The 110530-nt window shown below is 39.8% G+C and overlaps 2 protein-coding genes and 4 pseudogenes across 2 annotated transcripts in view; 3 read left to right on the top strand and 3 right to left on the bottom strand.

The window, feature by feature from the left end:
- Positions 1-3668: 3668 nt before the first annotated feature.
- Positions 3669-66992, bottom strand: SWAP70 (switching B cell complex subunit SWAP70). Its single transcript, XM_016147357.2, has 12 exons — positions 66806-66992; positions 46233-46373; positions 34174-34347; positions 24707-24934; positions 22330-22476; positions 21212-21320; positions 18475-18656; positions 13362-13469; positions 11663-11829; positions 6512-6710; positions 5475-5571; positions 3669-5150 (listed from the first exon to the last, which is right to left on the bottom strand). Exons 1-12 carry the CDS (start codon positions 66902-66904, stop codon positions 5044-5046), a joined length of 1758 nt encoding a protein of 585 aa, XP_016002843.1. The 5' UTR covers positions 66905-66992; the 3' UTR covers positions 3669-5043.
- Positions 44703-44818, bottom strand: LOC118603036 (annotated as a pseudogene).
- On the top strand, positions 61492-61610 carry LOC118603032 (annotated as a pseudogene).
- A 24106-nt stretch (positions 66993-91098) lies between the features above and the next one.
- Positions 91099-91217, top strand: LOC118603724 (annotated as a pseudogene).
- Positions 91218-92276: 1059 nt separating this feature from the next.
- Positions 92277-92395, top strand: LOC118603148 (annotated as a pseudogene).
- Positions 92396-110304: 17909 nt separating this feature from the next.
- Positions 110305-110530, bottom strand: part of WEE1 (WEE1 G2 checkpoint kinase) — a 13554-nt gene continuing 13328 nt past the window's right edge. The window contains exon 11 of the mRNA XM_016147359.2: positions 110305-110530. This exon is cut by the window's right edge and continues 1179 nt beyond it. The gene's annotated coding sequence lies outside the window, so the exon portion shown is untranslated.

Below are 110530 nucleotides of genomic sequence, written 5' to 3'. Positions count from 1 at the left end.
ACATCAAAAGTGGTAGTGGGAGCCACAGCCAGCCCTGGGAGGTAGAGTGAGCGGCTCTGGCCCCACAGCTGAAAAGCGGTAATGGCCGCCGAGGAAGCCAGAGTCCTGGAGACTGGTGATCCTTCAGGCTGTACTGGGAGGCAGCAGTCACAGGCCCCTGAGATCCACTCTGTGGCCGAGCTGAGCCTCCAAAGGGCTGGTGTGCCTGAGGAAGTGGGGAGCCTTACTGGGCAGAAGCCGTAGGACCTCTTTTGTTCACTTAGCCATTCAAGCATGTGTCAAATACCTGCCTTTGCAGGACACCTCGGAAGTGATACCTATCTGTGGAAGTGCAAAAAGAGCACCGTGGGTATTCCCCCAAATCTCCAGTCTCCTTGCATGACCGATCTACCTCAGTCACCTGCGGGATTTTCTCAGAACTTGTCAGTCCACTGGCAAAGTCCCCATTTTGTGGCCCAGCGCAGCCAGGATGGAAAGCCCCTCACCGCATGACTTCCTAAAGAAAATGCACCAAGATGAAACATCATGGGTAGCGTGTCTCTGCGATGTGGAGAAAGCTGAGCAGGTTATCCATTCTCTCACCAGTGAGGTTACAGATGGACATCATGTGCTTCCAGATGTGACACTCTGAGCGGACACTTCACCTGTGCAGTGTTCCCTCAGAGAATACAGGCCCTGACTCTAACTCACTCAAGGTGACGCAGTAAGGTAGAACTGTGAGAAGAACCCACGTCTGTGTCACTCGGAAACCAGCCTCCTTTCTAATTCAGTACTTTTAATGGCCAAGCACTGCCCCTTTATAATCTTGGGCTGTGAAGGCAGCCACTCTAAAAGGAAGCTATTCACTCTGTCCCTTTAGTCACCTTCCAGCCCTGAGGAGTATGGAGCCTTGGGACTCGGGGATGGTATCTTCTACACATACGCCTTTCTTGAATAGCCTGTGTGTTTCTTGTAAACAAATATTTCAGACACAAATGCCCTCAAACTGAAAACAGAGAGCTCTGTTCGGCTGCATTGGACAGTAATGCTGTTCACTTTTCTTGCATGAGAGGAGGGGTCTGGGCCAGGGCTTCTGAGGTGAGTAGAGGGACAGATGAGTGTGGAGGCAGCAGCACCCATAAAAATGTAAAAAGTAGAGCCCAGTGAGGCCTGCTCTCAGAGACTCAGCACAGGCTGCCAGTCAAAGCAGAGTGTGGGCTGAGGGGAAGAGGCAGAGTGACACAGGACAGGAAATGAGAGATTCAGATGGGGAGGAGGGGGCAGATTGCTGGTCTGGAGGCTAAACAAAGCTTCCTCTCCCTGCTGCTCCCACCCTGCTTGTCCTTAGCAGCACCCCATGGACCACCGTCAAGAGGTAGACAAAGTCAGGGAGGAAGGCCTGCAATCCTGTGGGCACACAATCCTAAGAAACAGTGAGCTGCGTCTATGTGGTGGGGACAGAAAAGGAATCTGAGGCTAGCCCCTGTTGGAACTTAGTGTCCACCGCAATGTACTCACAACCCAGGGCCAAAGATTCAGCAGCCTCAGAAAGGTCCGTGAAAGCTGAGCATAGGACTAGAGCGTGGACATGCGACTAGCTGGGCGATGGGGGATAGAAACACCAAAATAAAAATGTTTGACACCCAAATGTATGTAAAGGGCCTGAGAGGAGGCAGGTGGTATGATGAAGAGGATCAGGGGTTCCAGCGTGGAGCTGTCTCATCCCTTTCCAGGTCTTTCTCTGCAAAGTGAGGGGCTTGGTCCCACTGTCCCCTAGGGACTAGTCGGTTCTAGCATTCTAGAGGCACTACGGTGACAAACAGTAAACTGCACAAATATTGAGTATATATGTTGATACATTTCACTTGTGTAACCACTACCCATTTCATTTCCAGCGTCCCAGAAGGTTCGCTTATGCCCTTTTCCAGTCAAACTCTCCCCCTAACCTCCCCCCCGCCACACACACACACTTCTAGGTAACCACAATTCTGACCTTGAAGTCCACACATTAGCTTTGTCGGTTCTGGAAATTAATATAAACGGAATCATTTAGTTCCGTATTGGCTTTACTCTACATAATGACTGAGATTCATCAACGTTGCTGCATCTCTCAGCGATATGTTATTTTAATTAAAGTGTATCTTTTGCAGCAGAATTCATCAATCTATTCTCTACCAATGGGCATTCGGGTTGCTGCTCGTAGGGCCATGCTAAACTAAGCTGCTGTGACCTCCTCATAGGGTCTCTGGTGGACACGTGCCTTATTCTCCTGGGAGTGGAACACCTGGTCTGGAGGGTAGGTGTCATCTTTAGCTCTAGTAGATACTCCCCAATAGCTTCCCAGAGTTGAGCGGCAACTTTTACAGGTCTCAAAATGAATATATAAATAAAGAAGGAAAGAGAGGGAAAGAGAAGGGGAAGAAAGAAACATATTCCTCTAACTATTCTTGACTGATTCAATAAAATTTGAGCACTTACTATGAGCTGGTGAAAGCCCAGCACCTCTTCCCCACTTCCACATGGCCTGACTTTAACCCGATCCTCACTCCACTAGGGCAGCTGCGCCTTGCTGGCACTACCTTGAAAGTACGATGGAGGCTTTGCCAAGTGGAGCAGGCAACAGTGCTCAACAAGGTACCCCACCAGCTCGGCTCTAAACCTGGACACTCAGCCCTCACCAGCCGCTGAGTGGTTATGACAGACTCTCCCTGCATTTCGCCACTCAAGTTAAGAAATCAAGATCATAGCAGCTTTTATACTTCATGCCTCAGCAACCTACATCACAGACAGACTTCCAAACATATCCAAAGCAAGTCCCTTCGGATGAAAAGTCATTGAGCGTTCTGAAGTACAACGCCCCACATGCGGTGTGCCAAAGCGCCTAACCCAAGGTTCTCTGCCAGCTCACAGAGCATGCAGCCTCTCCCGTCCAGGCACACCCCATTCACACCAAAGAGGTCAACTCCTGGCACTCGTTAAAGGCAAACCCTGACTCCGAAAGCCTGTCGTATTCGGGAGAATAGAACTTGCCTTTATACAGAGCAGGTTTCCCCATACTGGGCACTACACATCTCTTAGGCCCAACTAGAACCATGGGCTGTCCTGTAAATAGTAGGTTGTCTGGCAGCATCCTACTAGATGCCAGTAACACTCCCAGTCGTGACAACCAAAAATGTCTCCAGCCATTGATTACCACATGGCCCCCAGGGGGGCAAAACCGTCCCTGGTTGAGACTCAGTGCAGTAAAAAACACTTAAAACCACTGCCGTGCATCCTGCCCTCCAGAAGGAAAGACTGATTAGCTTCCAAGACACAGTCGAGCTGGGTCGAGTGGTCTTTGCCCACCACGGGCATGTTCATCTTGGCGACCACATAAAACAAAACAAATAACCACACCGTTTACTCTGGTAAAACTGAAAGAAAAACCGAAAGGCACAAAAAGAATTTGGGGAAAGCAGCGTTAAGAGGGTTTGGAGGTAACGGCAGTGAGAGAGATCATTTCTGTAAGTTCCCGTCTATGGGCTGACACTATGGTCCCCCACACCGGTGACTCAAACACCAAACATGAGGCCACAGCTGGCTTCATGATAGCATTGGTTTGGAGTGCAAACTCTGAACCCAGGGTTGTCAGGGAGCATCCCTAAAGCAAGTCTGTATCATTATATGAAAATATGCACAAGACACACAACTTTACCCTACCATTTTATTAGATCAGACAGTTTTGAATGTACATTGTCCTGATATTTTTTATTTTCTTACTGAGTCCATTTTACAAAAACAAACAAACAAACAAGAAAAAAATCATACAAAACACTTTTAATATATCTTATAAAATGAGCAAAAAATTAAGAAAGTTCAGCATATTACATTGTACAATATTTAGGTAAGAATGTTTGAAAATTATAAATATTTTGTTCCATCTAAATGAGGCACATCATAAAAATACATTTTGAAACTTTTTTCATATATAATTCCTATAAATGATCATATCTCTATTAAGTAAAAAGCCTGGTTATGACATTCACGCACTCTTGAAATTTTCTGTACAGTAACTACAAAAGTAAAACCAAGGGGTCTGTCAGCACTTTGACAGCTTACACCATCTTAAATCTTAGGAGGATTTCAGTTAGTATCAAAATATCATTCCAAACAGGATTTACTTAGTTCATCTCTGTGCTCTGAATCGTAAGTACAGTAGGTCCTCAAATAACATGTTTCCTTCAACATCATTCTGTTATAACGTCGAGAAGATGCCGTAGGAACTTCACCCTCGTTTATATGAATTAGCTTAGGGTAAAACTGGATTTGCTATACATGATTTCACTTAAAGTTGCAGAACCTATCGATGATATTAAGTAAGGACTTGCTATAACTATCTTAGCCAAAGCATTGTTTAAAATGCTTTATTGTTTCAAAGAATTTTTGCCTTCTAGATAGCGCCACTGAAACCAGGATGTAAATCAGTAACACTGCATAAAAGGAACCTTTTGCACAACCGCATACGTGGGCTATAACCGCTTAGTCAAGGCAAAGCCCACGTGCGGCTAGTGAGTTCTCTATCAGAGCAGCAATGGTCAAAGGCATTCCACATGCACTGGCATGTGATGGCAAGTAGACTGGCCAGACTAGTTTAGAAACGGGTACTTGGAGAAGGAAACACGCTGCCAAAGGAAACGTCTGACCCCACTTCACAGAGGTTCTGCTTTTCCAGGGACCCTGAGCACCAACGCCTGCTCCCCTCCAAACACTGTGGACCATGGCGTCGGCCGCACTGTGTATGCTGCCTTGTTCCGGCAAGAATCTGAGAGCTAAAAAAGAATTTTCAGAAGCCGAAGTTTTCCAAAAAAGAGTCTATTAAGAGCCTGACAATGTTGACTTTTTTTCCTTTTCTGGTGAGCCCTTGTTTGCAGGAAGATAAATAAGGCTTCCTTGGTATACTGACCCAAGAGGAGGTGTTGAAGGAAGAAAAGTTAGAAGCAGCAAAGCCAGTTCCTTTAGTCTTTAGCATAAAGCTTTCCAGCTACACGCGGGATCTGCATGGCTGACGCCACTGCTGCCCTGAGGTCACTCTGTGGTCTTTTTCTCTTTCCAGTTCTTCTCTCTCTCTTCAAGTTCCGCCTGGGTGAAAGCCGCGGGCCCCCAGTTAGTGATCAGGTGAGGGTTTTTTGACCCTAAAAGACAAACATGCTTTAAATACAGGAAGTGTTATGTTCTTCGACTAACATAAATATTTTGCTATAACAAAATAGTAAACTTCAGACGTCGTTACTTCTCTGAGAAACATCCACAAATGTCAGACCGGCCAAAACAACTAGAAGACGTACATAAAGGACCTTGTTATCTATTAGAAGGCAAGTTAGTTGAGAGAAATTTACCCTAGACACCTTGGTTTTTGTATACTTGGACCGAGGAAGTTTCTTTGCACAATTCAAATACACAAATAAAACAGAAAAATAAACTGAATAAAAATATGATTACTTCGAAGAGTATGTTACCTGGTTCTATCAGCCGAATAAGTCCTTCGTGCTGGGCCACTTTGTCCTTCCAGCTCTTGGTCTTATTAGTTGCCATCTCCAGCTTCTTTTTAACTCCCTAGAACAAAAGGAGATTCGGGATTACGCAAACACGCTGGTAGTTTAAGAGCCAAACTGTGATTGGATACTTACTGTGTGGTTGTGGATTATCTCAGTAAACCCTCAGCACTCTAAGAAGCAGGAACTATTATCACTCCCATTTTACAAATGTGGCAACTGGGATTCAGAGCAGTAACCTGCCTGACATCACACGGAAGACCCAATACACACTAATTACAGATGAATACAAAACTCTGTGTGATGGTTAAGGCAGAGGCTTTCTGCCTGTTGGCTCCAAATCCACCCTTCATTGTCCTGCTTGTGACACCAGGATAATCCTCCCTCACCAGCTGCCAACATTCAGCTATGGCAGTTGAGGGTGCAGAAGCGACACTGGAGGAGGAAGGGGCTTTGCTTCCAAGGACCACTGTGCTCCTCCCAGCGGCTCCCGTGGCACGTGGGACACCCGTGGTGTCTGCCCTGTGACTCTGAGCGGCCCCTCCCCGTGGGCAGCCTCCCAGTGGGCGCGGCCAGCACGGCACAGCACCTCGGTGAGCTTCTCTGTCATCCAGAGGGCGAAGGCCACACTCTCCCCGAGGGGGTCTGAATAACTGCGCTGGGCTGAAGGGGCGAGGAGCCAGGGGCCCCTCTGCGGATGTGTTCCTTCCGCGGGTGCTCTGCCTCAGTCCTGGGAGCAGCGGCTGCTTCCTGCATGTGCCACTCCTGTGTCCTCGGCGTTTGCTTCGCCACTCATAGGCGATCCCCAGTTAGAGCTGATGCTTGTTTTCACTGAACTTTCTGTATTCGAACGACTGTGTGCTTTCTGTCTCCTGACTGGACTGACTGATGTGCCTCTTCCTCCGTCCTTACAGCTAAGCAAAATTCTTACTACGGCTTCTCGTAGCTACGCAAATATTGTGTTTTAAATATGCTGCACACCTGGGCAGGGGTGAGCTTACCTCGTACTGTTCCAGCGCCTGTTTCCGCTCTAACTCCAGCTGCTCCAGCTGCTGCATGGCTTCCTGCAGGGCCTGTTCCTTCATGACACGCTCATTCTCCAGCTCCTGCTTCTCCGCTTCAGTCATCTGAATGGTCTGCTGCTGCTCCAAGTGCCACTTCTCCAGTTCAGCCCTCTTGGAGGACTCTTCCTCCAACAACCTGCAATGTGGACCGCTCAGGATCAAACGAGCCTGGGTCACCACGCCGGACCCAGCTCCTGACAGAGCAGGAAAGACTATCTGAGGTCATCTCATCCACCTCTCTTGTTTTACGAGGAAGAGACTAGGTGACAGAGAGGCCCATGTTCACAAATGTGGCAAGGTGACCCATGTGTCCCACTCCAACTGTTTCACCCTTATTATTTGGAAAATAATAACATTTAAGAAGAGCTTCACGTGCCATGAACTAGGCCAAGAGCTAAGTGTACTTTCTCAATTAACCCTCACAATGACCTTAAGTACTATTATTACTCACATTTTAGAGATGACGAAAGTGAAGCATGAAGGTTAAATGACCCATACCAGGTCATTCGCCAGGCAGGTGGCAGGGCCAGATTTTGAAATTTGCCTGACTGTTACAACATTCAAGCATTTTTCATCTAGTAAAAACCTATTACCAAGGAAAAAGCTAACAAACTAATGAAGGTGAGGGAAGGAGCTAACAAAAGGTAGAATAATAATGAATACTATTTACTCGACAATTACTATATGTCAGGCACTTCACCTCTGTTATTGCTAACCACCCAACAATTCTGCAAGGTGCTATTATCCCTACATTACAGATGAAGCCATCGAAAATCAAAGGGCTTAAAATTATGTTGCACAAGTAGCCATGGATTTTGACCCAGGTCTGTGGGACTCTAAAATGTTACCTCTCAATAACAGGCTACCTATCTGAGAATAGTCAGCTTTGTAGGTATTTAAATAAATAAACTAACATACAACCCAAACCTGTACCCAAAGCGTGGACAATGTGGTTAGATCCCAGCTCGATCAAGGACCTATCACTAGTGGCTTGACCATCAGTATCATGGTTACAAGCCAGACAGGAGGCCAGCTGCCATTACCCTAGTGCATCTGCTGTTCTAAAACCAACAACAAAGGAAGTAACAGGCTATATACCCCTTATCTGACCACCCCCTAACTCCTCCTGCCCCATTGTATGAATCCCCTGTACGACATCCTGCGAGGCAGCTGTCCAACTCTGCTCAAATACTCTGTGTGATGGGTCACTCGCCGCTTCACAAATCAGGCCAGTTTATTTATGGGCAGCTTCAATCCTTAGAAAGTTCTGCCTCGACTAAAATGAGCTCTCCCCCCAACTATCCCTAGTTCCACAAAGGACCAATCTTCCCAGCATCTGAACCCCCTTCATGTGTCTAGGGAATCTGTCACAATAGGCATCTTGATGGAAGGTAAGGCCCATCTCCCACTACAGAAGCCACAGGCTGGACACCTGCCCTCCTGCCCCTTGGCAGCCAGGGCACGGTAAAAGCCAAAATTGGGCTTAGCTAAGCAGGTGCCCCTCCTGGAACTTTGACTCTGAAGTAACTAACACAAAAGAGCACAGACTGTGGCAAATTCATTTCGCTGGTGACAGCAATCTCCACTGTCAAGCGATGGCAGGAATGACTATCGACACACAGCGCCAACGTTGGCATCAGTGGCATCCTCCCTAGATTCTTCCCCTACCTGGTTTGGACTGCAGTTTGGGTGGCTCAGCCTCCCTCGGTTCATGACTGTGTTCCAGGCCTGGCCACCTCCTTTTCTGTGGAATTGGTGAACTCCTCAGGAATCATTCAAGAAATTATTTTATTACTTTAGTTAATCCTATGTCAGTTTCTGTGGATTGCAAACAAGCCCTGACCAAAGACTTTAACTTCTCTATGCCTCAGTTTCCTCATTTACAAAAAAAGGATAGGAACTACACCCACCCTCAAAGGCTTGCTGATGAATTAAATGTGATAATGCATGTAAGGTACTTAGATCAGCGCCTACCACAAAGGGACGATTGCTCTGGATCCTTCACACTCATTATGGCTGCCTTAGAGTACATGAGGCTTTTGGCAATTGTATCACAAAGAGGTAAAACCTCAACTCTTTTCAAATGAATTGCTATTCAGCCAAGTCTCCTGAATCCTGTGCTTGTTCTGTTGAAATTTTAAACTATCTGCTTGGTATTAAACCATATTTCCAGCCTGTCAATGTCTTTTATGAGTGCTTATTTCGACATTCTACATATTATCTACCTTCCTCATCTGAAAATGAGATAAAGGAACAGAAGCCAACACACTCTGAGTGACTGCCAAATGCCAGAGCTGGCACTAAGCGCTTTGCATGCATTATCTCATTTAACCTTCACAACAACCCTGAAAGATTGGCAGTTGTCCTTATTATAGATAAGGAACTGAAGACTCAAAATAGTGAAATAACTTTTCTAAAATCCCACAGCTAGAAATGAACAGAGCTGGGAATGAAACCCACACCGCCCTCCGGAGCTTAGTTCCTAACTGTCTTCAAAAACATAAAAAGTATTATCACATGAAAGAGAGGCTGTTGTTCCACGTGGCCTCAACGAGTAGAACTTGGATCCATTTATGCACTCAAAAAATATCCCTTGGGCACTTAATGCGTGCTAGGCACTGCACCCGTTGCTGGGAACACAGACATGACTAAGGGATGCTCCTAGGCCTTACAGATTCAAAATTTAGTGAGTGGAAGTTATAATGGGATAGATTATGGCTCAGCATCAAGAACTTTCCAATAACTGAGTTGTCCAAATGGTAAATGAAAAGTTTTTTTTCTGAGTTCCCATTCAGAAGAGGCTAGATAACTTTCAGGATTATAGATTAAAAAAAAAAAAAAAAAAAAAAACACTTCAATTTTAACAAAAAAAAAAAAAAGAAATGATAAGACCCAGATGGTCTGAGTCAAAGATCTTGTTTTAAACAATTAAACAATTCACTATAAAGAGTATCTCTGGGGAAACTTAAGACTTTGGCGAGAAAGGACCATCCCTTGCAGAAACAAGATGCCAAATATTCCAAGAATGACGCTATTGCTGTAAGGACAAGAGGATGAACTAAAAAGCCCTTGACATAGACCCTTGGGCTAAGATTGTGCTTCATTTCATTAGTGCCAGGCTTAAATGTTTCTAGCCCAACTCCATGAAGACTTTCTTTGATCTTCTACCCAGAAAGGCCTTTTCTGAGAAGTGGGAGTAAGGAGAAAGCCTCCTCTGCGAATCTGACAAAATACCCTTCTGAACCAGGCCCAGCCTTCTGGGACTTTGGGAAGAGAGGGGCCCGCCTCACTTAAAAACGACCACTAGAAGGAGCTAGTTGGTCCATTTCGAGTTCCAAAAACAATATTGAAAGAAAAATAATTTAGAATATTAAAATAATCATATTTATAAAGTGGCCCTTGCACACCAAGAAGAAGTTGACTCTGCATAGTAATTTCAGCTTATTGGGGCAGATCAACATGTGTAGTAGATCAACATTACATCTGTACTCGAAGGTTTGCACTTAAAGTTTGACGCCATTTTGCTATGTACTTAAATGAGAGTGTACGAAATAATAAGCCAGAGCTTTTCAAATCATCATGCCTGGGTCCTAGTCACAGATATTTTGAATCATTAAATGTGAAACCAGACATACACATGTATTTTTTCTGACATTTACCACTGGTTAAAAATGACAAGTTTTATTATCCAAAATCCTCTATTATTCAAAACATCATTCACTCTATAAAAACAAAATAACTAATACTTTAATAACTTTCTAGAGTGATCTGGTTCCCTTTGTGATCTAATAATCTCTGCTGTGTCATAATCAACCTCTCTCAACACTGTGGAGAATTAATGTGTGATACCATAGCTAACCTGTGAATTCTCTGCACAAGGGCAATCTATAAATTCCTAACACATCACAAATTATAAAAACGCTCAAAAACCATCTCATGTCCCTTAAAATGCCTCTCTTAAGAATCGCATGGGACTCAAACCTTCCCACGCGAGTGAATCTTGCGCTAGCATCACTGCCAATGGCAAGGGAAGACAGTTCCGAGGACCTGGTTAACGCCACAGTACAGCAAATACGTACGTGTGGGACGTGGAAAAGCCAGGCGATACGCTAAGCATTTCATTTTCTCCTTAGAAGATGATGTTTCCTTAACAGAATCAAATTTTTTAAAACCTATTTATTTTTTAAGCCATCGTGGTAAAGTACATAACAAAGACCTCCTTTTTTCTCTCTTCCTACCCACGGATTAAACAAACATCTGCTGCTGCTCCACCTGTGAGGTGGCGGCCATGAATAATCTATCCCAGCTCATCTCGCAACTGCTCCCAAACCGGGGTCACAGCAGGACGCTTACGGTATACCTGCACTGAGCAGCTCCTGCCACTGGGGTAAACATTTTTAGTGTTGCACCCCTGACAAGACATCTTAAAGAAAGTAAATGGGGAAGCGAGTTAGAAACTGGAAGAGGACAGCTCGAATTTCCCTTCGGGGTCTTCGTTCTACTTTGTCCTCCCTGCTGCTACAAAGGTCAAAAATTGATAGTTCTCATCTAAGAACGTGACTATCATTAATAGTAAACTGACTTTAAAACTCTAAGGAAAAAAATCTAGGTCTTAAGAACATCTAAAACGAAGGTTTCAAGTAATATTTAAGGAATGTCACCAATTCTTGAATAATCAAATGGAAACTGTTTATACCCTCTTTATCCCTCAAAAGTGGTTGCAACTCTAACAGGAAGCAGGCTACTGTCTCCATACCTAGGGCCCTCTCTGATCTAGAACACATCAAAGAAGCCAGGTTCTCTCTCACCAGAGCTGATCCTGGGCCCGTGGATATTCTAGAATATGACTAAGGGCACCAATCAAACATACCCAGAAGACTGCTCTAAAATAGATATAAGCCTAGTCTTTAGCCTGAGAAGCAAGGCTCTTCCAGGGTCCCAGACTGAGAATAAACAACGCAGCCAGCTGAGCCCCTCCAGGGTCTCTCCAGGGCACACTCCTCCCTCTCCGCCAGTGTTAGTCATTCCTAGGAAGTGTATTAGCCAAACAAAGTACATAAAGGCACAGTGTACAAACTGATCTGGTACCTGGCCTGGAGCTTCCTCACAGTCTCTTCATCTTGCCGGGCCTGTCTCTCATCCTCAAGAGCCTCCTGCAGCTTTAGGTACATGTCTTCCAGCTCCCGCACTCGCTGCAAATACTGTTCCAGTTCAGAGGACTTTTGGGCAACCTGTTCTTCCATCTGCTGTCTAATCTGATGATAGAAAAGGGGTCATGTTTAAACACAGGCTGACTTTTCCCTAAGGGAAAGCATCCCACTCCACCACCATCCTGAGAGGCTGCAGACAGCCCACAGCTTCAGCCCATCAGGGTGACAGGGCCTTGTCCTTCAGTCCTTGAATAGATGATGGAGGAAATGAGAGCACCACACCCAATACCCACACCATGACCACACCCAAGAAGTCCAGGGACAAACTACAAGTCAGTGCTGTTTGTCTTGCCTTGATATATTCTCTATCCCTTCTACTCTGCATTTTAAGATTCAAGCCAAGTGGGAAAAAAAAAAGTTTCCTCGTATAATTTCTCTTTAAATTCTTTTCCCTCTTAAAGCCACACGCTCTTTACCAACAGAGTCTTTTCTAAAAGGAATGAAACTTTTCCCAGTCAGAACAGCCAAAGGGGAAGGAAAAGTCTGATCTGCAGCGACTCCTGCTGCATTTACTCTCCTGCACTTACTTCTCCCCAAGGCGCCTCCAGTCCTTGTGGAAGGCAAGCAGTTAGTGTCCTAACAAGTTTACAGTTTCTCCTTTCTGGATTAAAGAGTTGAAATCTCTGCCTTAAAAATTAGAAGAAAAGAACACCGTAAATGTAATAGCACACATATTAGCATATGTGTCTGCAGTTTACAATTTATTTTATAATAGCTATTCATTTTCCAATTGCATTAGCTCACTTCATCCTCATAACACTCGGGAGAGATCATACGATAGTCCCTCAAACTTAAAGAAAACTAACGCTCAGTAAAGAGAAGCAGAGAGGAAACAAAAACCCAAATCCGGCTGGCGTGTCGCACTCTTTTACATCACGTCTGCCTTCTTCTGCCAGAACAAACACGCCCCTTTGAACTCTAAGCCATAAAAAGTTACATCTATTTAAAAGGCACTGGGCTTGGCACTTCCACACACCTTATAACTCAATGTGAGAAACCCTGTGCTCCAATAACCGGCTAACTAATGAACCCTGGGTGTCTTGGGGACGGGAACCTCTAAGATGAATCAGAGCTGCCAAGAGCAGCAGACCAGAATTCATACGTTCTCATGATTTTAGGACTCCCCACTTTGCTCATTACAGAGTAGAAATATCATGGAATCTATGCTTATTTTTTCCACAGCTATTTCTTTTCCAAGCCAGGACTTCCTGAGAAGGAAAAGGATATTATTAATAATTACACCAGAATGGCAGGGTCTGTCCCAGGCAAACCAGGACACATGGTTACCCTAACCACTACTTGTCACCCAAGTCGATCAATTTCTACTTCGGGGTCTTGAAAGCAAAGTTTATGTCTTTTGTCTTTACATCCCTGGCATGGCGCCTGACACACAGAAGGTGCTCAATAAACATTGATGGATGAATGAACACGTGACTTCCCCCAACAGTCTACTGCCAATCAGCAGGAGGGCCAAGCTGACGAGGCGGCCTCACTCCGGCCTCCGCACCTTCAGGCCTCCACTACCGGCCAGGCTCTGTGAGCACAGCAGCAGCATCCCCCAGTCGTGTGGGACTCACAAGTTTCTCTCGCTCCAGCTCTGTGCTGAACCTGGCCTGCAGTTCCACTTGAGTCTGAAGGCGTTTCTTCTCTTCTTCTGCTGCCCGAGATGCTGCTTCTTCCAGTTTCTACCCAATCAAAATCCCACGCACAGAAAAGCAGGAAATGTTAGAGTGCAAGTGAATTTGGAGAGAGAAATGGTCACACTCAAACACAGGCGAGAATCCAGACATCCTTAACATTCAATAAAGACAGAATAAAAACTTTTAGGTCTGCTGGATTCCATTCCAATAATTTTTCCAGTGAACGTACAAAACAAATTAGGTAAAATGAATAACTACTAATAAATCTGAACAACATTTTGCAATTGAGTCATTGAGTTCGATTCACTTGCAAATGAATTCATGAGGCTGGAGGTCTATTTTTTTGAGTGCTTCCTGTATAGTCCTGTCATCTTACATATCGTTCCTTAAAACTTTCCAGAGGGTGGCATGAGGAACTCCATGGACCTTTTCCCCAGTGACACTGAAACCTTTCCCAAGTGAAACAATTTAAAAAAAAAATTAAAGTCCCTTTAATTATCCTAAGGGCATAGAGCAGATGGAGAAAATCGACAAAATCTCAACAGTAACAGTGAGTCGAAGGCATCTGACCCACAGGGCAGTCCCTTACCTTCCCCATGACGTCAGTGAAAAGAAAGCTCTACCCCACAGCAATGGAACCAAGAATACAAGGCCCCCTCTCTCCTCACCTCACAGTTCAGGCTGTGATATCAGCCCAGGAAGGACAGGCCACCGTACTTCCTTTCCTCCCCAGATCCATGTTTCAGAAACCCTAAAGTGGTTTCCTCTGTCAGCCCCAACTCATAGGGTAGAAGTTCTACTTCAGGTATGATTGGCTGAGAATACTGGGTACAATCACCCTTTTTCCAACTCACTTGTAGGGCAGAGGTTCCACACTGAGAGCAGCAAGCTGAGACCAGTGGCTTTGGCCTCTGCCTAGTGACAGGTTCATAAAACAGGGGTGTCACCCCAAGAGCAGCAGACTACTGTCTCTGCCTCCAGCTCTACAGCATTGGCACAGAGCTTTGCCCAGGGAGAAAAGAAGTGACTTTATTTAAAACACAATGTGAAGAGTTCAAGCCTAAACAATGGAGGTTTTGGTGGTCAGGAATTACAGGAAGCCCATGGTTCCATGAAACCAACAAACTAAAACAGGCCAGCTAGAGGTCTGACAGAGAAAACCAGGGTGAGCTGACAAAGAGCCCTCGGGGAGCAGGAACAAGCCTCGGAGACTACCTGTGGGCCTGAATTTAAATAATACCTGACCATGGGGCAATTTAGGCCTCAGGGCATTGTTGAAGACAATAGAGCAATCACTGGCCTTTAGTGAGCTCTAATAACTCTGGCTAGGACATCAACAGAGGCAGATGAACAGAGGGACATTCTCAGAGAGAGCCCTGGCTCGCATCCGGGCATGCCAGGGTACTGTGTGCACACCGAGGGCTGTTCCTCTGAGGACAGTCGGAGGCTTTACACTGGGAGGAAAACAAACCCGGCCCAAACAGTCCAGCCAGGCACACATCACTAAACAAATAAGTGAGCAAACAAGAACAAGCCCTTGGGGAAGGGGAGGAAGCTGTACCCAGAGTGAAGCGTTATACTGCTTAAAATGTCCAGTTTTCCAGAAAGAATTATGAGACATGCAAAGAAAGAGGAAAGTGTGACTCATACACAGGGAAAAGCAGGCAATCGAAACTGTCTTTGAAGGGGCCCAGATGGTGGATTTATAAAGCGAAGACTTCAAAGAGGTTACATGTTCAAAGAACCAAAGGAAACCATCCTTAAGGAAGTAAGAGAAGGTATGACAAATATCCCACCAAATCGAGAACAGGAATAAAAAGATAGAAATTATAAAAAGAAACAAATGGAAATTCTGGAGCTGAAAAGTACAATAACTGAAATGAAAAATTCATTAGAGGTTCTCACCCATATATTTGGACTGCGAGGAGAATCTATCAAAGATAGAGCAACAGAAATTTTGCAAGCAGAGGAACAGAGAGAAAGGGGAATGAAGCGAAATGAACAGAACCTCAGAAACATGCCACACTATTAAGTGCACCAGCATTTACATAATGAGAGTACCGAAAGGAGAGGAAAGAGAGAATGGAGTAGAAAAAATAATGGCTAAAAATGTTTCCAATTTGGGGTATAACTTTAATCTACACACCCAAGAAGTTAAACAACTCTAGGATAAACACAAAGCCATCCTCACCCACACACATCATCGTAAACTGTGGAAAGACAACAAAAAAGAAAATCTTGAAGGCAACAGGAGAAAATTGTTTCATCACTCACAGGAAACTCTAATAAGATGGACAGCTGACTTCTCATCAGAAACATGTGACTAGTTCTGGTCAGAACACAGTAAACAGAAGTGTGACATTTCTGGCTGGTGTACTTAGTTCACTCTGGTACAGTGAATAGCAAGATTTGAGATGCTGGCTGTTTCATCAGCCTGGCTTTCATAATTATAGATGTGGACATACTCTGATCCAGCAAACCTAGTTCTGAGAATTTAGTCTATAGATACTTTAGAATATGTATGAACAGAGGTACAAAATTTCCTGTCGCACTACCTATTAAACAACCCAAATGTTCATCAATCAAGGGCTGGTTAAATAAGTAATGATAGAGCCATTTAATAGAACATTATATAGCCTTAAATAAGAATGAAGAAGCTCTCTTTATGCTGACATACAATGATCTCAAATACACACACACACACACACACACACACACACACACACACACGTGAAATAAACAAATTGCAGAACCATGAAGTTGAGCATGTACTTTTTAAGTTTAAAGAATGGGAAAATAAGAGTGTATATTCATATTTTGTTACATATACATTAAATAAATCTAGAAAGGTTCCACAAGATATAATGGGGTTCGGCTGTGGGATCTGAGCGGCCTCTGCCCAGATGGCAGTAGCGGTTCTACGAGAAGACACTTCCCCAATCAGACTGTGGGAACCTGGGCCCAGCAGAAGGCCCTGGGGATCAGAGCAGCAAGGAAGGATGGCAGGAAACAGGGGCAGGCCCAGCCGGCCCAGCCTCTGAACCAATACCTGACCCGAGGAGGTGGAGCTGACGCCAGCTGGGATGATGGCATATAGGAAATCTCTGTACTTTCCTCCTAATTTTATTGTGAACCTAAAACTGCTCTAAAAAAAAAAAAAAAAAAAAAAAGTCTTTTTTTTCAAAAAAAAAAAAAATTCCTTGGGTAAACTCTTTGAAGAAATCTATTAATTAAAAAAATACCATGATTTCTTATTCCTTCTGAATTATTTAAGGGCTAAAGAGTCTTACAAAACTCTCAAACATGTAACCTAATTCCAGGTCATTAAAATATTCATCTAAACAGCATTTTTCTAAAAATACTTCTACGAAAAATTGGAGAATTTTATTTCCTGATATGAAAATTAAAAATTATTAAGGGATCTGTAATAACTGTCCCATACTTATTCATCAAAGCCCATAGCAGTTGCTTAACACAGGCCAGGCATACATTCACAGAACACAGAGCAGGGCACCGACATGCTCCCGGGAAGCCGAGTTTAAGAGTTTGAAAGGACCATGGATAGAGGAATCTCAAATGCACGATGCTAAGTTTAAGAATCCTGTCTTGAAAACTGACATACTGTATGATCCCATTTATACAACAATTTGGAAAAGGCAAAAATACAGGTACAGAATACAGATCAGTGGTTTCCAGGGGCTGGTGTGAGGGTGGAGTCTGAATGCAAGGAGCAGGGAGAGGAGATGCTTCGAGGCACTGCCATTGTTCTGTATGGCGTCTGTCGGGGCTGCAGGGATTCGAGCATGTGTAAAAACTCAAAATGATACATAAACCACGAATCGTACTGTGTGGCCCAGGAGCTTCTCTCTTAACGTGAGTAGTAATTTCAGGAATTTTCACTTTATAACTATTTGTATACAGGTATTTTATACTGTCCTCTGTATGCTTGACCATTTCATAATTTTTTTTTAATTATAAAAGAAGGATACCAAGCCCAGATCCCCACCCCACTCCTGTAACACCCACTTCCACTTTATGCATAGCGAATGGCAAAAACATCAGTCACATATTGTGGGTGCTCATCCTAGCCTGTGAAGGGAGTTTTTAAACAAAATGTGTTACAGCAGAAAAAGGCAAGACGCAGGATTCGCGGGAAGAGCAGCAAGGCCTGAGGAGCTGCTTTTAAAAAGCAGGTGTGCCGAATAGGAACAACTGTTTTTAAGACCGTATGCCCACATGGTTCTTAAGATTACAGAAGTATTAAAAAAAAAAATTGGAGTCTATTCAGAAGTAGTCAGCATGGAGCGTGGCATTTCCATGGGTTGCAAAGGGAGAACCCCTCCAGGAATGTGGGGCCTAATATGAGCAACCCCCATATCTCAAGGCAAAGTTGCCGAGGAGGACATCAGTGGTTAACAGGAGCCCACTGATTCAAGGCAGACAGGCTCAGCCCCAAGGTGTCCCAAACAAAGACCATGCTCACACACTAGGGATCCCCCCCCCACCCCCCACCCACAGAACCATTAACATGACCAGAGGACAAGGTTTCCCAGTGAGCGTTGGTTAACTGTCCTGTGCGGCCTACAGTATGTGACCTCCGGGCCCTGAGATGGAAGAAGCGGACCCAAACTGTATCTTTGACTGCAAACAGTAAGTAAAACCCACAATGCTACACTAAGGGTTCTGCAGTGTGCGCATGAGTGAAGATGGGAGCTACAGGGGAAAAAAGTAAAAAAGCAACAGACCCTACCCAGGTCACCAAAAATGACCTCGGCATCCTTAGGGGAATAAAATTTCTCATCTTTCTGGACAAAATTAAACTGTGCTCATTTTATAAATATGCTTTTCTGGTCAATGAAATGTCCCTGCTGCTCTGAGACTCTCAGGGCTGGGAAAACCAGGGTGTCTCACTCAGACGCACTTCCTGAGCACCCAGTTCACCAAAAATATCTCCCTAAAGTAGAGTAACCTGGTCCTGGTAAAACCAAACTTCATAAGTAAGGTAGCTGCGGCTCCCGCAGTGAATGGAGAGCTCAGCGTCCACGCCCACCTTCCTCACAGTCTCCAGCTCCTGCTGCTTGTTTTCGTTGGCAGCCTGGAGCTCCTTCATCTGTCGCTCCAGCTCCTCCTGCTCGGCCAGCAGCTTCTTCCGGAGTTCTTTCCGACGCTGGCGGGCTTCTTTGTGTGGTGGGGGGCTGCCCAGCTTCAACAGATGGATAGTAGAGTGAATGGCTGTAAACGGTGTAGGAGAAAAACAGGAAATACCCTTTATTCTCTGTGAGCTTAACATGAAAATGGCACAGTGGGGAGAAAACCAGAGCCCCCGTGTAGATTCCGATTTTGCCACTGAGTAGCGCTGTGACCTTGAGCAAATCACACAGCCTCTTGCAGCATCAGTTTCCTCATCTCTAAAATAAATGAGAGGCGATCTCTAAAGTCCCTTCCAGCTCCAAATTCCACAACTGTGTCTGTGCTTGAATAAATGGATACTTGAGTCGGGAATACCACACTTATTTTAAGAATTTAAAACAGCATTGTTAACAACGTTCTCCATATTTCTCAAAAGGCCAAATATATGATTTCACTTACATGTGGAATCTAAGGAACAAAAAGGACAAACTAATCAAAAGCAGACTCACAAATACAGAGGACAATCTGGGGCCAGCCAGGGGGGAGGCGGGTTGGGGGAGGGCTCGGAGAAACGGGTGAAGGGTTAAAGAAGTACAAATTAGTAGTAGATAGACGGTCACGAGGACGAGGAGCACGGCATAGGGAATGCAGTTACCATTAATGTATTGGCTAGGTGGAAAAGCAGAGGAGAGAAAGGGCAATGGGGGGGGGATCGTTTTTTTATAAACGATGTAAATGTCAAACCAATGTACTGTATACTTGAAACTAATAATAAAATAAAAACTTTTTTAAAAGATTAAGGCATTGTACGGGCTGATTTGAAGTTCTGACATCTGATTTGCCACCTGCTGTGTTTAATCTGACCTCATCTATGCCTTATGAAAACATCTCCTATACACACCCCCTCCTGAGATACTAGCAGCTACCATTTGTTGAATGCTTGCTATATCCTTCACTTGAAATACCTAATTTACATATGAACTCTGACTGCTTTCCTAATTGTTTCGATTGTATAAAGTCAGATTTTTTTGAATAGCTAATACTTTCACATTGTTCAAATTCAAAAGCATGCAAGGACGCGGAGGAAGTCTCTCTTCTACGTCTTTCCCTAAGTACAGAGTTCCGCTCTCCACTAGCAACTAATGCTAACAGCTTCTTGTACATCTTTCCTGAGATATTTTAAATGTATATAAATATGGATGTGCATCCTCCACTTTCTTTTGACATCAATAGTGGCATAGCACACTCCTTGGTTTTTCCACTTAATTGATCGTGGAGAGCTGTCCATACCAGCACACGAAGCACTACACGTAAAGCGTTGCACAGTGCTGCTCCATTATGCAGCTGTACCATAGTTTATTCAGTCATTTCCCAATTAATGGACATTTAGGTTGCTTGTGATCTACCACAAAAACTTCTACACTGACGTGTCACTTTAAAATGTGCAAGCATATCTTGCACATTTTAAAGATTCAAACCTAGCTGCACTTGCCTCAAACTCTTAAACCACATCACACATGATCATAATTTTCAGTATTTTTACCTGAAACCAAAGGTCCCTATGACTTTGATTAAATATAGTTTTAAATCCTAGCTCTGAAAATCATATCCCGCCCCCCCTCCCCCTCCCCTCTCTCTAGCCCTCAGAGACCTAGCTTTTCCCCCAGATAATCAACAACCCCCGAGGCAGCAGAAGACATAGCCCAGACCCGGCTAATGGTCACAAGGTGTGGACCTCTGGCAGGCTGAAGAGAACATCTGGCCCTAAGTTATGTTTCGGCTCCTGAGCCCTAAGGTGGAATGACCCCTGGCTACTTTCCAATGAGACCAGACACAGGGACACTGGAAAAGGCCTGAGAACTGCCCTCAAGACCTGAAGAAATGATTTATTACCCTTATCTCACCTCCAACCAATCAGCTCCCAGCATGACCTGAACCCGTAATCCACAGTGTCTTGTGATTTTGACCTATGTAACCTGTAACCTATATGCCACACAGTATTAGCTTCCCATCTCCATGTTGGCCAATTCAGTATTAAACTATTTTTCTTTCTATACTGCAAACTCCTGCTAGTGCTTTTCTTTGGACCAGTTCGCAGGCAGACAGACTATATATATATATATATATATATATATATATATATATATATATATATTCAGAATCCCCTTTTGTGATGTAAAAAAAAAAATCTCATATACCAAATCTCATTCTTTACTAATTTTGAAATAATACTTGAGTTTAAAAGTTATTAAATCAAGCTTGTGTTCTTAAGATAATTATTTGAAACTAGTAATTTCTTGTGGAAATAACAGATGTTGAAATTATTCAAAAGTTACTGCATTATTCCTCTTTTGTTTATGTATTACACAAAACTCAAATTGTCACTTTAAAAGGGGAAATTCCATACTCTTTAACTAGTAACAGTAAATAAAATTCAAAATGTCCAGTTTATAATTTTCCCACAAGTTCATTACATAAACGAAAATGATGAAAAATCTGAGAACTATCCTCTTAATTTGTTTTTCTTTAAGCTACTATGTTACATGCAGAACTATAGACAATGAGGAAACATTGTCTATAATATCTTCAATGAGATTCAAAAATAGAAAGTTAGTTCTGTCAAGTTATGTCATGACAAATAATAAAAATTACCTTACCCTGAATCCACTCCTGTTTCTTCTTCTTATCTGAAGCACTGATTTCAAAGGTTTTATCAAAACATTTTATAAGAAAAAGACATTTCTTTCCATCCTTGTCAGGCAAAGACTAAAACAGAAAGAAAAATTAGTTCTCCAAAATTTTATTTTTAAGTATTTAAATTAAAATCCACTATAAATCTTACTTATTTATACAAATCTGGCTGAAATTCAATGTCAGTGAAAAATATCTACAAATGTCTATTACTGATTTACTAATGCTGTCCCTTAGGCAACATTATTTATGGGAACCATGCCCCCTGATTAGTATACTACATCTGGACTGGGAGAAATACCAACACCTGATGGGATGCCATGCTTTGGGCTTTCCTGAGCACAGTGACTCTAGGATCCCTTAGAGGGTATATCATGGTCTTGTTATAACAGCCGACTCCTATGGTAAGCCTGGGTAAGCCTGGGTAAGCCTGGGTAAGCCTGGGTGATTCCCACACCCGCTTGATATAGCTATCCTCTCCTAATACCTGGGAGGTTGCTGCTAGCAAGCCGTGGTTCCTGTCCTATATCCTTATAAGGAGACTGGTATGGCCTACCATAATCTTGTGAGTCTCCATGTTTAGTTGGTCCTAAGAAGACCCCTTAGTAGGTGATGCATACCCTAAGGCATCTATCAAAATACATTATCGTTTATGAGTGAGATCTTAGGCATTTTAAATGTTCTTCAATAAATACAGACGTGATAGTAGTTCAGATATAAATTAAAAACTCAGAAAGTTATGCTCCTGAGGCCTTCACTTCTTTAAAGAATTAACAGTTATGAATAAGGTATCCTGAAAGTCACTGAAAACATTCAAAAGTAATGCTCACATCTTCTTCAGTTTTATTTATTCCACTCAAAATGGCCCAGATTTCCTGGTAATTTGTAAGTATAAGACAGGAAATAAATTCAAATTACAAAAAAAGATTTTGTCAGTTATCTTTGATTTTTAGTTCAGAAACTATGGCGACATTATGACTATATTATTCTTGAAATGTGAATTTTAAGATTTAGGATCTCCAGTCTTGAAGAAGGAAGATAAATTACTTGAGCAGCAGGGGGCAGCACTGGAAAGAAAACTTACCTCTACATAGCAATTTTCATCCAAGATAATGTCTCCTTTCTTATCTTTCAGATCCTCACTCACATAATAAGAAATTATGTTGGGTTTTAGTACAAACCAGCGCTCGGTCCAGTTTTTCCGTCTGTGGCCTTTTTTCATCATGTAACCCTATGAAAGATTAAATGTGATTGAAATACCTGTCCTCTTATTTATAAGAACTGATACCTCTTTTCCTTGATATCCTTGCCTGCTCCATTATCTGCTTTCTGGTCCTGCATACATATCGATGGTTCTTGCCCTTTGTGGGTGATGAACTTGAGGATCTATGAAGGCCAGGGACACTACACCCAGTCAAATTCATGCAAGCACATGTAGACAAAAGTCCACGCAGAATTTTAGACACTCAGCAACAATCCCTGCCTTCACTGCAAAGCTACTATAAATAGTAGATTTTAGAATCCCTGATGTTAACAGCATTATGGTTTTTTTAAAATTCCTTACCTTTTAGGGATACCGATTGAAATATTTATAGATAAAATGAAATGTCTGAGAATATGGGAGAGGCAAAAGTAAGTAGGGTGGGATTCACCATGTGTTGGTCGTTATTGGGACTGGGTGATTGGTATATAGGAGTCTACTATACTACTCAGTCTATGCTGTTTAAATCTCACACACACACACACACACACACACACACACACCAACACACCCTCAACAGTGATTCCCAGTAAATTAAAACTTTAATGAAAGAAGATGTTAAAGGTATCTACTTGGCCCAGTATATCTTCTCGACCAATTACTTTCTGGTACCAACCTACCTTTCTGCCTGACTTCACACTGTTCTGGAGGATGAATTCTGCTCCCGATGAGCAGAAAAACAACTGAACCATAGTTAGGATATTAGCATCTAACTATAGCTTCCATGTTCATACTTACTAGTCCTGTACTTCCTTCCCACACATCAGCCTCAAAAATAATTCAAATTTTTACTTCAGCAAAATTACACATTGTTATAGGCCAAAGCCTTTCAGCACTGTTTGAGAATAGCTGACACTTAAATATTAAATGTACAGATGCTGATGGCTTATAGCAGACTATCCGTGGCATTAAAGATATATTAGCTCAGCTGTAAGTATCATCTGATTATTATACTAAGTTTTAATCATATTACTTGTTCAGTTTCCTAATTCTTGGAAAAGCAAAAGCTATTTCATACTGAAATTCATCAGGAGTCCTATACCCGGCCATCCTGGTGGGCCTCGAAGCCCTCTTTGGACAGAGACCATGTCACATACCTCTTCATAGCACCAAAACCTATACAAATTAAGTCTCAATTAATGTTTATTGATGGGCACCATCAATAAAAAAGAACAAAGAACAACAATATCACTTACTGAGCAAAAAATGGACCAAAGTAAGGAAATCTAAAATTAATTATAATTCAATATAATAACATAAGAAATTTCAAAGATCCACTAAAAATATATAAATTCCACTTAATAAGCATTAAGCTTCCCAAATGTATATAAGATTCTATGCAGGTGCTGAGAAACATCAAATAATCTAATAAGATAAATGTAAGTTTGCTATATAAAGAAATTTATTTAGCAAAATTTCCAAAATTAAGGGTATTTTTCTGATTTTATAAAAATAACATATAATCATATACATAGAAAGTCCAATAATAAGAAAGGCATAAAGAAGATAATAAAATTATAGACATTCCACAGTCCAGAGGCAATCACTTTAACATTTTGGTGAGCACCCTTCCAGATAGTTCTATGCATGCACATGTCACATTACATGAAAGAGATAAGATACTTGCTATTCGACAACCTTTTTTTTCTCTGAACAATAGGCTATGGGGATCTTTCATATCAATAAGTGTGGATATACACATGACATGAAAGCACTATTAAAATAGTTTGAAAATGTGATCATTTAAACCAGGGGTCCCCAACCCCTGGGCCATGGACTAGGACCTGTCTGTAGCCTATTAGGAACCAGGCCGCAAAGGAGATGAGCAGCAGGCAAGTGAGCAAAGCTTCATCTGTATTTGCAGCCGCTCCCCAGCACTAGCATCACCACCTCAGCTCCACCTCAGATCATCAGGCATTAGATTCTCATAGGGGTGCCGGTCCATGATGTCAAAAAGGTTGGGGACAGCTGATTTAAACAGTTTGTTAAAAATTTAACTTCCCAATGCTTAACTATACGTCAGAAATGCACTAATAATTCTTTAAAACAAAAGCCTAACCTTAAGACTAGGAAAATAAGAAACTTTATTCCTATTCTAAACCAGTATAAAAGTATAAGTGACTTATACTCATCTTTGTGATGAAAATTTGTTTTATTTCAAACATGTCAAATTCTAAACGTGAACATACAAGACACTTACCTGTTTCAACACATCTAATATAAGCTCATTAAAGACTTCATTAATTGCCATAGACACCGTCTGCCGATCCATGCCTTTGCTAAACTGTCCATTTCCAATCAGCTCAATCAGCTCCCACACAGAAAGGCCATCTTTACTGTCATCGAAGTTGACTTTATAATGTTCAAATTGTTCTTGCTGCCAACCTCCTCCCATAGCTTCTGTCAGTTTCTTAAGTAGGTATTCGATCTATATAAAACATTTAAAAATTATTATTTCCTAGTTAAAAAAAAAACAACTTTTTAATTAAGGCATGTATCTATGTTATTTATACTAATAAGGTTAAAATTTAAGAAATATTCTTTTATAGTTCCAATAGCAGCTATTTAAAGGATCACAATACTGTCATGAAGAAGGGTATGAATAAATGCCACTGGTTCTATATTAACATGGAATAAGTAAAAGAATCAAAAACAGATAACCCTCTAAGAGCACATTTGTATACCGAACTAAAGCAAACTGCACATATACACTACCAAACACAAACTAATTAATGCGATCTGATAATTCTATCTTGAATAATATTTCAATATATCAGAATATTGATCTTATCGAATATGCAAGCACTAAATTAAACATCTCAAAGTAGTACGTACAAGTTACTCCCCAATTTACAAATTTTTCTATGTAATCCAATTATTTTAAATGTATGCCGCTTCCTCTCATCAGAACACTGACAACACTGCAAACAATGGTTGAATCCCTAGCCTGGGATGGAAGAGCTTATTAAATCCTAAAACACATATCTTTATGTTGAAAAATAGCAGTTAACTGCTATTATTTCAATAGCGGGTAAAACAGTGAAGTAGTAATACTGAATGAGAAATCGATCTCTCTTATCTTCTGAAAAGCCTGGTTATCCTACAATGCTCTCAAACTCAACATGTTCAGAAATGAATGAATCATCTCAACCTTCCGAATGGTTTCCTGCCCTATTATGGATTCCAGTTGGGAGCATGGCAGGATCCTTGTTTCCCACTCCCTTACATCAAATCATTGACAAAATCTTACTGTTTTTACCTCCTTAGATCAGTGTTTTTCAAACTGTTAAGATCCAATATGAAATCATCTTAGTGGGTACTAACGAGCATTTTTCTTTAATGGAATGAAAAAGATTTGAGTTCATCCATAATAAAGACAAATATTGTTTTGTGACAAGTTTGTAGTCAAAAGAGAATGAAAAACTGCCTGAGACAGTTCTCAGATCTGTCTTCTCCTTCTCCATCCACCTTTGCTCAGGCCTCCCGGTTGGTACCCTGGCCTCCAGCATTGCCCCCCGTATCTATATTTTGCCAGAGATTTTTCAAAAAAAAAAAAAAAACCTAAGCCTGGGTCCTTCTTAAACCCCGCCCTGAGTCCCTGTCACTTCAAAGATAAAGGCGAAGCTCTTCTGCATCTCTTGGTGCTCATCCCCCTGTTGACTGTCTGTAACATGTCTTCCACTAAACCCTGAGCAGATTCTACACTCCACCAGTACTACCAATAGTATTGATCAGGGGCCTCAAGCTTGTTCTATAAAGGACCGGACAGTAAATATTTCAGGCTTTGTGTATCTCTATCATATGTTCTTCTTTGTTTTGGGTTGTTTTGTTTTTGCTTTTGTTTTATAATCCTTTAAAAATGTAAAAACTATTTTTAGCACATAGACAATACCAAAACAGACCATCGGCTGGATTCAGCCAGTGAGCCACAGTTTGCCAATACTTGCCATAGATTATAAGTAGTTTACCCACTTAATACACTTTTTTATGCTCCTATGACTTTCCTCATGCTGTGCCCTCTCTGCAGAATACCTTCACTTATTTCTCTATCTAGCTAACTGGAATGTGTTCAAGTCCTACATTGTCTAGGATATTCCCAAAGTGCGTTGTGTGGACCAGCAGCAGCGACAACGGCAGCAGTACTTGGAAGCCTGTTAGAAATGAAGTATCTCAGATCTCACCAAAGACCCAAAAATGAGAACCTACCTTTTAACAAGAACCCCAGGAACTTCCGTATGTACAGCTCTAGCAAATCTGCCCTGACCAACTCGAACCCAGGAGGTGTTCTATGTCAGTGCACTTAGCATACTGTATTGAAATCATCCCTTTACTCATTTGCTTCCCCTCCCCCCATTTTCTGAATCCCTTACAGGAGGGCTCATGTCCCACTCATCTTCCAATCTCCAGAACTCAGCATGGTACCTAGGATGTAGGATAGCTAAATGAATGTTTGTCAAACTGAAATAAATTAATCGAAGCCTTGACTTTCTCCTTTATAAAATGAGCGAAATAACACTCGTCACGTATAAATACTATGGGGATAAAATGAAACAAACAGAGAACACTCTGCTAACGCCTAGCACTCGGTCAGTGCTGCTTCCCATCCGTACTGAGTGGAATTTTATTCGACCATTTAAAATTTCATTTAAGAAAACACTTATGAAATAACATAGAGTGAAGAAAAATGCAAAATTACCTATGACTTCCATTCAATAAAGACCATGTAAATATTTTGATAAATACTAGAGGAAAACAGAAACAGTAAGCATAACTGTTACAGATAGGACTGTGAATTATTATTTTTTCTTTCTCTTCTTTACGCTTCCATTAGCTTGGTTATAATGTTGTTTGTGAAATAGCATTGTAATAGAAAAAGAATATCGAAGGTCAAAAAATGTGAACAGTTCTACTACTGCATTTGATGAGATACTGAAAAATCCTCTAGTATTAAGATTATTTAATCCCCTAAATCTAGCATATGGTAGATGGTCAAATGTTTACTTGTTAGAGAAAAACACACTTAGGTCTTTCCTTTCTCTTGTTGGAGATATATCAACTACTGCTAAGATTCTCAGATATTATTATTTTCTTAACTCTCAAACAGAAGTAACAAGTATAGTTGGTAAGAGAGAGAAAAAGGAAATGATTAAGAGGAAGAGAAAAAGAGAAAAGGGAAGGAGAGAATGAAACAGAAAAGAGAGAAAAATATATAAATGCAAGAAGAGATTGAAGAGAGAAAACCAAAAAGAACATTAAAATAAATAATTGTCCATAGCAAAATAACTAGAGGCATTGACGTGTACAGAAATTCAATCTCTCCCTAAAGCAGCAAAAAGAAGAGCCCATGCTGCCGGATGACAATTAGGAGTAAAGGTAATACAGGCACAATCAGAAGTTTTAGTAGTAAGGCCAACGTAAGCATATGCATATGGCCACATGTACATACAGGATGACGAAAAGTGGGTATGACAAGACCGTGCATCCGAATGACCATCTGTTTCTGTACAAAGCCAAGAAACTCAGCCTCATCTCTTCCTCACCTATCACTGAGAATGAACCCAAGCCCCTCACACTTCGAGCTTCAGTTCTTCTTATATATCAGATGACCTTTTTATAATGTTTGTAACTCTGAAAGTGTCTATTTGTAGCAAACTCAGCCCTAGAGGCAGCTTCCCAGATTTCTGCAGAACCTTTTCTGACGGTGCCCTCCCAAACCCTTCAGCATCTACTCAGCAGTGCCAGTGACTGGGCCAGACAACTAATCTAGATTCATTTCCTGTTGACTTTCATCACAATCACATACTTATCATAACCACATAACTTAAGGACCTCTTAAATCATTATACTGGGCCAAGGAGAGAGAAACATTACCATTCTCAGCTATTCAATTACACTCGATAATATATCACGTGCTGCCGCGTCAGTCTCAAGCGGCCTTCATCGATTCTAAGAGCTCATTCAGTTTCAGGAAGCAGCTTACTTCCTCCTTCCAAAGAAGCAAGTTTCACCAAAAATAACAAAGAATAAACTTTTAAGCTGCATGTGATTTCAGAGGCCTTCGGCTCCAAATTTACTTAGCTAAAAGTTTTTCCCTGTCATCTTTTAAAAGGGCCTTTTGTGGCTTACCAACAATTCAGGTTTATTTCATGGAGGGTCTCTTAAAACTATTATCAGGTTTGATATTTAATTTCATCAAGGCAATTCTTCCAAATAAGCCCACAACAGACACATCCTGTTTTGTTCTTGGCTCTGTGGGAAATGAATACTAACATGAAAACTATACTTTACAGACACACATTTCCAAGAATACCATTTGACAAAAATTACGGAACCATCTCAAATGGGGACACATTATTTCTTCACTTGTGTGTGGTAAGTCACTTAAATATGTATTCTATGTTCTTAACACTAATTTCTGGATGATAGAAAACTGAGTCAAAAGCAATTTATTTAAAAAAAAACAAATTTATTTATACCACCTATGTTATTCATATATAACTACACTGTTACTTATATAATATTATTAATCAAAGCTGGAAATTAAAATCTTGCTTAAAAACATTCTGGACTTAAAATTTAAATAATAATTATAGTAGGTAAATTATTAGAAACAAAAAATTACTTTAAATGTATAAAGTCTAAAAACTGTTGATAAGATTACAATTAAACTCATGTATATACTCATGACAAATTAAGACATTATATTTCAAAATTTATTTTTAAATATATCTGTTTTCACATGAAATTTTATTAAAATCTATAAGTCAAAACTAATTCAAAATACAGTTTTCAAAGTGTTATTAAAGTATTTAGGAAGGAAGCAAAATCTAACATAGAATGGCTACCTTCAGAAATATTATGACCCTAGTGTCTTCCATAAAATTATGTGACCTCGAATTGGCAGCGCTTGGTCAAAGGCCTGGAGATGTGCTGAGAGCTCAATAAATACAAGGCCATATTTTAAAACTCGGGAAGCTGGTTCAGCAGCCAGAGAAAGCAGTTCCACGTAAATCTGTTCCAATGATCCCTTCTTTCCCCACACAAGTACTTCTGGCCAAAGAGGAATAATCTGCAAAACTAACTTTAATTCTTCTAACTAGAAGAAATGTTGAGTTAAGGATGTCAAAACACATAGTCCAAACAAGAATGTGACAAGGTATACTGCCTGACTGTTCTAGCAAGTCAAAGAGAGGCCGCTCCTTTCTCAAATAAGATTAATTTGTTTGTAAAGAGGAACGAAACATTCCAGTCAGCTGCAAAGATGAAGGGTAAGCCCGCTGCAGGGTCCTTGCTGGGCTCAGGGGCGCAAAAAGGGTGGAGCAATGATACACATCAAAGTTCGTGTAGGTCCATTTTGGGAGCGACCTGGAACAGAAATCTTTTCAGTTTTGTAGGCAGAGCAATCAGGAATCTGATGCTGACTGACTTCTCAGCCTGTGGCTCAGTGATGATCTAAAGCCAATGACAAGTCCTCTACATCAGTAGTCTCCAACCTTTTTGTCACCAGGGCCGGTGCTCCCATGCGAATCTAATGCCTGATGATCTGAAGTGGAGCTGAGGCAGTGATGCTAGTGCTGGAGAGCGGCAGCTAATACAGGCGAAGCTTCGCTCACCAGCCTGCTGCTCACCTCCTTCTGTGAGGCCTGATTCCAGCCTGGTACCGGTCCATGGCCCAGGGGTTGGGGATCCCTACCTTACGTCAAGCAAGTGCTGCCTCAAAGAATAAGGTAAGTCTACTTACTTACTAATTTCTAGTTCTGAAAACAGGACAAGGTCACTTTCAAGTCCATCAAGAATATTTTAGTGAAGAACAAAAACATCACAGGTAAAAGACCCACCCTTCCTCCAATCCCAAAGAAAACACGAATAAATTCAGAACACTGAGTGTAACTTTGAGTGGTTTTAAAAGATGATACTGGAGACTTTATTAGCATAATTCTTCCAAGCAGCAGCTAAGTTTTTAAAATACTAGGTATATATTTTTCTACTCCTATCAATATTCCATTTCCTTCTATATGTCTCTGTATTAAGCTAGACAATTTTAGTGGACAAAAATTTCATAGCATGTTTTATTTTTATTTCCCTTCTAATATGCATGCACAATTACATCACTATAGTTGCTAAGCACTAAGAAACTGTTCCCACCACTACAGTGAAACTGCTTTCTCCTTGATTACCAACGACCATCTAATGGTTAAATCCAAGGGCAATTTCTCACTCATCACTCTCCAATTCTGTGGAATCAAATGCCAGTAACTATTTTTCTCCTTCTCAGAACTTTTTCTTTTTTTCGCATCGTGACTCAACATTCTCTCAAGACTACTCAATTCAGTTTTCTTTACCAAATCTACTTCCTCCTCTTGCTATGAAACAGTCCCAAGGTTCTGTCCCCAGCCTCACTTCTCCCATGACCGTCTCTTCCTACCTGATCTAACCTATTTCCCTGGCTTTCCTATCTCTGTCTCCAGCCCTGGCCTCTCACCAGCACTTCAGGTGAATACAAGACAGTTCCACAAGGATGTTCCACTTAAAGTGCCAAACGTACCAAACCCATCATCGTACACTGTATCCCCAAGCTGTTCATCATCCTGTCATTCATTCACACACACACATGCTTACACGTTTAGTGAGCACTTATCATGGGACCAGACACTATGTTAAATGCTTCACATACATCGACTATTTTAATCTGCACAACAGTCCAATGAAGATGGAGAAACCCAGAGAGATTAAGAAATTTATTCAAGGTCACATAGGTAAAAACCTGTAGATTCAAAGTAAGCAGTCTGATTTCAAAGACCATGCGTTACATAACTACACTACATTACCTTCCAATCATCCAGGCTTGAAATTTACCTATATTTCCACACAGCAAGGCACTATGAGGTTGGTCCTGTGACCTCCAGGTCTTGCCCATCTGGCCTTCTCACTGATGCTCCTGTACTTCTGTCCTCAATGCCACTTAACTTTTCTTAACTTCTCATCTCCTATCTCTCCATATTTCATCTATTTACCTCACTCTCTTGCTCAAAAATCAATGGCTCACAGCTTCCCACTTCCTATAGGATAAAATCAAAATTCTTTCCAGCCTCATCTACCACCATTCTTCTTCACATAGGAAGGGTACATGTTATTCTTTTTGACTGCCCAGCATCTAACCCCCTCCTGACGTCTGGGGAATTCCCTGCCTCCCAATGCAGGAGCTAAAATTGAAAGTGTTCCTGCTCCAAGCCTCCTCTGCAGCTACTTTATGGCGCCTGACCTAGGCCACGCCAGTTGCATGCGCCATCCCACCTGAGAAGTGGGCACCACAGAGATCTTTCCCAGGTAGCAAGAACAGCTGCAGGAAGATCTGAGTTCCCAGGCCGAACCCAGCATGCAGGGCCAGAAGTGTTCCATGTACAAGTACACCTACCCCGTGCTGGCAGCAGCCTTGTCCTGTGGTTCCTCACCGGAGTGACCAGTATAGTTCCAAGCTACATAGCCTCCACGTCTGCTTTTTCAGTCATCGTGGCAACTCTGTAAACCACCCAACGTCCTTTTTAAAACTTCCTTTTTGGCTGAAATCAGCCCGTCCCGGTACTTCTATGTAAACATTCTTCACTCATCTCAGAACATGCCCTTTGCTTTCCTTCCTCATACGACCTTGCCCACTGTTTCCTTCATCCAGAATCCTCCTCTGCCTTCTCCATCAGTCAAAACTCTTCCACCCCAGTACGAGTGCTACTTCTACCATAAATGTAATAGCCAATGCTTAATGAGCACTCTCTAAGGCCCAGGCATTCTTCTCCTTTGGTCTTCACAAGAACAGTAGGAAGAAAATACTAAGAGCCCTATTTTATAGTTGCGGAAACTATAATAAAAACAAATTAAGTGAATTGACCAAGATCATACATCTAGTAAACAATGATGGAGTTAGAATGCAAATCCAGGAAATCTGACTCCAGACTCCTGCTCTTAAGCAGAGGACAGCCAGATTATGGCCCCTGAGCCAAATCCATCCGAGCAACCAAACCTGGCTCACAGCACGATTTCATACAACTATAATGGAAGAACAGTTTTTACATTCTTGAGTGGTTGGGAATTTTAAAAAATCAAAGGAATACTATTCTATGACCCTCGAAAATTACATAAAATTCAAATATCAACATCTATTTTTTTGAAGCACAGCAACACATTATCTATGGCTTCTTTCAAGCTATAACAGCAGAGTTGAGTACCTGCAACAGAGACAGTATGGCCCCAAAAGTCCACAAAACCTCCAATATTCACTGTCTGGCCCTTTACCAAAAAAGCTTAAGACCTGCTTTTAATCACTACATTATACTGCCTCTCCTAAAAAGCCTTTCTTGATCCCTTATTTCTCCCAAGCTGGAATAAATGTTTCTCTTCTCTGTCTTTGCATGGAATTTGCATCTCTCTTATAAGAGGTAGTCTATTTTACCTTGAATTACACTTATTTTTTTTTCCTCCAGCAGACTGTAAATGCCTGAAGACAGGAAGTACTCTTTCTTACTTTGTGCCTCACTTATTATTGGTAATTAATGCATGCTTGCTGATTTTAAATAAAATATTGTAGTGTGACCTTTTAAAAAGATTTTCCTAACAACCACAGAAATCACAGACTAGACCTTGTATTGGCAAGATTGGTGATAAAGGGTACTTTCAACCACCACTGGTAGGTGTTTAGATTGGTACGGCCTTTCTGAAGGGTATTTTGGCCTTGTTCATCTAATACCTTAAAAGTGTGCATTTTTTTAGGATTCAGAATTCCACTGCTGGAAATTTATCCTCAGGAACTATGCAGGCTAGTATGCAAAAACATAGTCAATAACAGTAGTCATAAGAGTTAACACATTTACTGAATATATATTACATGCTAGGCACTGAGCTGAAGTCCTTTAAATGAAGAATCTCACACTCCTTAGTGTAAACATTGTTATGAGTCCTATTTCATAAATGAGGAAATTAAAACCCAAGAGGTTAATTTCTTCAATGTTAAGGGATTACAGGTGACTTTTATTTAAGGGGAGGACGACAACTGATTTTAATTTTGTATATTATGAGGTTTTTCTAAATTTACTTTTGTAATAAGCATGTATAATTTTTTAGGGCAGTAAGAGAGCACAACACCTTACTCTTCTATCTGTTTCCCTTTGGAAGCTTAGAAAAAATAATCCAAAACAAAACAAGCAAATGTCCTTTTTTATTTACTTTGGAAAGTACAGTAAAAAGTCACCATCCTGGACTTTGAATCAAGAATAGTATTTCCTCACATAAAACAGCCTTGAGAACACTCTGGATCCTATGTGTTTCCCATATAGCATCACTCAACCCATTAATACTGTTTTGTCAATATGCAAGTAGACAGAAAATTGTGTTGTGACTCGTACTAAATAAATACTCTTTGGATATGAGGATGAATTCATCTATAATTATAGCAATTTAGAGAGGAAGAGTCCCACCCTGTCTGAAAATCTCCAGAGGTATTACATGACCCCGGATCACTAAGTTTTGGATCTTTTTGGAGTCAAGCTGTTTTGCCTCTGTTCCAAAAAGACTAGTCCAGGATCTCCTTATAAATCTACACTGAATTAACACAAATACTTCTAAGCTAGAATTAATGCAAAGGTGGCCACGTAAAAACTTTCCAGAGCTACACCTTACCTCTTCCGGCACAATGATTAATGGATACTTGTCCTCAGATAAAAAGTTGAAAATAACCCACACTTTAAATGAATCTTCTTCCATAAGGAGCAGGGGACTCTTTGTGAGGTTTTTTTTGACACAGAGGGTCCAACACATCCTATTGAATTCAATCTTGTCAAAGTTGTCTTGGACCTAAAAAGGAATGAGAAAAGATTCCACTGAGCCAATCTAAAATAAGTAGTATAATAATATAAGCCAAGTAAAACAGAAAGACAAAGCCTACTATAGGCTCCCATTTTAATCACTCCAATTAACCAATAACCACTTCCTAAGTATATGCTTAGGTACAACACTTTTGAGGGCTCAATTAAGAATGTTGTATTTAGCCTGACACTGAAGCAACATCTGCCCACATCACTCACTTGGCACATAAAATACTGGCTTGTCAAACAGTTATTTTTTCCTATGTATAATCATCTTCTAAATAGACTACCAATCCTGATACAAAGTAGTGGAGAATGTCAATTACTCAAGATGAGCCACATACAGATATCTTTACCTATTCAGCCGAAGAAAATACTTTCTTTTGGGAAAAACTAACTGAAATTCTAAAGAACAGCCCTGCCATTCAGTCATTCAATCATGCATTCGACATTTCCACAGCATCTACTATGAGCCGAGTACTATGCTACAAATTAAGGATATAAAGATGAAGAACCTGGACTCTGCTCTTAGAACATTCACAGTTTATTAGTGAAAATAGATATGCAAATAGGCAAATTTTAATATAACATGGTGTATAATTCAGTAGTTTTTCACTAATTCAACAGATAAAATTTAGATAGTCATTATTATCTGCCAGGGACAATGCAAAAATACTTAATATAATACTAGCCCATGTCTCCAAAGATTGCGAAGACAATTACAATAGAGTGTGGTAAATACTAGAATAGGGATAAGTAAAGGGTTCTGCAGGAACATGGAAGAGCTAGCCCAGTCTTAAGAACTGGGGGTAGATTTGCAGAAAGAGTGACATGACAACAGAGCAAAGTCCTAAAGGACCATCAAGAGTCAAACAATTCAAAAAAAGGAGAAAAAGAAAAAAAGAGTCAAAGAGTTCAAGAATGGACTCAAGAGTGTCCCAGGTAGGACAGAATGTGAGAAAACCCGGAGACGGAGACAACTGGGGTCAGTTTGGAGAACTGCGGGAAGTTTGACATGAACGGGGCGCCTGGTGCTAGAGGGTATTATGAGTTAAGGCTCTTCATAAGTACAAATAACAGAAACTGCCTTGGATTCCTTTAAATAGAAAAGGAATTGGATAAACAATAGGTAGCCTCAAAGATCCAACACAAACACTGGAAAAGATAGGCTCTGAAAATAAACTGTTACCAAGCCAGGCTAGGCAGTTAGAACCACGGCTGAAACTACTCACGGGAACAGCGTGGTGCCAGTGTAGCATGAGGCCATCACTGCTGCCACTGACCCAGCTGCAGATGCAAAGTCTCGTTGGCTGAGCCTGGGTCACATCCCTTCCCTCTGGCTGCCAGGGAACAGGGAAAATGAATATCTGAACTTTCCAGTATCGGTCCTGTCCTCTACCACGATGCCATGGAATTTCCCAAATATAAGAAGAGTTCAGACACTGAACAGATTAAAAAAAGAAAAAAATGACCTATGTCTACTGCATGGGGCACAGTGAAAGATGAGGCTAAAGAGGTAGGTGAAGACCAAGTCATGAAGAGCCTTACAAGTCATTAGGATTTATTTGTATGGAAAGAATGGAAGGGAGCAACGTACCCAACCTGCATTTTAAAAGCCATATTCTGGGACAATATGGAAGATATATTGGAAGAGGTGGGACAATATGAGCAAATCATTTCTTTTTAGAGAAATATAAACAAAGTATTGTGTGTACTGAGAAGAAGAAGTCACTAGCTGGCTACAGGGAGAAGCTTCTCTTGATCTCCAACTAGAATCTGTGGGTTGTAAACCAGTTCCCAGAAGTAAGAAGACATCCTTTGTGCTCGGCCTTCAGCACCTTGTTTTTTTCAGCCTGGCACCACTTCCCACACGCCCCCATCGTATACCACTGATCCTGTGAAGGAAAAGTAGTAGCTACTGCTGTTGCTTCTCTTTTTTCTTCTTTTCTTTAACACCATTTATTGAGGACTCAGTATCTGCTCACCATTTTATATTCAGTTTCTCACTTAAACTTTATATCAGCTCTTTAAGATTAAGTACTGTCCTTATTTAACAGATCAAGAAATAAAGGTTCAGAAAAAGTGAGTACCAAGGTCACTTTGCTAGTAAATTATCAACACTAGGGTCTAAATCAAAGTTCAAATGAAATGCTGTCTCTTTCCACTATGCTAAACTGCTTACAGAACTCAGTAGATAGCGGATATCTATGTGACAGAAGATAACACTACAGGATTAGTTTTAAAGGCCACCACCATCAACTTAGTCTCAAAAGCACCACTAGAAAACACTAAGTGGAAGATACGCCAACAGGGGAAAGGACATAGCATATAGTATAAAAAGCATAAAGCCCTGTTCTGAGGAACAAGAAGTGAGTCTCTGTGGATTATGTGGTGACTTATAGGGTTCCTGAAAGGGAGTGGCTAGATTTATGGCTAGAAAAGCAAACACGGACCAAATCACAAAGAGCTTTATAATTTTGAGAAAGCGTCTTTAAGAAACCCCCAAATGAAGGGTTTTGGAGCACAGAATGACTAGGTCATCTTCGATCCAGGTTCATACTTTGTAGTAAAGACAGTTATTTGAGACAGACTTTGAATATATTGAAAAGTGCAGAGTAAAGTATTCTAAAGGATAGGAAAGGAGCTAACATGAGCAAAGGCATGGCAGGAGCAGCATGCCAAGCCATTTGGGGGAACAGTCACAGAGTTAAGGAGACAGAAACAAAAGAGAAGGAAAGATAAAGTGCTCAGTCGTGGGCATCTTCAACTTGAGATTCTGGTAAAACATTTAGATGGAAATATCCAAAGACAATCAAAGAAGTGAAACTGTTACCTAAGAAGAGAGGCAGATTTATGAATCACTGCATGCCATTGATGACTGAAACCATGATAGTCAACGAGAGCCCTAAGAGAGAACATAAAGGGGTGGGGGGTGGAGGAGATGGGATCAGAAACAGAACCTCGGAGGAAATGCACATTTGCAAAGCAAGAGGAGAGGGAGGAATTATGATGATTGAAAAAGCTGTCAAAGTGGGAGGAGAACCATAAAGATATGAAAACTGAGTGAGGAAGCAGTTAAGAAAAAGGTCTGATCAATAGTGTAAATTGCTACAGAGAGACTAGGAGTTTAAGAAAAGACCACTGGTTTTGCACTTCAGAGGTCACTGATTAATCAAGACAGCTAAGAAGTTTAGGTAAAAGATTGCAGCGGGATCAGAAACCAAGCATGTTCTCTATAAAGTCGTTTTCCCAGGAAATAAGTAGTGGCTTTTTGATCCAAGGTCACTGTATCTTACTTACTTTTAATAAGCTGTCTATTTGACTTATTCCTTTTCTAAAATCTAACCTACTATTCTTTAGTTGAATCATTCCCAAAGGTAAAAGTGTATTAAATAATGGCATTTACATCTTTTTATTTATTTTCCCCCCTCATTAATCCCCCACCCCCTCCACTTCCACCCCTGACCTATGGATGTTGCCATTTCCCCTTAAGAACTGGATCTCTGAAGGCAGGGCGTCCCCTCCCACACGCTCACGGTATGCACTTGGGGCCCTGGCACCCCCGGCACATTCGGGGGGTGGAGGGGCCTGGCGCACCTGGGGGATGGTCCATGGCTCCACCTGGGGTGCGAACCCAGGACCATGTAAGCGTAAAGCTGACGAGCCACTCCCACATTTACACCTTTTTAAAAAGTACAGAATCCCACCTAGGAAGACCAGGTGCTATAGGCATAAAAAATAAAAAAATAAGAGATTGTAAACTGACAAGATCCTTGCAATCTGTGAGGTCAACCAAGGGTCGCCTTGTTTAAAAAAAAAAAAAAAACGGTACAAAATCAGACTATATATGAAAAACCCACAGCTAGCATCATACTCAACAGTCAAAAACTGAAAGCGTTCCCTCTAAGATCAGGAATGAGGCAATGATGCCCACTCTCACCACTTCTATTCAACACAGTACTGAAAGTCCTAGCCAGGGCAATTAATCAAGGGGGGAAAAAGGCATCCAAATTAGAAAGAAGTAAAATTAACTGTTTGGAGATGATATGGCTTTCTTATATGTAGAAAACGCTGAAGAATCCACAAATGAACTTTTAGAACTAATAAGCTAATTCAGAAAAGTTGCAGGATACAAAATCAACACTCAAAAATGAGTTGTGTTTCTATACACTAATAATAAACAATTCGAAAAAGAAATTAAGAAAACAATCCCATTCATGATAACATCAAAAATAAAATACTTAGAATAAACTTAACCAAAGAGGCAAAAGACTTTCATATTGAAAACTACAAATCATTACTAAAAAAATTAAAGATGACACAAATAAATAGAACAACATCTGAAGTTCATGAATTGGAAAACAATACTGTTAAAATGTCCATACTACCAAAAGCAATATATAGATTAAATGCAATCCCTATAAAAAATCCAATGATATTTATTTATTTGTTTGTTTGTTTGTTTGTTTTGCAGAAACAGAAGACATCATCCTAAAATTCATATGGACTCTCAAAGGAATATGAATGGCCAAAACAATCTTGAAAAGAACAAAGTTGGAGGCTTCACATTTCCAAATTTCAAAACATATTACCCCCCTCCGAAAAAAAAAAAAAAACATATTATAAAGCCTACAGCAATCAAGACAGTATAGTATTGGCATAAAGACAGACATACAGACCAATAAAATAGAGAGTCCAAAAATAAACCCTCACATGTATGGCCAAATGATATTTATTAAGGGTGCTAAGACTACACAATGAAGAAAGGAAGTCTCTCCAACAAATGATGCTGGGAAAATTGAACATCCACATGCAATAGAATGAAGACAGACCCTTATCTTGCAACATATACAAAAATTAACTCAAAATATAGTAAAGATCTAAATGTAAGACCTGAAACAATAAAACTTCTAGAAGAAAAATTAGGGAGAAAGCCTCATGACATTGGAATGGGCATTTCCTTGAATGATACTAAAAGTACAGCCAACGAAAGCAAAAACAGACAAAGGAAACTATATTGAACTTAAAAGCTTGTGCACACAAAAGAAACAATCAATAGATCTGGACAATGGTGAACCAGTCCTTGCCATCAGAACTTAGTGGAGAATCAGATATCAAACAATATAGCAATACCACAACCACTTATCTATATGATAAAAAACCATGGTAAGTGCTATAAAGGAAAAGCCCAGGATGCTGTGAGAACATATTTTAAGAGAGCTAGTTAGCCCTGGAAAGGGTGGGGTGCTACCTACCGAAACCTCCCTGAGGAAATGCCACCAAGCTAAGACCTAAAGATGAACAGGAATTAGCTGCACGTCATGGGTGGAGGAAGCCTTACAGTGGAGGAAGCAGCATGTCTGAAGGCTCTGTGGCAGGAAGGACCTTTGTAATTTGAGGAACAGAGAGGAGGCCAACATGGCTGCACTGAAATGAACAAGAAGGGGAGAGGAAGAAGTAGAGTCTGGAGAGGTTAGTAGAGGCCAAATCGAACACAGCCCTGCATGCCATAACAAGGATATGAGACTTTAAATGAGATGATCTCTAAGTCCATTCTAACTATAAAACATCTAGAAATCTATGATTCCATCCTCCATCTCATCTAAGATTACAAATTGATCCCAACTCCCAGTATGTATCACACACATATATTGATAGTTTCACATCTTTTGGAAAACTAATAACAGCTGCAAGTAGTTTCAAAATGTCCAAATAGAAGGTAATTTCTTAGAAAGGAATGTATATAGAGAGTTGTTCTTATTTTTAACATATAGTTGCTTTTCACCAAAATTTATACGTATGAATAAGATAGCAATAATATTTATAGACCTCAATTCTGACTCAAAGGACTAAAAGTATTCACAAAACTAAACTCACGTGTTATCTAAACTTCAATTTTCATCCATACCAGTTCAAGACTAAAGTTTCTGTAACACAGAGACAGTTCTCAGAAGACAAAGTGAGCAATTTTTAATGCTTTAGAAATTGATTGTAGAATTTGTTTTCTCAAAAGTATTCATACTCTTTGATCAGTAATTCTACTTCAAATAATCTAAACTAAGCAGAGAATCAGAGTCAGATAAAGATTTGCCGAGGACAGTCACTATTACTTATAAGAGTGGGGAAAAAATTAAAATAATACTCCATGGTACAAAACTATTATACAGTCATTGAATTTCACTTAGTAGCTGGGTGACCTCAGGCAAGCAATTTAACCCAAGACCCAGTCTCTTCACCTTCAAAGTGGTACTAATGACGGTAATTAACCCACAGGATTGATATAAAGTATAATACTTGTTTAAAACATTTAGCATACTACATGATGGAGTAGACTAAATTAATGTCAGCATTTTTATCTTTATATTTTCGAAATGGTTTAATGACATGGGAAAGGTAAAATTAACATTTAATGCTCAATGATTCCAACTTGAAAAATAACATATATAAATATATTTTAAAAAATAAAGACTCAAAGCAAACAGATCAAAATGTTAACAGTGACTGCCTCTAGATGGTAAGCTTATGGGTGTTTCTTAATAAGTTCCTTTTTTTTCTTAATTTCCAACCATAGCCTGTATTACTTTTACAATAAAGAAACCTGATTTAAAAACAATATTTTACATTATCATCATGGAAATACAAACCAAAACACAGTAAGATATTATACTTCATACCCACTAGATTAGCTATAATCAAAAAGAAAAAATAAATGTTGGTGAGGATATGAAAAAACTGGAAGCCTCAAACATTGCTGGTAGAAAAGTAAAATGCATAGCTGCTTTGGAAAACAGTTTGGCAGTTCCTCAAAAGGTTAAATGTAGAGTTGCCATATGATCCAACAATTCCATTCCTAGGTATATACCCAAGAGAATTGAAAATATAGATTCACACAAAAACTTGAACATGAATGCTCAGAGTAGCAAATTCGTAATAACCAAAAAGTGGAAACAACTCAAATATCCATAACCTAAAGAATGTGCAAAATGTGGTATATCCATAATGGAATATTATTCAGCTATAAAAAGGAATGAAGTGCCATTACACGCTACAAAATGGATGGACCTTGAAAACATACGAAGTGAAAGAAGGCAGATACCAAAGGCCATATATTATATGATTCCACTTGTACTGAATGAGTCCAGAATAGGTCAATCCATACAGCAGAAAGTAGATCAGTGGGTTGCCTAGGGCTGTGGAGAAAAAGAGATTAAGTGCTAATAGGTACAGTTGTGGTTTTTTTTGAGGTAAGGCAATGAAAAGATTTCAAAATTGACTGTGGTGATGGTTGCACAAAAAGTGACTATACTAAAAACCAGTGAAATTGTACACTTTAAATATTTAAATTGTACAGTATGTGAATTATATCTCAATAAAGTTGTTATTTTAGAAAACAATATTTCTTTAAACTATATCATTCAGCTTTATATTTCAATGGCATAAAGTCATCCATAGTTCTCCGCTTGGAACCTCTTTATTCACTCAGAAGTTTTAAGTCCTGTACACCTTCATGAATATGATAAAAATGTACAGTCCAGCTTGGCCATTATGCCAAATTAACACTACATAACTTTTAAGCAAAAATGAAAGAAAAAAATAAGATAGACAAAAGAACAATAAGAAAGAACCATGCAAAAGGATGGCTTTGGATATTTAAGACCAGTACCACTTCCTGTTAAATGAAAGTTGTTAGCCACACACTAGAAGACATTTTGAGTGCTGAAGGCATATCCATTCAACTAACAGAAATATGAAACCTCATTTTATGGAAGAACTACAACTGACATATGAACAGCAAGCATCTGGTAAGAAAGTATAAATGTCAGCCTAGGAAAAGAGAATACAGAGGCTGCTAGCTACTAGAGAAGGGACATTACATTGAACTGAAATATTTCTCTTTGTGTGTTTAACTTTTTTGTGTATCTATGTTTCCAAAAAGACAAAAAAAAAAAAAAAAAGGATTACGTTAGAAAGCAACAGGATTTAGGATTTAGCATATTGCCAATAAATTATTGGTTTTAATCATATAGCCCAGGCCAGCCTTTAACATGTAGAATCAGAGACAGTACTAACAATGATTCAGACCAAAAGCCTAACAGGTAATTAAATCTCATGAAAGAACTAGATTGCCTCATAAACACGCTGAAGCAGAACTAGTTTTTGATGTAGTCTATTGGAGCTCGATAATAAAAAGCTAACAATATACCACTTTCTTCAATTATTCACTGTCAGATAATTCAGGTATAGTATCTCTTTGTCAAAAAAAAAAGGGAAAGAGTACAAAAATTCTTTCTAGATGTTTACAAAATTCCATTCTCTACTAAAGAAGGAATTTAACAAAACAAGCGAAAAAGGTTAGTACTTAGAGGAGACAAAATATTTGATACAAGAACAACAGATATATTAATCATTTGTAATCTCAGGAAAGCTAAAAATAAATTGTCATTGTGACGAACAACAGAAATGATTACCTCTGAAGAAGCACATATTTAAACCAAATGGAAAAATTACTTTTGGAAAGCAAGTTTCGATATAATTTATCTCTTGGCCCAACCCCTTTAGAATAATTGTCCTGGCAAAGGAAGAAAACCACTAAGACAACTTTTGAGGGGGCTGGGGGGGAAATGACCGAAATGAACACTAAAGAATACCAGACACTAATGAAAAGAAAAGAATCATCTTAAAACACTTGAGAGAAAACCTGAGAGAACTAGACAAGGGCTGAGACAGTTTGAGATGATCAGAATGGCTTTTAAGCTACTCTACTCCTGCTCTATGTATCCAAAAACTAGAAAATATAATTCTGGATGGGAGTAATTAATCCCTCTATAGTACATTTAAAAGAACACCAGTCCAAAAGTTAAATAGCTTAGGTTCAAAAATCTACCTACCTCTTGTTAGCTAGCCAACCTTATGCTCTGTCTCCTCCTGAGTTAAATGGGGATAAGAATTCCAATTATAAGGCAAAGGATCAGTGTAAGGATCGAATGAGATAGTATATATACAAAAGCACATCTTGCAAATGTTTAATCATTACTTTACGTTTTCTTTGCACAACCGATGACAATCTCTAAGTTTTAAGTTAACATTCTTCAGTCGCTATGGGCATTTTTTTTTCAACCAAGTTTCAAAACAAAGCACTAATCTTTGCTCAATTTAAACCCACACCACGGAAACTTTGGCAGCTTTATCTGAATTGAAGGACTGGCAAAATTCCACTCCAGGTGGCTAAGCAATAATAAACAAGAGCTCACTGTTTCAACACATCCTTACTCTGTGAATAAATTTTTCTCCAAATTTAGTGGCTAATTTTGGACTTTTTAAATACTGCTATATTTTCTCCCCTAGTCACAAAACTTTAAAATACCTAAATACTAAAATAAAGAACATCTTAAAACTTAAGATTCAACATGTTTAAAGAATGTTATACCAAGAAGAACAAAATGTAGTATTCGGGCACGGCACCCTCAAGATATGAAACCATGTTTCTCTATCCATTGGCCCAGCCCACAAATTCTAGCACTGAAAAACAAAGCAATTTCCAGATTTCTGAGAATTTCCCAACATGTTCTTATTGTCTTTAATTTTTAAGATTAAAACACACACGCACAGCATGTCATCAAATATTGGCTGAATGTAACATATTTACATATAATACAATTATAGAACATAAATGAGCTATCTGATCAATGAACAGAACAGCAGTCGAAAAAAGCTCCAGAAAATAGTACCGTATCATACTGGGGAGTTTTGAGACCTCACACATAAGTTTCTGTACAATGTGATTAAATTCTTTTTGAGATAATTCACATACCATAAAATTCACTCTTTAAATTATATGATACAGTAGTTTTTAGTATATTCACAAGGTTTTGCAACTATCAGCACTACATAACTCTAGAACATTTTCATCACCCCAAAAAGAAACCCCATACTCATCAGCAGTCTCTCACCATTCGCACCTCCCCTCAGCCCCTGGCAACCACTAATATACTAGGTATATCTGTGTATTTGCTTAATTGGGACATTTCACATAAATAAAATAACACATGGCTTTTTTGAGTCTGATTAAATCTTACACACTTCATTATTGTGCGATTTCTCTCCTTTTTTCTAATTAAAGTATGATCAAGGTAAAGTTATATCTGCAAGGAAAACATTTTTAAAAATATGTAACATATGTGAAACATACAAATAAAGAGCAGAAAATTGTATTGTGAGACTGATACGAAATAACAGATATAGGTACAAAGATTACTATATAAATGAATACACTGTAATTTTGACAACCTTTCCTCCAAAATTTCTGAAAAATATAATGTGATTTTATTTTATTATTATTATTTATATGTATAGCACCTGGTCTTCCTAGGTGGTCTCCCATCCAAATACTAACCAGGCCCAACCCTGCTTAGCTTCCAAGATCAGACATTGGGCTTGTTCAGGGTGGCATAGCCATAGACCATGGACCTTGGCTCCACTGGGGCACAAACCCAGGAGCTTCTGCGTGTAAAGCAGACATGCTTACCGCTACACTATATGGAACCACGTCCTATAATGTGATTTTAAAAAAGAATCCTGACCAACATTTAGCATTTTCTAAACTATTAACTTAAATTATTATCATAAATATTACTAATTACTGTTCTTTGCTAATATAAAAAGACACTAAACTATAAAAGAATTTATATACAAAAAAAGCAATACAAATCCAAAGAAGCCATAAAAAAGTATATGTAAATAATTGTTGTACTTAGGTAATGGTAAAATAGAGTTGTTTAAATGCATTTTATTTTTAATTTAAAAGTATTATCATTATCACTTTTTGAAAGGCATTTTTTTAAATATATCCGAAAATTTCATGCTTAGTGTTGTAAATAAGCAAAAGCTCGAATTCCCAACCCTTCATAAGATTATATGATTATTTTCATACCTAAACTAAATGTACATGATATGGAAAATGGCATTAATATATTGTTCAGTTAAAAAAAATAAGTTGAACTATATATATAGCATGGTCCTATTCTTATAAAAAACCACTACACATTACGTAGGTATGTGCTTATATGTACATTAAAAAGGTTGCAAACATATTTACCAAACTGTTAACAGTGGTTACTGCTAAAGAGTCAGACTAGAAAGGGTAAAAAAAATTTGCATTTTATCTCATATATTCTTGTAATAATTGCCTATTTAGTAACAAGCATGTGCTACCTTTCATAATTTTTAACCACTCTTTTTTAAATTACTTAAAAGTACCATCAGTTTAAATTGTTTTATCCTAAAAAAAAAAAAGAAAAGCACATTAAATTCAATACCTTCATGTGTCAATTTTTAATTATCCAAACCAAGGAAGACACTGAACATAGCAGCAAATGCCAATAGATTATATTTTTCTTCCAAACACATAATAGGTTTTTGCAGCATCTTTACGCATAACATACTCCAGAGGAAGCACTGGAGTGGTACCCTGAAAAGTCTAGAATGAAAACTTTGCAGTGTAATATCTATTTAGTAAAATTAACATCACCTTTAATAGTCACATTTCACCCCATCATACTCATGCTTTAACAATCACTGCCAGTACATGTGGAATCAAAAAAAAATTTTTTAAAGCACTCTGAGAGAAAACAGGTACAGATTCATACGAAATACAGTTCTTAAATTTCAAAGAATGAACAAACTGGGAAAATATCAAACCAAGTTTTATGACAGTGGGGAAGATAGTCAGTTCCCCATTGGTTCTTTCCTTTTTGATTTACCTCTTGTTGCTTCCCACCTGAACTCCAGAGGGAACTCACCAACCAGGGGCTCTGGGGCCCACTAGAAACCTGCAAATCAAACAATGTTGTAAGCAAGAATAGCTCAGAATCATACCTTTTCCAAAATGAACTTGTTTAAATATGGCATGTAGCCCTGATTGGAGACGGGCCCCTCATCATCATCCCTGAAGTGTTCTTCAAGGGCAACCGGGTCATGAGGAACCTTCAGCACCGTGCACAGGTTATGGGAAAGAACCTAGGAGGGGAAAAAAAATGATTTAAAGGCATCCACTAACCAGCACAAGGCACATTCAGTGTCTGAACGCAACTGGCTGACCCAGGGAGAGGAAGATGGAAAATAAACTTGCAAATATGGGGTGAGTATTGCTCAGCTGCCAGCTCCCCACTTGTTACCCATGAGTATCTCTGATTCTTTCCCCAGTTTTGGTTCACCTGAAACACGTCTCTCCTACATGCCTACAATGAGCCAGTCCATGCATGATCTGTGACTGTAATACTCCTTGTAGTCTTTTATTAATTGGCCCACATCAGAAAAAGGAGAGAAAGAGCAAGAGAATATGTTCAAAATTAAACTTTGCCCCAAGTAGAGCAGTGTCAGTCAATTAGAGCTATAAAAGAAAGAACCTGGTACTAGGCAGCTGCAGCCGGGGGTTCCGGACGAGGTAGCTCACCTGGCCATTCACAACCTCTCGGCTTCAGTTTTCTCATTGCTCAATAGAAGGGGCCAAGTTAATATACAAATATATCAAATATTAATTAGTAACCTCTAAGTGTCCAAAAATCTCTAAAATTCTATGATGCTAGGCTATTTTTCAGCATGGGTATAAAAGAGCATAAATATAAAAAGAGACAGAAATCAAGGGCCTAGTTTATAAATATGAGAAAAATCAACAGCTAAAATATCTCAAGAGTTACCAAATTGTTGAAATATTTTGTAGAAAATCAGCATACCATATATAAAGGGTTGTTGATCTTGGTGAAGACCTAAGTGCATACTTTAACACTCAGGAAGTTAAATTGGCAGTTGGGCCATCTCAGTACTAATCTTGTTTCACATTAAATGAAAATTTTAAAATAAAACTTAAATTGCTACCATTTTGTGCACTCTAAACAGGTCAAATTAGATAGCTAAGGTTGTACTTCCTTAAACAGATAATCTTATTAAATGTTAAATCCCAGGTTAAAATATGTCCTATTTTTCACAGCCCTACCCATTTAATCATTTAAAGAGCCACATTCTTCTCAATGAAGACTTACAATTATATTAAGCAAGTCACTTTTTTCTGCATACACATATTTCAGTTAAGATTTTTTAAGATTAAAAAAATTTAATCTATAAAAAGAATATTTGCATATCTTCTTTCTATATTTGTTTTGTTTCTCAAAGCTTCATTTATGTAGAGATCCTTTTCTACATGCTCTGCTGGTTTTAAGGAAGTAAGTAAAGGAAAGGAAGTAAATTCACAAATGGTTATAAATGAAGTAATGAAGACTTTTATCAGCCCCTACAAAGCAGGCTGTGTTTCTCAAGCAGACCCTGTAGTTGCCAGTAGTAGAACACATGAAAAGAGCACGGTGGAGCTTTCACTGAAGAATCTTACACCACAGTCAGCAAAGTCCTAAAAAGATATTTCCTTTCTCTATCTACTAAAACCTATAGGGTAATTAGCTACCTCCAAAGAGGTTTTGTGAGGATGAACTTTAAGAATGTAAAGTGCTTAAAACTGTAATGTAGCACCGAAATAAATGTTTGAGAGAAACAAAGAGCGTGTTTCTTAGATAAGGCTCAAAGGTCATTCGAATTTTAAAATCATTTGGGACCTCACCTAAGTAAAAAGGTCCAACCACTGATTAAGTAATGGTCCATCCATAAAATGTGAAGAACAACGAGAAAGTTCAATGTGGAGTGATAGGAAACGATCTCCAAGACAAATTAAGCAAAAAAGCAATGTACCTGACTTATAGTGTGCTATATTTTACATAAAAGGAGAAAAAAGAAGAAAATAAGAAACTCCAGGAGGATATATAAGAAACAAAAAACAGTGAGGGAAAGACTGGTTTGATGTTAGATCAGGGGTAGAAGACGATTTTCACTGTTTTATTGTTTTGAAAAAAATAATTACCTAGTCAAAAATGTACTACCTATTTAAGAAACTAAATATCTATTTTTTTTTTTAAGTGGCCAGCCTAAGATCACACAGCTAAATCTATCTATCTCAAAGTCTATACCTTTTCTTCTACATTAACCTACCCCATAGAGATTAGGTATAAAAGGACATATTCTACAGCAATATACCACGATTAACGGATGAATAAAATATAAGGGCAATAAATGAGTTCAGAAAGGAGAAATATGTGTACTACAGTTGACTTCACAGAGGAAATAAAAAAGTAACCTGGGCCTTCAAATAAGGATAGCTTTTGGATAGGAAAAGGGTTTTTCAAAAATCAGAAAGCTTTCCAGATAGGGGAATAACATGAGAAAGTAGCTGATTAATGCAAAATTCTCAAGGTAAAAAAGCAGACATCAGTCTCTCCCATGCCCACTCCTCTCTCTGCTTTTGAGTCTCATAGATCCTCCAACTTAAAGTCCTGGCAGGGACCCTGGACACCATACTGTCATCCCTTACGTCTTACAGACGGTGAGTACTGGCTCAAAGAGATTAAATTTGTTTTTCTTGTCTAAAGGTACTTCGCAGAACCGAGTCTAGAATTCAGGTTCCCTGGACCAAAACTCTCTAGCAATAAGGAACATTATGGTTTTAGTTTTCTGACGTCAACGGCAATGTTCTTTGAATGTGAGGTACTTAGTTAAATTCATTGATCACACTGAAGAAGATTTGGATTTTAACTCTAGACTTCAGGCTTGGACAATTAAACAGCACTTTTGTTAAATATAGGAATAGCTTAATTCGGTGATGAGTTTCTTAACCACCTTTATTTAGTTAAGCAAAGTGTGACGGAGGCAGCAAATTGGTAACAAGAACTTGAAATGAGGAGACCTGAGTCTCAGCCCTGCTCGTGTGGTCTGTTCCTGTTCGGTGGTTTGCCATTTTCCCTTTTTAGATGTTTTAATATTGTGCTACTTACTCACTTAGTCTCAGTATACTCCCTCCAAAATGAGGAGCTGCACTTGTGTCTAAAAAATTTTTTAAAGCCCAATCCTTAACTGCCAACTCAAATTCGTTTCATGAATTCAACAAAAGAACTGTAATTCAGATCAGAAATTCTGCTTTTTTCATTGTTAGTATGGCCTAGAGTAGGGAAGTCTTCTTCAAACAAAATAACAAACTGAATAACAGATAACTGAAAAGAGAAAAAAACTGTGTGCTACCTTTAAAACTTTTTACATTTTATCAGCAATTTTTTAAAAGCCTACATGGCATCTCAAGTTTTTCTGAGAAAATAAAATGTATACAGAAACCAAAATCTCGAAGGTCAGAATATAAACTAGTAACAAGAAATAAACCACCCTCTAAGCTTATACAGCAGTGATGCTCTTTGGAGTAGACTCACTTCATCCGTTAGTTGGTCTCGCCCCTGAGAAATAACTATTATTGCTATTTTATAGATGAAGAGGCTGAAATCAGAGATTAGGAGATGTGCCCCAAATCACAAAGTTGTATGTATAGTGAAAACTGAGACTAGAACTAGACTAGACTAAACCTCGTGCTTTGGTACCCTTTCTACTCCGTGTCACCCTGCCTATACAAAGGTGATTCTTGTTGCTAAGGTACAGTGATGAACTGGTATTCTCCCAGCTCGACTTAGTCAGTTCTCCAGGACCCAATAAGACGGCTGGAGCTATTTAGCAGAGCTAAGTTAAATCCAGTGGTGAAGAACTACACATGCCTAGAAATCTAGGACCATTCCCTCTCTGGGATCCCCCATCTCTTAGCACCCACATTTGAGGGAAACTATTCCAAGAAAGACACTGGCCTCCTCTTCAGATGAGGAAGTTGGAAGCAGGTCAGGACAAAAGCAATCCCGAGGAAAGAGAACTATACATTCTTGATTTGTAAAAGCACTGCCATTGAATCACTCTAATCAGAGCGTTTGCAAGTTTCTTGAAAAAGTTGAATTTATCCCACTTCAAATGCCTGTTCTTCCAAAGGCCATTCTTTAATGCACTGACATGATTGCTAAGCAACTTCGCTCTCATTGCCCTGATTTGAAGAATAAACTATTATTACTACAATAAAAGATCCATCACCATGCCAGAAACTCATCTCTCCAGTTCCTTAATAGATGACGAGATGACTAATTAACTGCATGAGCCCTGCTCCCGTAGTCTGTTCTTGTTCAGTGGTTTGCCATTTACCCTTTTAAAGTATTCTGCTCCAACTGCCATGAAAATGAAATCAAGGATGATGAACAAATAACAGTGTTTTGACACACTGTGTAATGTTTACCCTCCTCTCTTTCAAAGATGTAAAGATTATAAAGGTTCTCTGAAATGCGTCCCCCCCCCCACCCAGTCTCACACAGTTTCCCTTTACAGGATGTGCGTAATGGGCAAAATTCAACACTGAAAAAAGGGGGGTGGAGATCTCTATTGCAATAAGCTTATCTGAGCGGACACGATTATAGAATTATAATTCATAATGGCAATCTTTTTTTAAAACATGAAAATTCCTGTCTGAGTTATAAAATTTCAAACTGATGGCAAATTACCAGAAAACTCTTCCTAACAATGAACCAGAATGACCAATTTCCTACCCGTGCTATGCCCTGCCTTAAGAGCATTGTCTTAATAAAAGTCCTGTGCCTTTTTGGAGTCATTTTCCCTTTCCTGACAATATCCTTTCATTCTGCTTGTCACTGCTTAAGTCTTGCTTGCTTTCTCTGACATTATCTTTATTATATTCAGCCTCAGAAATCTCAAAGCCATCGTTGACTCATGCTGGGTGCTGTGGGAATGCAATAAATCACCATTCCAGACACTTAGTAAATTAATCTTCAAGTCCTGCTTACATCACATTATCCCGTCATCTAAAATTCGTCAAAAACATACAGAAGTAAAAACCAAGTAAATATGAGCTCTATATTTAACTCACTCAACAGGCCAACCCCACTTTACCTCCTAGCTTTGTCTTTTCCTACCCCTCCGCACAAATCTAGCCAAACGAGTTACTCACTGTACCCTGAACCCTATACCGCCTGCTTCCTCCTCCAGGCCTTTGTGCCAACCACCCCATCTCTATTTCTACCTAACACAAATGCCGTCCCTTTCTGAAATCCTCACCTCTCAAAATCAAGATCGTCTTTCCCCACTGTTTCCCAAGTACTCTTATTTTACGTTACCACACATGACTTTTCTCTCCCATAAGACGGACTATTTCTGAAAGAAAGGACCATCTTACCCATTCTTGCATTTCCACAGCACCTAGCATGCTACCCGGAATGCAGAAGGCTTTCAATGAACACCGCATGAATTCTTTCAAAAAATTCTCAGTTAATGGTAAAACCATAATACTTTAAATAGTGACAACAATCTTAGGAAATAACCTACACCTATTTCCTTATTTCACAGACTGGGGCCTGAGACTTGACCTTAGTCACACACTGATTAGTACCAAAGCAGGGATGAGAACCCAGCTCTCCTAACTGTTTGTCCTACAATGATACCCTGTGCTGGAAACATTCCCTTCTGCCTAGTCACATCCTTCAAGACTGGGTCATTCTTCATAAACTCTAGGAAACCGTCACTGACCCCCCTGCCCAATGAACTCCTCCTATTCAGCATTTAACCAAGTCTGCTTCATACGCTAGTGGTATCTCAAGTACCTAACTGCAGCTCAGTGAGAGAGGAAACTCTGCCTAATATTTTTCTTCCTTACCCTTCACAGTGACCAAAATAGGGCTAAGGGAGAACTCAGTAAAGCCAACACTTACAGGCAGACCTCTAACTCAAAATCATCTGTTGTGGTGTTGTCCACAGATTATATGCCACTAAACTACAGTGTATGCTACTGGATTACATCTTAAATGAACCACCTTTAGTAAGTTATTTTGGATAATTCATTAACAGTCCTCTTCATAAATCAAACATAAAATAATGGCAAATTTGACCACATAAGCATTTCTAAAGTTCCCTTTAAAAAAAGATACTATAAACAAATAAACAAAAAAGGTTATTATGTCCAATATTCAAATTACTCTTAGAAATTATTAGGTAAAACACCTAATGAAAAAGCAAACAACGGACACAAACAGACGATTTACAGAAAAAAAATAGTGACTAATAAATATACAAAAAAGATGCTTAACCTCATTAGTAATCAAAATAATGCAAATTAAAAGAGCTATTACTTTTTGCCTGAGTATTAATACCTGGTGTTTGAGCAAATATAGAGGAGTAGAGATTGCCAACCACCAAGTCTAGAGAAAGTATAAAGCAGTTTTTCCCCGACACTACTGACATTTTGGGCCAGATAATTCTTTGGGGAGCAGGAGGAGGTATCCTATGTGTTGTAGGATATTCAGGAGCATCCCTCGCTAAAAACATCAAAACATCTCAAATATCTACATCAACACAGTGAAACAGTTCATAGCCATTATAAAGGATGGTATCTATATCCATGTACATTTATATGGAAAGATGACCCTAACACACTGTTTAAGAAAACAGGTTACCCAAAAAGGCAACCAAAAGAATAGAAGAAGATATTTGCAAACAATACCTCCAATAAGGGGTTAATATCCAAAATATACAAAGAACTCATACAACTCGACAACAAAAAAAAAAAACACAAACAATCCAATTAAAAAATGAGCAGAGAACCTGAATAAACTTTTCCAAGGAAGACATACAGATGGCTAACAGACATATGTTCAACTTCACTAACTACAAGGAAAATGCAAATCAAAATCACAATGAGATACTGTCTCACACCTGTTAGAATGGCTATCATCAACAGGACAAGTAATAATAAGTATTGGAGAGGTTGTGGGAGAAAAGGAACCCTCACACACTGCTGGTGGGAATGTAAACTGGTGCAGCCACTATGGGAAATAGTACGGAAGTTCCTCAAAAAATTAAAAATGGAGCTACCATGTGACCCAGCAATCCTTCTTCCGGGTATCTACCTCCAAAATTTTAAAACACTTATTCGTAAAGATTTATGTACCCTTATGCTCATTGCAGCATTATTCATAATAGCCAAAACAAGGGAACAAACAAATTGTCCTTCAACTGATGATTGGATAAAGAGGTGGTACATATATACAATGGAATACAACTCAGCCATAAAAAAAAAAAGATGAAATATTGCTATTTGCAACAACATGGATAGATCTTAAGAGTATCATGCTAAGTGAAATAAGTGAGACAAAAAAAAAAAAACACAAGAACCATATGATTTCACTCATATGTGGGATATAAAACAAAAGGTAACAAACAAACAAACAAAACAAACTCATAGACACAGACAACAGAATGGTGGTTACCAGAGGTGAAGGGGAGGAGGGAGAACAAGGGGGTCAAATATACGATGGAAGGAGAACAGACTTTGGGTGGTGAGCACACGATGGAGCACACAGGTGTTGTATTATAAAGTTGTATTCCTGAAACATTATTAACCAATGTTACCCAATAAATTTAATTAAAATTTTAAAAAATGGTTAAGATGGCAAAAAAAAAAATAGGTTACAAAAGCATATGAGATATGATACCATTGATATAAATGGGCGCATATGTATATATATGTGCGTGTGTGCATGCATGTGTGTGGATGTGGAGGACAACGGAGAGAAACAGAGAGATAAAACGGGAGGGGGAGAGAGACTATAGAAAGATAAAGTTAACTATCTGCCTTTGGGGGTGGAATTTTGGGAGCTTTACCTTTACCTCTTTATTTCAATGTGTTGTTTGAATATTCTAGGTATTATCTTTATAATCAGAAAAAGTGAAGCTTTTATATTTATGAAAAATTTAAAAAATTAGATATGTCTGAGGGTTCCAGCTAGAAAGCACCAATAAAATTACAAAATATGAAGAGAGCATTGTAGGACTGTAAACTGACTCATTTGAGTCATCCAAAAAGAACTGTGCTTTGCCATGCCATTTGAAGAAACCACACCATGGGCAGCAAACGCTCCCAATCTGGGACAGCCTCCTTAATTCCAGCCTCATACTGGACAAATGTCTTTAAGAAGATAAATCATTGGTAAGATTTAACTCCAGTAAACTTCTGTGTGTCTCTCTCACCCACTACTTCGTAAGTTCCTTAAAGAGAGGGTCTGTATTTTACCTATTTGTGCAGTAAACATCAAAACCTAATAAAGCACCTGATAAGAGTATCTGATGTTCAACAAATGTTAGCTAAATGCGTTCCATTTGAGAACCTTCATTTTTTTCTTTTTCGTTTCCATCATCTTTATCTAGATCTGTGACTTTGAATTTATGTCACTATACTACCAGTTTATTCTTTCTGGAAAGAATTTTTGTTTACTTGGAATCTCTGACTCAGATCACTTTTAGAGTAAAAAACAATGCCTCCGTAGTTACTAACACCACCAGAACTAGCAGGCATAACTCATCTGGCCTGAGATCTAGTAAAGCAGTCCAGTTTCTGAAAATTCAAACAGAGATTTTTGAGGGAAGGACTCACTAAGACTTAACAAGCATGTTAGAGAGATCTCTATAGAGGAGAAAGAAAGTGGGCAGTCCTGCAGGAGTGTACTCTTCTCTGAAGCCATAGTATGCACCCAAGGTGATGATAAAGATCACAAACCTGAGGTTTACCCCTCTTCCACCCTATCTTCTGACCACTCTGTTCCCTTATGGTCCCTATAATATGGCTTCTATCCCTATCAAGTTCTTGAAATTGCTTTTTCAAAAGAATTCTATGACACAAAAATGTACCACTCACATCCCTCAAGAAGGAAGTGCCACCCAGCTTCAAGAAATGTGGTTCGCTGAGCACCTCCAGCTCATGTACCTTCAGGATCCACCTCAGCCAATAATTGAACAAGGTGGTAATATCATTTCTCCCCAACCTGGGAGTCTTCTAACGGGCTGTCTTTGCTCCAGCACTCCCAGTTTTGTCAAGTCCATATCATGGGTTTGACAGCTCCTTTTCCCAATTCTGCTTCTTTTTTTTTTTTTCTGTAGGTATTTCTCCACAATAACCCTTTTGTACTCTGTCCTAGTATCTGCTTCCTTGAGGACCCAACCTGCGACAGATACCTTCTGAACAGGTCACTCTCCCCAGCTTCCGGCACTTCGAAGTCTGGATCATCCCTTCCTCTCAGGCTTTTTTTTTTTTGGTCCTATGATATACTATTTTCTAAGTTCTTCTCCTTCCTCTACCAAGGTGCCTTTATGGGATCACCTCCCTCCCACCTCGTTCTCCCAATATGGACATTTCCCAAAGCCCAATTTTTGAGCCTTGAGTTCTTCTTTCTCCTTATTCTCTTCTTAAAAAGTGCTTTTATTCTGACGAGGTTAAATCACCTCTATTCTAATGACTCTCAGCTCTCTTTTTAGTCTGATCTCTCAACTGAGTCCTGGTTTAAATCACTAATACTAGAGATTTCTATGATCAATTTGTCTCACATCCACAAAATCCAAAGGAGAACTCATTACCTTTCTTCCCAAAACAGGATCCCCACCCCGATCCTGACTTAGGTACCATCATTCCCTTTACAACAGAACTATGGACTCTCCTCTCCTTGTACCTTTTTTTTTTTTCCTTTTAATGCCTATAGCACTTTCTTGTACCTCTTTTATTCACAGGTTGTCTTGTTTCCGGATCCAAGTCAGCCCACCATGACCAATCTCTCTCTCCTCTGAGTAAGCCGCTCTGTTGGCTTAAGGCTAACCAGAGAATATGAAGCTGGGGAAACGGGCTCTCAGCCCTCAGTGGTGGGTCCCATTCTTCCTTCCTGAGGCCTTAACAAAGAGCTGATGAATAGTGAGCACTCACCAGGAGATGACCGTGGTAAACACACCAAGCTAACAAAGTTAAATCAGAAGGCTAAACCTTGAAGACTTCATCCTCTACTCCACAGTTTACGAATGAGGAAACTGAAGCTCAGCGAGGAGAAATGACTTTCCATGACCACAAAGAATGGAGCAGAGACAGGTCTCCTCACCCCCCAACCAGTGTTCTCTCTCTCCTGACACTTACTCCTATTCCCCCAAAAGATTTACTTTCTAAACCTTTCGTCATAGATATTCTTAAAAGGAGTTTCGCACATCCCTTAAGGTCAGTGACGAAAGTCTCCTTCCTCTAGAAGCATTGTCTGACCTAACTCCTCCAATCCTCACCGCAGGCTAGCTAGGCTCCCTTTCTCTGTGTTTCCCAGCACTGTGTACTCTCTATATTTGAAATACCAGTTTGCTGGTCTGTCTCATTCACAAGACTTTAAGCTCTATAAGGGTAGGGAATATATCTTTTTTGGTTCCCACAGCCACCATCCTAGTCCAGCACCAGTTTACTCATCAACTTTCATAGCAGAATTGGTCTCCCCATCTCTAGCCTCTCACCTCTAATCATCACAGCTACATCCTCAGAATCATTCAAAACTCTACTTTTGTCATATATTGATCCGAAAAGTTTTACTAACTTCCCCTCTTTAAAGGATCAGTCCTGAATTACTCGTTATAACATAGTCAACAAATATGTATTAACCATCTAATCTGTACAAGAACAAAAGCATCTAAAATGTAACCTTTTCTCCCTTTAAATCCTAATTGTCCACTATGTCTCAAATGAAACATTCTCCCACACCCAGAATATTTCCATACAGCTCACAAATACTACAAGTTTGGGCTCTTGCTCTTACTTACAATGCTACCAACATACCTACTACCTTTCTGTGACTATACTGGATAAGAGATCTGTCCCATTCCCTCCAGAAATAGCTCCTCCATGAAACCTTCCTTGTCTACAACTGTCTGCATCTTTCTTTATATCCTTGGAACTTCTACAGCAGCTCTGTTGGATAGAAATATAATGCGAACCACATAGAAATTTAACATTTTTAATAGCCATATTATTAAAAAATAAAAGGAAACAGGTACAATTTATTTTAATAATATATATCCAAAGTATTATAACTTCAACACATAATCAATATTTTAAAATTATTAAATAGATACCTTACATTCTTTTCTTGTACTGAGTCTCTGAGATCCAGTGTATATTTTGCATTTACAGCACACCTCAATTTGAACTAGTCACTTTTCGATGCTTAATAGCTAAATGCGGCTAATGGCTAACATACTGACTGGACAGCATAGCCTAGAGCACTCATTTTCCACACTCTCTAGAACTTGCTTATATATTATGGTCATTTCATGTATTATCTTCTCTACTAAACCACACACTCTTCAAAGTAAAGAACAATGTTGGGCAACAATTTTTTCTTCCCCACAGTCCCTAACAGAAGGCGTTTGGTAGATTATAAATTTCAAATTCATATAATGTTTTGTAGATTAATTTCTTCAATATCATTATTTGGTAGGAAATAGGTGTCTAGTAAATGTTCTGTTTCCACAAATAAAGGTCGTGAGCTTCATCTACAGAAGCATGCATGTTGTTGAATGTCTTTATTATTCCCATTTAACAGATAATCCTAAAATACAAAAAGCAAAGCAAATACCCCAAAGTCGCCCAGGGAAAGAACCATAGAATTACAACCTAGTTCCATCTACTAACAGTCTGGTGTCCCATTAGCTAACAGCATTTTCGCCAATCGTCACTGAAGGAAGACACTGAGAGTTAAGTCAGCTAGCCACCAGCTCCTACTGTCAACTCCAGATTAACAGCCATCTGGCTGAGATATCTATGACCCTATGAACTGGAAGAAATGATGGGAATGTGCTGCCTGATAAGGCAAAAAGTGTTTCATCCTCCTAGAGCTGTCTATCCAGTGAAATATAATACCTTCAACAATATGGCCAGTTGTCCATCTGAGCAGAACAACTTTTATCCTAACTGGTGTCACTTCTGGCTAGTACACTATGTCTACATAAACCACACTCCTGGCCTAAATCAAACATAGTCATAAAGCTAATTATTCCTAAAGAAGCAAAAGGTTTAGAAGGCATAGAATAATCTTAAGATGAAAAAATTAGTTCTTCTAATATTGCAGAAATCTCCCTTTAATCACAATATATATATGAAACTGGACTATATGAAGATTTATTCCTAAATACCTTGCTGATAATTGCAAGTAGACACAGATTTTGAGTTAAAAAAAAGAGGAGGAGGAGGAGGAGGAGGAGGCAGAGGAGGAGGAGGAAGAGGAGGAGAAGCAGTAGCAGCAACCTGAAGGTAGAATGAGAAGAATAAAATAAAGAAGGAAATGGAGCAGAAACTTAAATTTAAGAAAGGAAGCCTTGGGGAAGATAAAAGAACCTGAGGCAAAGGGCTACCTTAGACTTAATTGTAGGAACAGGGACATATAAAGAACTGAGGAGGCAAGTCAGAGGACCCTGAGTTTCCATGTGCTAATTATCACTGAGCGGAGTATAATAACCCTCCTGTTGAGAGGAAATGAGAAATACCTAACGTGTGAGGGCAAACAGTAAGTGAGAAAAGTTAACACAAAGCCTCTCCCATTTTAGCAGCTTCCAGCTACTAACATACCTCTGGGACTGTGGTGAGACCCCAAAGGAAATACAAAACGGGGATCAGAAAGGTTAAGAGCTCTGAGTCACAAGATTAGAAATGCACTGGTTGTTAAGATGGAGGGCCACACACACACACACACACACACACACACACACACACACACAGTGTCTCATGGTTTGCATATTACCTTCAAAACAGCAAAAGTTTACATGTATTTCAAAAAAAAAAACAAAAAATTTCCAAGCTATCCCATGTAAAGTTTCTAGCAAGTAAGGAATAGAAAAAGGAAATAACCCAGAATCCATTATACTATTTTTTAAAAAATCTTTCATGTGCCCTTTTTTTGGAGAGCTGTCTTTACTGTTTTATTTTGGTGAATAAATAAAAAAATATATTTACAAAGACTTTTAGGGGCTCACTCAGACTCCAATCTCCTAACCTCATTTTTTAAAATTAGATTTTCAGTTCCTCAACAGAAACTACTTTTATCACAACAGTTAACAGAAACAAAATCACAAAAGATTAGGAAGGAAATACTATACGTGCCAAGTTCACAAGAATTAACCAAATCTTTTTTTTCCCAATTGTAGCTGACATTCGGTATTATTTTATATTAGTTTCAGGTATACAGGAGGTTAGGTATTTACATCATATACGAAGTGATCCCCCCAATTAGTCTAGCACCCACCTGACACTATACATAGCTGACTATATTCGCAACCATATCTTTTATATTGTGTTTCACTCTTCTGGCTTGCTTCCTTTATATTTTCAACTGCCTGGATCGATTACTTCTGTAACCAGCAAGTTTAAAATATTTTGAGGCTAAATGCCTACATGAGAACAGAACACATATTATGTACAAGATACATAAACCAACTGCAAGGCACAGAATTTTTAAAAAGTAGTTAAAAATCTACCTCTGCAAAATTAATAAAGACTCAAACTACCCGTTGTTCCTAAAAAAAATTCATTTATATCCTCATTAATTGTAAGCTCTTTCACTTGAAAAGGGCATAACTTAAAACAAAGAAAATTCTGTGCTTCTAAAAACAACAGCATAAAAGTGCAGAGCCAATAAGCTTATTTCAAGACATTTCCAGCGCTGACATGTAATTGACAATGCAACCATAATTGCAAAGTAAAGCTATAATAGAGGTTGCAAAAATAGTACTAGATTTTGCCAAATTTAGTAGGGCAACACTTACTATAACAATAAAAGAATTAATTTTAAGACACGTTTTGATCTCTGGAAGAAACATAAGAAACTAGTAATAATGGTTATTTACCTTCAGAGCAGGGAATTAGTGTGGGCCTTGAGTTGGAGGAAACTTACTTTTCACTTTTGTAAATGTCATTTTGAACTTTATGAATTTCATACCATGTAGATATATGAACAACTCTTTTTGATGTACATTTATTAAATAGCCTTCGTCTTTTTATCTTCTTGGAATTGCATGTATTTCTAAGTAACATTGGAGGTTTAGTATCCTTCGGCAAAGCCATTGAAATTCTAAATAATTTGAAGAAATTTTAAACATCAGTGAAAAAGAAATAATTATTGCCTCTACTTCAAATATGCCCTATACCTAGCTCCATTATGACTTCTGCAAATTTACAGCATAAACTAAAAGTGACAATGTCTGTTTCAGATGGCATATTAATAAGGTTTCCTAAAATATGGAATCCACACAAATGTCCTTCATCAAAAAAAAAAGAAAGAAAGAAAGAAAAAAAGGGCATAAACACCAAAACCAAACCTAGGAAAAAGCCGACTTAAAAAAATTTCTAATATTCAACTCACTAATATTTACTCAGCTACCTATAGGTACCTAGTACCTTCCTATATTTTTTAAAGTTTCCATAAATCTCACTCAGTAGTATTTAATCTCCCATCAGTTATCATAAAGCATACCAAAACTGCATTCAAAATGAATAATACAGTCTTAAACGATACAGTTTATTCTAAGGAAGGACTATTTATGAATACAGGTTTAAAGGCAAGTAGAGAATGTGTTTCTGAAGATTTATTTCCCCTCCATTAGCCTATTGCTCTCTACTTTAGAGCTACAAACTAAATCTCTACAATTTATAAAAGCTTAACTTGAAACAATAACTTAGTTTAGTGTCCCTCTGTACTCAAGCCTTAAAAGAGTAACACCAAATCAATATGACAATAAAAAAATGAGTTGCCTTCCAACATTCCAATTGCAAGTTAAGCTAATATAGCTAATGACTTCTATGTGTGCACAGGCTTGGTGTAGAGGGAAGACTTGTACAGCTGAAACTCAGGTGGGGAGCCAGAAATGCCACCTCTGGAGCCAGAGAGACAGAGGTTCCCTGCAGAGGGTGTAGAGATTGCCAGGGAAAACACCAAGGCGATCACAGGGAATGTGAAGGGAGAAGGAGAAAGAATCAAGGTAAGGACGGTGAGGCAGAGGCAGTTCCGTTTTTTGGAGGAGGAGTACTTTAAGAAAAATCAAGAAGATACTGACCTGCAAGTTGTTTTACAAAAGGAAACATTACTGTGAATAGATGACAGCCCAACATCAGCTTCTATAGTAGCTTATGAAAGTCACAGTGGTTTTTAAATTCTGTATTTTGTATCTTTATCTTATTGATAAGTTTAATGAAAGTCCATGTTTGCAATAACAAAATATCTTCCTTATGTTAATTTTTTCTTCGGATTTTCAGTTTCAAAGCTTAGATCGTAATTTTTGTTTTACTCAAAAAATATGCTATTAGTTAACAATTAAAATTAATATAAAAGTCTACGGTCATGCCACCCTAAACAAGCCCAATCCCATCTGATCTCGGAAGCTAAGCAGGGTCAGGGCCGGTTAGTACTTGGATGGGAGACTACCTAGGAAGACCAAGTGTTGTAGGCATAAAAACTAAATAAAAAATAAGGGATTGTAAACTGACAATGTCCTTGCAATCCGTGAGCTCAACCAAGGGTTGCCTAACCTAAAAAAATAAAATAAGGTATAAAAAATAAGCTTTTTTTGGTACTAGACTGGGGGCCCTCAAGAAAAATATTTATAGCATTGACCCAAACGCATTTATCTAAGTGAGTACTGCACTACAGAGTAATCTTAAAAATAAAAAATAAATTTATTTCCAGGATGATGCCAATACTCCAACTTTTCACAAGTTCTTTTTAGAGAAAAAATATGTAGCTTATGAGCTACAAGGAAGAATCAATCTTATTACAGTCTCCAAAATATATGTACATAACAACAATAATAGTAATAACTAACTCTCACAGATAAGAGATGATGTCGTTCTTGAAAATCTCTTCCCCCTTAGTTCCAGTGTTGCCCCAAAGTGTTCTTATCTCTCATTTCTGGTTCCCCAGCGTCTATTCTTCCTCCTACCACCTACCGTAACCATTCCCAAAGCCATCGATTAATCTCTTCCCTCCTTTTTCCAAGCTTCAACTACCAGATCCTATACCAACAGTCCCACCCTTCCCAAGGACGTCATCCCCAGCTAAACATCCTTTCATCAAGGACCTCAAAAACAAAACAAAACAAATAAAAAATTCTACATGCTCAAAGCTATCATTTCTTCTCTAAACAGTTCTTTCTCGTAACTTTCCTGTTTCTATTAAAAACCACTATATCCACTGGTCACCCATATTTGAAATTTGAGACATTTCTGACTCTGTCCTTTTCATTTGTCTTCACACCCAACCATGCGTACAGCCTGTGGACAGCAAAGCTCCTTCACCCACCATCCCCCCCATATCCAGACTCACCACCTCAAACCCCCATTACCTCTCATCTGGGCTATTGCAATAATTTCCTAATTCCAGTCTGCCCAATCTACTCCAACCTAATACATAGGTTACTGCCCAATTGACTTCTTTAAGTGCAATTCTGACCATGGCCCATCACGTCTCAGAAACTTGGAGGCCCTATGGTATCACCTAACTAGCCTGGTATTCAAAGCCCTTAACCCCAATCTATTTCCACAGCTTTATCACTAGCAATAACTCTCTCATATACATACACACAAACACATACCCACTCATATTCTACACTCCAGTCAAAATAAGTTATATAGAAGTCCCCACAAATGCTTGATTAATTCCTGTCTGTTACAATAGTTCACAGGAAAACCTTAGAGCTAACAGCAGTCAATAAATATCCATTGAATGAATGAATGAATAGAACGGGCTTAATCCTTCCCATACTACATAATTACATGATAGCTTTCTTCAAATTCCATTTCAAAGAAATTTTTTTTAATGAAGTAATCTCACCAGTAAAAAGTAATTGCCTCTTTCCCTAAAATCTCATGGTCCCTTATCTTCTGTCACACTCAGTATCTTCAATCCAATAATATTTCTGTATTTATCTCTACCACCAAACTTTGTTTCTTAAAGATAGGGTAATTGTGAGTAATTACATATACATACATATGTACATAGGTACACATATACATATATAAAAATATATAGAGAGAGAGAGAGCGTGCAAAAGAACACACCTTCTTTAATGGTTGATCTCTTTATTTGCTTACCAAAATGTAAACTCTTTGAAGCCAAAGATTCACATTTGTTTCTTTTTCCCCTACTTTTACTATCATATCACCCTTAACATGGGGCACAGTACCTAACACATGAAATGTCCATTACATAGTGAATGTACTTATTCATTGTGTCAAAAATTGTGAAGGTAATTCAAAAAGGCAAGTGTCAAAAATTTTGGAATGCCCATATAGTTTTCCAAAGTGAGAAATTTTAACTCTCATTTTTTGATATTTAATTTTTAGTCTGCTATTTAATAAAACAATTACAGTAGTACACTACTATCCATGGTGAATATTCCCAGTGGATGCCTGAAACCTGAAACCACAAATAGTACTGAATCCTATACATGCTATGTTTTTCCTATACATACATACCTATGATAAAGTTTAATTTATAAATTAGGCACAGTAAGAGATTAACAATAATAACTAATAATAGAACAATTATAACAATATACTGTCATAACAGTTATTTGAAAGTGCCCTCTCTCTTGATAACTGATCTGATAACCAAAATGCCTACTAAGTGACTAACAGGGAGGTAACATATACAGCATGGATACGCTGGACCAACAGACGATTCACATCTGGGGCAGGATTTGGGGAGGAACTGTATGAGATTTCATCAGGCTCCTGAGAATGGCATGTAACTTAAAACTTATGAATTGTTCTTTTCTAGAATTTTCCATGTAATACTTTTGGACAATAGTTGAAACTGAAGCCACAGAAAGTGAAACCGTTGGTGGGGGGCGGAGGGAGGCCTACATATATATTTCCTTTCAGAAGGTATTAACCCTTAAGGGCCTAAAAACACTAATTAATATTTTTATGAAATTATCATGGTACAGTACACAGAGTAAACACACAAAAGGTTACTATATGAACAAATTAAGGCAAAAACCCTACTCCTAGCCAACAGATCAAAGAATATCCAACTTCAAAGTCAAAACAAAAGATTAAAGACCCAAGTAGAAATTTTAAAAAATATTTTCAATTCCAGAAACATTGGCAACATGAATGGAACTTAATCCCAAAGTCTCTCAGTTAAATAGACAAGGGAAAGACAAATGCATGGTTACATTATCAACATCTTGTGGGTGAAAGCTATGAACTGGGATTTTAATACTTCCTGCCAAGCTGCAGTGAAGAATCCTCTGAACATGTTTTCTATTAGCAGCCACAAGGGCAATTTTGAATGGAGTGCAACAAAAGTAACAGAAAATATCTCATTTATGCCATCAATTGGCATAAATATTGGCTCAAAGGTGTGAAAATCTTGATTCTTGATTTAGCTACTACTTACAACTGTGACTTTGGGCAAGTCATCAAACATTTCAGAAGCTTCATCTACCTTATCTACAAAATTAAAGAATAATCTGGGAATATCTGGGGGGAAATACTATTCTTCTCTTGAAAGATCTTTAAAATAAATATGATGGTTAAAGAAAAAAAAGTTAACACTGTCTCATGGGGTTTTCAATGTATTAAAATTAATCAATATGACAACTACGACATAAAGTAGGGGGAGTTAAAGGGACCTATATAGTGATAAGGTCTCTTCATTTCTCTGGTAAAATATGAAATGGTAAAATATTAATTCTAAGTAGACTGTGAAAAATTAGATATATATGTATATATATAAAATAATAATCCCTAGAGCAACCATTAAAAACTATACAAAGAAATACAGTAAAAAAAAAAAACAACTCAGTATTAAAATGGAATACTAAAACATGTTCAAATAACCTAAAAGAAAAAAATAGAGGAAGGACAAAAAAGAGAAAAGACACCAAATAAAAAATAGTAGCCCTAAATCTAACCATTTAAATAATTATATTAAATATAAACGGCCTAAACACACCAATTAAAAGACAGAGATTGTCAGAATGGATGAAAAAACAAGACCCAGCTATATACTATGTACAAGAAACCCACTTTAAATGTAGCAGTATAGGTAAATTAAAAGTAAAAACAGTAAAAAGTAAAATGCAGCTCTATTTATAATCACCAAAAACAGGAAATAATACAAATGTTCTTTAAGGGTGACTGGATTAACTATGGTACATCTATACAATGAAATATTACTTAACGATAAAAGAATTATTGATACACACAAAAACATGGATGAATCTCTAGGTATTATGCTGAGTAAGAGAAGCCAGTGTCAAAAGATAACATATTGTATGACTCCATTTATATGACACTGTGGAAGACAAAACTATAGCAATTAAGAACAGATCATTGATCGCCCACAGTTGGAGGTGAGGCGGTAGCATGAAGGAGTCTTCTGGGAAAATAGAACTGATAGAAACCTGATATTGGTGGTAGTTAAACAAAACCTATATATGTGTTAAACCTCATAAGACTGTACACCAAAAAGTCAATTTTACCATATGTTAACTTAAGAAAAATAATAATAAAGTAAATTAAAGATTAAGTGGATCATCTCCGTGACTTTTCCAGACTATGATGTTATAAATGAGAAAAGGAGAGGAGTGCCAAAGACAGACAGAGAATGCGAACTCCTACAGGCATAAAAGCCACTACTCATAAGAACCTCCTGGTTACTGTACAAAATATACAAAGCAAATCCAAACCTCAGAAATCAATTCCCAGAAGAGGCTAACAAAACCATTCAGATCCAAAATTTGAAAATCTAAAAATGCCTGTGAATGGCTTTTCTTGTCTGTTTCATATTTTATACTTTCAAGAAGCTGCCAATTTCTCCTGGCTAAGTGCCACTTCTCCTGCTTGGAGTTACTCAGTTTACAAGCATTCCTTTATTTATACCTTATACTCTCACTTACTGATGGGGTCTTTGGCAGTCACAGTAAAGACTCTGCAAAAGCAGTTGCTTTGGAAGGATACAAGAAAAATCAGTGCTCCTAGGGTCCCTACGGGATTCGACACACCCTCAAGCAGTTCCAGACCTGAGGACGCTAGGTGGGGAGGTCTTCCTCACAAGTCACAAAGCGTGTCCTACTGCCAAAACCCCCCAAAGGAGGAGGCTGCTGGAGGACGAGCTCCGAGGCACTTCTCCCTTCTCTGAACTGCCCGTTTGCCTCGGGTGCAGCGGGGGGAGGAAGGAGGGAGGTGAGGAGTTGAGGACCGTCCCAGGGTAAAGCGTGCGCTGTAAAAGGCTCTCCGACCAGTAACGTTGGGCAAGTCCCTTCCTCTCCCAGAGTTAAGGGAAAACTCTGGGTAAGTTGTTTAAGAGGGCTTCTCACCGCCCTGAGTCTGAAACTTTCTGGAGCACCCTGGCGCAAACAGGGACCCCGGCTGGCCGTTCGAAGACCCTGCCCCGCCTCTCACCCCCGCTCACTGCGAGCCTGTAGGGGACTAACACACACTATCCCAAGGCAAGAAGAAAGCAAACGAATGCCAAATCTCAGTCTCTACCCGCTCCGCCCCAAGCAAGCCGCCAGTCTGCATTCCGGCCCGCTCCTCCCTGTGGTCACCGCCCGCTGCGTCCCGCTTCCACCCTGGGTAGTGGAGCGCGCGCCGCGGAGGCCCGGGAGAGGGGACCCTGGGGAGGGGGGGCGCCCACCTTGAGCTGCGACTTGGAAACCTTGCCGCTGTGGTCCAGGTCCAGTGCAGTGAAGGCGTGCCAGATGGCCTTGAGCAGCTCGTCTTTCAAGCCCCCCATGGCCGCGGCCGTGTTACCGCGACTGCCCCGCCGGCCCTGCAACCCTCCAGGCACTCTGACACCCCTGGACCTCAGCGGCCCGCGGTGCAGTCACCTGACCCCGGCGGGCCCCGCCCCCGCCCATCCCCGCCTACTCGGCGCCAGCCCGGGGCAGCGCGCTGGGGCGGGAACGCGGGCGGGCGGGCGGCTCTGCCCACCCATACCCGTGAGAATGCCCCGCCCTCTGCCCTGGCTAGGACCGTAAACGCCACCCCGCGGCCCTCTAGTGTTCCCCCGGCCAGCTCCGGTCATTTTCGATGCTCGCGTACCCCTCAAAAAAAAAGCTGCCCATCGCGAGGAAAACCATGAGAGTCGGAGTGAGCAGCCTGCCTGGTTCCAGACGGCGCCCCGCAGTGAAAAAGGGCGACCTGGTCCTGCCTCAGGGACGCGATCACTGTCTGAGGAGACCAGACAAGACCCCGAAAAGTCCCCAGGCAGGGACTCAAATTGTAGCGCAGTCCCTAGAGGGAGAGAATGTCGAGGGGGATGAGCAGCCGAGAAGGCCTTCATTTCATTTCGCGACGTTTCTTGATGCCTACGGTGTAGTGGGCTCTGGGGGGCACAGAGACAAGTTTTAAGGTGGATGTAGAAGTCAGAGTCAGCCAACGTTTTCTTTCTCACCATCAGCTATTGAGGGTTAGTTTACAACTTAGGAAGGGTTTGACCTGGGTTGTGCCGCCGTTCCTGGTGTTTCTGTGTTTGCATAACAGGAAATCTGGGGGGACACCCCAAATCACTCCACCTATCTTACCAGTGAGAATGTGCGGACCTTTTAAAAGAGCTTGTCCAAGTGTAGAAGGGCGTCCTCCTCATTGCAGATGTTCAATTAATGTTACCAATAGTAACTTGAGGTCATGAGGCTTCAAATTCTCCACGTGTCAAATGAACGTGGTTGTACCAGATGTTCTGGAAAGGTTCTTCTGGTGCTTGCATCCTAGGAAAATGAGTCTTGCTGGCTGATTCCACCCCAATTAGGTCACCAGGCACAGTGCTTAGCCTCTCTGATCCAAGACCAGATATGAACGACATGGAGAGAAAAGCAAATACCAAGAGTTTTCAAATGGAGATGGCTCTCAAATAAAGTCCGGTTTTGTTTTCCTCTTTTATGTTCCTAAACACACGTATGTACTTTATTAAAATAAAAAATAAAATAAAGCATCATAAGGAATAGGGATTTGGAAAGAGGAGAAAAGGAAGGAGCTGATTCAACGAGCTTGAGGCCAAAGGGAATATGGCAGGGCAGAGAAGAGGATGGCTCAGCTGAAGGGAAGGTACAGAAGCAAAGGGACTGTGGGTTCCTTGCTTGCCCTGCCAGAATGCAGTTTCTATCATTCATCTTCCTCAACTCCAGCCCAAGTCGGCTAGTCAGCAGAAGCACGTGGTATAACCTCTAATTTCTTCATGCCAACTCAGCTTTCCCTGGGTAGTGACAAAAAAAGAAACCCTCCTAATTCTCAAGATTCAGCTTAACCACTAGATGACATCCCCTCTCTCAAGTGTCTGGAAGCACCAAACAGACATTTCAAAGGTGTTTTTTTTGTTGTTGTTGTTGTTTTTTTTAATGACATAACCAGGACATTCTGAACTTCCAAATTCCTACTTCTTCCACAATCCCCATTCTCATAATCCAAACAAATTTTAAAGCAGAATGATGTCATGGAAAGAGCCATGCTTTAGAACCTAACAGATTATATTAGTTATCTATTACTGTGCAACCAATTACCCCAAAATTTTGATAGCTCTAGACAATAATAAACATCTCGTATTTTCTATTGGTCCAAAATTTAGAAGTCACTTAGCTGTATAGTTCTGGATTGTGGTCTCTTGGGAGATTTCAGTCAAGATACGAGGCTGTAGTCATCTAAAGGCTAGGCTGGTGCTAGAGAATCTACTTCCAAGATAACTCACCTACATGAATTTGTTGATAAAAGGCCTCAGTTCATCCCTATGTGAATCTGTCCACAGGGTACTTGAACATCCTTACATCATGTCAGCTAGCTTTCCCCAGAACAACTTAACCTAGAAAGAGAAAGGTAGAAGCTACAACGTCTTTTATGATCCAGCTTTGAAAGCCACTCACCATCGTTTCTGAAATGTTCCACTGATTGTTCAGGTCAGACCTAGTTAATGTAGCAGGGGAACTACAAAAGAGTGTGAATGCCAGCAGGCAAGAATCACTGGAGCCACTGTGGAAGCTGCCTGCTACACAGATGAGGGCCAGAATCCGGGCTCCACCATTTGCTCATATATGAGCAAATCCAAGGCTTCATTTGTAAATGAGGATGCTAATCTTACAAAAATACTAGGAAGCTTAAGTGAAAAACTAATATATATGAGACACAGCATCATGGTATCTGGCAACTGTTGATGTTTGGCTCATGTGGTGGTTTCGTACTGTCAATTTAACTAAACCGGAATTTAGTTTCTCAAATTTCCCTGCCCAGTCTGGTTTCAGGACAGGATTGACCATAAGAGAAATTTGTGTAAGATTTGGAAGGAGCAAGTAAAGCTGCCCTTGTGCCCTAATGGTTGATACGGAGCCAGGTACCAGCTGCTGATTCTAAACTTGCTACTTATCTGCTGGCACACATTGTTGGTACAGAGCAGCAGCTGGACCCCCATTCCTCCAACTCCCATCATATCTCCTATTTCATCTTCTCAGAGCCCTGGGTCAAGGCACGCAGGCGGTTCCATAGAAAAGGCATCAACTTCTCCAGACTACCTGCATTGTCGACATGAGAGATAGCTAGGAGTTCCATTTGTCCTCATGGGTTCCAGTTTGTCCTTGTGGATTCTGGTTTGTCCTCACTCTCCCCCAATTCAATCCAACTTTTCTTCCTGACTGGTGGCTATGATGATCTATCAATTTCAGGCTGAATTCAGAGATAACCGCCTTCCATAGGTTTCTTCACCAGCTTTCTTTGTGATCCCTGGTTAATCACTTTTCTCTGATCCTTCCATTATCTCCTTTCAGACTTTTCTTCCTTAGCTTCTCCTGCAATTGTGATGTATAAAATCCCTATAATAAATCCTATATTCCAAGGTGCAGCTGCTTCCCTGATCAGCCCTTAACTGATATTGATGTTGACAAAGTTAGATAGCGCTAACAAAAAATATTTGCTGTTGACTTTGAATAGGTAGTGTGCAGGAGCTAAAACGGCCTCAAATGAAGGCTTGAAGGACAGTGAGGGAATTGTTATTGAAGACTAGTGTTATGAGTTAAACTGTGAATAATTCATATGTTTAAGTCCTAACCCCCAGTACCTCAGAATATGATCTTATTTGGAGATAATCCAGTTATAATGAGGTCATTGGAATGGGACCTAATTCAATATGACTAGTATCCATATAAAAGGGGAAATTTAGAGATAAAACATGCACACAAAGAGAAAGAAAGACACGTGAACATAAAGGCAGAGATCAAGGTGATGAGTCTTCAGGCCAAGGAATACCAAGGATGGCCAGCAAACTAGGAGAGGGTTATGGAACAGATTTTTTCCTCACGGTTCTTAGAAGGAACTAACCCTGCTAACACCTTGATCTTGGACTTTTAACCTCCAGAACTGTGAGACAATATATTTCTGTTGTTTAAGCCTCCCAGTTTGGGGCACCCTAGTATGGCACCCCTAGCAAATTAGTACAGTTGGATAAAAGGTGACCCATGTCACATAGTGGCAGAAAGCTTGACAACGGTGTTGCCAAGTTTAAAATTGGAAAGGGTAGCTAATGAAAAGTAGAAAAAATACTGAATGATCTTGTAATGAGGCTAAGGAGATTTCCAATCAGAATGTTGAAATTGCCATTGGCTTGTTCTATTTGTCTAAGACAAAATACATAAAAAGGACTTGAACTAAAGAATTGTTCAATTTTCAAGCAGAATTTAAAGGGACTATATAGTAGCCAAGACTTACTAGATTCAAAAATGAAACTGTTTCTAACTCCCAATCTTTCTCAATTCACTTTCCTAGTGAATCATCGAAACTGGTTGGTGGTGGTCTTGGGGACCCCCAACACAGACAGGAAAGAGACAAATAACTCATCTTTTTAATTCACAGTCTTTCAGATGAAGAAGAGTTGCAATCAAGGAGCCTCATCCACCTGAACTTGCTTTTGATGAGATCCTAAACTTCAAGCAAATTCCATGAAAGACCCATAAATTAGAGTAGCTGGGGGAGGGTAAGGATTGTGGTGGATTATCTCCAACATGGCTGCCATTAACTCTGTCCCTCTCTATAGATCCACACTACATGTTAGTTATATCAAGAAGTGAAGTTTAATTCCCTTCTTCTTGGATATGAACTGAACTTAGTGGCAAGTGGTAGGAGTGACAGCTTGGGACCCCTAAGGCCAAGTCATAAAAAGCTTTACAACTTTCACCCAGATTTCTTGGGATTCTCATTCTTGGAAACTTGCTGCCATGGGATGAGAAGATAAAGCTACATGAAAAGGCCACATGCAATGAGAGAACAATGCTGGCCAGACTCTGTGCTGGCTGGAAAATTACTGCTTGGCTATCGCCCATGGGAACATAGGCTATCACCCATAGGAACATAACATTCTAACAATAAGCTTTCTGCTTCTGTACCCCTGTTTGCACAACCGACCGATAGGTTGACAGGTAGTAAATAGAAGAAAAATAGACCTTTGTGGTCAGACAGAATGAAGAATGGGGTTTAGGGCTAAAACCCTGTACCTTTACGTTTCTGGGCTGCTAATTTTGAGGTCGGCGTACCCCTGGCAGACCCAGCTGACTGAATAAAGAGTGTGTTTCCTATAACTCACTGATTTCTGGTGGTCCATGTGTCTATGGGGGGCTGGTGGCTACAACATTTGGAGGCCCCAGCGAGATCTCAGGGAGTGGTCCTGAGACCTCAGACCAGACCGGCCCCCGAAGCAGTTGCTGTTGCTGTTATGGATTCAAAAGGGTGGCCAACCTGAGACGTTCCAGGGCCCTTGAATGCCGTGATGGGGTCAGTGCAATCATCAAGGTCCGTATGTGTGTCTATCAGGGGCCGGCGCTACAACGACTCCAGCTTTTCAATCATACCTGCCCAGGCATCAGACATATGAGCAAAGGTGCCATCTTGGAAATTCTAGTCCCAGGAGACACCACATGAAAAAGAACAGAAACTCCAGATGTATTACCCCAGTCAAGTTGTCCTTGCCATTTCCAGTCACTCGAGCTAACCTAGCTGAAGCTCCAGACATTGGTAAACAAAGACAAAACATCCCCTTCGTGCCCTGCCCAAACTGCCCACCTATTGAATCATGAGCATAATAAAATGGTTGCTGTTTTATGCCTCTAAGTTTTGGGTAGTTTATTATGTAGTATCAAGTAGCCAAGCAATAATGACAAGATAATGATCTCAAGATAATGTTTCCTATCCCTGCCCACCAAAGAAGATTCTGGCTTAGCTTGAGTAGACTCTTCCCCTCCCCTGCCTTCCAAGGAGAGTCCTACCTTCCCAGACCAGTTTTTGAGCTATTTTTTTGTGATGGAGAATTAGGAAGAACAGGGAAAGAAGACCACAATGCAGAGTTTGCGGGGAAGGGACAGTTGTTGAGAAGAAGAAAAAAAAAAGCAGCTGTAGAATGTGAAGGTGGAAGATAAGAAAGGGAGGAGCCTAAGAGGTGCCATGGGAGACTGCGTGGCTCCAGCACGTTTGAAAGATGTGGATAAAGGGCTTGAAATTTTTCTAAATCTTTTTTGGCTGGATAGACTGTGTTTAGTCATGGCTAACACTTACTCGTGGCTTTCTAAGTGTTACAGATAAATGGCATTCCTTCCCCTTAGGCCATGTTCAAGATCATTCTGTCTTTTTCTAACAAGGTGCTACACAGGAAAAGTACAGGCTGGTAAAAGAGTATGTACAGGTAAACATGCTGCTCTTCTGGGGACTGGGAAGCCTGCAAATGAGAAGGGACAATGAGTCTGAGTCCTGAAGGGTAAGTTGCACTTAATTAGGCAAAAAAAAAAAAAAAAAAAAAAAATGGAGGAAAGAAGCTTCCAGACAGAAAGAGCAGCCTAGACAAAACCTGGTACAGTCAAGAAACCCAAGCAAATGTCAGTGAGATGGAATGTGAACAATGGCAAGAGTGCTGAGCTGGGAAGAGAAATTGCAGAGGTCGGCATCTGAGGCCTAATAAGACAGGTGCATCAAGCCTGTCGGTTAGCTCTGCAGAGCCTTTATCTTCCCCAAGGGTCTGAAATAACCTGTAATTGGTGGACACAATCTGGCAGCAAGAGGTAGAAATATTGAAGCACTGTGAACTTGGCAGATATGGGAGTGGTGTCTAGGCCACTGGCCACTCAGCAGCTGATAGCGTCTTCATTACTGCTATTACCCCACAGCTTTCCTGGGGACCAGAGGAGGCTTCTGGTTCCATGGGAAATTTCATAAGCCTGTCTCAAAATTTAAGCAGAGCATCAGGGAATGAGGGTGGCCCTGTGTCCTCAGAGCCAGGTGAAATCACAGTCTCCTCAACTGGTAAAAACAACAGCCTTCTCTACCTTCTAGGGTTGGGTTATTGTGAGGAGCAAATAAGATAACAGCTATGAAAGTATAATCACTAAACCCACCCAAATGTGAAGGGCAACAGTAATTCAGAAGAAGGAGAATAATAATAATAAGAGTTATGAAGCCAACAAAGATGAAAAGCCTCTGAGGTCTTAGGGCTGCGTGGTTTGCTCAAGGTGCAAAAACATCAAAATTTGATCTTTTAATTATAAGAACTGCGTTACAGAGCTAACTCTGAAAGCCTTCTCAGACTTCGCTACGTGGAGTTTAGGCTGAGCCCAGTGCTCTACGAAAAACCCTGGTTTAATGATCTTTCGCTGAGACCAAGGCAAAATCTACTAAATGCCTGGAAATCTGTCAGCCTGACCCACTGAAGACCGGGGGAGGGTAGGCTTCTCAGAGGTGGAGATGGAGCCTTGAGAATTAGTAAAAGTTTACAGACGGCTGTAGAAGAGAAGGTAGGGCATTCCAGAAAGAGGTACCTACATGTGTAGAAGTATGGAAGGAAAAAAAAAAAAGCATGTGAGAGATGAAGGAGAAGAACGGTGAAATATATATTTGATCTTCGGTCCTGGCACAGAGCTCCCAAAACCCTGGGAAATTCCTAAATGGTAAGGGAATAAAGCTATCTTTTGTTATGTTAATGAGGTAGCTTTTGGAAAGCACCTAAGGGTGGGGCCTGGTAGCCAGAGGAACAAACCAATTGTTTAGAAGGTTGGAAACTTCAGTACCACCCCTTTGACCTCTAGGGAAGGGAGTGGGACTGGAGGTTGAGTCCAATCACCCATAGCCAGTGATGTAATCAATTATGCCTATGTAATGAAACCTTTGTTAATAAATAAATAGACAATGGTGTCTGGACAGCTTCCAGGTTGGTGAACCTTGTTGCAGGCCCCAAACTGCATGGAAACCAAAGCTCCTGTGTTCAGGACCTCATCCTGTGTATCTCTTCATCCAGCTGTCCATACGTATCCTTTAATATCGTTTGTAATAAACCAGTAATCTAGTAACTAAACTCGTTTCCTGAGTTCTGTTAGTCAGTCTAGCAAATCAATTGAACCCAAGGAGTTGGCATGGGAATCTCTGATTTCTATCCAGTTGGTCAGAAGCACAGGTGCTTGGACTTGCGATTGGCATCTGAAGTCAGGGCGGTCTTGTGGCACTGAGCCCTTAACATGTGGGAGTGGATGCTATCTCCAGGTAGATAGTATCTGAATAGACATAGGCTAGCATTGGAGAATTGCTTAGTGTAGGGTGAAAAACAAAACAAAACACACATTATAATTGGTGTCGGAATCATAGATTAAGACACCTTGGTCTTTGCAGTCAGGAAGTGATCTGACAGGGGTGTATTTTAGGAGAAATGGAATCCAAAAGCCAGGTAGACCCTCCAAGTGAGTAGCGAAAACTGAAAGGACTAGACAGAGAGGAGGGGTATCTCTTACGAAAGCAGTGGTGCAGAAATCAGGGAGATGAATCAAACCAAAGCTCCAAACCAGGTCAGGAAGGCAGAGCCTGAAGATGGGCCCGATTTGTACATAGTTCCCGTGGTCAAAGGCAAGAGTGTGACCTGAGAGCTTATGGGTAATGTCAGCCCAGGTGTGACATGGACAGATCAGCTGAAGATAGTAGAAAGTAAGATAAGACAAAGATAGAATGTCAGCAAACTTTAAAATTTAAGGAGCGGCTTAAAAAGAAGTTGTGAAAGAGGTTAAGAAAGTGCAACCAAAGAGGTCCAAAGCCTCCTTAAGGCCCCACACCCATCTCAACCCTATTATTTCTTCTTAGTTCCCCTCACTCTTGAGTAAATTCTTGATCTTTCCCCTCCACCCTCCCAATCGAAACTCCCCTCTCTTCAGTGTAGGAAAGCAATCTAAGTTAAAGCAATTCACATTTATGTTTGAATGACCAATGCTTATAGCCAGCCAGTCCTTGAGTGTTTTATATATGTGTTACCTATAAGTGTAAATTAATCTCTAATGGATGAAATTTCAGTCTACTTGGCCTGGGAATGGTAAGAAAGCTTTAATTGTGGCTACCCCGGCCATTTACTTCAGCTTAGGGGAAGGAAGTAAAGGAGGAAGTTGGAAGCATCTATGAAGCCCCTCCAAAGTCCTAATTCAGTGATACTCATGTGGTTACCTCCTTCCCACCACCTTTTTCTAATGAGGGACCTCCATGGTTTGAATTTGCTGGAAACCACTGACAGCCACTTATACAAATAGATTCTGGGAGCTAAGACAAGCCAAATACTGGTGTTCTAAGTCCTTTTAGCTTCAGGCTAAATATCCTTCTTCCTTCTACCTTTGTACTGACTCTCAGCAAGAAGAGGACAACTCAGGCCTCGGACTCCACACAGGAAACTGATGGAGAGAGTAGTAGAAAAGAAGTCATCTCTTTCCATTCATCTTTTCCCTCTGGGAAGGGCATCATGCGTCTTTTTTTCTAGTATAGCCCTTATGGGAAAAAAAAGAATGACCTTATGATCCAGCAATCTCACTCTGGGTATGTATCCAAAGGAAATGAAATCAATATCTTGAAGAGAAATCTGCATTTCCATGTTCATTGCAGCATTATTCATGGAAGCCAAGATATAGAAACAACCTAAATAAATGTCCATCAACAGGTGAATGGATAAAGAAAATGTGATTGGTATAATGAAGTATTATTCAGCCTTTACCAAAAAGAAAATCTCGATGTTCATGACAACATGGACGAAACTGGAGGACATTATGGTAAATGAAATGAGCCAGACACAGAATGGCAAATACTGCATGATCTCACTTATATGTGAATCATAGAAGCAGAGTAGAATGGTGGTTGCCAGGGCCTGCAGGAAGTGGTAAACAGAGAGAAGTACAAAGTTCAGTTTTGTGAGATGAATCAGCTCTGGCAATCTAATGTACAGCAATGTGAATACAGTTAACATGCTGTGTTCTGTTCTTGAAATTTGCCAAGCGGGTAGATCTTAAGTGTTCTCACCACAAAAAAATAAAAATAAATAAACAAAACCTCACAATGGTAACAATGTGAGATGATCAATACGTTAATTGATTGTGGCAATTATTTCACAATGTATATCAAAACATCAGGTCATATATCTTGAACATATCTAATTTTTATTTGTCAATTATACCTCAAGGTGGGGGGCGGGTCAGCAACATAAAAATATTTTTTTCCATTCTTTACTCTCTTTCTTCTTCCCTGTCTTCTTTCTTTCCTTCCTTCCACAAATAAGTATTAAGTATCTTTTCTGCATTAGGTATTGTGCCAGGAGCTGGGGATACAATGAACATGCAGGTAGGCCCTTCCTCTCCTGAACTCAAAGTTGGGAGGAGGTCCTGTCTCTTCTGCTGACGACTCGAGGAGGCCAGGCCATGTGGGTGCTACTGAACTTCCATTTTAGAATTGCTCAGCGGAACCCTGGAATAGTTTCCTGCTCCTTTCCATATTTCTAATCTTTCCTCATCTCTCCCATTATCTAACCTTTAATATATTGGTAGAATTGTTCAAAGGTTTTACCTCCCAGTAAACAAAGGATTGAGTCTGAAGTTAGCTTTCTTTCTTTATGACATTTGATTAGTGCACTATCCTGGAACATATTATCAGACTCTCTTTTTACCTGATGATTATACGACCATTGGATTAATCATTTTTCCTGCTCTTGGTACTATCTCTGCTTTTATAAAACTCTTTGGCTTACTCTGAGGTCTCTGTATATACTCTTCCCTCATATTCTCTCTCAAAGAAAAATACATATTTATACTTTATACATAAAATATACTTAACAGAAGAAACAAAGCATCCAAAATATATGAATACCAACTTTGAAAATTAATAAAAATTTAAAAATAGTTTATTATGTTATCCTCCTTTTGTATTATAAATACCTTTTCATATTCTATTTTTATTTTTATTTTTCTATTTGAGCTGACATTCAGTATCACATACTTCTTCAAACCTTTCCACTTTGACATATGGACTTTACAAATGTTATAATTAACTATAATTTTCCTTTTTCGATGCTCTAAAGAATCATATCATCAGTGAGAACCCTGTTATATTGGCTTCAATGTTTAATCAGCACTATTTCAAATATTTTTGGAGGCATCCTTTCCTTGGATGTTACAAGCCCTTCCTGATTTTTCCCTCTTCCAAGACACGGAATTGGCTATGCTTCAAAAGCCTTGGTTTCCTTTTAAGAAGCATAGTAGAATCCAAAACCTAGATGTCGCATGTGCAAATCAACATTTGGTAGTGAGTAAACTTGTTTCCAAGTGACAGACCTGAAGAATATTTTTCAAATCCATCAGTTTGCATTAAAACTTTCCATTTTTATCCAACTCTAAATTATTTTTTCTAATATAAAAATAAATTTATTTAGTATACCATATACTTCCTTAATTTTTAACCCCTCACCAAATCTATAATTTGTAACCGCTCTATAATCTTTATTTGAATCATCTGTCACCATTCAGAGGTCTCCTCATTGATGCAAATTTGTTTTCATTCTTTTTTTGGTCCAAGATAAATTAGTGTTCAACTGTAAGAAAGATTTTTCAGTTAGCTATTATTATTTATATCTTGGTTATTCACAAGTGATCTACATTCTGCTTCAATTTTAATCTATTTTTGGATGAATCTAGGTATAAAAGTGAAATAAGTGAACAGTTTATTATTGTAATTAAGTAACACTTGACAACAAAGCAAATCTGATACATATTTCATGAGTCATTATGGTAATAAGATAATTAAGCATATTGGGAACGGTTTGTATAAATGGTGGTAATTATACATTTGAAGATAATATGTCAAGGCTTAGATGGTGGGAGAGATGGGGAAAGATTCGAAATATGGGAAGGAGCAGGAAACTACTCCAGGGTCCTGCTGAACAATTCTGAAATGAAAGTTCAGTAGCACCCATATGGCCTGGCCTCCTCAAGTCGTCAACTCTGAGTCCAGGAGGGGAAGGGCCTAACCTGCATGTTTATTGTATCCCCAGCTCCTGGCACAATACCTGATACGAAAATACTCAATACTTATTTGTGAAAGGAAGAAAGGAAGAAGGAAAAAAAAGGCAGGCAAGGAAGAAGAAAGAAAATGAATGTCTAATAACAAGACACATTTATATTTCCAATCATTCTAAACAATCAGGTCAATACATAACAAAAACAGAACAACCAATTACATAATACTAACCAAGCAAAACTTTAAAAACACATAATTTCCAGAAATCGCCCTTGAAAGGTGTAGGCATGACAAGTGCCATTGATGGAGCAAGTAAAGTTCAATGATAAAAGGAATCTAGCCTCCACAGAGGGTGGGATTCCATTTGTAAAAAATGTCCAGAATAGATAAATCCACACAGACAGAAAGTAGATTAGTGGTTGCCCAGGGTTGAAAATGGAGAATGACTGCTAATGGATTTCTTATTGGGGCGATCAAAGTGTTCTAATAGTGATTTTTGTTGATGGTAGCACAACTCTGCAAATATACTAAAAACCATTAAATTGTATACTTTAAATTTAAATGTATACTTTAAATCATTCTTCTGTTTTCTTATTATTTTAGTCTCTTGTAAAAGCATGGTTGGGAATAATTCATGAGTAATAATAAAATAGTTCCGTTTAATTGTACAGCATGGGAATTTTATCTCAGTAAAGCTTTTATAAAAGGGGCGAGCAGCCTAATGCATGCCGACTCAGGTTTAGAGGTGCCACGGAACCCCCTGCTCCTGCCAGGAATCAATCATAAATAACCCAAACCTACATAAACAACCTAAAAGCAAAACCTACAAGGTTGGCCAGTATGACATGATATTATTTTAATTTGGGGTCAAGTAAAATTACCGTGACCCTAGAGAAGTATCAAAATAAATATTACTTATAAGAATACGAGTAGAAGTAATGAAAAAGAAATTAAACCGATGGTTTTAATGTTTTTAAATCAGATTTAAATGTGGCTATACGCTTTGTGATTATTTTGTTTTCGTATTTCTGTCTGCTATTTAGTATGTTAGGATGTTTGAAATGTTCAAGGAATCAGTCTTATTGGATTTACAACTATAACTTGGATTGTTTACGGGAATTTAATTAAATTATGTAATGATCCCTATGACGGGCACCCCAACACTCACTCCACTCTGGGACAATTAGTAAAAGCCACATGGAAGTCCCATTCTCCTTGCCAGTGATTGGCTTAGGAATGGGCCTGTGACGCAACTCTGGCCAATCAGATATGAGTAAAAGTTTACTGTGGGGCTTCTGGGAAAGATTTCAGCAGGCTCAAAAAAAAAAAAAAAGAGAGAGAGAGAGCGCGAAATAAAGGTCCCACTTTCTCCTCTGAATTGTTGTGTCTGGATAAGATAATATTACAGTAGCCACATTGCTACCAGCCTGAAGGTGCTGTCAATACAAGGAGAAAGGCAGAGCAGAGAGAATGAGAATGAAGTAGAGCTGGGACCCTGCATACTGCGCCCACAGCCCACCCCACCTCTGGGCTTCGTGTTACATGAGATCATACATTTCCTTATTGTTTAAGCCATTTTAGGTCAGGGCTTTCTGTTACTTTCACATCCCCCCAAAAATATAATTTGTACTTTGTATATAAAAATGTAGTTTAAAAAATATTTATTTTCTAAGTTTTGTTTATTAGACACCTAAATTTGATAAATTGAGTATCAGTTATACTGGAAGTTGTAGAGAGTGTTCCTCTGCACACACAGAAGCCCCCTGGATTTTAAAAAACCTAGAGAGTGTATGAAGAGGCAAATTTCAAAAAGGGATTCAGTTCCTTGATCATTTAAGAAACTACTGGTAACTGCGACATTAAATATAAACTCGAGGAAGGCATATCTGTAGGAATCACAAACTGATTTCTGCTGGTGTCGTTTCTGGTGGAGGAAGGGAGGTCAGAAAGTCCAAAGGAACATCACCAGCAGCTCTACTCCCTATCAATAACCAACAGGGATTTCACAAGCTGAGAAACCCCAGTTCAAACACCTTCAGGGCACAGGCAGGTTCTTTATATGAATGAAACTGAGTGGGAATGGGGCACTAGGAAGTGGTGGTCACATGTACAAGGAACATCGCCACTCAACCCGAGGTGATGTTACTGTGAAGAAATGCAGCTTCAGTGTTGCCAGATCTTTCTTTTTTCAAGAAAAGCCAGAAACCTGAATCATGTGAATCTATCGAGTTTTACATTAGGGAAACCAATTCAACTTAAAAAAAGAAAAAATACTGTGGGGCCAAAGAGAACACATCTACAACATGTCCATGGTCTCTACAGGCAGCCAGTTCGCAGCCTTGGCTCATAGACTTAAAGTGGATCTGTGTGAAAGTTGAGACATCTACCCTGTGCTGCCAGGCAGGGCAAACATATTCCTCCCACAGGAGCTTCTTAGACATTTAGATCTGGGCCACATTGCTGAAAAGATGTGATTTATAGTAAGAACCCAGCGAGAAGGATTAACAGCGAAATATACCTGCATAGTTAAATGAAATGATCTGTTGCTAGTATCATCTGCTTCAGTATCAAAGGCTGACACACAATTTTCATTTCAATCATTGCCGGAGCCAAGCTGTATGACAGTGAGTAGCCATCAATGTGATCAATCCTACTAAATTCCCGCATTCCTAGATTTTATAAATTAGGACCAGCCATTCACTTACAACTGAAAAAATAAGAGAGGGGGAGAGAAACTGGGACCGCGGGTCCAAACGAGACATGAGTCTCAAGAGAGTCTTATCACGCCTCTCTGGAGCTTCCCAGGATAGACCAGCACAGTCCCTGTTCGTGGTGATCACACAGAAAATTTTCCCAGGTTTCTTGAAGATAAGAGTAAACCCAAGACCTGTGAAACCTTTGACTCAGAGAGAAATCTGCTCATTTTCATGGGTCTATTTGTGTGTTACAGTATTTTAAAATAAGTGTGATATGACACATTGTAGCAGGAGGAACTTGGGTTAGGTATTAAGAACAATGTCCTGACTAACAGATTGTGAAACATTAGAGCAGGTTACAAATGAGGAAGTGGAGGTTCTGTCTATGCAAGACTTTTCCGCCAGGGTAAACGCCTGATTCTGTTGGTCAGATGCTATCACTGGTGAAGTGGGAAATTGGTTGTTGTGTGATGTGTCTTTTCCAGCTTGCTCTTCATTCTTAATAAAAGCTATCGTTTACAAAAGGGTAAACTGTTTGCCTTCCTAAGCCCTTTATCTTACCAAATCCTCATAAAAACACAATAATCTCAAGTATCCCCATTTTAAAGGTGAGGAAACTAGCTCAGAGAGATGAAGTAACTTGCTCAAGGTCACCTTGTTAATAAATGGCAGAGGTAGAATTAGAATTTACTTCTGTGTGGCCTCTAAATCCAGGCTCTTTTCTGTAAGGCCATGCTGCTGCTGGTCCCTTGGCAGAGCACCTGTGGCTACCTGTGGGGAAGGGAGACCAAAGGGAAGGTTCAGGAAAGGAAAGCATTACCCAAAAAAAGTGGTGTGAGCATGACTGAGGCCCAAAGAGGAAGCCAGTGTCAGGAAGAGAGATAAGATGCCCACTGGGGAAAACACAGAGACCCAAAGGGGAGGCAAGGTCAGAACCTGGAAGACAAAGGATATCCTTCCAGAAAAGAGTTTGCACTGACTTGCACAGTCTGGGAAGTGAAGATAGTGAACAGAGAGTTCCTTTTAAGTAACACCCAGCTTTGCTGCAGAGTCTGCTAAACTCCAGGCTGGATGCTGCTGGCCTGCCCACTCAGATTTTCCTTTGGTGACTCCTGACCTGCCAAACAAAGCCTTTGGAGACTTCTCATTCTCATTCCCCCACCCTCCAGCAATTGTCTTAGATGTGCAGGCCCTGAAACACTGTTTCCAACAATGACTCTGCAATTTAATCAAGTTCTTATATCCATGCTCAGGATACCTATAATCATGGAGCTTTCCTTATCTAAAAAAGTGTCCCTGGTATTTCTACCTTGCTAGGGCCCAGGTTCCTGGAATAGCATCATTGCTACGACTTAAGAGAAAGCAGGTAGAAAACTAATGAGTCCCTATAGCCCTAATATATTTTATGTTAAGCCTCATTTCCTGCTTAACACATGTGACTGAAAAGAGTTAGTATCTTTACCACAAAATCAGCCAAAAAGCAGCTTCAGGCCAATTCTAGAGCAGAGGCCACCTGTAGGCAATTTCAAGAGGTGATCTGGGTCCTCCATCCCCTCTTTTAAGAGTTGTTTCCCAAGCTGTAGTTTGGCACCAGTAACTCTAGGCTCCATGTTCAGACATGAAATTTAAGGAAATTAACATAACCACAGAGGCACAGGAGAACAGATTAATTACTTTAATTAAACTAAAATCTTCCTAGAAGTTCAAGCATCAAGGAGGGAGCCCTAAACCTGCCTTGCTGATCAATGCCTTGGGAAATTCATTTAGTCTACACTTACCTGAAGTCCACCCTTCACCGCCCACTGAGGGGGCAGAAGGAGAAAAATTAACCAGAAACAAAACAAACAAACAAACAAACAAACAAACAAATACAACAGAAGGACTTTTCTCTGAATAGCCTTAGGTTGGCCAGGTCAACAAATCAATCAATACAAGAACACATCTTCCTGAAATTATTTATCTCACCCCATCCCCCTTACCCACTATGAAAAAAGTTAAATATGACTTGTCTGTGACTGCAATGAATGGTTAACTTCCCACGGGAGAGCCTCTACCCAGCCACTCTCATGCCAAGTGTGAATACCAAGGCCGCACCCCAGAGTCTAAGGCAGGACAAGTTTCTTGGGCCTCAGCCAATCTGAGCTTCAGGTGCTTCTGGCCATAGTGACCACCTTAGAGATGGGAACATGACCCAATGAAAGCAACAAGAATTTAGGCAGGACTTCCGTGAAACAGTTTCTCATGCTTGTCTGCTGGACTGAAGCACAAAACAATGGGAAACAGGATTCTGGGACTGCCGCCAGGCTAGCCCCTCTTTGAATCTGAGCCTGAAGGTAACGGAGCAAAAGGCAGAGATGAGAGGAGAGATGCAGAGTCTTAATTATATCATGTGAGCTTTGAATTCACCCATGCCTGAAACCATCTGTGCCCTGAGACCTTTTACCTATATAAACCAATAAATGTCCTTTTGTCAGAATCCAATAAGAGTTTTCTGTTACTCAGAACCAAAAGAGTGATAAAAGCAACCCTGTGAGGTAGAAAAATAGAAAGTTTGGATAGGTAAAAAGAGATAGCTAAGGTGTAACAAAACCAGGTCCTGATATGAATTTGCAAATTCAGTCCTTCACCCCAGAGCTGTCTCCCTTAGTCACAGAAATCCAGAGGAAGTACAAATAACTTAGGCTGGAAAGATTAACCAGGCTCCATAGGAGCATCAATTGAACTGAACTTTCAAAAACAGGTTGGATTGGCCCACAGTGGTAGCAAAGTATTATTGGTAAAGGAAGGATTATACTCAAGGTCATGGATATGAGACAGCTCAGGGGTACAAGGACAAGAGCAGGTACTTTCGTTTGTCAAGCACATTGAATGTATTAGAATAACAGGAAATAGAGTTAGGAACACATTTAGGATCAGAATGTTCAGGGAACTTAAACTTTATTCTGAAGGTCAGAAATTCCCAAACCCCACTGTATTAAAATTAGATTCGATTGACTGAAACTCAACTGAGGCTACCTTAGTTGTACTAGGTCCTGGGGATGAGGTTTACTGACATAGGAAAACAAACAAACAAAAAACCTCAAAAGAACCCAGTGAGGGAAAAGAGTCAAATTCTCGGCTTCGAGTTCCACCATAGTGTTTTAAAACCAAGACAAGCTGATAGAACCGAAGCAGGAGTCACCTCTCTCACGAGAAATGCTGGATAAGTTTATTTTCTGAAGACATATCTAAAATGGAAAGCGAGAAAGGGAAATTCCAAGATGTCAGAAATTAAAAGGAAACCCAAAACTAGCATGGTGAGCAGAATCCTAAGCGAAAACAGAATAGATCTTAGGGATTGTGGAGAGATTTTGACATGGCAACAGAAGACGAGGCCTTGAACCCTGATGAACCCTGGAGTTGTAACAAAGGTTCCTGTCTGCTCCCCACAGGAGGATAGAAAACTTCTGAAGAAAGAGCAAGAAAGCCTGTCATTGGCCTGGGTCACAGAGAGAAAAAGAATATTTAACATAATATAATATAATAAATTGGAACCCCCAAGTCTGTTTCTATACCAGTGTGGGACCTGAACTCACATTATCTTTCAGGGATAGGCCACAAGATATTGAGCAAAGTAAAAATAAATTCATACCTAGACAGCATGGTAAAAATAGAGAACATCAAATATAAGAAACAAAAATCTATAGAAAAAGACAGACTACCTACGAAAAACTAACAACTTTAGCAAGCTACTCATCAACAACAATAAATGCCAGAACACAAAGGAATATCTCAAAATTGCTGATCTATTGAGCTACAAAGGACAATGAGAATAAGAACCAGGAGAATGCCAGGTAGCCAAATAGAGAGTGATGTTTTAAGAATAGAGCCATTATGTCAAAAGCTGCCAAATAGTCAAGTCCAATTAGGACAGAAAAATGTCCATTAGAACTGGTAACCTAGAGATCACCAGTGACTTTGACTTAGTGGTTTCAGTAGAGGGGTGAGGGACAGAAAGCAGATGCGAGGAGGTTGAAGTCAACACAAGGAAGTAAGTTTATGTCTCCAAAAACCCCTTTGCTTCAGGCGCGTAGCCTGCCATGACATTTCAAACATAAAAATGATTTTTTAAAAGACACGACTAGACTCTTACATATGTACATGAACCAGAAGTGGAATAGAAGAAACACAGAAAGATCAGTGGGGCTGAAGTTGAAACTTTGTGGGCTCTAAGTCTGAAAGCTGGACACTGGCAGCTGGGCAAGAGTTCAGCTCCCCTGGGGGTAAAAAGTGCTTCCTACGATGTGGGGGATTGAAGCTCTCAGCTTGGTACCAGAGGCTGACCGGGGCTCCACTGCATTGTGAAAAGAAGCCAAAGAAAACAGCTGTCAAGCTGTGGACCGCGGCTTTACTAGATCCCGGGAGGGGTGCCACAAAGAGAACATCTTGCTATCAGGAATTGTCAAGCTGTCTGCAGGCCCATGACTAGATCCGCCAATCCCTAATATCCTGGGGTGGAGAATCTTGATCCAAAACTCTGGCTCTAGGTTGAGGCTCGGAGAGCCAAATGGAAGCATCCTGAGAAGGGATGAGAAGAAAGTAAGAGAGAGAAATTAAATAAAACAAATATGTTCTCACTCAAAAAAAGCTTGAGGACCATAATTCCAAAATGTACGAAGGAACCTACTGGTGAGAATGATAACCTTTGAAATTAACAATCAGATCAGAAATTTTCTCAAATTTCCTCTGGAAACTTGTAAAAGAATATAAAAAGACTAAAGCAGTAGGTTGAAATGTTCAGAGATGAATGCACACCCTCTGTTTCAAAAGGAAATTATTAAGCAAAAATAGGCTGAAGTGAAACAATATGAACAATAACCAGTTAGAAACCCTTGAAATGAAAAATTCCCTAATTGAACTCTAAAAGGCCATAAATGGGAGAAACCCTAGATTGAGCACACTCAAAGAGTAAAACTAAAGAACTGGAAGAGAGAACTGAGGAATTCAGAATGTAGCATGAAATAAAAAGAAATAGCAGTTAAAAACATAGAGAACAGATTAAAAGTTTTAAATATTGATACATTCCTGAGAAAGAGAATAGAAAGAAATGGTAGAAAAAGCAATATTTAAAGAGAAACTTACTGAGTTTTTTTTCTAGGATTAAAGAAAAAGCCTTAGGAATAAAATAAATTTACACTCAGCCAAATCATTACTCACGAGTATTGGAAGAGGGGAAATTTCAGCATATAAAAACTAAGACATTCTTACCACTCATGGCCCTTGCTAAATGAACTACTGAATTTTTATTCTAACATGTATACTTCTTCACATTTTAACACCTCTGAAATCATGATGCATATTACAATCAGTTGGCAACTTTTATTTTTAGTTTCGTTTTCCTTTAAAAAGTTCCAAATTTTTTATTTGCTTAGTTTTCTATGTTCTTATCCTAATGTAGCTTCAAACTTTCCACCAGGTGTATAAATCTCTCGAGTGTATTTATTCCCTTTAGGCACTCTTATGTACTCTATCTTGACGAAGTCTCCTCTGGAGCCTTCAAGCTTGTTCCAGTATGAACTGGCTGTCCTCTAGGCTTGTAGTATCCTCGTTATCTCAGATCCGCCATTCACCATTCATCATCATTTAGGGATTTCCTCTCTCTTGTGATGAAAACGAGGTCTCCTGGTTCCCATTTTTCCTACTTCTCGGTTTCTCCCTTGTTTTAGTGGAGTCAGTTCTCCTGTTGTGTCCCAAGAATGCATCAGAAGTAACACTTTTGAGACTTTGCTTGTCTGAAAATATTTTTTTTCTACCCTCACTTGATAGCTTGGTAGGGTTAGAATTCTAAGCTGAAAATTATTTTTTTCTCGGTATTTTGAAGGCATTTTTTCCATTGCCTTCTAGCTTTCCATGAGAAAGCTAAGGATTCAGATATATTCTGATCTTTGGACCTTTGTAGAAAAAATTTCTCTCTAAAGGTTTTAGGAACATAACATTTTTTGTCCACACTGTTCTGGAATTTCTCCATGGAGAAATTTTTATTCACAAATTTTCATTCACTCTGCTATACTTTACTTGGACTCTTTTACACTTTGTGATGGGACTGTCATTCCAGCTCCAAATCTTATCAAGGCCAAAGCCTCATCTCCTATTGCCATATCAACATTAAAATCCCAACCTCAGTGCCTAAGACCTATCCTGTTCCAGCTTCAGATTCTGCTCACCATACTAGCTTTGGGCTTGTTTTTGGTTTCTGGCATTTGGAAATTTTCCTTTCTTCCTTTCAAGCTGTCATGATGATATCATCCTGTCTCAAAGTTTTATATACAATCTCTACACTGACAACTTGCTAAAAAGATATTGACACCCGCATATTCAGCTGTTCCTTGACATCTCTCCATTTGTGTGTCCAATAGAAATCTCAAACTTAAAATTCCAAATCAGAACTGATAATCCCCTTAAACCTGCCCCTTCCTCAGTAAGTGGCATTCATCCAGGTACTCAATCTGGAACCTCAGAATTACCCTTGATTCTTCTCTGTCTCACACATACAATGCCATCAGCAAATCCTCTCAACTTTATCTTCAAAAGATACCCAGAAGCCGGTGAATTCTCACAAGCTCTATTGCTAACACTTTATTCCAAACCACCATCACATTTGCCCCACTTAGTGAAATATCTTTTAGTTCAGTGGTGTTGGACTGTCCCTTTGATGCCCACAGTGAGCTATAGTGTCCGTATTCACATCCTTGAGTGGTCCCTCCCCCTTGAATCTGAGTAGGCCCTATACCCTACCTTAAATTAGAGACTGTGGCAGAACTGCTGCTTGCCAGTGAGGAACCTAGGCCACATGGAAGGCCTGGCAACTTCTATGTCGCACATTTGGAAGCCCTGAGCTGCCATGTAAAAAGTCTGGCTAACCTGTTGGAGATGCCACACGAAAAGAAAGAGACTAGAAACCACATGGAGGTGAACCGAGGAATTCAGCCAACTGGAAGAACCAAGCTATGAGAATACGATCCCAGTCTTGCCATGGCAGCCAGCTCCCAACTGCTTGTCAACACATGGTAGACATTCGAGGCCCAGCAGAAATTGCTAGCCCTGCTGTGTTTGGTCCAAATTCTTCATAGCCCACAGAATCACGAGTAATAATAAGTCTGTTGTTTAAGCCTCTGCATTATAGGGTAGTTTATTTTGTCAAAATATGTATCCTAAACACTAATGTCCCTGCTTCTTCCTTCAGAACCCACCCCTCGGCCCCTCCTGCTTGTTCTCCCTAACAACAGCTGAAGAGATCTTTTAAACACATGAGAGGTCGTATCACTCCTCTGCTCAGAATCCTGCGGTGCTTCTCCTCTCACCCAGAGTAAAACCAAAATCTTTACCATGGCCTCAAGATCCCAGGGGGGTGGCAGACTAAGGCCAGTGGACCAAATCCTTTTACTGTCAAAAAGAAAAAAAAATTTTCACTTTTAAATGGTTGTTTAAAAATAAAAAATAAGAGAAAGAATATGCAATAGAGACCATATGTGGCTTGCAAAGCTAAAAATATTTAGTGTCTCACACATACAATGCCAGTGTCTGGCACTCTACAGAAAAAGTTGTTAACTGCTGCCCTCCATAATCTGGCCCCTTGTGGACTCTGGGTTCATCTTCTACCCTTGGTCATTCCCCTTGCTCACCTAACTCCAGGTAGACTTGTCTTGTTATTTCTTGCAATTTCTTGAAGTTCCTCCAACCAGCCAGAAATGCTCTTGCCCTGAGGTCTTTGCTGCTGCAGTTTTTTTTTTACCTGGAATGTTCTTTCCCCAGATATCTGCCCAGCTAACTCCTTCTCCCGCCTCAGATCTGTACCCAAATACATCCTCTCAGTGAGACCTTATCTAACCACCTCATTTAAAGTTACAGTCCTGCTGCAGACACTCCCTGACTCTCTCTGCTTTATTTATCTTTTTTTATATCATGTGTCACTATGTAATATCTTTTTTTACTTTTTGTTGTCTTGGCTTATTTTTCATATTCTTGTACTAAAACATAAACTCCATGTGGAAAGGAATCTTTGTTTACTTTCTTCACTGACATATTCTCAGTGCCTAGAACTGTTCCTAGTGCATTGTGGGTGCTCAATATCTATTTCCTGAATGTCTTTATGGGTCATAAAATCACCACATCCCTGTTTTCTGCGCAAGACTTGTCACTAGCTGTATATTCCATATTTAGGAATTTGTTTACAAACTCATGAGAGTGGGGACTGCAGAACAAGACTCAAGTATCCGATGAAGTATTTATTCAGTAAATAAATATACCTCCCACACATATTTTAAGAGTGAATGGAAGGTGAGGAGGTAGAAACATAGGAAGCCAACAACTTTTTCGATAATTTTTTACCATTAATGGGAGCAGAGAAATGGGATAGTGGCAGGAAGAGAATAGTGTCAAAGGAGGGTTAAAAATGGAGATACGAGGACTAACCAAGATTGACACAATCAATAGCATGGGTAAAAGGACGGGTTAAAGGAGTAGAGTTTTTGGATTGGTGAGAGCAACAGGATGTAGAGCCTAGGATGAGAGGTTGACTGGTAATAGGCAGAGGTTCATACTTCCATTGAGCAGGAGGAAAGAGCAACCTCCAGCAGAATTGGAGTCTTGTTAGTGGGAAGATCAGGGAGTTTCTTTCTTCTTGCTTCCAGTTCCTCAATGACATCAGAGAGTAGAGTTTATCTGCTGAAACTAAGGAAAGAATAGATACTGGAGGTTTGAGAAGGCAGACAGAACGTGGAAAAAGATAGAGATCTTACTAGGGAGATGTGAAAGGAAAGCCAGACAGTTACAGAGGGCCCATTTGGGGTCCGTAATGACAAATTTAAACAAAAGCAGACAGCCCAATAAGTAATTTTCCTTAAGAGGCATCCAGTTGCTTGTTTGCAGGTGCAGAAAAGACGGAGTTGAGTCAGAATCACTGAAAAATCAAAAGAAATGCAAACTCTCTGGCCTCCCTACAGCCCTCCTGAGTCAGAAACTCTGCAAGCAGGGCCCAGAAAACTGTCTTTTAATAAGCCCTTCAGGTGATTCTGGTGCTATGCCCAGTCAAGTTTGAGCAGCACTGCAATAAAAGGAAAGAACAAGGGAACAGAGGATGCTTATAAGGGAATAATTATAACAGACTAGAGAGTCTAAATTTAAAAAGAAAGGAAGTAAAAACATAAGGGGTCTGATCACAAGTTATAACATGGTGGATCAATGTCTTAGAATATAATAAGGTCAAATGATCATAGTATGATGTATTCATTTCCTATTGCTGACACAACAAATTACCACAAACTAAGTGGCTCAAAAAAACCCCACTGATAATCTCATAGTGCTGTAAGTCAGAATTCCAGGTACAGTATGGTTCAACTGTTCAGAGTCTCATAGAGGCTGAAATCAATCTGTTGGTGGGACTACATTTCTTTCTGGAGATTCCGAAGGTAAATCTTCCAAGTTCACTTAGGTTGTTGACAAAATTTAGTTCCTTGTAGTTGGAGGCTCAAAGGTCCTCATTTCCTTGATGGCTGTCAGTCAGGAGCCTCTATCAGCTCCTTAAAACCACCTACATTTCTTGTCATGTTGCCTCCTCCATCTTCTGACCAGCAAAATGGTGATCAGAACTGTGCTTTAAGATAGTGGTCTTTTCTCAAAAACTCATATCCAAAAAGATGTTTACACACCGATGTTCATAGCAGCATTATTCACAGTGGCCAGGACATGGACGCAACCAAAGTGTCCTACGATAGATGATTGGCTAAAGAAGTTGTGGCACATATATACAAGGGAATATTACTCAGCCATAAGAAGAGATGAAATACTGCCATTTGCAACAACATGGATAGATCTCAAGATAATCATGGTAACCAAAATAAGCCACACAGAAAAAGTTGAAAACCACATGATATCACTTATATGTGGGATATAAACCTAACAGCAACAAATGAACAGGACAAACAAACAGAAACTCGCCTACAGCCATGCCACCCTGAACAAGCTCGATCCCATCTGACCTCGGAAGCTAAGCAGGGTTAGGACTGATTAGTACTTGTACAGGAGATCGCCTAGGAAGATCAGGTGCTGTAAGCGTAAAAAACAAACAAAAAAATAATAATAAGGGATTGTAAGATGACAAGGTCTATGCACTCTGTGAGGTCAACAAGGGTTGCCTTGCCTAAAAAACAAACAAACAGAGACTCATGGACATGAACAACAGACTAATGGTTACCAGAGGTTAGGGGATAGGGAGGAGGGGAGAGGTAGACTGGGTAAAGGGGGTCAAATATGCAGTGACAGAAAAAGACTTAATTATGGGAGGTGAACACACAGTGTAAATAAATAAACACACACACACACACACACACACACACACACACCCCTTACTGTTAAAGTGTACAGCTGAAACTTATTGTATTTCATTAACCAATGTCACCATAAAAAAAAAAACGATAGATAGATAGATAGATAGATAGATAAATAAATAAATAAATAAATAAAGATAGTGATCTTTAAACTGGCGTGTTAAGGGGTATGTAGGTGTGAACAGTTTGAGGAGGTCAATTCAAGGGGATCTTTGACTTCCATATGTAATTTTGCCTAAAATAGATCTAAGGATGCACTTCAAGGTATCCCATTATGCCTTTCCCACTGCCCCTTTCACAATTGCCCTTCTCTTTGCAAAGGAAAGTATATCTCTCACCCGTCCTGAATCTTATATTGTAAACCAAATCAGGATATAAAAAATTCATCTCCTTAAACAGGACACTTATGGTATGCTTTGTGTCTTTCCCAGTCTTATACATCTTTTTATTAAGTTTGAAGAATTGCATTTGAAAACAGGGTAATATGGTACATGTTGAAATGTTCTAATATAGATATATGGTAGAATAGGACCAAACAATGACAAGCTTTATTTTTTCTTCCATCTCCAGACTGCTGTGAAAGAATGCGTTACTTCAGAGACAGAATCCTCTGAGAGCAAAGCAAAAAGAAGTCCAGTAGGAAATACTGAGAATGGTGGCGCCTTATATTGTCCAGATGCAAACTCAGGGCAAGACTCTCTGCCTTATCTAGTCATTCAATTCAGATGAGATATGTTTGCTGCAGGGAAACACAACATAGTTATTGATATTAAAAAAAAGAGCTCTGGTCTACAGCCATGATACTCTGAACGTTTCCAATCTCGTCTGATCTCAGAAGCTAGGCAGGGTCAGGCCTGGTTAGTACTTGGATGGGAGACCACCTAAGAAGACCAGGTACTGTAGGTGTTTAAAAAAAAAAAAAAAGAAGTCTGATTGGCTGATTAATTTGATAATACATTGGTTTTACCAATTTTTCCTTATGGCAGACATTTTCCTTAAATTGAATGAGCCAAATTTACAGCTCCAAGGTTGTAACAAATTATACTTAAAGTCTATAAGATAAAAGTATTCATTAAAAAATGATATTAGCAAGACATACTAAACTCAATATTTTTATATTCCCAATTCTTTCTGAGTATATTGGGTTAAGTAAGGTGCTTCTACATGAAAGAATGAAAAACATAAGTAATACTAATTCGTTAAGCCTTAGTAAAGCCTTTTTTGGTATGCGTCCCAGAAATCGAAAAGTGAACAAGTCTAACTGGGTAGCAGTTAGAAAATCGGGTGGCTTCCAATTCCTTTGCTTTCAACAAAACTGAAAATTGAGTTGTCAGCTGATAGATCATTTAAAGTAAATTTTGGTAATAGATTGCTATGTCATTTTTGACATATAACTCAGAAGGGGCTCAGATAATTGAGAAAATCTGCAATAACAAAACTCCTTTCATTCTCGTTTACTTATTCCTGTGAACAAGGTAATATTTAACCACCAATACAGGAGTAATAAAAACACAGGCCCATCCATCTCATTAAGAGAGATATTTTTACTAAAATTTGGTTTTCACATTTAATAATTATTTACCATAATTTATAACACTTAAATTATTTCAACCAATTGTGCACTACTAATAATTATAATAATACTAATTTAGTCCAGAAGAAATTTAACATCTATAATCTAATAATCAAAAAAAGTATTTTTTATTTCACTCATATTATTTTGGTATTATGGAAAATAATAATAAGATAATCAATAAAAGACTTTCAAGGATAAAAATATGCTACACCAGGGTAGAATTCTGTGTGGAGAAGTGCAGTGGGCTTCACAAAAGACACAAGATGAAACTCCAATATTAAAAAAGGCCTTATTTGACTTTTTTTAAAAATGGATAATGGTGGGCATCGAGATGCCTTGGTATTTAAATTCTATTGGATACCTTTTTTTTAAGTTGTTACAATAGTTTTAAATGTCAATATGTACAATGAGCCAGAAATTACATCCTTTGAAATTAGTTAGACTTATAATACAAATTCTAAAACCGATTTTGGGAAATACTGATACTCAAAAGTGTGATGACCGCTGACTGAAGACAACAGCAAGAAATACCTGACCTGTGTAGGTGCATCAATGAGTCTTTGTTGAATTTGATTAGCATCAAATGTAAAACTAGTCAGGGAGACCAGCGGAAGATTATTGCCGTAGTTCATTCACTTTTAATATTTATTAATGAACTGGCCACTTTGTGCTGGGAACTGTACTATGATTCAAAGATCAAATAGTAACCACACCTTGCCATTGTGGAGTTGACAGGTCTGGAGAAAGGCAATGAATGAGGCCTAAACCAAGGCAGAAGCATCAGGGGTAAAGGGGAGGGGACAGGTGTCAGCAATACTGACACCTGCTGGCTTATTTACATGTCTGTGTTTTTATCTCCTATTTTCCCTTTTAAAAAATAAGACTAACTTGTTGAAAGTCCAAATACTGAAGGCTCAATTGCAGGACCTCCTTGAAACCGTGATTTTGTTACCCAGCATCATCGGCCACCAATTTTTAAATAACAAAATAACTCCTACTTATTTTAAGAATTCAAGCAACATGAAACTGTAAAAGGTGAAAGGTTAGCTCCTTTGTTTCATCCAATCTCATTTTCATAAACCAACCAGTTGCAAAATGGGGTGATTTTTATGACACCAGACCCCAAGTGGGAGAGGTCGTGGAGTAAGTCAGGCACAAGCGCACACGCTCGGGATAGTAAAGAATGAAACTGCTACACCCTTTGTGTTTCTAGCTGCCTCTGGACCTGGGGCCCAAGGAACTTTGTGTGTAGCCCCTACAGGCAGATCCCCATGTCCCAGGGTTCTGTTAACCCGAGTTTCCATTCATTTCAGTCCTTTTTGGGGACTCGCATGTTTGAAAACCCTGCTATTTATCCCAGATGACCCTCTAATTGGTCTAACTGGTAGGTCTTCCTAGCATCCCCTCCCCCGGCCAACATGCCCTACCCCAGGACTTGACTGGCCTCAGACAGTTCACAAGGGGTGATGGAAAGGAAGGAAAGCTGAGCAGGGTCTCAGCCTACACAGCTACCCATGACAACTGTTTGGGAAGCTTTGGAGCTCTGATTCCATGTTTACATCTTCCTTAACCCAAGGCAGTCCTAGGCTCCTGGGCAGCGAAAGAGCAAGCAGGATTTGCCAGAGGAGCACCAGCCAAATCATTTCACTCTTCTTTACTTTTCCCACCTTTGAGATGTTTGGCAGCTCCTACAGCACGTTGGCAACCCTATGAGAGACAAATGCCCTGCTCGAAGAATACATCACCTTTTTAACCCTCTTGGACAGCTGACCTTTTAATTCAGGAAGGCTCAGACTGGACACAGTATTGATACACCTAGTATTATCATATTGTAGGTACAGAGAAAACATGAATGACCGAGTGAATGAATGAATGAACAAATAAATATGTGATTTCTCTAATTTGGAGTTTTTTAAGACTATTGCTCTTTTAATGTTTCCATTCCCTGCCTTAGTTCAAGTCCTCATAATTTTTATTTGTATCCTTCACCCAGCCCAGAAGGAGTCTCGGCATTATACCTACACCTGCTCTTGGCATCTTCCATCTTTCCCACATCACGATCTGCCTTGGAGACCATCAGACTCATCTCTTTAATGTTCTACATTCAACCATTTGTTTATTCATTCACTCAACAAACATGTATCAAGCATCTGCCATGTTCCAGGCACTGTTCCAGGCATTTGAGACACATTAGTAAACGAAAAAGACAAAACAGAGATTCTTGCTCTGGAAAAGCTCACATGCACATAAATAGATTAAATCATATGCTGTATGGTGAGAAGTTACATAAAAAAGAAGGCAGAGCATGGAAAGCAGGATCAGAGTGCAGGCTAATAGGTGATGCATTTTAAAAAGGGTGGTCAGAAGTAGTCTCACTGAGAAAGTCAGATGAGCAAAATCTGAAGAAGGTGTAGGAATGAGACAAGCAGGATAGCTGAGAGAAGGGCACCCTAAGCAGAGGGCACTGAGGTGGGAGCGTGTCTGGCACATTTGAGGAACAACAAGGAGACCTGTGTTGCTGGACCAAAGTGATCCATCAAGAGAATAGGAGGAAGAGGCCCGGAGGTGGAGGCCCTGGGTCAGGTCGCCAAAGGCCCTTGGTTATTACAAGGACTTTGTCTTTTACTCTGTGTGAAACAGCAAATTGTTAGAGGGTTTTAAGCAGAGGAGGGACTTGCTCTGACATGTTTTAAAAGAATCCCTCTGGCTCCTGGTTTGAGAAATATACTGGTCGGGGGAGTGATATCGAAACAGAGGAAATTTAGAAGGCTATTGCAGTAACCCAGGTAAGAAATAACTCACAGTGGCTCTGACCAGGATGGTAGCAGTGGAAGTGCTGAGAAATGTTTGGATTAGATTCTAGATATATTTCGAAGGCACAACCAACAGGATTTCCTGACAGATTGCGTGTGGGAGGTGAGAAAAAAAGTAAAATGTGACTCACATGGTTTTGTCTGACCAATGGGAGAATGGCACTATCATCAGCTAAAAAGGGGAAGGCTGTGAATGGAGCAGGTGAGGGGGTAAAATCGGACGTCTGGGTTTGGATATGTTGAGTTTGGGCTGCCTTTTAGGCATCCAGGTAGAGATGTCAGCTAGACATCTGGATAAATGACTAGAGAGAATGGTCCAGGCTAGATCTCATGCTATCTCATGCTTTAAATATCATGTATTCACTGACATCTCCAAAATCAGCAATAACTTCTCCCCTAAGCTACGGCCTCTTATATTCAACTGCCTAGTTTACTTATTTACTTAGCTTTTTAACAGACATCTCAAATTTAGCACGTCCGAACTAAACTCCCAATTCTCTGTATCCCTCTACAAAACTCTAACAAATAAACAAACAACATCAAAACTCAAAAAAACTCAACAGCGATTTCATTCTCTCTAAACCATTAAGTCATCTTTGACTCCTCCTTTCAAACTTCATATTCAAACCATGAACAAATCCTGTTGGATCCATTCCCAGGCTATCCTTACCACCTCACCACCACACCCTGGTCCAAAGAACCACATCACTTCTTATCTGGATTATTATAACAGCCTCTGAATTCTGACAGGGTGTTCGCCACGTGACAAAATTGATTCTTTTAAAAGGTTAAGTCAGAGCACGTCATTCCTCTGCCCAAAACCCTGTAATGGCTCTTGATATCTGAGTGAAAGTCTGTAGACCCTACAGGATGTGCCTCCCCATCACTACGAACAACCCACCTCTCTACTCACATCTCCTTTCACTCGTCCCCACTCATGTCACTCCTGTCACACTGGCCTCTTCACGGCAGAACACTCCTGCCCCAGGGCCTTTGCACTTGTGTTTCCTCACCCTAGAAAGCCCTCTCCCAGATTTGCTCCTTCACTTTCTTGTCTCTGCTTAAATGTCACCTTATCAAAAATATATTCTCCGACTACTCTACAAAAAAGAGTACACCCTATCTTCCTTACCTTGCTTCATTTCTCTCTGTTGAATTTATCATTGCTTGATATCATAATATACATTTCTTTGTTATCTGTCTTCCCTAATTAGAACACAACCTCCATAGCAGCAGAGACTTCATTTTCTTCATTCCTTTGTGCTCAGTGCTTGGACCAGCGCCTGTCATGTAGTAGACATTCATTAAATATTTGCTGGAGGAACAAATGAATGAATGAACGAATGAAAGAAACATGGCCAGAAGGTTCGTCATGATATCAGAAATTGGCCAAAGAAAACAGACCTCGGCATGAACTCTCTAAACACAAGCTCCTGGCATAACAATGCACCCCTGCTCCCAGCCCCATACACCACAATAACCTGAAACCCCTGCAAATGTACAACTATGGGAAAATGATAAAGTGTTCCTGTAGGGTGGAAAAGTATGCAGCCATTAAAAATACTGATTAGGGAGACAGTAAAATGTTTATGGCATGTTAAGAAAAGAAATAGTAAATTGTAAAATAGAACAGTTCTTAATATACAATTACTGAACTGCTATAATCACAGCAATGCAAAATGTGTACACATAGGAGAGCTGATATTAAAAACAAAATTGGTTCTTGTGTTAGGCCTGTTAATGGAATTATGAGTGGTTTTGGAATCTTTTTTTCTCCACTATAAAAAAAAAAAAATCTTGTATATTTTTTCCCATAAAAGGAATACTTTTTAACTGCCTGGGCACATTGGCTGAGGAAAATCCCAGCTGAGTGAGGTCAGCCCGCCAGTTCCTCCAGAGACTCCCATGTGAGGCAGATGGGTCTCATCTAGGCCAGGCCCGTGCACTGTGCACTTACAAGTGGTAGGTGAGGCATAAAGCCATTTGCATGACTAACCCGGGGGAAAAAACCCACCAGAGAGTTAATTCTATTTAAGCTCAGAGAAATGCAGAAGTAAATTTACTTGAGCCTAACTTGGCTTTAAAACGAAACCAACATACCATACCATGTCCCTGGAGTTTTTTTGGGGGGGAAGGGGCTTCTGTAGGGAGGAGGATTCAAGCTTAGGCTCTATTGACCCTGCCAGGAGAACAAAGCTCTTCCAGGAGGGTCCAGGTTCATGGGCCCCAGAGTTAGTGCAAGGGGTTCTGAGCCATAATCTCACTGAGCATTGACAGGTCAGCATTTCTTAACCAAACTATTATGAATTCTTTAGTAATCATAAAATCTATCGAATTTCTCCCTAGAAAAATGCACATCAGCCCAAATTTTTTAAACAATTTCAGGGTTGTCACGGACTCCCCTGAATCCTAGACACGCCTACTTGTCCCCTACCCCACTCCCTTAAGAAGCCTTTCTGGGCTTGAATAAATACGATGTCTTACATGAGATGTGTACATTGTGTACACTATTTTTCAAGTCTGTTGATAGGATTGCAATGAATAGATACAAATTCACTTAAAAGAAATACTGAATTCAGGGGTGGTGGTGTTGTTGTTACGTATATTCTACAGAGAGACAGTAAACGCCAGTGCAGGTCCAGGAACATGTCAAGAGGGGTCTCCTATTGCAAGGCTCCCTGTCCTTGCGGCAGGGCTGTCTCCCAAGTGTCTCTTCCAGGAGAGTGAGTGGGTCTCGCCGGAGGCTCCCTGCCCCAGGGCCTAGGCACTGCAAGGCGCAGGGCTTTGGTCCGCCACGTCGGAGGATCTGAGGCCCCGCGGGAACTGACCCGGGCTTCTCCGGTTATTTTTCACGGAAACGCTGCAGCCGCTGGCTGGCTCACGTGTATTTAAGTTTTATTCTCCGATTTTGACGGGGTTTTCCGGAAGTAGATTGTCAGTGCATGTCCCAAGAGTTAACGTGGGCGTGGGCGCCAGATGCAGCCGTGGAGGTCGCTCCGGGTGAGCGCCCCGGGGTGGAGTCCTGAGGGACCCAAGCGTGGGCGGGCGTCACCCGCCGTGGCAACCCGCGGAATGTCCTGCCCTCGAGCTCCCTCGCCTGGGCGCGCCCGGGAGCCTGTCCCTGACCCGGGGAGAGCACGCCTTCCTTTCGTTCTGCTCGCTGGGGCTGAGACCAGATCCCAAAACAGAAGCTGAGGTTAACTGAAAGGAATGAGACTGAGCAAATATACATATGTAATCCTGACGAGATACATATTAAAGAAGTATTACTTACCAAACACGGCGATAAGGAGGGATTACTTAGCAAGGAATGCTCGGGTAAATGAATAAAAATTTGGAGAGGAAAAAAAGCAAGTTCCGCATTACATCATAAAAAAACTCCAAGTGAATTAAAATGCTAAATATTTTTAAAAACAGTCATTAAATAGAGTAAAACAGTTACATTTATGGCTAAATGTCAGTTTTGAAACGATAGAAGAAACTGCAAAGGAAGACTAACATTCAAAAATGTAAAAATTGGACAGAATTTTAAAAAGGCAAGAGCTTGAGAAAAATATTTGCACGAAGTAACAAGCAGAAAAGTACATCAAATGCATAAATTATAAATACTTGTTTGAATATATAAAAACAACCAAGATACCAATGGCTACATAGACACACAAAAAAAGGTAAGTATGTAATTCACAAGGAGAAATAAAATTGGTAAACAAATACATGGGAAATGTTTATTGTCCTTGATAATCAAAAATTTTCAACTTAACTTTGACATAACACCTTACATCTAGTAAAATAGCAAAAACGTTTAAAAATTGTAATACATATCATTAGCAAGTGGAAAAATAATAAAGTCACCACAGCTTTACAATGCTGTTGAGCAGCAATATGGCGATCTTCATTCATTCAGAAAATAGCTTTTGAGGAGTTCATTGTAATGGAGATAAACAGAAAATTAGCAGACAATAGCATGATAAAAGGTGGCAATAGTGCTAAGAGGAAAAATAGAATGGCAAGTGATGAGACTTACTATTTGAATTTGGTTAGGGTAGGGTTTCTCTGATTAAAAAACTTCTGAACAAGAGACTTGAAAGAAGCAAGGAAACAAATCTCGTTCATACCTGTGGGAAGAGTGCTCCAGGATGCGGAGAACAGAGAGTGTAAGGACCCTGAGGCAAGAGCATGTGAGGCAAGTGGAATGCCATTTGGTTATTTTTTAACCAGGCACGCAGTAACACTTTGAATATTTTAAAAATTGATTTACTTTATATACATATTAAGACAATGATGAATTCATTAGGGTGAAGTGATACAGTCAAATCTCTGTTATTGTATTTCACTAAACTAACAAAACCTTGGCCTCAGTGGAAGATGACATTGTAAAAAGATTGCTTCACCCCATCCTCTTCCCAGAGCTGGAGTCAGCAGGACATAACATGATATTTCTTCATTTTCAGGTCTCTCAGTCCTTTTCTAAATAAAGTATCTAAAGATATTAATTAAAGCACTGCCATAGTTCAGGAAAAGGATCTTCAAAGTAAAAGCAGAAAAAAAAAAAAAAGAGGAAGGGCATTGAGTTTATCCAGTTTTGTGGTTTTAAATACCATCCCAATAATTCTCAGACAGATCCCTAACTTGAACCTCCACTCTGAACTCCACATTCAAACATCCATCAGACATCTCAAAATGGATGTCAAACGTAAACGTCTGGAACTGACAACCTGTTCTCCATCTCTCCTTTCCCCAACACACACACACACACACACACACACACACACACGCACGCACACCCCACACGGAAAAAATTTCTCTAAGAGTTTTCATCTCAGTTAATAGCAAGTCAATTTTTTCATTTTCATCAAGCCAAAACCTTGGAATCATCCTTGACTCCTCTCCTCCTTTAAAAGCTGAGTCAGATCGGTCAGTCCTCTACTTAAAACCTACCCTTGTCTCCCCAAAGGCCTCATCACCTCTTGACCTTTTCTCCTACTACTTTCTCCTTCCATCACTCCTCTGGGTCAGACTGGCCTCTTTGCAGCTTCTCAAACCCACCAGGCACATGCCTATAAGCCTTAGAACTTGTTCCCTTGGCCAGGAATGCTTTTTCCCTCATACTCACATGTGACCCATGCCTTACTTCCTTCAGATCTGTACTCAAAAGCCCAAACAACTTTCTTAGTGAGGCACACACAAAAAAAACTCCATGTGAATATTTATCAAGTGCCCAGAACAGTGCTTGCCACGTATTTTTCAAGTGCACTTTACAAATATTCACTGAATAAATGAAAGGGGGAAGAAAAACCAGATAGTAGCAATGTGGTAAAGATCAGAGACAGGAGGAAACATTTTAGTAAACAGAAAGATAACTTAGGAAGATTACTAAGAGTACAGCTTGATAATGCAAAAGAGTCCACGATATATAAATAAGTGTCTGAGTCACCAAGATAGAGGCTGGGGGTCAAATATTCTCTGACAAAGAAGACTGGCTCCCCAGTGGAAATACTGCCATCATCCTGGGCAACTTAGGGTCTCTGTGGATGGCACATTCTACATCTTAATCTTAAAGTTTATGAATCCTTCATCTTTAATGACCTTTGCCCTTTTTACCACTCGCACCCTTGGGTTATTCACCCCTCTGGCCACACTCTGAGCCTTGTCATCGCCTAGAAATCCTATACTCTCTGACAAAATCCCATTCTCCAAACATTGCCACCTGTTTTGCAACTCTGCCTTCCTCCTTTGTCTCCCTATCCTTCCATCTTCCTGTCATCACACACTGCTGAACCATGGTGGAAAAAAATCCAATTCTCTGTGGACTGGTGCCAGGGTCTCCAGTTTCAACCCCTTAACATCCGGATTCTCTCTCTACCTCATCAACGAAGCTGCTCTTTCACTGTCAATGTCACTAGAGACTTCTGTGTTGCTACACTAGAAAGACACTCTGGTTCTTATCTTATTAATCCTCTTCTCTGCACTGACCATGTCCTCATTCTTGAAATTCTCTTCTCCTGGGACTACCAAGGCACCAGTCACCTCTCATTTTCTTCTGTCTCCTTGGATGCTCTTTCTCCATCTTCCTCACTAATTCCTTTTTCCTCGTCAACTCCATAAATATTGCTGTTCCCAGGGTTCTGCCCTGGGTTTACTTGTCTCACTTTATTAATTCTTCTTGGCTTATCTCACTCATATTTAACATTTCAATAACTATTCAAATGCCAGTGATGCACAAATCTAAAACTCGAGCATTGATGCATAGCTGATAGTACATTGGATATTGTCAACCATGCGACCACCAGGGACTGTAAACTCAGCATGTCCACAACTGAACTTTCTATTCTTTAACACGAACTCTGCTTTCTCTTCACTAAAACATCTTACCCTGTAGGAACTAGCAGTCTATATTAAAACCAGTAGAGGCTGCCTTTCCCCTACATAGAAAAGAAAACATGAACAGTACTTTTTATTATGAATTTAAGATGCATTAAAATGTCCCAAATATTCTTTTCATTCGGCAAGTTGGTGAATGTAAAAAATATTTATAATCCTATTTTCCCCTTAAAGTCCTGAATAGCTCAACTGTAAACTCTTCTCCCACAGATGATTTCAGGAGGAAATGCTGTGCTTTGTTCAGCTGCCCATCTTGGGTTGGCCGTTGGCATGAGTCATAGAGCCTGGAGCTGAGTCTAGGTAAGTGGATATAATGCCTCTGTCTGAATGATTTTTGCTTTATTGCAGATACTAAGCTTTCTATGAGAAGAGTCTGGGTCACATGTAAAGCTAAAAATTGATGTCCTCCAAAGACACTCAGAAAAGTGCCTAGGTTTCTGGGTCTCACATCCACTCCTGAACTGTGGGCTCTCAGGGGTAGGTGCCTGGTCTTACATGAGGGGAGTTTCCTAGGAAAGCAGATGCACGCTCTGGCAATGGAGCTTTCCAAAACTGCCTGAGGACAAAAGAGTCCCTCTTGACACAGCTCTTCTTGGGTATCACTATGATCAAGGGATGCAGAGTAATCTGAGGTCCAAGGGTGAACAAAACTTCGGATAACATTAATTTCACCGGCTCAGTTTGTCATCTGTATAAGCGAGAAATCCTGTTGCATGGTTGCATGGTGTAAGAAACTGCTTTCAGAAAGAAAAACAGAGGTGGAGTTTACTAAAAGGAACTAATCTAGAAAAATGGGAGGGAAACCGAAACTGGGCCTCTGTCAGATATTACCGAAAGCAAGGATTCATTGCTTGCTTCTCTCTGCATGCTGCTTTAACTTTCCCCGCTCCAGACTGGACTCTTCAGTGTGACTGGGAGTCAGTAGCTCCCTGGCTTCTCACATTCCACCTGAGCCCAGCAGTCAGGGACTGGCTTATTCTCTCTCTGCCTTGAGGAGGGACTCTGGTCTGGCTTGGGTTGGGTACTGACCCCCATACCACCACTGGTTTAGCTGTGAAGAGGTCTGATTCAAGTGTCTGCCACCAGATCAATCAGCTGTGTCATGGGGACAGAGTCATATAGTACAGAACTGACCGTTGGGCACCCGGTACCCCGCGTAACAAGGACACTTTCCGGGATAGAAAGAAGTATTAGAATGTTAGAATTAGAATTACAATTACAACATGGGCAGCCACCTCTAGTAGGGATTACTACATCATTATTAAGTTTTTGTCAATCCATTCCCAGAACACAGTCAAACAGTCTTACCACATTTCCCATGCTAAATTCATGTGCCAAAGCACATGGGAGCTTGACCGAGCCCTCTCTCTTTGCTGTCATCCCTCTCAGGCCCCTCAGCCATTTTCTCTTTGCTGTACTTCTAAGGCCTCAGTGCCTCTCATCTCTCCCAAGCTCCTGTGTCAGCTTACACTCTGCCTTCTGTATTTCCCTCCCTCTCACCATCTCGACTCCGAGTTGCTCTCTTTTTATATTTTACCAAAGGGAAAGCCTTGAAATTACTGCCCTCAGAAGAGGAAATGCATGTAGATATAAATCTCCATGTGCCCCAATTTCACGTAAGGAGCCTGGTGGTTGAGGAAGCATTTTCTCCCAAGACCCAGTACAGAAGAAAGGGTGATGGGAGGGAGCATTCATGTTGTAGACTTCCCAAATGGGTCTGCTTCCCTCCCTGGGTGAACCCAGCGTATTCTACCCCCACTTCACCCAGATGTATGAGCCAGTGTGTGTGAGCTCTGTGTGAGCCAGTATGGCACACTAACCCCACACAGCTGACAACCAGTGGAGCAGCAGCTGGAGGTTATATCAGACCCCTCTCAAACTTACTCCCTATCTAAGCCAGAATCCAAACCTTCCGCCTCTGGATTGCAAATGAATTTGATTCACACACTGACCCTTGTTGCTCTCTAAGATTTTAGTGTTTATTTACAGTCTGGTCACTTTGGTTAGGATCTCTCTCTCTCTCTCTCTCTCTCTCTCTCTCTCTCTCTCTCTTTCATTTTAGCTTTTACACAGAAACCTCCAAGCTAGCTTATATATGGCAAGCACTCCAGCCAAGCTCATAATGGCAACACCATGGAGGCTCAACAGTAAAGAGCATAAGACTTTAGATGGAGGAGGCATCTAGATTCCTCCTGGTCCTGTCTGCGCACTAGGGAGTAAGAAGAGAAGCAGCTGCCCCTGCCAAAGGGAAGAGAAGCCCAGCTCCATAGTACAAACCTGCCCTCCACCACCTGCCCCCAGTCCTGTCTCTGCCAGGGCTGCTCAGCATTCAGGGGCCAGGAGAGAGAGATGGGTGTGGGGGCAGCAACGTCCAAGGCCCCGGCACAAGGGCTCAGACACAGAGGAGGCAGCACCAGGAACACTGGGGCAGGAGGATGGTATAGGGGACAGGAGAAACATAGCCTAGAACTGGCCCACTGAAGGAGTAGACAGCAGGGCCAATGCTGCAGTAGGAGCAGATTCTCTGGGCTCTTTCCAAGAGACAATGCGGCTTGGAAGAAGCCAAAGTTGCAGTTATGATAAAAGCTCTTCTCTCCTTTTCTTCTCAGAGTTGTCAACTCATTTTCCTTGATTGACCAGGTATAGGACTTTTTACATACTTTTCTTTCACTTGCTCATTCATTATTATTTTCAACTCTTGTATGAAAAAGAACAACCAGAAATACATATTTCTCACCAGTTTATCACAGAATTAAAACTCAGAAATGGAAAACATAAACCTGGCAACATGAAGCTGGATTCCCGATACCACTGTGCAAACTTGCGTGCTTCCTCTCCTCTGACATACATGACATGCCCTCGCCATCCTAATGCCCCATGCACTTTCATTTCTCCGTGCCTCGTTCGTGCTGATCCCCCTACTCTTTACCTTATCCACTTAGCAAACTCTTGCTCATCTCTTAAGACCTAGATGAAGTGTCACCTCTCCTAGGAACAGCAACATCCACTCTTCTTTCTACTGGATTAATTGTTTATTATTTGGTCCCCATAGTGACCTATGCATGTCCTGAAAGAGTACTTATTTTACTGTATGTTGTTAGTTGTTTCTCTCTAATACCTCCATGTAATCGTGGGCAATGGAAAAGGTGCGGAATGATCTTGTTTATATTTGTATCTCAGTGCCTAGCAACAGCACTAGTACCCCTCGAACAGTGCAGCTCCTCAAAATACATGTTGATTGGAAAAATGAACCAAGGAATGCAATCGACAAAGTTAACATGGGTGGAATTTTACTCTGTACTTCAGTGCATTCGATGCTGGAGTCGGGAATCTATTTGGGAAGCACGTGGTGGAACCTCATCCTCTCTTTTCCTCAACTTCAGTATTCCCTTCGTCCCTCAGAATAAAGAAGCTTAAAATACCACCTTTTCCTAAATTCATTTGTCAAATATGACTTCGAGACTCCCCACTGGCTGTTATCTCCAGTTTCTTAGTTTAAGAAGAGCATTTTTGACAGTCAGAGCAATAGTGTGGGGCAGACAGGAAAACAAACTGCGTATTATAATTGTTGTCCAAATCACCTGGCTGCATAAATCTCTTTAGCTGTTAATGGAGCTGTGTGGTCTCTAATCCTGTTGAGCAAAGGTCAAGGTCTATCAGCAGAATTCTTTCTGGAACTGCTCTGTGTGGTGCTTTGCACAAAGTAGTCACTAGAAAATTAATACTTTAACCATATGTAATGAGGAAAATGAGGCAGACCAGGAGGAGATGCTGGGGAGTCTGCTGCTGTCACATGGGTCTTGAGATAGCAGGAAACTTTGGCATACATTTCTCAGTCATACATCTAGAATATTTAATTGATAGCTGCCTGTTTAAATATGATGTGCCAAACTCTTTCAATTGCAAACAGAGGAAACTCACCTCAAAATAGCTTAGGCCAAGAGGAGGAATATATATAGTCACGAAACCAAACCAAGAGTGGCTTCAGGAACTGTTACACTGTCAGATCTTACTCCCCTCCTTTCTCAGTTCTGATTCGGTGTTGGTTCATTCTCCTATCCTATTCTGCAGGTAGGCTTTTTCCAAGCAGTGAAAAGCTTGGCTTCTACATCTTTTCCAACATAGTAATTGGAGCATCAGCAAGGTTCCAGGAAAAACTCCATTTGGCCCAGCCCAGATCACATAGGTGCCCTTATATTCAAGGCAGTGGTCTCCATTACCATAAATTTGGGAAAGTACTAGACAAATCTTTACCGGCTAGGTGACTTGCCCCATTTGTATTGACTGCATGTTAATAACCAGATATTTTTAAAGTTTATTTTTTTCTGATTACAATATTAAGGCTCATTGTCTAAAATGTACGGAAAAGGAAAAGGAGTAGGAAATATCCCATAACCCCACCACTCAAATGACAGTTAGCCTTCTGTTCTTTAATACTTTAAAAAAGAAAAAATCCTATATGTACAATTGTGCATTTCCCAAAGTCATAAAACTCCTGAAATATTGCCTTAAATAGCTATGTAGTATACTCTGAAAACTTTTTTGAACCACTTCATTCAGAAGGAAAGAAGGCAGTGGCGTGAGATGGCATTCTTCCACTTGTGCATCTGTCCTCAGGCATTTTCAGTTCATGGGACTCAATTCCAGCTTCAGAGAAGAGGCCATCAGACTGAAATTCCCCTTCCCAATTTTCTGCATTCCTCCAAACACTTCCAAATTTGTCTCATCCACACATTCTTCCTCTGCTCCAGGCAGAGGGACTTGCTATGAATTTAGCTAGTGGTTCAGTCAAACACTTTAGGTTCGAATCATGACACTTCATAGCTATGTAATCTGGGAAATGTTTTACCTCTCTAAATATCATGTGCAAAATAGAAATATCAGTTCTTAGGAAGATTGAATTACATTATGTAGATAAAACACTTAGCACCTAACAGGTGATTAATAAGTGATAGCAAAACAACCCAAGGATTATCCTCTAGCTTTAGCCCTCTCCTCCCTTGCTCTTCTTTTTCAGCCATGTTTCTGGAAAATAATCTATACTTGCAGTTTTTACTTATTCACCTCCTGTTGACACCCTAACTCAGTATAATCTGCCTTTTGTTCCTCTTCTATTGACACTGCTGACCAAATATTTCCTAATGAACTCTAGACGCCATCACGGAGCTTTGAGTCAGTTAAATCTTTGTTTGTATATAGTCACAGTTAATTTCTCCTTCAAAATTCTCTCTTGGTCTCCATGACACTAGTCTTCCCAATTTTCCTAATTCTCATTCCTTATTCTCCTTTGCTGCCTTCACTCTATCCTTTAATTAGTATGTCAACTTGTGTGTCTCTGGAAAAAGCAAGACTCTTTGCTATGAGATCTGAGTTGGAATTCTGGCTCTCCTACTTACCAAACTGAGTTCCTAAGTTATTTAACTCACCTGAGCCTCTTTAGTCTCATCTGCAAAAAGATGAATCTTCTCCTGGAAGATCATCCTAAATGGAGTCATTGCACACTGAACCTTTATTTCCCATTAGTTTAACAGATTAGTAGGCATAAACTGGAATTCCAGGCCTGGAGAATTATATCATAGCATTAAAATGTTGAAACTCAAAACAAATAATATGCTCTTCAAAATCTTTATTAACCATATAAAACTAAACAATATGAACTATGACATAAATGTTCCTTTGAGGTATTTTTCTTTATGAGCTGGGCTGGCTGAGGTTTCCTACTCTTAGTTTAATTGAGTTTTGACAGAATATAACACTTTTTTCCTGGTAAATATTCCTAGAGCATACATATTGTTCCTTAACTCCAGAGACCTTTGAACTGCATTGAAAATTAGGGTCGTCTGCCACAAAGAAAAGTTCAATGATGTCCAGATGAACGCCTCTCAAAGTTTTTAAAAGCTAACTGGTTGAGAGTTTCAATGATGTCTTAAACTCTTCCATTTTTATAAAAATCTTTGCTGAGCTTCTGAGAAATTTCTAACAATACAGCCAGGTAGGTATGTAGGAGAAACTTCTAGATCCACTCACTGCATTGTCAATCAGTTTCAGTGATGCTTTTTATAGTAATATAAATGCCTTCAAAATACCGAATGAAGCAGTTTTCTCCAAATTCCTAGTTCCAGGCTTTATCTATGGTTTTCAAGATATCCAAAACATTTCAAATTCTTTTTTGATCCATCGTCCTTGTTGATTGCTTTAATTGACCTTTAAAATGTTCACAAATAAAAGTACCTTAAGGATGTAACAACTTATTTGATCTGTTGGTTAAAGTTAGTGAGATGCTCTGTGGAGGTGAGTGGTGAGGAAGAAATACTGTCAGGATGCTGTTGCTTAAGAATTAGGAGACAACCTAAAGCATCACCCAAACCCAGCTGTTATCAAATTTTTAAATGCCATTATTTCTTGACCTCTGGAACAAAACAGAATGAAAATCAAATCTTGAGAACTGGCTCTTCAAATGACATTAGTTCATTAAAGGGGATTGGCTTGGATTCTTGGCAAGATTAAGTTAAAGGTAAGTCAAGTTTCAATTTGTAGTCAATTGCAATATGTGATTCCTCCTATCCAACTGCATAGTCAATATTTAAAAATTTTCTTCCTTACTGAAGTCAGCTTTCCAAAAAAGTAGTTCCATTAATGTTAAATATCTGTCTCAAACAGTAACAGGCCTCTGCATTTTAATTACATTTTCTGGAAAATTCTTCAATGCTTCGATATTAGCACTTGTAGCTTCCACCTGATGTTGCTAAGTTCTCATTCTGTTATAAAAACAAACACAAACTGTTGAATGTGCAGTGTTCTCATCTAATGAAACTCCTACCCCCTAGTTTCCCATCTACAGGAGTTCTAGTGCAGGCCGTCCTTACTCTTACCCTGACTTAGTACTACTATGGCTTTGAAACCAATCTAACTATAATTAATTCCCTGGACTCATTCTCTATAATCTACCAGCATCTTCCCAAGGTATGTATGTCCTTTGAGCTCTCACTCTTATCATGTAGAATCCCCCCCCAACATAGCACTTACCACATTTTACTGTCATTTGGTTTTTACATGGGTCTCCTCTATTTTATCCTGAGTCCCTCATGGGCAAACTATTTTCTTACTGGTCTTTGGTCTACTAGTTAGCACACAGAAAGGATGCAACCTTAAGTATCCTGCTTAGCATGAGCTCAACTCTATCAGCTTTCAGATGGTTTAATAATTCCTCCATTGATAACCAGGTATTTTCTACTTAATGTTCTTAAACAATATGTAAAAAATCTGCTGCAAATTTTGATGAAAAACGTGATTTTCTTTGAAGCTAGTACACTAGAAAAATGAACCTAATGAACACCATTCATCATACTTTTTATAGCTGTCTTCAGTGGCTACTGAAACGTGAGTTACCTGCTGCTCCAATCTATGCAGTTTCTTAGGTTTGTCACCCACACATATCAGCTTCTATATCTAATTTACCTGTCTGCATCAATTCCTCTCACACCTCAAAGTTGTGCTCTTTAACATGTCATAGGCTAGAAAGACAAAATAATCATGCTTGTTAGAACTATGATTATAGCACAAATAGTCCCTGATCAAGAGAAATGATGTACCCATGATAAAAAATCACAAGGATTTTGTGACATCCATTTTATCTGCTCAGAGGCTTTCATTGCTTACTCTGGTTCTAATGTACATCAGAAAAAGATGTCACATGAAATTAATACTGTGTAACACTTAAATTCGTACTCCTATTTCTTAAAATCCAGCCTAATTTATTAAGATAAAACCCTCCCCACCTTAAAGCTCTCATCTGTAACTCAGTTCAAATGATAAAGTTGTCATATTACATTCACTTAAAAATCTAAAGCTATTTTGAACTACATTATGCTATTTCTAGCAGTTCAAAAGCATACTATGCGATATAATGTAATATTAAATATTTATGACAAATTTAAAATATTCATTGGTAGATTTTAAAATTCCAAAATGTGACTAATGTGGACTAAAGCTTATTAAATAATCAATGTTTTATATTCTATCAAAAATGAGTCTTATGCTTTTAGTACTTTATACATACTAAATTTTATAGTAAAGAATGGAGATAAAATAGAAAACAGGTATCACAAAGATTTAAACAATTAAGGTAAGCTCAGAGTGACTTTTAATATGCCAATCAATGTTAATAAAACACAAGTCAAACAGACAAGTGAAAACATGTTCTAAACCAAAATTAATAGTAAAACAAACAACAAATTCTTTTCCAACATCTTTTTCCAATATCTGTCAGCC

This window comes from Rousettus aegyptiacus, unplaced genomic scaffold (genome assembly GCF_014176215.1).
Source record: "Rousettus aegyptiacus isolate mRouAeg1 unplaced genomic scaffold, mRouAeg1.p scaffold_m13_p_5, whole genome shotgun sequence".
In the NCBI taxonomy this organism is placed as follows: Eukaryota; Metazoa; Chordata; class Mammalia; order Chiroptera; family Pteropodidae; genus Rousettus; species Rousettus aegyptiacus.
Note: the sequence above shows the minus strand (reverse complement) of the source record. Positions and strands in the feature narration are given on the sequence as shown.

Coding starts and splice junctions, on each gene's coding strand:
- SWAP70 (XM_016147357.2), bottom strand. CDS start 66,904: ATGGGGGGCTTGAAAGACGAGCTGCTCAAGGCCATCTGGCACGCCTTC. Junction 22,477..24,706: donor TATTAGATGTGTTGAAACAG/GTAAGTGTCTTG, acceptor AATCTTTCATAG/GGTTACATGATGAAAAAAGG. Junction 18,657..21,211: donor GAAACAGGAGTGGATTCAGG/GTAAGGTAATTT, acceptor CACCGTTTACAG/CCATTCACTCTACTATCCAT.